This window comes from Akebia trifoliata, chromosome 2 (genome assembly GCF_017979445.1).
Source record: "Akebia trifoliata isolate Shusen 1 chromosome 2, ASM1797944v1, whole genome shotgun sequence".
NCBI lineage: Eukaryota > Viridiplantae > Streptophyta > Magnoliopsida > Ranunculales > Lardizabalaceae > Akebia > Akebia trifoliata.
In genome coordinates, this window is record NC_141376.1 from 2,082,381 (window position 1) to 2,210,296 (window position 127,916).

The window sequence follows — 127,916 nt, forward strand, 5'->3', positions numbered from 1 at the left end:
ATCTTTATATTCCACAAAATTATAATAAAGTGTGATCGTTGTGTTTCATTATATAAATTTTATTTATGATTAAAAATATAATAAAATTAATGTGTGTCTAATAAGTTTAGCTTTAACTTGGGAACGGAAACAAATTATGTTCTTGCCTCTAACATAAAGACTCAACTCAATGAGGTTCTTTAAATTGCACATTTTGTTCTTTGTCAAAAAACTAAAAAAGAAATAAATAACAATTTTGTAATACTTTTATAAATTGATTATTTTATAAAAACATTATTTTGAATGTATAAATAAATTTATCAATGGTAAATTATAATTTAAAGTTTTATTTAATGTAAATTTTTGTAAACAATACTTCTCATAGTATGTTTTTATTAGATTTACCATGATTGTAACACATTAATTATTACTTATTTTTCCATTAAAAAAATTTGGATGATCAATCTCTTTCTCTTCAAGGAAAAAAATGTAAACCAATAATGCATCTTTCAAAGAGGATATTTGCAATAGGATACTTTAGAGTGTCTAACGGAATATCATCATTTCTCTTCCTCTAATAAAAGAGATATTCTCATATTCTTTGTGAGATCCTAACAACTTTATAACATATTCAATATATATTAGAGACACTTTCGATGTAGACCAATCTATTGCAACTTTATTACAAAAATTACCTTACTCTATCTACCAAAACAAAAAAATTACCTTACTCTACCTACCAAAACAAACCTTACTTACGAATCTGACTTGCTTAATTTACTAACTTAATTAGTAAGATTTGAAATCTTACTAAGGATCATTGGGCCCACATGAATTATAAAATTAGCAATCCAACACCACATATTTTAGATATCAAGGAAAGTCTTTGATTCAAAAAAGGTTTTTGAGCTTGATTGAAGGTGTTGAACATGGATGGGCCCACATGAATTAGTAAGATTTGATTCTTGCTTAATTTACTAACTTAATTAGTAAGATTTGAAATCTTACTAAGGATCATTGGGCCCACATGAATTATAAAATTGGCAATCCAACACCACATATTTTAGATTTCATGGAAAGTCTTTGACTCAAAAAAGGTTTTTGAGCTTGATTGAAGGTGTTGAACATGGATGGGCCCAGATGAATTAGTAAGATTTGATTCTTGCTTAATTTACTAACTTAATTAGTAAGATTTGAAATCTTACTAAGGATCATTGGGCCCACATGAATTATAAAATTGGCAATCCAACACTACATATTTTAGATTTCATGGAAAGTCTTTGATTCAAAAAAGGTTTTTGAGCTTGATTTAAGGTGCTAAACATGGATGGCCATCGAAACTCAAATTTAAAACTAAAATTCAACTGTGAAAGTCAATTTTTTATTTCTGAAGCTTTTATTTATTTATTTATTTCTTTTAAAGATCTTAGAATTTTGTCCTTTATGACCCTGTAGCATCAAATCATGTTTTTGAATACCACAAATTGATGCGATTGGAGTGTATGTTAACTAACAAATTAAACGTATCCTTTTAATTTTATGACGTGAATCCCCACTCCAATGTTTGTTGGATAACAAACTTGATAAAGTAAGGTTTTCTTTTAGTTGTTAGAACTCCTAAGGAGTTTTTGTAATAAAAATACAACAGTTAGATCTGTCGGATAAATTTGTCTATATGTTAATCAATTTATATCATGTTCTTTAATCATTTTTATAGGTTATCATATGCATTCCATAACCCCTTAATTATATCTAGCAATTAACTATAGTAAACAATTCTTATTATGGTGTTGTCAACATAAACTATTTCGTGATATCTCTTTATTTACTTTTTCTCAATCTAGTAATATTTTTGTTCTTCTAATAATTGATTGCTTTTCTTTCTTTGTTATCGTTTCTTCGAGAAGAAGATAAATAAAGCTATTCATCCTAAGTGACTTTCCCAATTAAATCAAAGGTTCTTACTTGAATTTTACAAGAAAATAAATTGTTGAGTAATTTAGAGAGACTTTCTACAACATTGCATTTGACATTAAGCTATCTTCCAAGTGTGCACTTCACAATGAATGATTTTCTCTCATCTCGAGAAAAAATATATGGTGGAGTACACACCTCAACGAATTTATCTTAGCATTTGCTTAAATCATTGCAGGATTAACCCAAATAAATTACATTTCTTTTATTTTGAGAGATTTGCAATTTTCTTAAAAAAACTCCTTTACTCATCACAAACCTCACTTTATTTATCAGACTAGCTAGCATGACTAATTTAGTAATATTTCAAATCTTACTAAGGGTTGTTAATCTTTTTCGTATTCCCACGTGACTTTTTGTAGTTAACTTTAACAGGTAAACCGCTAAAACATTTAAACAGCAAATTTAAAACAGTCACTTATTATGTTTGAAAAGACCGCACTATCGTCACATTTGGTGGGGGCATCATCCACAGACACCATCATCAATTATGTTCTAATTATCAGTAGCAAATCACATCGGTATCGAAAAGAACCATTAAACAATTATTTATTTCAATAACACGTGTCGATAAAGTACCACAACAGTTAAAACTCAGGAACCGACTTTTGACTGTAGTGTAATAAGTAATCTGCTCAAGTATTCGAGAAAATCATTTTCTAAATTTGAAGTACGATTTTGATGTTCCACTGACACAAAGTTTTAATGTTGGACTCAGTAGCTCCACCACCTATTGATTGGTGATATTTTAAAATTTTTAAATGATTGAAAATCAGAAATAAAAAAAAATTTCAAATCTAGTTTTGGAGGGTCTTTTTATCAAAATGACAAAATTTTAAAATTTCGAATGACAAAGAAGGCGCAGCTGGACGAATACTTGTCCACCTTTGTTGGAAGAGAGAATATTCTAAACAAGAAAATCTGGATACCTCATCCTTGGGGATTAGCCGATTCAACTCGTACAGAGTGGGAATAATTAGTTATGAAGTGATGGGAAGAGTCAACAGTATAAGGATAAGAAAATTAAAAAGAAATTTATTAAAACGGTACAGTTTTCATAATTAATTATTAAAATAATAAATTATAGTAATTAATTGAAAATGATTAATTTATCATTTTTAAAATTAATATTTTTTTATCAAAATGATAAAAATAATAAAATATAAATTATTTTATGGAAAATACCTTTTTTATTTTGCATATATATTTACTATTTTAACCTTAAAAATAAATCAAAATCCAATTAAATTTTTTTCTTCTTTTTAATATTCTCGATACTAAAAAATCTGCACTTCAGATATGCTTGATTGCATGGAAAATAACTTTCTATAAAATTTAAATTTATGAAAAAATAGTGATGTAAAATATGTAAGATTGAAAAATCAAATTCTTTTATTTGATTATATTTGGATAAAATCATGGAAAAATTATATGGGTAAAAAGAAGAAGGAGAGGAGGAGGAGAAAAAAGATGAAAGAGAAGAGGAAGAGGAAGAGAAAGAAGAAGATGAGGAGGAAGAGGGAGGGGGGAGGATGTCGTGATGGTGGTGGTGGTGGCGGTGGCGGTGGTGATGGAGGTAAGTGAGGAAGAAGATGATAAGGAAGATGAGGGAAGAGCGTGGTGGTGGTGGGGGCGGAGGAGATGAGGGATGGAGAAAGAGAGAAAGTGATCGGAGATGGTGATGGTGACGACGACGACAAGGTTATTGTGATGGTGGCGGTGGTGGCAGAGAAAAAGAAGATATGTGTGTGATAGAATTAGAGACGAAAAATTTGGGTGAATTTTACTTTCCCACCCATATGGGCGGGAAAGTAAAATCTATATTTTGGTAGACTTTTTAGTTGAGGTGGAAAATGAATTTTTATTTTCATGTGCAATCAAACACTTGAAAATGTCATTTTCTACGAAAATTAATTTTTCACCCTATTTTTCATGTGCAATCAAACATACCCTTCGTCTTCTCTATTTTCTTAAATTTGACCCAATACAAACAATACCCAATTACATTTTACTATTTTTATTATTTAAAAAAAATATATTAATTATGAAAATGATAAATTATTATTTTCTGTCATTTTCGAAATTAATTGCTACACTTTATCATTTTGATAAATACTCCAAATGTGATGCATATTTTGATAAATTTGCCAAAATTAAATGTCAGTTGGGTTCCATTAAAGACACATAATCTTTCTCTTTATTTGTATAGAGATGTGTATATAACCGTAGTTGGTTTTCACTCGTATCGCGAGCAAACACATCTATGATAACGTGCACATCCCACCTCAGAATTGTGAGAATAGCAGTAAATGCCCTGTGTCATTCCAGCATTTTCCATTTGTATATACTCATTGACACCACTCAATACCTCTTTTAATAGTGTGGTCTCTCTCTCTCTAATATAATATAAAGCTTTTAGAGTCACTTGTGAGGATCTTTTGATTTTGTTACTGAAAATTGGAAATGGGTGCTTTGGATTACCTCTCTGATCTTTTTGATTTCTCCCATGGAAATAAGAAGATCAAGAAAAGGAAGGAATTGCAGGTATGAACCCATCCTTAGACAGCTTTTTCTTTATTTAAATTTTTTTTTTGTTTTTTGTTTATATTAAGGCAGTGGAGTTGCTGGAATCTAAGATGATGGAATATATTTTCATGTTGTGGGGTGTTTTAATTAAATGTCTAAATTGTTTAAAAAATATCAGACGGTAGAGATAAAAGTGAAGATGGACTGTGAAGGGTGTGTGAGGAAAGTCAAGAAGGCTGTTGAAGGGATGAAAGGTATAAATCTCTCTCTCTGTCTCTCTCTCTCATATACACAGATGAAAAGATTTCCTAGTGATTCCGGTATCCTTAAGAGGATTCTTTGTGATTCTACTTTCCATGTCCAAGTGTTTGTGCTATACAAGCCATCCTATTAGAAAATTACACTCTATTTGGTATTATTATTTGTAAGTGTTATATTATCTCACCATTAGTTGAGATTGGTATAATATTGAAGAATCATTCCAAATTTTCTTGAAAATTAGAGGGAGTTCCCCTTTGTGTATCCCTGGGAAAAAAATCTAGGCTTCTTGCACTTTCCACTTCAGGAGAGTTGGGGGGAGTTTATCACAGGTGAGTAGAAAATCATTATTCACCTAAAGATATATATATATATATATATATATCCCCTTGAAACCATAAAGACAAGATTGGGTTTTGGGAACGAAGGATGAAGACAAGATAGGGTATTGGGAACGAAGGATGAAAAATGTAGGCTTTTGCAAAGAAAAAAATCTGGATTTTAACTCCCAGCAATTTATTTAGAAAAAAAAAACAGCCTTAAGAGGTTCAAAATTTGAAGACAAACACGAAGAGGAGTTTCAATAGTTTTAAAAAAGAGAAAAGAAAAAGAAATTAAGAGGTTGAAGACAAGCAAGCAATTATTGAGGGGGGAAAGACTAAACCCTAGAGGAACAGTTGTGTAAGCTTTTTGGATGACTGTTCAAATCAAGAAAGTGATCAGACGGTAGTGAATAACCAATGGGTCTTACTTAAAAGAGTGAGGCCTACCTACCAAACATGTCGCAGAGAGTAGTCGCAGCCTTGTAGGGGTGTTTTGAAAGAATCTAGCTTGCTCCATACTTGGCTTTATCCAGAATATTCTGATTTGTTGCCGTAACTTAACGCAGGGGTGTCAGAAGTGGACGTGGACCCGAAGCAACATAAGCTTACAGTGATTGGCTACGTGGAACCCAATAAGGTGTTGAAGAGGGTATGTTGGCGTACAGGGAAGAAGGCCGAGTTATGGCCTTATGTTCCCTATGATGTTGTAGCTCACCCATACGCACCAGGTGTTTATGACAAGAAGGCCCCACCCGGGTACGTGCGGAATGCTATGGACGACCCCAAGACTTTGACATTGGCACGTGCTAGTTCCACTGAAGTTAAGTACTCTACTGCCTTTAGTGATGATAACCCTAATTCGTGTAGCATCATGTGATTGTGTGTAGGTGAGTGTGAAATACTACCGTAGGCCCTCTATAAGATGGTTTGTGTTTGTTATCGTACTATTGATTGGTGTTATATGTGTTTGTATCTCGTTGAAAGCAGACATTTTAGATAATGTAAATGGCCTTATTTTGATTGATGTGTTTTTTTTAAAAAGAAAATTATTACGCTTAAATTAATTCCTTATAAACAATAAAAGGGTGTTTAACTAATACAATTATTTACAATAAGGGTATGTTTGATTGCACATAGAAAATAGGGTGGAAAATCAATTTTCATGAAAAATAACATTTTTCAAGTGTTTGATTGTACATGGAAATGAAAATTCATTTTCTACCCCAATTAAAAAGTCCATCAAAATGTGAATTTCACTTTCCCATCGTGGGAAAATAAAATTCACCCATATTTTCTATCCTCAATTCTTTCACTCATATCTTCTTCTTTCTTACCACCACCACCACCATTACACTAATCTTGTTGTCGTCGTCATCGTTATCACTGTCGTCGTCGTCGCCGTCTTCGTCTCTATCATTACTATCTGCGGTCACCTTCTCTCTCTCTTTGTCTCCTTCTTCTCCATCCATCACCTCCTCTGCCACCATCACCACCACGTTTTTCCCACCATCTTTCTCATCATCTTCTTCTTTACTTACCTCCGTCGTCGTCACCATCACCATCATGTTCTCCCTTCTTCTTTCTCACTTACCTCCACCATCACAATCGTCGTCGTCGCCGGCACCACCGCCATTTTCGTCGTTGTTGCCGTCGCCGCCACATCCTCTCCATCTTCCTCCTCATCTTCTCTTCTTCTTTTTTCTCATATTTTTTTCATGATTTTATCCAAGTAAAATCAAACAATGAAATTTGATTTTCCAACCCTAACTATTTTTCACCACTATTTTTCCATGGAAAGTCACTTTCCATGAAATCAAACATACCCTAAGAGATATTATTAATTTTATTTTTTTTTCATATATTTAATTTTTTTTTCCTTTGTGATTTTCATCTGGAAATTCTAAACGTTGGGACAAAGAATGCCTTTGGGTTGGGATGAATGCAACGAGATTTGGTTGAAATGAAAAAACTTTGAATCGGGCAGTCTGTTACAAACTTTTAGTAGAACTCTCTTATTTAGATGGCACGTGGCCTATCCAAGGAGGTATCCCAACTATTGATGAAAAAGTAGGGGTATAAAATAAATATACAAAATCATGTGTCATGTTACAAACAGGGTTCTTTGGAAATTTTGGAATGGGTTGATAACTTCAAATTCGGACTTAAGTTGAAAAATATGAAATTAGGTTGAAAACGATGAGATTTACTTTCAAAACGACAATATTTAAGTTGAGATCAATATGAAGTAGGGTTGAAAACAATTAGGATTCGCATAGTAATTGTATTTAGAACACAATTAGATTGAACACATTTGATTGTTTTATTTAAAGGACATTTTCACAATTTCAACATACGAGAATATTTTTGACAAGTTAACATCTATGTTAAGAGATGATTGTTTTCGTGAAGGGGTTGGACCTCATCTTGCATTTTAGTGTGGGGGGCAACACTGTTATTGCCAATTTTGCAGAAGTGATATTCCACCACTAAAAGGAAAAGACAAAAATGATTGCCCAAGACACTTGGTTCGACACCAAGCCAAAATGCAGTTGTCTACAAAATTGTAAGTTTGTACTTTTTCACAAGACATGAGTGAAAACATTAACGATTCTATGCACACCTCCACGTCAATTTAGTGTTGAACACAATGTCCTTCAGAATCACTCTACGACGACAACCTCAAAAACTAAAAGACACCAAAAAATAAAAACTATCTCCTACAAATAGACTCACATCTAAACCACATAATTAAAAAATCACCCCTTTGAAATCCTCAAAGACATCTTGAACCTTCATTTGAGACTCAGCTGTACTTACCATATAAAAAATTGGTTTTACAGAGGATTTCTTTCCTTATTCCTTGTTGTTTTAATTATGCGAGAGGCTTTAATTTGATCATCATCTAAAATCATTGTCAGTATAACTAAAAGTATTCAATAAGTTTTTTCAAAGAGGTGCCAAAGACATCTAAAGGGGCACACCATAACTTTTTCGTGGCTTTTACCTAACGTCTACCTATCACACATGATTATGTCCAACTCTTCTTCCAATGGTGTCTTTATTTCTTCCTTAAATTCATTTTTCTATTTACGGCAAACCTAACAACCCAGTTCTCCTATTATTAGAGTTTTATTTATATTTTTCATTATTATTTATATTTTTTCTAAGTTTTTTTTTTTGGGTTAAAAAAGGAAAAAAAAAAAAAAAAAAAACACAGTGTTGCTTTCTCGTTTCAAGGACTAAAACTTAGAAAGTTTGATAATGTAAAATTGTATCTGTGACACAATCTAACTTGATTTTAATTACTTTAGATTTTAGAATTGGACATTAAACTAGAACCAGAGCTTGGGAATTGTTATAATAATTTTTATTTTCCGGAATTTCCTCTTTACAAATTTTTACTCATCAGTTATTTATTTATTTTATATTATTATATATTCACTAAATTATATTTATTAAAAAATACCCATAATAAGGCTTACTCCGTATTGAGCCTTATGCCAATGAGACTTTAACCAGTGAATGTCCTAACGTTGTAACATTTAAAAACAATCCTCACGATCACAAACCCCTTGACATTTTTCCTATCACAAGTGGGTTGATAGCCATGGACTTACCTTCAACATGCTTAATACACGTATGACCCTCACATAAGTGTTGAGTTTAGTCCCACATCGGACACAAATTTCCTTGTCTCTCTCATTATAAGATTCTGGGCCTCTCCACTCATTGTCAATTGATTTTGAGTTGGACCCCCAGATTTATCATGGTATCAGAGTGGGCCTTACTCTTCTCCACGTCACTTAATTCATATTTTCACGTTCTTTGGCTCAATCCCGCCTATACGTGTGGATCCCGCCTATACGTGTGGGGGCGTATTGAGTTTAGTCCCGCATCATTAACAATTCATTTTGAGTTGGACCCCCAGATTTATTAATAAGCTCTTTCTTGAATACTTAAGTAAGCCTTCTTAAAATGATTTTTAGGAGATTTACCAATTTACCAAGATTATAAAAAACTCAAAGAAATACAACTATCAGAGTTATGGAATAAAATAGTATTGAGTACAAGTTATTTTTTACTATTACAAATATTGAAAGTTCTCCTATTCAAACTTGAGGAGGAAGAAGAGTCTTCTTTACAAATTTTTACTCATCAGTTATTTATTTATTTTATATTATTATATATTCACTAAATTATATTTATTAAAAAATACCCAGAATAAGGCTTACTCTGTATTGAGACTTATGCCTATGAGACTTTAACTAGTAAATGTCCCAACGTTGTAACATTTACAAAACAATCCTCAGGATCACAAGCCCCTTCCTATCATAAGTGGGTTGATAGCCATGGACTTAACTTCAACATGCTTAACACACGTGTGCACTTACATGAGTGTTGAGTTTAATCCCACATCATATACAAATTGCCTTGTCTCTCTCCTTATAAGATACTGGGCCTCTCCACTCATTGTCAATTGATTTTGAGTTGAACCCCCAGATTTATCATGATGTTAGAGTGGGTCTTGCTCTTCTCCACGTCACTTAGTTCATATCTTCACGTGTTTGGCCTAGTTTGGCCTACACGTGAAGGGACTTATTGAGTTTAATCCCACATTATTGCCAATTGATTTTGAGTTGGACCCCCAGATTTACAATAAGCTCTTTCTTGAATACTTAAGTAAGCCTTCTTAAAATGATTCTTAAGTAGGGTCCTGATTTTCTGCCCCTCCCCCCTCCCTCGGTACATACTCCTCCATTTACCAAGACAATAAAAAACACTTAAAGGAATACAACCATTAAGAGTTTTGGAAGAAAATAATATTGATTACAAATTAAATTTTATTATTACAAATATTGAAAGTTCTCCTATTCAAACGTGGCGAGGAACAACAATCATGATTTTTTTACTTCCCTATATACTCCTGAAGTGGCATGTGTTAGAATCATATATTTTTCTCACGATACACAACCACACATCCTTATACATATGCAAGAAAAAAATCTATGATTCTACACATAGCACGCCATGAGAGTATGAGGGAATATGTCAAAGGGGGAGTCAAAAAATCATAGGTAGAGGAATAATGTAAAAATTTAGAATATCTTGCACAATTTCATATTATTAAGGAATCTTAGATATTTTTTAAAACATCCCTAAAATACTTTATATGATTTTTTATATAATTACATTAATAAGAAATTTAGACTTATAGAAGAATTTTCAAATTTTACTCTCTAGAGTTATCTAGAAAATTCTTAGAAAATTCTTAGAAAATACTAAGTTCTTATCTTTAACATAATGCACTCACTACGTTATTGAGATATATAGAATAGTCATTGAGATAGGAAAGTTGGGTTGCATTTTATTAAGGCGCATCGAGTTGCATCTAATCAAATTGGTGTAGCTATGGTAGTTATTTAAATAATATGCTGTACTGAAATGCACTGAATCATGTTAATAAAGTATAACATAATTGATACTCTAATAGCTCCAAACCTCGGACCCAACAAAAGTATTCACCGTGAAATCCAGTAGGATCTGAACTGCACGTTATGTGTTATCTAACTCATCGCAAATGCAATAATTGCAATCTAAAGAAATACTCCCACCGTTCAAAGAGTGGGCTTCGAGCTTTATACAAATTCACAAATCTCATCTAAGATATCTTTATTTCTTAATATTGTCATCATTCAAGCTACACTTATAATCAGAGACATGCTCTCAAAATATGAAAACTAATAACCTAATTAGGCATAAATTAAATATGATTAATGTCGTAAAATCTTTTAAAAAATAAAATATAAAAAAAAAGCTTCTTTTATGTTTTATTATTTAGACTGCTTAAAGTTAAGATCGAACCTGTGGAGACCATTTTGTCCCCACCTTAGATTGAAGCATGTGTCCCTGAAGTTGGGCATTCCTCGAAAAGTATCGAGTTCGATCTATGTGATCCCCAAACAAACATCACGTGCAACGACAGATTTTTATTGGCATTGATCATGATAGTAGAAAAAGTATCTGGTCATACCTCTATTAAAACGAGATTTTCACGAACAGATACCAACTGAGTAAAGACTCAATCTTGAACGTAGTTTAATTTAAAATTATCCAACATAATAAGACAATAAATTTAATGTAATCTAGGTATTTTCTATCACGCCCCTTGATTTAGGATCGAGATTATCTCAAATCTCAAGGGTGAAATGAATAGAAAAGAAAATACCTAAATAAAAATCTTCAAAGTTTAAATACGATATGTTCATCATCATAATCTTGCGATCTGTCTATATAATGTTTTTCTTCAAGAATAGGCATCTCAGTAGTTGGGACATCTGAAATGTTTTGCTGGTAGGGTTAGTATCAGGGAAGTTACTCAATAGTAAACTCATATTTCAAATTAATAGTCATAATATTAATGGATAAACAAGCTAATATATTTTTAATAATTCAGATTTCTAAATAAATAAACAAAATGAATAACACTTAAAACAGGCTAATTTTTAATAAACAAGTTACGAAATATCTCCATCTCATAATAAAATAAAATAAACATAAATATGCCATAAGAATATCAATAATAATATCAATCCTAGTGGTGTATTTGATAAGAATAACGAGGTACACGACCGATACAAAAGTACTGATTTGTATATCGATGCTTCAGTACTTAATCAGTGTGGAACTCACATTTAGTTCTTGATTTTATGGTTGGTCTGACAATTTATCATAATTGGTTGACCATATTTTTCGGCTCAGATTGGCCGTTGATCCCTAAAGGAGATCAATTGTTTGACTACTATATACTGTAAATGATCATTTGACAAACCAACTTCATCGTACCTCTGTGGTATGCATGTATCATCAATCAATTTAGTCATTTACAAATCATTTATACAGTATAATTTGTTATTTTCTAATAAATATAAGATATGAATTTCCCGAATAGTAGGTATTAAGATATTCTCAACTACTATCCCATACTACCGGAGAGAATATCAAACCCCTATTATTCTCAATTAATTGGTTGTTTCCGGAAAGAGCTACCGATTAATCTTATAGGTATTTATTACCCTTTTAATAGATAACAAAAATAATAATTATATTTTTTAAAATTTATTTTAAATAAATTAAAACAAATTCTTTTTAAATAATTTAAAATAAATTTGCAAGTGTTACGATATTTTCAAGTATTCAAGAATTATAAACATGCAACACTATATCGAAAGTAGTAAATCCTAAAATAATAAACATGCAGGTACACCGTCCCATGGTTACCGTCCTAATTGCATCACATGCATTATTACACAGTGTTCAAAAACACTCTAAACCTGAAAATTCATTAACACAAGCATATACAACCGAGAATTCAATTCTCAATTACAAACAATCGAGACTTTCTTTTTCGATTTCAAATTTAATTTAAATATTTCATTTTTTTTAATAGATAATCACTCAATGAAAATACATTTTCGAAACAGGATGTCTTAATAATTTTTAAAACGAACACTCCACAAAAATTACTATGAAAATCAATTTATTTAAACAAATTGATTTTCTGGTTATACTCACCTAAATTCATTTATTTTTATTTCACGATATTTAAATATCAAGAAAAAGATATAAAACGAATTATTTTACAATTTGATGCATAAATTTTGAATTTAAATTATAATAAATTGGAAACTAACTATCAAAATTGAAATAAAACAGATTTCATTGAAAAATATACTACAAATTTGAAATTATAAGTTTCCTACCATCGCAACTATGTTTTACGCGTCCCTACACCAAAAAATAATTTTTCTAGTTAATCCCCTTGACGATTCGACTAAGTAATCCGGTGACTATGTAGATCTCGAAGTCGTGGTTATTTTTTTTCTTTAGTGTAGAATCTTAATTCCTATCTTAAATGCATTTAAATCTTGATTGAACGTAACGTACGCGAATCTAATTTCAAATTCAATCGATCACTATTTTGATTTCAATGTTTCTGTTAAAATGAACATTAAATTCTTACTTTATAATAGTATAAACTTTTATATTATAATAATATAAATTTTTATATTATTATATAAAAAGTGATACAGGTGTTGTATCATAAATTCTAACACCTTTTATTTATAATATATATAATAATATAATATATATAATAATGTATAATATATAATATAATAATATTTATATTTATTTTAATTACATTTTATCTTTTTTTATATTTTAATAATTTCAAATCTAACTTTTGTATATAAATAATTATAATTAAACCTAATTTTTAATAAAATAATTTATTTTAATATTTTAATAATATAAAGATAATTAAATATTATTTTTTTTCATATATTTTTTTTTCTCTGTTATATGACATTAAAAAAAGGAAAATGCATACTTACAAAGCAAGCCATACTGAGACTTAAGCTTCAAGAATTAAACAGTGAAATTCCTCGCCTAAATGCTCATAATGGCACCACCACTTGTGGGCTGATAGAGACGTTGTAGTATTCACACCATTTCAAACCAAAAAGATCTGAAGTACTTTTTTTTATAGGTAGATGTAGGGTTTTGCAATGTCAACAGGATTTTGAAATCCAGGATTGCTTGGCTAGGTGTTGTATAGGGTAAATATGGAATTAGATCTAGAGCCCATAAGTATCAGAATCTAAAATAGTTTTGATGGCCAAGTAAGATAAAGATGTGTGGTACCTAAAGAGTCCGTCAACCCTATCAAACCCGACGTAGCTGAGCTAAGTTGAGTATCTGCCCATCCCTGGTAAAGAGGGACAGACCAGAGTAGAATAATGGGATGAGTTATTATCTTTGCGATCAAATTGAGAAAGAATCCCGAGAATCTTGGAGTGATTGACTATATTGATTCCATCATAAGAATTTTTCGTTAAAAAGCCCAGAGATTTAGGTAGAAGATAAGTCCTTGATAAACTCGAATCCCTAGGAATAAGAAATGGGGGTGACATGACAAAAGAGGTGGTTGAAAAAAGGGGTTGACCACTAAAGAAGAATGTTATTCCCCGAAAATGCCTTGCCTCTATGTTCATTTGTCGTGAGGGCTAGCTTTCTATTTTTGTTTATTTTCCATTTGGTAGAATATAAGTCCTTGATTGGACTAACTGTTATTCTCTATGAATTTTATTTTAACTTAAACGTCATAGGGTGTTTGATAAGTATCACATTGGTTCCCCTACGTGTAAGTGGAGAAAGAGAACCCAGGGTATTTGATAGGTTCTAGATCGGTGACCCTACATGCAAGTGGAGAAAGAGAACCCATCGTAAAGGAAGTTTGAGTTGTTTGAGATAAATCAACAAAAAAGTCACTACAAGTATTATCCTAGAAAAGAATGACCTTTATTGTTAGGTCTCATTAGAAAGTGATGTGAGCACATGATTTTTAAACTCATCCGAGACCGAGACGTATCGCTTAAGTTAACTCGGTATCGAAGCTGAACAAGACCAACCCACAAAGTATTTTGAGATGACCGCGTATCGTGGGATAAGCGAGTCATTTCGAACGATATTTTCTAATATTTCGGGCGATACAAACAAGACAGCGTAGAAAATAATTAACTCACGAGTTAAATGAGACGTATCAGACGAAATTTTAAAAATTTCGTCCAAATTAATTGAGACAAACGAGTTAAAGCTTCAACCGTCTATTATTTCACCCTCAAATCGATTTTTTTTTTAATTATATATTTTTTTGGGTTCATTTTTGAATTTTTTCTGAATTTTTTAGATTTTTTAAATGATTAAAAATCATTGTCTCAATGTCAAACGAGACGAGACATATCAAACGTGTCAACTCGGTATCAGAACTAAACGAGACGAGATGTGATACCAAGTTTAAAAACCATGTGTGAGCAATGATCACGAGGATTGTCAAAATGGCCCTCGAACACAAACATTTTCTTATAAGAGCTCTCAAAAGAAACCATTTTCTAAATAATTTTTATTTTTCAACTAATGCTACAGGCATCCAATAGATATACAAGCTCATAAAGAAGCAAAGAAAGAGCACAAGATCTCACCTTTTCTTTTATTTGCAACGGAAGTTTCCATGTCCAATACCTGGAAGCTCTTTGAATTCAGAATCAGAATTCCCCATACACTGAACATTCCCAATATCGCAAGCCCCTAATCCTTGTCCATTTGATGCACTAGCTTCCACCCCGGGATGCAAGCAGTATAGCTGATCATCACAACGTAAATCACATGGATTCATAACATAGACCCCAGACAAGTTCGGGTTGGCTGATTTTTTATAAGGAAAAGATCCAATTTCGCCTTCAATCCTTCCCCTGATGTCCACGAGCAAACACTTGAGCCTTGCATTCTCCGCCTCAAGCACAGCCTTACCCTGCAATTCCTTCATCAGTTGCTGATTGATGGTCCTCAATTCGACTACTTCATCCTCTAAAGAGGCTGCCCGGGCTTTTTTCTTCTCACGGTACTTACGAACAGCTTCACTATTACCCACTGGGCCTTTCTTTGATTTCTTTCCAATAGATTCGGATGTGTCATCGGTACCAACATTATCTTCTGATTGAGCAGATAGAATTTTGGAGTGGGCATGTAAACAAGTATGTGTGTGTGAGAAATTCGGTCCAGGTGGGTTGCAAATGTGGGTGTGGGTACATGCATAAGTATCATTAAGGATTTCGTCGAAGGAGCAGTCCATCGAACAGCTGTTCAGAAGTTGATCATTCATGTTTGTGTTTGAGAAAATTCCTTTCGAGTAATCAAGTTCTCCGTCGTCCATGGTCAAATCTTAACAAAATACAATATTCAATTAGTGTGAATTTTAATCTACAACAATGACAACAAAACCTTTATAAACATTGCGAAATTTAGGACAATACGAGCAACCCAGATGGAAATTTATAATTTTGATGAGAATTATAAAAGAAAAAACTGATGATCGAACTTAATTTGAGAATTGGTTCCCACACAAGTGAAACAACATTAGAAAAATTACATGAACAGAAAGAAATCTTTCAAACCCAATTAAATATCTGCTACTCAAATTGAGAATCAAAATATAAATAAATAATGGGTTCTTACAGCTTTGTTCAAGACTTAGGGAGAAACCATCCTCTGAACGAAGAAGTTGTATAGGACGACAGAGAGGACCTAATGTTCTGATCAAGACCAATGGAACAGAACTTGAGAGAAGTCGAAGATTTGATCGAAACCATGGGAAATCGAAAGAGGGCTTAATCGAATTTAAACAGTGAAATTCCTCACTATAAGCTCATAATGACACCACCAATTGTGGGCTGATAGAGACAACGTAATATCCACACCGTTTCAAACCACAAAGATAATTTTTTTTTTTTGTGTGTAGGTATCCGTAGGGTTTGATGGCCAAGTAAAGTCCGTCAACTCTATCAAACCCGGGGTCATTGAGCTAAGTTGACTATCTGCCCATCCCAGGCAAAGAGGGATAAATCACAGTAAAATACTGGGATGAGATATCTTATTATCTTTGGGTTTAAATCACGGTAAAGTCTCTACAAGTATTATCCTAGAAAAGAGTGACCTTTATTATTATTAGGTCTCATTAGACAGTCTTTTTGATACTGAATGCCCTCTTAATATGAAAAAATAGGGGTGTAACGCAAAGATCTTCCAATATTGATTATTATGAACCACAAACATAGACAAGTTGAACTACATGTAATTTGTTACCAAACTCATAACAAGTCCTTGAATTGCAATCTAGAGAAAATTATTTGCCCAAATTGGCTTTGTAGAGCCTCATGAATACTGTCTAAGATATCCTTATTTCTTAATCATCATTCAAACTACACAATTACAAACATGCCCTCAACATCTGAATTCTAATGGCACAATTATGCATAAATTAAATGTGATAACTGTATCACAAAATCTTTTAATGAAAAAAGAGGTTACAAAAATGCTATTGGCCATGCATAAAGTTAAGATCGAACCTTTTGCCTCACAATTGAGGCCAAAAACAGCAGTTCACGCTTGACCTGAGAAAAATGTGTCTACTTTAGGCCTTTATTAAAATAATTTATCCATTTATTAGCTAAGACAGCCCACATCAACCATTTATCATAAAAAAAGATCAAAATTAACGCACGCATAAATCTAGCCTGAAATCAAGGAATTAAGCTGACTAAATAGTTCTATAAAAGGCCATGTGAGCAATCATTGAAGATGCATAATTCCAACCTAGAAATACATTCGATGCACTTCTTTTTTGAATTATTGCTTGCAGGGATGAACAGGTGCTCAAGCAAACTTGGAAGAAACAATTGAGGTTGGATAAATCAGATTTTACCTCCACAATCAACACTCCGTAGGTTTTACCAACTTCGTAAAAAGTAGGTATTTTTGCAATTTTACAAGACTAAGTGTTGTAATCTCATGTTATTGAAGCTCTTTTGTAATTCAACATATAAATTTAGTTGATAAATCTTAATAATAGTAATATTGAATGTAAATGTAAGGGAATTTTTGTTCTTTCAAAGCCTTGATTCTCTGTGAGTCCAACTTTGATATGGGCAGGTAGCTTCAAAATTTTGGTAGAACCTTCTTGGCAATGTGATATGTTGATTTTTGTATTTTCACACTCCTTAGATAAATTTGGGGGTCCAACTCAAGACGAATTGGCAATGAGTGTCCAATGTGGACTAAACTCAACAAGTCCAAGTCCACGCCCACGCAAATGTGGGCTATACTAGGCCAAAGCACGTGGATATATGAATTGGGTGACGTAGAGGAAAGAAAGACTTGCTATGATACTATGATAAATTTGAGGGTCCAACTTAGAAGCAAGTGGCAATTAGTAGAGATGCCCAAGAGCTTATAAGGATTGAGACAAGGCGATAAGTGTTCGGTGTGGGACTAAACTCGACACATTTTTTCATTAATATTTGGGATACCTCCCCGAAGACCCCAAATATAATCCAAAGCTATCAAAATTTTGAAGCAAGCTCCCTACTTCAAAGTTTTTTCCATATATTATAGTAAAGATATATATGTGAAATCCTTTCCTTACTAACATAGTGAGATTTTGAACTTGAAGCTAGGCATTCCTCGAAAAGTATCGAGTTTGATCTGTGCGATCCCCAAATAAACATCACGTTCAATGACAGATTTTTGCTAGCATTGATCATGATAGTAGAAAAAGTATCTGGTCATACCTCTATCAAAACGAGATTTTCACAAATAGGTACCAATTGAGTACAAACTCGATCCCAAACGTAGTTAAATTTAAAATTATCCAACATAATAAAACAATAAATTTAAGGTAATCTGAGGTTTTTTCCAATCTGAATATGAGCATTTAATGTGATTCTCACAGTATATTTAACACAATAAAGGGTATATATAACATTCTCTGACCAACTTATTCCTAAACAGTGATATCTTACTAACTTAGCATATATTATCATGAGACACTATTAATCCAACTAAAATATTAGCATTAATGAGGTGTGGGCATAGTTTTCTAAGACAATGTCACAACTCCCATCCAACTCAACCACTAATTGACATTCCACCAAGATATATCATATGGTAACACTTGTCCCTGAAATTTTGCTATAAAACCCCCTCTTGGTGATTGAGAGAAGGTAAAGAACTTGGAATTTTAAAATTATATATTTCTAAATTCTAAATCTCTTCAAACTAATGTCCATTATCTTCTTCTCCATTTCATAAATTCCTTCCATTTTCTTCTTATCAATATAGACTTAATCTTCGGAAACTCTTTGGTAAGCATCACACCGGGGCCTCAATGTTTTCTCTTTCATCTTGAGGAGTGGAAAGTCCAAAAAATGTCTTAACAAAATATTTTTTTCCTCAAAATTGAGTTAGAGATGAATTTTGAATTTAGCTCTTGTGATAATGCAACAAAATATAAATTTAGTTGTTTTTGAAGATAACATAACAAAATGATTATTTTTGTAATTTAAGAAAACTAACTAACTGAATTGTTGGCATTGTAATTTTATTCGTTTTGACCAAAAATAACTTTTATAATAATAAGATAAAGATTGAATGTACATATAAGGAATTTTTGCTTCCAAAAGTCTTCTCTCATTTAATAATGATAAAGATACTACACCTAACAAGAAGACAACTCAATTTTTTGTTGACTAACATTTTCCTTGCATCGTAAGGAAAATTTTATGACGACATTTCATTGTGCCATCCTAAAACATGTTCTAATACCACAAGGTTGTAGAGGATAAGACTCTAAATTTTCAAAAAAAATTAAAATTTACCCATTGAATTTTAATTTTAAAATTACAAGTTCAATAACGATCCATTTTCAACATCTCAATTTTTTTTATGAAATTTATAAGGCTATGATGTTGGATTGCCAATATGATACTACATGTGAGTCCAACGACTCTTAATCTTACTAAGGCTAATCAGATTCTTTTCATTTTATATGATGTAAAATCATTGTCCTACTTCCACATGGCTTTTTGTAGGCATCTTTAACACAGAAACAATCAAATATATATATATATAGGGAGCGGTTCGGCAGCCCTAAAGTTTGCCAAGTTTTGTGCCAAACATTTTTTGTAAATCACTTTTGATGGGGTTAGAAGTTTTGGAATAGGCTGATTTTTTGTGAGGATGATCTCTACGGTGAAGAGATCATCTTCACAAAAAATCAGCCCATTTTGAAACTTCTAAGCCTAGTTTACAAGTTGAAGAATCGTGGACCGTCCAATTTTTGTAAATCACTTTTGATGGGGTTAGAAGTTTTGGAATAGGTTGATTTTTGGTGAGGATGATCTCCTCATCATAGAGATCATCCTCACAAAAAATCAGCTCATTCCAAAGCTTCTAACCATATTTTGAAAAATGTTTGGCACCAAACTTGGCAAACTTTAGGGCTGCTGAACCGTCCCCATATATATATATATATATATATATATATATATATATATATATATATATGGGTCAGGTTCAAGGGCATGTGAGAAAACATGTAAGAAAACTTTCGGCGGTAAATAAAATTTTAAAATATGGGTTAGAAATTTTAGATTGAGCTGATTTTTTGTGAGGATGATCTCTATGATGGGAAGATCATCCAAAAAAAAAAATCAGCCCAATCTGAAACTTCTAACCCCATTAAAAGTGATTTAGAATGTGGACCGTCGATTTTTTTTCAATTTTTATCACTAATTTGTAAATCACTTTTGATGGATTTAGAGGTTTCTGATTGAGCTGATTTTTTGTGAGGATGATCTTCTCATCATAGTGACCATCCTTGCAAAAAATCAGCTCAATCCAAAACCTCTAACCCTTATTTTGAAAAACGAAAGTTTTCTTACATGTTTTCTCACATGGCCCTTGAACCTGACCCTATATATATATATATAGGTCCCGTTCGGCACCCTAAGTTTTACCACACACTTTAACAAACGCGTTTTGTCCTACATGGGTTAGAAGTTTCGGAATGGGCTGATTTTTGGTGAGGATGATCTCTATGGTGAGGAGATCATCCTCACCAAAAATCAGCTTATTCCAAAACTTCTAACCCTATCAAAAATGATTTACAAAAAATGGACGGTCCACGATTTTTCAAAGTGTAAACATGGGGCTAAACACTTCGGAATGGGCTGATTTTTGGGGAGGATGAGCTTCTAATCATAGAGATCATCCTCACCAAAAATCAGCCCATTCCAAAACTTCCTTCTAATCATAGAGATCATCCTCACCAAAAATCAGCCCATTCCAAAACTTCTAACTCATGTAGGACAAAAAATGATTGTTAAAGTGTGTGGTAAAACTTAGGGTGCTGAACATTTCCCTATATATATATTATATATATATATATATATATATATATATATATATATATATATATATAGGGTCCCTTTCAGCAACAAACATTTTGACAAACATTTTGGCAAAACATTTTTCAAAACATGGGTTATAGGTTTTGGAATGGGCTGATTTTTGGTGAGGATGATCTCTACGGTGAGGAGATCATCCTCATCAAAAATCAGCCCATTCCAAAACTTCTAGCCCCATGTTAACAGGTTGAAAAATTGTGAACCGTCCATTTTTTGTAAACCATTTTTGATGGGGTTAGAAGTTTTGGAATGGGCTGATTTTTGGTGATGATGATCTATTCCCTGTAGAGATCATCCTCACCAAAAATCAGCCCATTCCAAAACCTGTAACCCATATTTTCAAAAATGTTTTGCCAAAATGTTTGTCAAAATGTTTGTTGCTGAACATTTCCCATATATATATATATATATGGGAGCGGTTCGACAACCCTAAAGTTTGCCAAGTTTGGTGCCAAACATTTTTTGTGAATCACTTTTGATGAGGTTAGAAGTTTTGGAATATGCTGATTTTTTGTGAGGATGATGTCTACGGTGAAGAGATCATCCTAACAAAAAATCAGCTCATTTTGAAACTTCTAACCTTAGTTTACAAGTTGAAGAATCGTGGACTGTCCAATTTTTGTAAATCACTTTTGATGGGGTTAGAAGTTTTGGAATATGCTGATTTTTGGTGAGGATGATCTCCTCATCATAGAGATCATCCTCACAAAAAATCAACTCATTTCAAAGCTTCTAACCCATATTTTGAAAAATGTTTGACACCAAACTTGGCAAACTTTAGGGCTACTGAACTGTCCCCTATATATATATATATATATATATATGGGTCAGGTTTCGTAGACACATAAAGCTACTCATAAAGCTACAATGTTTTTGTCTTATATGATTAAAAAGATTTGAAATGGGCTGATTTTTTATGAGGATGATCTCTATGATGAGAGGATCATCCTTGCAAAAAATCATCCCATTTCAAAACTTCTAACCCCATCAAAAATGATTTACAAAAATTAGACGGTCTAAAATTTTTCAACGTGTAAACATGGGGCTAGAAGTTTCATAATGGGCTGATTTTTGGCAAGGATGATCTCCTCACCACAGATATCATCCTCACAAAAAAGCAGCCAATTCCAATATTTTTGCCCATACAAGACAAAACACGTTATAACTTTATGAGTAGCTTTATGTGTATACGGATCCTAATCCCATATATATATATGGGTCAGGTTCAAGGGCCATATGAGAAAACATATGTAAAAACAATGTAACATTGATAAAATTTTAAAATATGGGTTAGAAATTTCGAATTGAGCTGATTTTTTGTGAGGATGATCTCTATGATGGGAAGATCATCTGAAAAAAAAAATCAGTCCAATCTGAAACTTCTAACCCCATAAAAAGTGATTTAGAATGTGGATCGCCGATTTTTTGCCAATTTTTGTCACTAATTTGTAAATCACTTTTGATGGATTTAGAAGTTTTTGATTGAGCTGATTTTTTGTGAGGATGATCTTTTCATCATAGTGACCATCCTTGCAAAAAATCAGCTCAATCCAAAACCTCTAACCCCTATTTTGAAAAACCATTGTTTTTTCATATGTTTTTACATATGGCCCTTGAACCGCCCCATATATATATATTGGGACGGTTCGAGGGACATCCTTGAAAACATGTGAGAAACCCATGTTTTTTATACGTTGGATTGTGAGAAATGAACAGCTGAGATGCATTCTGACGTCAAGTCCAATTTAAAATATGAGTTTTAGAATTTTTTAAAAAACTCCCTCATTTTTATTTTATTTTAAGCTAACTCTCTCTCTCTCTTTCTCTCTGGACTATATTTGCTGTCATTGGATTAAAAAAAACAGGGAGAGAGAGAGGGCATGAAGGGTATGGCTTTCGTGATCCATATACCTTTTCGATTTGCTTCTAATTAAAAAGAGTGGTGCGAAAAAAATGGTGGCGAAACTTTGAGGCTCAACTAGCGTTCTATCGACACCTTTCGGATTTATAATAGGTGCAAAATTGAAAGATCATGAAGGAATTGATTTTAAAAAAATTTCAAATTTAGTTTCACCTCATTTTGATTGTTCTGTGGCGGAGATAATAGAGAGTATAGAGGTCTGTGTTGTGCCTTTCTCTGTTAAAAGACACCAAGTCTCCTCTATTTATAAGCTAAAAATGAAGCTTTACCCACCTGAACTTTATCCCCCATTTTTATATATATATATATATATATATATATATATATATATGGGTCCCTTTCAGCAACAAACATTTTGGCAAAACATTTTTCAAAGCATGGGTTATAGGTTTTGGAATGGGCTGATTTTTGGTGAGGATGATCTCTACGGTGAGGAGATCATCCTCATCAAAAATCAGCCCATTCCAAAACTTCTAGCCCCATGTTAACAGGTTGAAAAATTGTGAACCGTCCATTTTTTGTAAACCATTTTTGATGGGTTAGAAGTTTTGGAATGGGCTGATTTTTGGTGATGATGATCTATTCCCTGTAGAGATCATCCTCACCAAAAATCAGCCCATTCCAAAACCTCTAACCCATATTTTCAAAAATGTTTTGCCAAAATGTTTGTCAAAATGTTTGTTGCTGAACATTTCCCTATATATATATATATATATATATGGGAAATGTTCAGCAACAAACATTTTGACAAACATTTTGGCAAAACATTTTTCAAAATATGGGTTAGAGGTTTTGGAATGGGCTGATTTTTGGTGAGGATGATCTCTACGGTGAGGAGATCATCATCACCAAAAATCAGCCCATTCCAAAACCTCTTACCCATCAAAAATGGTTTACAAAAAATGGACGGTCCACGATTTCCCAACTTGTAAACATGGGGTTAGAAGTTTTGGAATGGGCTGATTTTTGATGAGGATGATCTCCTCACCATAGAGATCATGCTCATCAAAAATCAGCCCATTCCAAAACCTCTAACCCATGTTTTGCCAAAATGTTTTGCCAAAATGTTTGTTGCTGAAAGGGACCCTATATATATATATATATAGGGAAATGTTCAGCACCCTAAGTTTTACCACACACTTTAACAAACGTTTTTTGTCCTACATGGGTTAGCAGTTTTGGAATGGGCTGATTTTTGGTGAGGATGATCTCTATGATTAGAAGATTATCCTCCCCAAAAATCGGCCCATTCCGAAATGTTTAGCCCCATGTTTACAAGTTGAAAAATCGTGGACCGTCCATTTTTTGTAAATCATTTCTGATGGGGTTAGAAGTTTTGGAATGAGCTGATTTTTGGTAAGGATGATCTCCTCACCATAGAGATCATCCTCACCAAAAATCAGCCCATTCCGAAACTTCTAACCCATGTAGGACAAAACGCGTTTGCTAAAGTGTGTGGTAAAACTTAGGGTGCCGAACGGGACCCATATATATATATATTTCTTTCCAACCAAGAGCAGCTCTCTTGGTTTAACATGTTTCTATTTTCTAATGAAGTTAAGACAACAGTATTAATTTTTGTGATCTTTGCATCTCTCTCCCTATTTTTTTTAATCCAATGACAGCAAATACAATCTAAAGAGAGTGAGCTTAAAATAAAATAAAAACGAGGGAGTTTTTTAAAAAATTCTAAAACTCATATTTTAAATTGGACTTGACGTCAGAATGCATCTCAACCGTTCATTTCTCACAATCCAACGTATAAAAAACATGGGTTTCTCATATGTTTTCAAGGACGTCCCTCGAACCATCCTCTATATATATATATAGGGAGCGGTTCAGCGGCCCTAAACTTAAACAAGTTTCGTGCCAAGTTTTTACAATCGTGCGATCAAAATGCATCCAACGGTTCAGCGGCTGTTTTACGATTTTAAAAGAAAAATCCATTTAATTAAAAACGGCTCCCTCAAATTTCATGTTTTTTTGTTTTAAATCCCTTCTCATTAAACAAACCCCTCTCTTGTAACTTAAACCCCTATTCTCTCCAGTTCTTTCTCTCTCTACAGCTCGAAAGACCTCTCTCCTCTCTCTCTCTCTCTCTCTCTCTCAAGATCTGGTTTGAACAACCGTCTGTTCAAAAGGTTTGGAACCTTCATCAGAGAGAACGACTGAATGATTCTCTTGTCGTCACCATCGCCATCAATCTCTCTCAACCCTCTCTCGCCATCGTCGTCGCCATCAATTTCGTTTTAGTTCTAAATTTGTAAATTTGGGAGGAAAACGATGGAAGTTAACGGATGCGTAACTTGTGACTGAAGATAGTTCCTTGTGGAGAGCCAAGTCGTTTGGTAACAGAAGTTTGTGTAAGATTTGTGATAATTTTTCGTGTTTTTTAACTAAAATTTTGGATTTTTTAATTGAGAACGAGGTTAGGGTTCTATCTTGATGGTTTAGTTCTTTAACAACTCCAACTGTATTTTCAACCAATCTATGGTGGCTGATGTGCTATAACACTTGCAAAGCAAACACGAGCATATTATTTAGGGAATGTAGTTTTGTCCTGTTTTTGTTGTTTTTGTTAGCTGATCTACTCTGATTGCTATTTTATTTCTTAATTGCTATAATTCTTTCAAAGGAGAACCGTTTGTTCTTTCTCAGATGTGAGCAGGTAATCATTCACCTATGTTTGGCATTGAGCATTATTCACTTGATGAGCATTATTTGATACGATGATCTCTTGATGTCAAACAAGTTCATCGCCACCGGTTGCCACATTGTATTTAACAAGGACATAGATACTTGTGTTGTTGCCACATTGATATAATGAGAAGGAAAATTGATTGTTTTATTTTTTATTTGTTGATTGTAGAACTTGAAAGATAATGTGGATTGATTTATCAAATCAATTCTCGCAATTCCTTCAACTCATTTGATTGCCTCCAAGCTTCTTGTATTATGGTTACTAATCATATCTACTTATATTCTTTCTATGTATTATCATTTATGCTCCAATTGGATTTTGCTAGACTTTGTTTATTTAAGTTTCAATTTTATTTATTTTATTAGTCATTTATTTAAAATATTATATTTTTACAGGTATTTAGGATGACAAAGTTTTACGTCGTTTTTGTTGGAAGTAAACCAGGGATTTACACAACGTGGGAAGAATGTCACAAGTATACAAATGGATATAGGGGTAATTATTTTAAAGCGTTTGCGACATTTGAAGAAGCCAAGAGACATTTTTTGATTTACAATCAACTTCACTATGGAAACCCAACACAATTACCTGAAGAAAGTCAAGAGCAAAAGAAGAATTCACAAATTCTTGAAGAAAGTCAAGGGCCAACAAAGAGATCGCATAACTGCAAATGTCCGTTGTTTTATATAATTTTTCTTTTTATTGTGTTTATGGTTGTGTTAATGATGTATAAATTTAGACTTGTAGACATGTGAACAACTACTTAATTTATTTTTGTGATATTTTTATTTCTCATATTATTGATTGTAGCATTTGGACTTGATGGCAGGTGATTGATAACATGACTATAAATCATAAGCCACCTTGTGATCATCTCTTCATCTTAACCACTTTACTCTTATTTTTCTCATAGACGTTTTCTCACACCAAGCAACAAGGGTATAAGGGCTTTTCCTTTGAAATTAGAGAAGGATTTAGTGGATCTTTTTGAAGGTTCGATTGAGCAATCTCTAACTTGGATTTACCTTTGGAAAAAACGTCAAAGAGATTACTGAACTTTCTCAAAAGCCAGTCCTTTAAAACTTGTTTGACATTTTTCAGTTTCATAATTACCCCAATGTTCAAACATTTGGGGTACAAGGCCTTTTTGTTGGAGCCAAAGACCTATACAGAGAAACAAAACCTAAAGTCAAATGGAAACATGCAATAAACTCACAAGATATTAAGGAGATTCTAGCACAACAGAGAGGTAACCAAATTGAAGTTCCCTAAGAATTCAATGATCAATGAGAAATAAAGATTTAATATCTCATCTCAACACAATCTTTGACGTAAGAAAATCTTATTTTAAGTACATTTTGAGATATTTAATGTTTACATAATTCCATCCAATCACCAAAATGATATAACAAGACATTTTCAAAATTCATGTATTCTCAATGAAGAAAAGATACAGAAAAAAGTAAAATATACAAGCTATCCAAATGATTTCCAAAATAAAACGGGCTGCTTGTTCTTCCCACCACCTCCTACACGACCCTCTGATATTCTTTGCAAGCTAAGAATATATTTTTTACACTTTCCATAAATAATTCAAGAGTATTTGCCATGATAATAAATACAAAACAAGTATAGAAGCATAACAACTATCAATAACATACCAACCCCTTCCATATATTATAGTAAAGATATATATGTGAAACCCTTTCCTTACCAACATAGTGAGATTTTAAACCTGAAGTTGGGCATTCCTCGAAAAGTATTGAGTTTGATCTGTGTGATCCCCAGAGAAACATCACATGCAATGACAGATTTTTGCCGGCATTGAACATGATAGTTGAAAATGTATCTGGTCATACCTCTGTCAAAACGAGATTTTCACGAACGGGTCCCAATTGAGTACAAACTCGGTCCCAAACGTAGTTTAATTTAAAATTTTCCAACATAATAAGACAATAAATTTAAGGTAATCTGGGTATTTTTCCAACCCGAATCTGAGCATTTAATGTGATTCTCATGGTATATTTAACACAATAAGGGGTAGACATGATATTCTCTGACTAACTTATTCTCAAACAGTGATATATTAATAATTCATCATATATTATCATGAAACACTATTAATCCAACTAAAGTATTATCATTAATGAGGTGTGGGTATAATTTTCAAAGATAGCGTCACAACCCCCATCCAACTCAACCACTGACATTCCACCAAGATATATCATATGGTAATACCTGTCCCTGAAATTTTGATATAAAAACCCCTCTTAGTGATTGAGAGAAGGTAAAGAACTTGAAATTTTAAAATTATGTATTTCTAAATTCTCAATCTCTTCAAACTAATGTCTATCTTCTTCTCCAATTCATCAATTCCTTCCATTTTCTTCTTATCGATATAGACTTAACCTTTGGAGACTCTTTGGTATGCATCACATCGGGGCCTCAATGTTTTCTCTTTCATTTTAAGGAGCGGAAGTCCAAAAAATGCCTTAACAAAATATTTTTTCCACAAAATTAAGTTAGTGATCAAATATCTTTGCAAGCTTAACTTGAGAAAAATGCTTTTACTCTAGATATTCACCCTTGAAGACTCAGTAATGCGGGTGTTCTCCACCTTATCTCAATCGGAAACAACAAAGACCTAGGTGAAGTATTTTTAACGGATTTTGAGCTTAGCTCTTGTGATAACACAACAAAACATAAATTTAGTTGTTTTTGAAGATAACACAACAAAATGATTATTTTTGTAATTTGAGAAAACTAACTAACTGAATCATTGGCATTGTAATTTTATTCATTTTGACCAAAAATAACTTTTCTAATAATAAAATAAAGATTGAATGTATATATATATATATATAATATATATATATATATATATATATATATATATATATATTATATATATATATATATATATATATATATATAAGGGAATTTTTTGCTTCCAAAAACCTTCTCTCATTGTATAATGGTAATGATACTACACCTAACAAGAAGACAACATTTCAATTTTCCGTTGACTTAACATTTTTCTTACATCGTAAGGAAAATTTCATGACGACATTTCATTGTACCATCCTAAAACATGTTCTAATACCACAAGGTTGTAGAGGATAAGATTAAAGAACTTTCAAAAATATTTTTCAAAAAAAGTCAAAATTTAACCTTTGAGTTTTAATTTTAAAATTACAAGTTCAATAGCAGTCCATATTTAACGTCTCAGTTTTTTTATGAAATTTATAAGGCGGTGGTGTTGATTGCCAATAGGATAATGCATGTGGGTCCAATTGACTCTTAATCTCACTACGGCTAATCAGATTGTTTTCATTTTAAATGCTGTAAAATCAAATTCGTACTTCCACATGGCTTTTTGTAGGCAACTTTAACACATAAAGAGCTAAAAAAGTACTTACAGCAAATATAAACACTCACTTAATCAATTAAGGGTTTTGTTAACATGTGCCCTTAGGACATACGATAAATAGCAATAAATACACCTGGGAAATTGGAATCTGAGGTTATTTCGGTAATAAAAAATAAAAAAATTAAGGATATATTTTTCTAAAGTTTAATTTTTAGGGATATTTATTGCACTTTAAAGGCACACGTTTACAAGACCCATCAAGTAATAACTTCCGTTTAAACTTTGAACTTTGAACTCTGAACTCGTCACGTTGTGTGTCCACTTTAGGCCTTTTGGTAGGCCCCACTTCCACAGACATCACCTCTTACAAATACACGTATCTGGAGGAAGGTTCATCGCCATCTTCCAAGTATGTAAAAGATTTCATTTAAGGACACGTGTCCACTAACGAGCATAAGAGATAGAAATCTGCAACCGACATTTGACCTTTTAGTCTACCAAGTCTAACTTAGCCCAATTAATTTAAATATTTAATCCATTTTGGAATTCGTGAAAATCAATTTTCTAGATTTCGAGGAAAATTTTGATGTTTCCTAACGATAGAAAGTTTTGATGTTAGACGCAGCAACTCCAATAAAGTAGATTGTTGATTGGTGATATTAAAATTTCTATAAGATTAAAACCAGCAATAATATATCTCAAATCTAATACTTGGAAGTCTTCTATGAAATTAAATATTTACATACAGACAGACCACCAAAAGATAGGTTTATAGGATTATTTGTTTTTAAAAAAAGATATGTTGTCAAGGGTGATATATGGCAGCTGGACGAATACTTGTCCACCTCTGTAGGAAGGAAGATAATATTCTAAATAAAAACAACGAACCTGGATGCCTAACCTTAGATCTAGATCCGTTTCATCACTTTCACACAGAGATGATAGATGAATATTTTATACAATTTTAGTTTTGAAATTATGGGGCAGTGTTATATAAAGATAAGAAAATTAGATGTCGGATGTCGGTTGGGTGGCATATAAGACAAAATCTCTCTCCCTATTTATATCTATCTAGGCGACTCGTCTGTCATAAGCAGCTACTACTACTACTACCTCTTTCGATCGAGTGAAATCTTCTGATAAAGTTGTTAAAGTCTCTTGTTTTGTTATTTTGATTTTGATTGATAGTAAAAATTGGATGATATGGGTGCTTTGGATTACTTCTCTGGTCTTTGTAATTACTCCCAACGGAGTAGGAAGCTAATGAAGAAGAAGCAGTTTCAGGTATGAAACCCTTAAAGAGCTTGATGGAATATGTTTATTTGGATTAGTTTGTTTTTTATAATATATGCATGATGTGAGCTGTCTTAGTTTAATTAATGGCTAAATTGTTTTACAACTATTAGACAGTGGAGATAAAAGTGAAGATGGACTGTGAAGGGTGTGTAAGGAAAGTCAAGAAGTCCGTTAATGGGATGAAAGGTAGGAGACAGAAACTCTCTCTCTCTCTCTCTCTCTCTCTCTCTCTCTCTCTCTCTCTACATACATACATACGTACATACATACTTTTAGCTTTTCTAACGTGTTTTTCTTTGATTGATTGATGTAACAGGGGTGACGGAAGTGCGAGTGGAGCCGAAGTTACATAAGCTTACAGTGATTGGGTACGTGGATGCCAACAAGGTATTGAGGAGAGTGTGTTGGCGTACAGGGAAGAAGGCTGAGTTATGGCCTTATGTACCCTATGATGTTGTGGCTCACCCATACGTAGCTGGTGTTTATGACAAGAAGGCGCCTCCTGGGTACGTGCGGAATACTTTGGACGACCCCAAGATTTCTGCTTTGGCACGTGCTAGTTCCACTGAAGTCAAGTATTCTACTGCCTTCAGCGATGATAATCCTAATGCATGTACCATCATGTGATCGATAGATCATCGATCATGTGTGGGTGTGGGTGTGGGTGTCCTTGAAATACTTTCTACTCGTAATCCCTGTGTGGTGTAAAACTGTTTGTTTTATTTGTTGTTTATATACGTTCTTTGTATCTTTGTTTAAAGCAACTCATCAATATAAATATCCTTTATTGATTGATATAACTATGAAATGATCCCTTCTATAGCATTTCCATTACCAAGTTTATGACAAATCTACAGCTCTTACTTCTTGTCTTACTAAGTAAGGATTTCACCCTCACTAGGGGTCCTTTGGGCTCACTTCTTGCATCCAAAAACATGACCCGATGCTTCACGGTTGTAGAACACGAAGTTCTAAGAATTTTGAGAGTTATTACCGTTGAATTTCAATTTTAAGTTTGGGAGTTACGTGGAAGTTCGATAGCTATTCATTTTCAAGACTTTAGATTAAATTCACACAAAAAAAAAAATTTGATTTTTTGTTTTTGTTTTTGTTTTTGATCTGAGGTTTTCAAAGGAACTTAAGAGGGTTGTGGTGTTGGATTGACGAGGTGTCCATTTGAGCGAAAAAACAACCCTTAGTAGTTAGTACAGCACAAATCTTTTACCAAATGTAGTTAGGAAAAAGTTACCCTTTTTTTTAAAGAGTTGTTGCCTTTTTTGTTTGGACAACTAAAACTTGGAAAGTTGGAAAATATGATTTTTTTTCCTTTGCTAACCAAGTTTGGGCCAGTTTGACCATAACTAATGGAGCATTATCATAGCAATACACCCTCATGGTCTCCAGAGGAGAATCGAACCCATGACGTGCGTCTAACTCACACTTCACGTGTTCATCTTTACCACTTAAGACAACTCATGGGTAGTTAAGTAGGAAAATATGATTGTTTATGTGTGACATTTTTAATTTAATATTAATGGGTAATGAATTCAGATCTGAATGTTAAACTGGAATGTGACATGAATAATGGTCAACTGACCTCAAATTGGACTTCGTATTGCACATCTTGACATCATAAATGCGTATGGGAAGCATAGATGCTTTAACGTCAGGGTTTGTGTTGTGAGGTCCTATTTGAGGTCACTCGGTTTGTGTTGTGAGGTCCTATTTGAGGTCACTCTTGCACAACTCATGCTTTTTCTTACGTGACATTAAAAAAAAAAAAATGCATACTTGCAAAGCAAGCCAGCCAGAGGCTTAAGCTTCAAGCATTAAACAGTGAAATTCCTCCCCAAAATACCCATAATGACACCACCACTTGTGGGCTGATAGAAACGTTGTAGTATTCACACCATTTCAAACCAAGTACTTTTTGTTTTTTAATAGGTGGATGTAGGGTTTTGCAATGTCAACAGGATTTTGAAATCCAGGATTTCTTGGCTAGGATTGAACTATGGAATTAGATCTAGACCTTTTAAGTATCAGAATCTAAAATAGGTTTGATGTCCTGTCAACTCTATCAAACCCGGGGTAGCTGAGTTAAGCTGGGTGTCTGCCATCCCAGGCAAAGAGGGGCAGATTAGAGTAGAATATTGGGATGAGTTAGCTTATTATCTTTGAGTTCATATGAAAGAATTCCGATAATCTTGGAGTGATTGACCATATCGATCCCATTTTTTTTTATAAAGGAATCATTTCCTATTGTAAAAGAATTTTTCACTAAAAAGCCCAAGGTTTTAGGTAGAAGATAAGTCCTTGATAAACTTGAATATTCAAGAATAAGGAATGGGGAAAAGAGGGGTTGATAAACTTGAATATTCAAGAACAAGGAATGGGGGTTACACGGCAAAAAAAGGTAATTGAAAAGAGGTGTTGACCACTGAAGACGAAGGCTACTTCTCAAAATGCCCCTTTTCTAGGATCGTTTGTCATGAAGGCTAATTTTTTTTTTTTTTTTTAATTTAGGTAGAAGATAAGTCATTGATTGAATTAATTGTTATTCAGTGCAATTTTCATTTTAACTTGAGCATCATAGGATATTTGATACGTATCATATCGGTGTTCCCACATGTAAATGAAGAAAGAGAGCCCATCATAAAGGAAATTTAAATTGTTCGAGGTAACTCAACAAAAAAATCACTACAAGTATTATCTTACATAAGAGTGACCTTTATTAGGTCTCATTAGATAGTCTTTTTGATCTTGAATGCCCTCTTAATGTGAAAAAGAGGAGTGCAACACAAAGGTCTTCCTACATTGATTATTATGAAGCACAAACACAGACAAATTGAACTACGTGTCATTTGTTACCGAACTCATAACAAGTCCTTGAATTGTAATCTAGAGAAAATTATTTGCCCAAATCGGCTTTGTAGAGCCTCTAAGATACCTTTATTTTTTAATCATCATTCAAACTACACAGTCACAAACATGCCCTCTACAAATGAATTCTGATGGCACAATTATGTATAAATTAAATATGCTACAGATATCACAAAATCTTTTAATGAAAAAAGAGGTAATAAAAATGCTATCGGCCGTGCATAAAGTTAACATCGAACCTTTTACCTCACAATTGAGGTCAAAAACACTAGTCCACGCTTGACCTGAGAAAAATGTGTCTACTTTAAGCATTTAATAAAATAATTTGTCCATTTATTAGCTAAGACAGCCGACATCAAGCATTTATTATAGATATTAAAAAAAAACAAACTTAACCCACGCAAAAATCCAGCCTGAAATCAAGGAATTAAGGTGACAAAATAGTTCTATAAAAAGTCATGTGAGCAACCATCAAAGATGCGTAATTTCAACCTGGAAATACATTCGATGCACTTCTTTCTTTGAATTATTTCTTGCAGGGATGAACAGGTGCTCAAGCAAACTCAGAAGAAACAATTGAGGTTGGATTAATCAGATTTTACCTCCACAATTAATCAACACTCTGTAGGTTTTACCAACTTAGCTAAAAGTAGGTATTTTTGCAATTTTACAAGACTGAGCTAGTGTCGTAATCTTATGTTATAGGAGCTCTTTTGTAATTGAACATATAAATTTAGTTGATTAATCTGAATAATAGTAATATTGAATGTAAATGTAAGAGAATTTTTGTTCTTCCAAAGCCTTAATTCTCTTTGAGTCCAACGTTGAAATGGGCAGACGGTTTCAAAATTTTGGTAGATCCTTCTTAGCAACATGACATGTCAATTTTTGTATTTTCACCTCCCTTTGATAAATTTGGGGGTCCAACTCATAACAAATTGGCAATGAGTGCAAAGAGTGTCTAATGTGGGACTAATCTCAATATGTCTTCGCAGGTGTGGATCGGATTGGACTGAAACATGTGGAGATATGAACTAGGTGACGTGAAAGAGAGAAAGACTTACCATAATACTATGATAAATTTGAGTCTAATTCATAATCAATTGACAAGGAGTGAGACAAAGCAATGAGCATCCGATATGGGATTATACTCAACACACTTTTTCATTAATATTTGTGATAACTCCTTGAAGACACTAAGTATAATCCAAAACTACGAAAATTTTGAAGCAGGCTCATTGCTTCAAAGTTTTTTCATACATTATAGTAAAATTTTCAATCTTACTAAGAGTCGTTTTGTTCAAATAGATTATCACATCAAAAATCCAATACCACATCTCTCTAAGTTTCATTGTAAAACTCAAACCGAAAGAAAATAATAATAATAATAATTTTTGTAGTAGATTAAAGATTTTGAAAATGGGCTGCTACAAGCTTCCACATAACTCACAAACAACGAAATTCAACTTTTAAATAATAAAAAAATCGTTCTCTACAAACCTTAATCATCGGATCATATTTTTTAATGCCAACACTTCAAACACCAATGACTCTTAGTAAGGTTAGCGGACTCTAAAAATATTATACAACACTTCAATTTTCCTTTTGACAGCTGTTAAATTTTTTTCCTAATTCCAGCGCTTTTTGTGCACGTCAGTTCTTTTCCTTTTGGTAGGCCCCATTTCCACCGAGACCACTCATCGGTTATCACGTCTTATAGATGGTATCTATGGTATCTTCGAAGTAAGTAAGATATTTTAGTTTTCTTAAGACACGTGTCTACTAGTTAGCATAACAGTTAAAACTCTTACCAACCTTTGACTGTAGTCTACCAAGTCTGACTTAGTCAGATTAATTTAAAGAGTCTAGATCGTGTGTAGATTGAAAACCTCCTCCTACAGTGGCTTACGTGTCATTTTTTGAAGTGTGGAGTGTGTGAGGAGGGTTTCGTGAAAATCGGCGACTATATATCAAAGTTTTGATGTTGGACGCAGTAACTTCAATATATACACACTGTTGATTGGTGTGATATTAAAATTTTCTATATGGTTAAAATTAGCAATAATAATTCTCAAATATAATAGTTGTAAGCCAGCTATAAAACTAATTATAATACATAGAGTCCAGCAAAAAGATAGTTTTAAAGGATTATTTGGTAAAAATAAATAAATGAAATAGGATATGATAAAGGGTTATTATATGACAGCTGGACGAATACTTGTCCACTTCTGTAGAAAGGAAGAGAATATCCTACCCTTTAACAGAGATTATTAGATATACATAAATAAAATTAAATAAAAGTCACGGAAGTATGGAACAGTTTAAAGATAAGAAAATGGGATGTCGGGTGGGGTTGAATTTAAGAATAAATATCTAACCTATATATATATCTATGCACCTAACTTCGAAAACCCTACCCACTAATACTACCTCTCCTCTTTTGATATTGTGTATTTATCTGAGTTTTTCAGTGTAAAAGGTTTTTTTGATTTTGGGAGATCGTATGGGTAGTTTAATGGAATACTTCTCTGGTCTTTGTAATTACTCCCATGGCAGTAGGAAGCTAATGAAAACGAACCAGATGACGGTAAGGTTCTTTTTTCTTTTTTTTCTTTTTAATGGTGGATTTTAAGGCGGTGAGAGTAGTAGGTAGAGAACTTAAGATGATGGAATATGTTTGTTTGTTTTTGATGATATATTATATGCTGTCTTCATTAATTAATGGTTAAATTGTTTTACAAATATCAGACGGTGGAGATAAGAGTGAAGATGGACTGTGACGGGTGTGTGAGGAAAGTCAAGAGGGCCGTTGAAGGGATGAAAGGTATAAATCTCTCTGTCTCTTTAAACATACATACTTAGGAGGTCTTTGGTTGTTATTGGGCTTTCTAACATGTTTGTTTGTTTGATTGATTTGCTGTAACCAGGAGTAACAGAAGTGGTAGTGGATGCGAAGCAGCATAAGCTGACAGTGATTGGATACGTAGATCCAAGCAAGGTGTTGAGGAGGGTGTCTTGGCGTACAGGGAAGAAAGCCGAGATATGGCCATATGTACCCTATGAAGGTGTGGAGCACCCATACGCAGCTGGTGTTTATGACAAGAAGGCTCCATCTGGATACGTGCGGAATACCATGAACGACCCCAGGACGATGGGTTTGGCACGTGCTAGTTCCACTGAAGTCAAGTACTCCAATGCTTTCAGCGATGATAACGCTAATGCCTGTACCATCATGTAATCAAATCAAAATCAAGAAAGAGATCATGTTCATGTGTTGTATAATAACAACACTGTTTAACTATTTATCTTCTTTTGTATTTTGTTTAAAGCAATCAATGTAATTAAGTCTTTATTTGATTGATGATTGATGCTACTAGTTTTTATTTTTAATTAATAATTCATCAGATATTGACCACCCATCTTAGTAAGTAAGACGCACCATCTAGTTTGAAAGTGAATCAACTTCAAGTCCAGTGTTTGGTTGCTGGTAAGAATTCACCTTCAAGTATTAGTGACAACTCCGAACTCCACTACTAAAATAAGGGTATGTTTGATTGCATGGAAATCTAGTTTCCACCGATTTCAAAATCCATGGAAAATAGTTTGGGTGGAAAAATGAGTAATGAGAATTTCGAAATCCATGAAAAATTGATGGTAGAAAGTAGGTAGGGTGGAAAAATGATTTATGAGTGCTTGATTGCATCAGGAAAATATCAACCAAAAAATAAATAAAAATTGAAAGATAAAAATAGGAAGAGGAAGAGGAAGAGGAAGAGAGAGAGATGGAGGTGGAGTGGAGTGGTGGCCAACTAGGGCAGAGTTGGAGTTGAAGAAGAGGAGGAAAAGAAAGGGACGGTGACAGAGACAAACCAAGGACGAAAGTGAAGGCAAGGAAGAGAAGAAGAAGAAGAGAGATGATCTTGACTGGTGTTGATGTCTGTGGCAATAGTGATGACGGTTGTGATAGTGGAAAGGGAGATAAGAAGAAGAAAAAACTATGGTTCTTTTTTTATGGTGGATTTGAGAGTGAATCTTATTTTCCCATGGGTTAAGGAGGAGAAAATAAAATTCTTGATTTGATAGATTTTTTTATGAAGGTGAAAATTCAATTGTCATGAAGATTTTCAATCTAAGTGTAAATTAATTAATGAAGGAATAACATACAAAAGACTTACAAGGCGGTTGGGGTGACCAACCCCAAAAACTCCTAACGATCTACTAAAGTCTCTCATCGAAAGATAAAATCTTCATAGAAGATACCCTTAAAATGAGGGTAAACTTACAACAACAAAAAACTCAAAATGTTTCGGATAATTTCACGAAAATTGGAGATTGTCCAAAAAATTTTCTCATTCCTTTCCAACGATATTCCCCAACAAATAACAAAAGGGAGAAACCTCCACAAAATGTTCAATCACCTTGAGAAACAGGACAAATCTTAATTTTGAAAGAGAGAAAAAGTAACATACAGAAAAACCCAAGCAATCCCAAATAGACCAAAGAAATGCCTCCATAAAACAGAGAACAACTCACAATGTAATAAAATATGATCAATGAACTTACCATTAACTAGATAAAGAACATAACAATTAAGCATCACAAAACCTCAAGAGATACGCATGATCGTGCCCTAAAGAGTATCTAGAGTTTACTAGGAAGGAATCACAAACGCAGCCAAGGTGAACTGCACATTATTTGTTACCTAACCCATAACAAGTCCAAGAATAGAGGTATAGATAAAATTATTTGCCCAAGTTGGCTGTATGGTTTGAATAACCTAATAAATCAAGTCAATATATATTTATTTATTAATCATCAATGTTCTCAAACATGCTCTCAAAAAATGAATTCTAATAGCACAACTATGCATAAATTAAATATGCTTTACCGTATCACAAAATCATTTAATCAAGAAAGAAGTAACAAAAATGCTTTTTCTCTTTTCTTCTATTATTTATATGCTGCTTCCTTTCGCCTCACAGTTTAAGGTGGAAAATACCACAGCACGCTTGAGCTAAGAAAAATGTATACTTTAGGCCTTCATCCTTGAAGACTCTCCAACGACTTTTTCCATTCTTGTGTACCACTCACCAATGCGAGTGTGCTCCACCATATCTCTACCGGATCTCAGGTATCTGATAGGTCTTAAAACACCAAAGACGGCAAGATCTGCTAAGTTAGGCTTCAATCCCCCTGTTAACAAGAGGACACATGAATTGTTAACAACATTCCAACCCCCACCCATCACAATAATAAATAACTGAAAGATTTTAGAAGTACAAACCAAGAAACTCCAAGCCATTTAGAGCATCCACCCATGTTTCTGCAGCTTCATACAGGGCTGCACGTTCATCAGTGATGTTATATTTTTTCTTCAGTTTCTTTGACACAAAATACATAGCCACTGCTCCAGCATATTTTACTGTTATTTTTTCTGTATAGCTGAAATTGCCTGCACATGGAAGAGAACAATACATGAGAATTTAGTTTGTTTGCTACATCTGGTGTTCAAGTTCATTTATTACTAAGAGAAAGGAGAGTTTAAATATGTCAAACCACTGAATATTAACAAATTTCTTAGAAAGATAAAATGTAGATTACAGCCTGAACTTAATTATGAAAATTTACATGATAATTAAGATTAGTTGTTAAATCCAATGTTGAAATGTACTTGTCATTAAGCTCAAGGTGGGTTTAACTGACTCAGAAAACCAATGAAGAAGTTAAAGGGATGGTCAATTGCTTTGGTCTTACAGACAGAAAAATGACTCTACACGGCATGTGAGCAAGGGAATCAGAATCGGATCCACCATATGACTGTCCCACTAAGGAAATCACCTATGCAAAAAATGGATGCAGGGACCATCCAAATGGGAGACTTTGCTGGACATTTTGGCAAATCTTTCTTGATCATCAAACAGAATGTGATATTGGTTTTGGTTGGTCAATTCAATTACAAAGTAGGAGAACCACCAGCTACCATCTTCTAATCCTAGGCAAATCTTGAATTTCAGGACATGTATATCTTTGCTGAAAATGGCTCGCCAAAATGATATATATTCTACTGTTCATAATCAGTCTTTGCCCAAGCATTGTCATCTATAAAATATAAAAAAAAGTATTGCTCTTTCCCATCAAATAACACAAACAAGGAAGTATTCAAACCATCTCATTCATCGTGACTTCAAGATACGACTTCTACTTAATGTACTTTTAAGTTAAATCTATAAAAACTAAGGAAAGCAATACATAAAAGTCAACCTTTTAAGTGAGCACATAATCACAGCTCCTGACTTCGTCTATAAATTCATATGACCATGTTATCTACACCTTCTCCTTTGATCTAAAACCAAAATGGAACCCGTTTGAATTTTGAACAAGAAATTGACTGAGGGAGAACTAGATTGGAACATTTTAGGACAAGACCCGGTAGCGGACTTATTAAGGGTCTTAACCAAAACAAAAATGCATTTGTCAGCTTCCAGTGAATACAAAGAAATGTTTGCCCTTCATTGTAGGTTTGCAGGATTTCAAACTGCTCAGTAAAATTGGTAAGTTGCCAATTGGTCTGGTAGTTGTGAGTGTGAGTAAAACACCATCACAAGGAGAAGCCCAAGAAAGAAGAGGGATGCGAATATATACATATATATAGGGGACGGATCAAGGGACATATGGAAAAAAAATGTAATAATAAAAAAAATTCAAAATATGGGTTAGAGGTTTTGGATTGATCTGATTTTTTGTGAGGATGATCTCAATAATGAGAAGATCATCCTAAAAAAAATCGGTCCAATCTGAAACTTCTAACCCCATCAAAAGTGATTTAGAATGTGGACCGTCGATTTTTTACCAATAATTTGTAAACCACTTTTGATGGACTTACAAGTTTCAGATTGAGCTGATTTTTTGTGAGGATGATCTTCTCATCATAGAGAACATCCTCACAAAAAATCAGCTCAATCCAAAACCTCTAACCCCTGTTTTGAACAACCATTGTTTTTACATATGTCCCTTGATCCGCCCCCATATATATATGTACTTCTTTATGGATAAATTGGAAAGAAAATTCATAAACTAAACAGTTTTTCTTTTTAAACTAAACATTCTTCTTCTATGCATATGAGTTTGCATTATTAAGTCTTTGTCTCTGAAAATGTTTAAAAACCCAACCTCATGGATGTGGAAAACTATAATGCACCTCACACTTTTGACATCCCATAAGTTTTCCATCAGATTGGCTCAATAAGATTTTCATTTAGAAGAATAAGATCACAAGTACCTAACTTATATTTAAAAAAAACACTTCAGCTCTGTAAAGTGGCTCCTCTCACAAGGTTCACTTTTATTTAATCTAAAAGACTTGCAAAGGTCTTTTCAAACCATCTCAATTGTTTTGTGAAGCTTATTAAACTAAAGAAACAATGAATAAGATCTTAATTATGAGACCAAGGCAATATTCCTGACTTCTTTACCCCATTATGTTTAGTTTTCCAAACCTCATTTTCTTAAAAATTCCCCACTTGCACCCCATCTCAATACCCATATTCATTTTGAAGCATCTTTCCTCCATAAACGATATAGTTCCCAACATCCATAACCAACACGCATAAAACCATCAATTGCACCTGATCTGAATTCGAAATAGATTTTCCAACATAGTTAATCTTAGTAAAGCTTAAATAGGGTTTTCCAAAAGGTTAATAGTCTCTTGAATCTCTCCCAGGTCAGAACCCCCCCTCCCACTTTGCAATAGATCAACCCACAATAAGGAAAAAATTCTTACAAGTCAAGACACAAAATGAGATGAAGCATTTAAGTCGAACTCTCACCAACAAGATATCACCTTTTTTTTTTGTGCATAACATTCTCCAAACAAGAAAACAACCAACACCTAGTCAGCAAATTTAAGCCTCAGTGCTAAATATGATTACTGGCAAGAAAATCATCTATTGTTGTGGTCCAAATAGGAAACATAAATGATCCTAAACAATCCCCAATAAGGAACCTTTCCTAACCAATGCCAACAAAATGACCAATGCTTATTCTCTCTAATATTAAGAATGATAATGATATAGTATAAGTTGTAGTAAACCCAATTGCAACTTACAGCTAAAGAACACCAGGGAAACCAATCAACATTAACCATTATAAAATTTCAAAATTGTGGAAAATATACCAATGAAAATAACATAAAAAAATGTGCAAGATTAGCGGTTTACTTACAAATTAAAAATAAAAGTAACTCCATTGGCACTCAACCAAACATCAATGATTTAAAAAAATAAATGAAAATGAAATAGCCCAAGTGTCATCATAGTACGCAATCTACTACACAGACGTTCAAAAATTAGGAATAACCTAAAGAGTTCGGAATAACGAACAGAGCACATAAAAGGAAATGACATGAATACACTAGATACGCTAAAATTTTAATAAAGGATCACACAAGAGCACCCATTGTTTCTAAAGGCTCCAAACCCGATGAAGGAGAAAAACTATGTTATAGGCCAAACAATATCCACAGGTGACAATCAATCTAATTGAACTGATCTCTACATTTGTGAATCAAATCACAAAAAAAGCTAATGCAAGTTTACCATACAACACATGAAGTTCATTAACCAATTGGGTAAATCAATGATCTAATGCACATAACAATTGCATGGCTAATAGATGTGTTCACTAAAAGCCAGCTAATACTCGCCACTCATCAGAAGTATGGTAAATTAATCATTTCCAATTCTACCAGAATAATTTTGGAAAATATATAATCTCTTCAATATAATAGATACCTACATAAATGAAAACCAAGATATACAAGTTGCGTAATTCTCAAACTAGGTTAGCAGAAAAGGGTAATCATAAATTCCATTTCTTCAGTACTAAGTTATGAAATAAAACTACGCTGAATGTCTTACCATTGCTTGTGATATAATCAAAGGACTCGAGAGCCTCAGAACTATTCCGATATATGTTTGGTGATAAGACATGCACCAAGTGATCATCAACCCACCTAAATTGCAATAAGCTGAACCATCAGCCAACCAAAGCAAGGTTTCAATAACGCATTTTAGATTTATAACAATTGTTATTGCCATTAGTAAGTATACAATCAGTACTCATTAAAATTAGAAGATACTATCCTTAAATTCAAAAAATCAAGTTGAAATATCAACTAATTTCCCAACTATTCATTAATTAGACCGCTCAGTAATAATTTTACCTACGCCACTTTTTTTCTTCGTCTGGAACAGAATTAACAGATTTCTCAGGATGGATCATTAGAGACAATTTATCAATTATATCTGCACAAAAATCACCAAATTGTCCATGTAATTATAAATAAATAAATTCAAGCCAAAAAAAAAAAAAAAAAAAAATTTAATGTAAGAATAAAACCCATTTGTGTTGGAGACAGACCTGATGAGTCAACCAGATGTTCATCATCTACAGTAAGTATAGGGACCTTCTTATAATCAGACCACTTGATCTCTTTCTTACTAATGGGGTTCACCTCCACAACTTCATATGGTATATCGTAGTAATCCAAGAATGCTGAGAAAACAAGAAGAGATGACAAAACCCTAGAATTCAAAAAAAAAAAAAAACCTAAATTAACAAAAAAGAGGGGAAATTATAAGAGAAAGGACGTACCTTTAACCTTGTTGCAGAAAGGGCAAGCTTCGTACTGGTAGAGGACAACGTGTTGAGGGAGTAGCTTAGGCGAAGGAGGCTCCTTGGCTTGTAGATCTGAGACGAGCCATGAAGAAGCGATGGAGAACGACACGGCTCCAAAGAGCCCGATTGACATAGCTCGAGTGTATCGGCTAGCTTGGGCAGACCAGCTCTGCCCACCGTATGACCTGCTGCTGTACAACGCGACTTGTAGAAGACGGTGGTGCTGTACGAATGCGCCGGAGGAAGTGGTGGCGGCGCAACCATTGTGAGCTGCTGCGACTAGGGTTCGGCCGAGTATGCAGGAGGCGAGTCTCTGAGCCCTTCTCATTGCGTCTCTCTCTCTCTCGCTTGGGTTCTCGAATTATACTTTCTTCTGTGAAAATCTAGATTCCACGTAGTATGGATGAAAAGATGATCTACCAGATCTAAAATTGCAAAATCAAAACTTTTGAATGATCCTAACCGTTCGATCTGCTTACATTCTTCTGGAAAGTCAGGGATTATGTTCTAGACTTTTTGCGGGAGATTTCGATTACTTTATTATATTTAAAATGCTGGACTGACTTCATTCGACAATGCGTACAACACTGCACTGACGTGGCACTGCATAGAGAACTGTTGATTTTTTTTAATGTTATCACGAGGAAAGAAATTGTGTTGAGCGCAGTGTGTCGAATGAAGTCTGTAAAATTGCATGACTCTTTATTATATTCGTTCCATAACGAGTACTTGTGTAAAGTGCACAAGCGGATATAAAAAAAGAACTGCTTTTGCCACACCATCATTTACCAATTCCACACCAATCTCTATGTAAATCAACGGGGAATGATACACAATTGGTGCGGCGTCAGTAAAAATTGATGTAGCAATAATAACTCTTATATAAAAATTAGGGAAAATTATTTGAAGGACCTGACATGCCTGAACCCCATTCATCACATTTCTCAAGATTTGAATGTCCTAACCGTTCAATCTCATCGTTTTTGTTCCAATCATGTTTCATAGACTACATTCATTTTGGTCCTTTCATGATGGGTAAGCTGGATTGGAACCAAGATCTCAAAGTTGTTTTGCAATGTATCAAACCAACTGAACTATGGGTTTAAATTCAATTTTTTCAAGTTTTTTTAAAGATATGTGTAAAAAATTAAAGATTTTTCAATCTTTTTTTCTTCATTTTTATATTAAAATTGATCAAGATGGTTCTTTTTTAGCTTGAAATCTCCTACACAAGTCGTTATCTCAAGTTTTTAGTTGATCTTTTTATATATTTTAGTAAAAAAAAAACTAAAAAAATAAAAACAAAAAACAAGTGGATTTTACTAGAGTCAAGTTCACCAATTTTTATTGTCAAGTTCGACATTTTTTAAAATTATTGAATTCAACAATAAAAATATTGAACTTGACAATAAAAAGTGACGAGCTCAACAATAAATAAAAAACAGTTTCGACAATAAAAATGCTACCTTGAAAATAAATAAAAAATAGTGAACTAACCAATAATGAGGGACCATTAAGAAAAAAACTTTTACCAAACAGTCTATTCAGAAATTGCCCAAAAACTTAGTGATTATTTAGAAAGAAATCCCCCCTTTAAGTAATTTTCCCTAAAAATTAGTATTTATGGGAAGGGATAGTTATCTTACTAATTAATGTAAGAGATTGTTATACATTTTAAAAAGAAAATGTTAATCTATAAAAATACCCGTCCTTGTAAAAGAACAGCACTCTCAACTTGATTGACATCCAAATGTGTTTCAAAAATATTTATAAAGGTATTATATTATCCAAAGGTCATGGAAAAATAGGTCCAAAAAATTAAAAGATTCTTAATCTAATGAAAATAAAAGAAAGACGCGCGTATTTTTATTCTTCTACATCTATGGATGGTTTGACATTCAAGACTTGATGGAGAGAGAAACAGTACTTTTCACTAGACTTGATGCAGATGGGATATTCTGATCATTTAAGAAGAAATGGTACTTTGGGGGCACACCATAAAGAGAAAATGTAACCTAGTTGAAAAGGTAAGATTGAGAGAGTTCTCTCAACTTAAGAGAAAAAATGCAAACAGTACTGCCAAGTAAAAGACTCTAAACAATACTAGTATATGTTAATTTAGTATACAAATACCTTTTTTTGGCCGTGTCAAAAGCAAGAAGAATATGCAAGTTTAGTCTTGGCAATTATGCAAAGTAACTCTCATTGTATGTTCTATATTTAGAAATTTGTGGCTCTTCCATACCTTCAATTTGTAACTGGTTAACTGCAGCCATAGCTTAGAAAAGGGGGTAAGAACTTCTGAAACAATTGACCATCAAAAGAACCCAACAAAAAAGATAATAAAAGAAAGAAAGAAAGGTGAGATTGACAAGATCCTCCATCAAAATGCTCGCATAACCACCAAATCGATAGTTCCAAACGAATGTTTCCGCTATACATGCTAACTAGATTGGATAGAATCAATCAAAAAAAAAAAGGGAGTACAACAAACGCAGCCACTACTCATCTGAAGACAAAGAAATACATGCAACTTACTTAGCCCAGAAAACAAAAAGAACCAAAAACAGAAGGGTGAAGAGGGGGGGGGTTAGAAAATATGATCTGAAGGGAAGGTGAGACTGTAGTTCTACTGGCCTACTTATTGAAAGGCAATATGTACCCTCAAGCCATTTCCACAGGATAGTTCTTCAACCTGCAGTTGGTGCACGAGCTCCCCCTGATGAAAAAACAATATCTAGTAATCAATGATCATGAAACTTCACTATTGCTCAAGTGGCATATAGGTACATCTACTTGCTATAAAAAAAAAAGGATCATCAACAAGAAGTAGCACAATTAACAAATACAAAACTGGTATTCACTATGAAGGAACACGGAAGCTCTCTCGATTTATTGGACTAAGATTTTTGAGGATTGTAGTGGTTTATTCTTTACATATTTTGTTTTAAGATGGGATCCTATTGTATGGGGGTAGGCGTATTTTTCTTTCATTCTATTTTCCGATCGCAGTAAGCCTCCTTAATCACATTGAATCGAACCTCCATCTATGCAATATATTTACATGAATGAATGGTCTAATATAATGGAAATGGTACAGAAATTACAACATTGACAGCCCAGGATCCATTCAACTATCTGGAAAGCAACCCTGAATTGTTAGGGGACCATTCTACTGTTTATAACAGCTTATTATTTTCGAAAATACCATAAAATATTAGCTGCTATAACAATATGTAGCAGCATTGTCTTGGTACTTCATTTTCTTCAAAACATGGTTTTCAAAATAAAATACCATTATTTCTTTTTTTTTTTTAAATAATGACTATTATTTCCTTTATATAAGTTCAAATTTTAAACATATCATCTCAAACATTTTTTAATGTTATACGTGATTCCCACCCCAACTGCTGACCATTATAACAGTCCACTAACCTTGTTTGAATGCATCCATCCTCAATATGTTTATGGAAAAGGGTATCTACCCTAGGTTGTATGCTGCACATGGTCTAAACTTTGGGCCAAATGTTAACAATCCACTCCAAACCATGAATCCACCCATCCTCAATATGTTTAGGCAAAGCTACATTACATGCTGCATATAGTGTAAACTCTGGGACAAATAAAAAATAGAGCCCATAGTTCAATACTATCCAACTCTCTAAGCTTTAATCCCTTAAACAAAAAACAACATTCAATGAAAGTGTGTAACCACCACTCTTAACTTAAAAAGACATAATACTAACCACAACAAGAAAGGGAAGAAGAAGAGCCAAAGATTATATGTTAATTGAATGTTATAATAAGGATTTGTAAAAACTATTATGTTTATACGACAAAATCAGAGAGAAGAGAGAGAGAGTACAACACATCACTGAATACTTCTTGTACTTTAGACACCATCCTCTCTACATTTTGGTGAATATTTGAGATACTCCCTGTATTTTCAAACTGTTGATATGCCCCCTTTGACCTTGTTCTTTCTTTTGTAGACTAACCAAAAATAAAGTAAATAATCGCATTTTCAGATTGTAACCAAAAACCAACCATGTTCAAGCTCTTCAACCTCTAAGGTAAATCAATTTAACCTCATCTTTAATCCATCATTTTGAGCTTCACCTTAATCCTTTATAATAAAAAACCCTAGAATTTTCTGTCAAAAAAAATTATTTATCATATTCAACTTCAAAAATCCTATCTTGGTATGTAGGTTTGAAGGTTAAAGTAGATTAATCCTAAGGTTGAAGACTAAATAAAAAAATTTACTTGAGGATGACTGATTTTGGGAAGAGAAATCAAAGGGTTTTGGTTCCAGGTCGAAGACATGGGCGTTGAGGTCATTTTACATTAGTCTATTAGAGAAGAGGTCAAGGGGGCATGAAGGCGTTATGGTGAATGTTTGAGATATCATATGTTTTAAAACTGATGACATTGTCCCCTCAACTTAGGTCTTCTCTCAGTGACTAATGAGAAATGGCATATATGTCCTCTTCTTCAACCTCTAACCAAAAAACCTTGAAATTTTCTCCCCAAAACCAATCATCTTCAAGATCTTCAACCTTATCAGTCAACTATAGTCCCTCCCAACATCGCCAAAGAAAATCCTGGCTCCACCCGTCTATCTTGACAATTCAATTACAGCATATAATAGCAAAATGGACTTAAGAGAGGAACAAGACAAGTGTCAAAATTGTAAGAATTATTCAAATCGCACAAGTATATAAGATCCTGATCAAGGATAATGTCAAACACAGAAGTTATGAAAGCAATGTGAGCAATAATCACAAGAATTGTCAAAATGACCCTCAAACACAAACATTTTCTTATAAGAGCTCTCAAAACAAACCATTTTCTAAATAATTTTTATTTTTCAACTAATGCTACAGGCATCCAAAAGATATCCAAGCTCATAAAGAAGCAAAGAAAGAGCACAAGATCTCACCTTTTCTTTTATTTGCAACGGAAATATTGACTGTGGGCACCATGTTTTCATGTCCAATACCTGGAAGCTCTTTGAATTCAGAATCAGAATTCCCCATACACTGAACATTCCCAATATCGCAAGCCCCCAATCCTTGTCCATTTAATGCACTAGCTTCCCCACCTTTTCCCTCCACCCCGGGATGCAAGCAGTATAGCTGATCATCACAACGTAAATCACATGGATTCATAACATAGGCCCCAGAGAAGTTCGGGTGGGCTGATTTTTGATAAGGAAAAGATCCAATCTCGCCTTCAATCCTTCCCCTGATGTCCACGAGCAAACACTTGAGCCTTGCTATCTCCGCCTCAAGCACAGCCTGACCCTGCAATTTCTTCATCAGTTGCTGATTGAGGGTCCTCAATCTGACTACTTCATCCTCTAAAGAGGCTGCCCGGGCTTTTTTCTTCTCACGGTACTTACGAACAGCTTCCCTATTACCCACTGGGCGTTTCTTTGATTTCTTTCCAATAGATTCAGATGTGTCATCGGTACCAACATTATCTTCTGATTGGGCAGATAGAATTTTGGTGTGGACATGTAAACATGTATGTGTGTGTGAGAAATCCGGTCCAGGTGGGTTGCAAGTGTGGGTGTGGGTACATGCATGAGTATCATTAAGGATTTCGTCGAAAAAGCTGTCCATAGAACAGCTGTTTGGAAGTTGATCACTCATGTTTGTGTTTGAGAAAAATCCTTGGTTCGAGTAATCAAGTTCTCCGTCGTCCATGATCAAATCTTAACAAAATACAATATTCAATTAGTGTGAATTTTAATCCACAACAATGACAACAAAACCTTTAAAAACATTGCGAAATTTAGGAGAATATGAGCAACGCAGATGGAAAATTATAGTTTTGATGACAATTATAAAAGAAAAAACTGATGATCGAACTTAATTTGAGAATTGGTTCCCACACAAGTGAAACAACATTAGAAAAACTACATGAACAGAAAGAAATCTAACATTTTCAAACCCAATTAAATATCTGCCACTCCAATTGAGAATCAAAATATAAATAAATAAAAATAAATTACATAATGTGTTCTTACCGCTATGTTCAAGGCTTAGGGAGAAACCATCCTCTGAACGAAGAAGTTGTATAGGACGACAGAGAGGACCTAATGCTCTGATCAAGACCAATGGAACTGAACATGAGAGAAGTCGAAGATTTGATCGAAACCCTAGGACATCGAAAGAGGGCTTAATCGAATTTTAAGGTTTGAAAAAAAGGAATGAAGAATCGAAAACTAGAAACCCTAGGAATTAGGAAATTTTAAATGGAGAGAATGATTTGCTAGCTTTCCGATTTCTAAGCTCTCAATGTCTCATCCCCCCTGCTTCGCTGTTTCTGTGAAACGATCAGTGTTGTCGTCAGGCACGGTTAAACCGTCATCCCAACGTTTTTACCTTTCGATCTTTATGACTAATCTCGAAGATTATTTAATAGTCTGAAGTTTGGGATGACAGTCTGCTGGGGTCAACAGTATCCAATCCAATTTAGGAAATACCCCTACACATTTTCTTGAATATTTGATATACCACCCTGTATTTTCAAACTGATAACATGCCCCTTGATTTCAGACTTCTTTAAATAAAATGACCTAAATGCCATCATCTTCAACCTCTGAGTCTACCAAAAAATGAAATCTTAAAGCTGGAAAATTAATGATGTTTTTGTTAGAGGTTGAAGATGGGGACATTCAGATAACTTTTTATAGTCTATCACATAAGACTAAATTCAAGAGAGGGATTCTCAAATATTTACCAAAACCTAGAGGGTATGTATAAATAACATTGTAGTAGGATACTAGGTTACGCAAACTAAATTTCTACATTCTCAATCCAAACCACTTCATTGGAGGACCCCTGAGTGCTAGGTAAAAGTCGACAAGAATGCATACAAGGATGTCCCACCTCAATTTATGATATTCTTTAACTATATTAATGATACATTTTCTAGAAATTTAGAACTTTAAATCAACTATATCAACATAGCAATTAGTCTTTTTATAATAAATAAACTCGGATCTATAGCCCATCGGCCACCTGGCTCAATGGTAAGGCGCTACAACATTGGTTTGCTCCCTTAGGTCGTGAGTTCGCAACACTGGTTTGCTCTCTTAGTTAGGCCTTGCCAAAGGGCCGTTTGATACAAGCCCTCAACCTTAGGGATTCCTTGGTTCAAAAAAATATAAAAAATTGGGATCTCACAAGGATGAGTGAAAAAATTAAGAAAGATAAAAATTAGGATTAATGTATTGATAAAATAAAATGGTAGTCCCAAACACTCTTAAAATGTCAATTAATATTAATAATTATATGTAATCTATATAATAAAACACAACGGTGGATCCACCATTACTACATTTATTAGAGGTAAAATGTCCCATCCAACTATGGTGACCCCTTTATTGGTTTCTTCCTCCAACTTTATTATTTTTCCCAAACACTTTTAAATTTCAATTGATATTAATAATTATATGCAATTTATATAATAAAACACAACGGTGGATCCCACCATTACTACATTTATAAGAGGTAAATGTCTCATCCAGCTATGGTGACCCCTTTATTGGTTTCTTCCTCTCCCTCAACTTTATTATTTTTCTTCCCCCCCCCCCATGCCTTTTCCTTTTTTTCAATAATACGTACGCCTATAATTTTTCTATCTTTCTCTTTTACCCCTTCAAACCCAAATATTTTTTTAAAATATCCATCCAATTTTATTGTTTTTCCTCTTTTACCCCATTAACCCCTAAAGAGGATGCCTACAACGTGACACAAGTGATCTTTAGTATAACTTATAAATTTCAATCAGAGATACTATGCAAGTTGAAGTTTCTAAAAGATCACGAGAAAGAAATATGAAAAAGAATGTAAATCAAGGCAGTGAGGTCGTATACGAACATGCTTGGGATTAGATGATAAATTTGCAAATTTATTTGTTGCACCAACTTTTGACTATCAGATACCAATCAAATCCTAACCGTTTTTATTTTTTCACCATCTCATTCTTGATACAACCTCTTGAGTAAAACCAACAATTGATATATAGAGTGTGATGTTGGAATGGAAAAAAGCAATTATAGAAACTAGAAAGATCAGTAAATTTTTATTTGTGGATTATTAGGATTTGGAGGGATATTTCCTTGCTTGGAGTAGAGAAAGATGATGGGCCAAAGAGTGAGGATCAAATTTAATCATGATTGGTGTTGATGGCAAATGTAATCCTCAAACACTTTTTGGTTGGAATCAACAACAGTGGTAATGAAATGCTTGAACACCCATGGCTTAGATCAACATGTTTTCTTGTTCAATGGTTCCAAATTCTCCTGGAACCTGTACAAGAGGATCACTTAGTTGTATCTATGTGTGCATTTATACAAGGAAGTCCAATATGTCCCCAGTCAAGTCAACCCTTTGTGTGTCTATATGTGTGAATCTTCCAAGGAAATATGGAAAGTTTTTCCTTGAAATTACAAAGCAGAAAGGATATCCATAGTTTGAAACATCTGAAATTGTCAGCATCTTCAACAAACAGATTTACACACAAAATGAAACACTTATGGAAAGATGATCTTCAATGGTACACATTAATATTTATCCTCCATTATTACATCCACTTTCAATTTTTTTTTTTTTTTTGGTGCTCGTGAGAGATAGGGCCAACCCCATGGTTGCAGCAAAGGCCATCACCCGATGATCTAAGCTGGAACCTATTATTACATCCTCTGCAACCGATACACCAATTGTAGCTAAATTACAAACACCCAAACATTGGGTGCAAAATCTTGTCACTCAACTGTACATACATGTCCTATCTGCCAAGTTGGCTGCAAAATTGTCTTAAAGTAAAAATAGGAAAAAATTTACAAAGTGGGTTGAGAAGGAAGCTAATCGAAGCTTGATGATCTGCTCCATCGTCCCTTCAGATAGTCCTCCAACGAGTGATGGTTGCTTTGTTCTACACTACTGAACGACGTAGTGTCATCATCCACGTCAAGCATAGCAACGCCTGGATGCGACTCGACACTAGATTCTGGGTACGTGTCATCACCATCCGGGTTATCAGACTCCTCTTGATCACTGACATGGTAATTAACCCACTCTTCTATATCCTTCTCCCCTTGAAGAAGCCTCAATATCTGTACTAGCGACACTACAAATTAGAACTCACTCATCGCCTTCAAGTTGTTAACCAATAGAGACAATCGGAGCAAATTACAAAGCATTTCTGCTTTTCTCAATGGCCAGTCTTAAAGGCCCCCAGCAATTTTAGCTTGGGTGCCCACATATTTTTGAAAAATCAATTTTTTTCATAAGTAGAGGTCAGTTTGGGCACCCACATGTTTTTTCAAAAATTTGACTAGTGTCGACAGGACCCTATCAACATGGTCTTAATAATGTCAACAGGATCCTGTTGACACTGCCTAAAAAAAAGCTTTATGATCTCATTTCGACAGGACCCTATTGACATAAGAGGTTTTTTATTTTAATTTTTTTTTTTTTATAGTGTCGACATGGCCTTAATGGTGTCAACTAGATCCTGTCGACACTGCCTAAAACATGAGTGCCCCTGCTAAACTCAAAAAGTCGGAAATAAAACGTGGGTGCCCCTGTGAAAATGTGTGCCCCAGCTAAATATATGGATGCCCTTAACACGAGTCTTTCTCAATAGGTGAACCCATAAAATATAATAAGAAACAGTAACTACCTGGTCCATTTGTGGTCGTAATCGAGCTGTTCTTGTGATGCAAAGGGTTATAACTACCACCATTCTCCGCATTTGAACCTCGTCAATTTTTCCAACCAAATTTGGATCTAATATACCCATTATGTTCCCACTCTCTAGTATTGGTTTTGCCTGATAATGAAGTAATTTGGTTATGCATTTAGGGAACCTTTAGAAAATGATGTTTATAAGCAGAAGAGGCCCTTACCCACAGTACCAAACTCTCTTGTCCCTTTGGGGTTTCAGTACTAATTGGCTTTCTTCCTGATAACAGTTCAAGAAGAACCACACCATAGGAGTAGACATCTATTTTGTTGCTGACCTTCCCAAACATGAAATATTCAGGAGCAAGATACCCAAAAGTTCCTACTACATCACTATGTATCTCATAAGATGAACTCGTTGGTGCCCACGTTGCAAGACCGAAATCAGATAGCTGTCATCGAGAAACATATAAAAAAATGGCCATATTACAATTTTGTTAAATTTTGACTTTTCGATGCCTCCAACTGTCTACTAGAAAAGAAATACCTGTGGTTCAAACTCATCAGAGAGAAGAATATTTGAAGACTTGACATCTCTATGAATAACAGGCCGAGAACATTCCTTGTGCAAATAGTTTATGGCCTCGGCGACTCCAACAGCCACATTAAATCTCACCTTCCACGGCAATACGGATTTCTCTTTCTTACCTATCTTTGCAGATCAAATTTAAGTGAAATGATAAAAGTGCATAGAAGAAACTAAATGGAATAAGCAAAACATGTGGGGTCAGAAGATTTACCATGAAGATTTTCCTCTAAACTTCCTTTGGACAAGAAATCATAAACTAAGATAAGATCATTGTCGTCGAGACATACCCCTATTAGAGGAATAATGTGCTTGTGATTCAAGGAAGAGATGATATCGACTTCCAAGATGAAATCTTTCCATGCTTCTTTGGACAATTTCAAAAGCTTAACTGCCACTATCTTGCCATCAGAAAGCCAACCCTTGTATACACTACTACACCCTCCATTCCCTATAAGATTCTCTGTTGAGAAATCAGGTATTTAGAGCAAGAACTTGATTAAATAAATAAAAAAGTGTACTTAAACCCCAGAAACAAGGAAATATATTTACCCGAAGAGAACTGAGAAGTTGCTTTCTTAAGCTCCTTATAGCTAAACCACCTACAACTTGAGGAGTTTGTTCTAAGGAGAAGCTCCAACTCCTTCGGTACCTCCCCCCATGACGACAAACAGCTCTTATTTGCAAAATCAACAATATCTCTTTCAAAAGGAACTTCTGTTTTATCGGAACCAAAATTGCTCGGGCTCCTATTTGGTAGGCTCATTACCCATTGAACCACTGATATTTTTCTAGCTTCTGATTCTTTAAAAGTTTCTGGAGTTGCCGAAGCCGCTCTTCTAAGAAGAGGCCAACCAGGTCTCGGTTCTGGCATATCTTTCCGAAAAAGAGAAATCAAGCTTGAAGAAACTGGTTTCCTGTATTCTTGATCAACACCAAAATTGCCAGATCTCGGTTCTTGCAGTTCTTTCCGAAAAAGAGAAATCAAGCTTGAAGAAAAGGGTTTCCTGTGTTCTCGATCAACATCGAAATTGTCATGTTTTGTGTCACTCCCACCCTTCTTTGATCCATCGTCACAGTTCTGAACTACATTGGGACTAAGAATATCAATCTTAGGTGCCTCTGAAGCATCAAAACTGGTCTTTTTTTCTTTGAGATCAAGAGATTGAATAGGATAAAGACTCGGCCTTGGGTCACCTTTACTCCCTACAGAATCAAAAGGGTTCAGTTATCGGAGATAATTGAATTAAAAATTCATCCAAAATAACAAAGATCAAACCTGATGAATGGTTTGTAAAACCCCTTTCAAAGACGATCTTTCCGTTGTGGATAGCTAGTACTGTTGTAGATGATGGTAACCTCTTAGCACAATACTTGGCCATCGAAATCCAACGACTGAAAGATATTAATGTTCAGAGAGAAAAGCTGTAAACCAAAATAGTATATATAAAAAAAATCAGAGTTTCTAACACCACTTACCCAAGAGAATTCTGCCTACTTATTCCCACGATGACGGCTACTGCATCATAGAGCTTTGCCTCTCTAACCAAAACCTTTCGAACAGAGCTTCCACGAGAGACCTGACCCGTGAGATCTAGCTGAAACCCAAAAACAGAATATCAGAATTGAGGATAACTAGAGTGTTATAATGGTGTGCGAAGCAAAAGGAAGAATTACAGACCTGTTTTACATTACATAAGCCTTTATAAACTTCCAAATGGTCCTCCAATGATGGGTTTTCCTCTGAACCTACGAGGATTAATTGATTAGAAAATTTAAGAAACTATAATGGTAACTTTGATCATAAAGTCGTGAAGAGTTAAGCACCTTTATCGGAATCTCGAGAAACATGGATTGCAACTACACGGTCTCCTGGTTCAGCAACTTTAACAAGAGCCCAATTGAGCAACAATCGATCATTTCTGTCGATACGGATTCCAACCAACACAGTTCTCTTCTTCTCCTCCTCATCCTTCTTCTCTGCAATTCCCTCTTCCACTGTCATTCTCACTTCTCTGACAAAAATTACAAAATGAAAATCTACCTAAAGTTTCCTCCTTGATTTCGTTAAAACCCGCCCATCTCTCAAACCTATAACTGCAACCAAAACCCACCATGAAAATCACTTCCATCCATGAATTTATGACTCAAAACTTAACAACAAGGCATCAAGCTTCCTTTCGTGAATTTAAACAAACCCCATTAACATGCTATAATTAAAAAGGACAAAAATTCAAACTTCACACAAATCCCAAGAATAATTTATTTCATGTTCCCCTTGAATTTAAAGAAACGAACCCCACAAACTTGTCAATCAAAGGAACCAAGATTCCATTAAATTTAAAACAATTCACGAAAAAAAAAAACACATGCCCAACAACAGAAATCTACCTAAAATATGTCCTCTCTCGTCATGCCAATGTAACATCTTTTAAAACGAAATTGCCGCCAAAGATCATAAAGCCTACCTACTGCAACATAAACTAAGACTGATAATGACTTTAAAACTAAAAAGGAAGAGTTTTGATGACGATTGATATTACGAAGATGGGTTTTACCTTAAAAAATTCAAAAGAAAAAAAAAAGAAGCAAAATTAAAAAAATTAGAAAAACTGGAAGATAAAGAGAGAGAATTCAGGGGCAGAAGAAACTGTCGGTTAGAGAGAGAATTCGCGCGAAATATGGACGAACATCACAATACAAATGTGAGAAAAAGTTGGAGAATTTTTCTTCTTTTCCTTTAAATTACTGGCTATTACTCGTGGAAAACCCACTATAACCGGTCACTTCTCCACCGACACAACGGCTAAGAATCCCTGACTGGCTATTGTGGGTGGAAGCCGTACCACCTTCAGCTAACGCTAATAATAATAGAGAGCTGCTATTGGAATTCCAACTTTTACTTATTATTACACTCCCATTAATAAAATAAGTGAATGGCTGAGATTACTGGAGACTAAGTAAAATTTATTGGGGTGCCAATAGAAATTCTCTTAGTGTTTTTTTCCATTTTTTTTTTTTTTTTTCTAAATTTTTTATCTCTTGGGTTTACCAAAAAAGTGTTTTAATCTTTATTCTGGTGTGATAAATAATTTAAGAAATATGGATGTAATAAGTAAAAGTTAGTTGCCAATAGTAACTCTCTAAAAGAAATTTTAAAATTTTTACGATGAGTTCAACAGCCCTTGGAAAATGACAAAAGCATCCTCAAGTAAAAAAAAAAAAGTGGTCCACTCCATTATAAAGAGAATGTCCCTGTTTCTCACGTGCGTTCCACCGACAACGTGATAATATAAGTGACACGTGTAACTTGCTTCAAATCGGATCATGGTTTTAAAACTCGTCCGAGACCGAGACGTATCGCCCGAGTTAACTCAATATCAGTGGTGAACGAGACCAACTCACAATGAGTTATGAGACGAACGCGTCTCGTGAGTTATGCGAGTCGTCTCGGACGATATTTTCGCAAAACTCGTCCGAGACAAACGAGATATCCGAGATATTACAGATTTTACATTAACTCGCGAGACAAACGAGTTGTATCGGACGAGATTTTGAAAATCTCGTCCGAGTTAACCGAGACAACCGAGTTTTGTGAAAAAAAAGTTAAAAATGAAAATTTCTATTTTATTTTTACAAGCAATAGCTATTGAGTAATATTATTACTTTCTTGTGATAAATACTTAAATGTATTTTTGATAATTTGTTTTATTTTTTTTTTAGAAGTTTTTTGATGAAAATTTCATTAGAAATTTATACTAATCTTTAGGAAACATGTGTTTTATTTAGTGGGTAGCATTCATGACTAACTTTTTGGCAAAACATTTTTCAAAACATGAGTTAGAAGTTTTGGAATGGGCTGATTTTTGGTGAGGATGATCTCTATGGTAAGGAGATGATCCTCACAAAAAATCAGCCCATTCCAAAACTTCTAACCCATGTTTACAAGTTGAAAAATCGTGGACCGTCCATTTTTTGTAAACTATTTTTTATGGGGTTAGAAGTTTTGGATTGGGCTGATTTTTGGTGATGATAATCTCCTCACCGTAGAGATCATCTCCACCAAAAATCAGCCCATTCCAAAACTTCTAACTCATGTGTTTGAAAAATGTTTTGCCAAAAGTTAGCCATTGAACGGGACCCTTATTTAATTACCTTGAATTTGATTGATAGGTATATTATAATTTTTTTTAATTTTATATTTTTTGAGGGGTTCATTTTTTTTAATAGGAATCAATTCTGAATTTTTCTGAATTTTTCAGATTTTTTAAATGGTTAAAAATCATTGTTTTAATGTTGAACGAGACGACTCGACGAGACGAGACGTATCGTCCGAGTCAACTCGGTATCAGAGGTGAACAAGACGAGACCAAATACCGAGTTTAAAAACCATGAATCGGATAAAAGGTTTACTGTTTATAATAACATACAAATTTGATGCACTACCTCTAAGAATATATGGTGATATTTTTTTAATTTTTTTTACATATAAATGAATAGAATTGAGTATAAAAAAAGAGAAATTTCCCAAAACGATTAATTTTTATGAATGAGGATTATAATTTTTTGAAAATACGATCTTGATTAATTAAAGAAGTGAGATCGCTGATTTTTTTCTTTTCAAAACGACAATCACATTGGTTATAAAAGTGACAATTTCGTTGCTTTAAACCAAGGAGATTGTAACTTTGACAAATCTACGATCTCACTTTTCCGGTTGTTGGAATTAAAATGAGCAATGAGTCAAAATTATAATTTTATCATATTTAGCTCACGAAATGATCATTTATCCTAGAAGAAATTGATCAACTAAATGATAAAGAGTAGTAAAAGTGATCCCCACTGAGTGGGAGTGAACTTGTTGACTTGCGAGTCCCTCGGATTAGTAAGTAAAATATTTTTAATAATTTAAAATGCTATTTGCGTGTTCTTTCCCTAGAAGGAACATTATATGAAACACACTGCCTTTGGCGAGTTTTGAATGTTGCATATGTGTCTTGTTTGAACCATTTGTTAACAAAATATGAATGAAGTCAGGCAAAGTGTTTTTTTTTATCATAGCCAATTGTTATTTGACACGTGGTGATATTATCAATAAGAGAGAATTTCTATCCTACCCACAGTGGAAAATGAAAATTTCTTGATCGGATCAACTTGTGGCATTTAAAAACACGATCTGATGTCATGGCATTGTAGATGACAGAATTCTATGAACTTTTGAAAAGAAAAAAATTTATTTTTTACTGTTGAATTTTAATTTTAAGTTTGGGTACTCGATAACCGTCCATTTTCAATTCCTTAGATAAAGTTCGAACCTTTTTTTTAATGAATTTTTTCATAAAATCTAGAAGTTTGTGGTGTTAGATTGACAATGTGATCGTCAGTTTGGGCTCAATAACTCATTTTAAGATTTTAAATCTTAAAAATTAAATTTGTGGTCAGGAGAGAGAAATTTTCTCTCTATTGTCGATGTCATTTGCATCACATGTCAAACGGCTTTGGACTTTTGTGAGGAAAAAAAAATCAATCTCAAGGTGAGGCCTACCACACTCTATGAATATGTTTACTAGAGAGTAGTTGTACCGATCACCTCTCTTTGTCTCTACCACTTGTTTGATGCCGTGTAGGGTTTTCTATCTTTGGTGATTGCGATTATTGAGAATATATTTTCATCCAAGATCAATTATTTGAAAATTAATATTCTCTTAAAATAAAATTTTAAAGAATAATTAAAAATAAAAACAAAAATTTTATGAATGGTGATATCATAACTTGGGTTTAAAATGCACCTTTAGTACTAATTATCGACCACTAATCTCATTTGCGTAAAAAAATATAATGTATATGAAAATATCAAAAGAGGATATTGGTTACCCTTGACGATATGGATGATTATGAGGTAAAATATAATGATCTCTGAAAAATTACCCTAATAAAACTTCACACAGATTTTATCAACCAAGATACAAAAATTAAATCTAATATAAAGATCCTAATTATTCTCAATCATTCCTACCATTCATAATTAGAATCTCAATCGCTAATACTTTAATATTTATATTAAATATCTGTACTTTTTCATCATAATCTACCATTTGTAATGAGATATATCAACAATGAAACGGTGATGATACCATAGACATGGGTTCAACTCCTACCCTCACCAGATTATTGATCTCATTAAATATAAACCTAGTGGCGACAACTCAACAAATTTTCAATTGATCAAAAAATAAAAATGATATATAATTATCTAACATTCTTAAAGGACAGTAAATGATTTATTTTTTTCAAAAAATATTTTCTCTGCAATAATTCACAACCTTAATAAAAATAGTTGAAATAAAAAGTAAAGCCTTACCATTTGTACATCCGATTTTCCCTTTTATAAATTTAAATTATGGTGCTAAGCTAGCATTTTTTTTGAAGTGATGTGTAGCAAGCAAACATGCCTTGTAAGACAAGCGAGGTTACTCGTGTACGTGTGAAGTCATGGTACCTGATCTCCCCCGATTATTATAAGAAACACATAAATCTTATTGATTAATTGGTGTGACCAAGCATGATTGGTCCATCTTGACATAGGTAGCCAATTTGACTCTAATGCGTCAACGAGAGGGGGTTGGAGACGTGTCAAATTAGATAAAATTGTGTGTTAAATACTAATTTTTATATTTGAATCATCTTAACTTAAAAGCTTAAAAGTAGACTTTATTAGTTGGATGGGATAATATTTACAATTTGGTGGGTTTTGATTTGAAGTAGTAACTTATTGAATTGATATAGTGGGACATGAAATCTCAACACAATTTCAATCATGCGGGATCAAGATTGGAATAGTCAACACAATCATGTTAAGGAATCGATCCAAGAACAATAAATAAAGAAAATAAAACAAGATGCAATCACACACACACACAAAATTACAAATTTCTTTGAGATCAATACCAATTTTCTAGGGATCTTTTTTTTTTTTTTTTTGACATCGTGGGTATGTGGGACTAATCCCACGGTCACACACACTACCCTCTCGAAAAATCCGACATGCAACAGATTGAATTAAGCATCAATCAAACCATGAAAGGTGATCCCAAGAAATTCATAGCTTCGTGGGTTTTTGAACACTTGACCTACTCTTCCTAAGTAAGCTTATGAAGAGATGATATGGCTATATTGCTAAAAAAACATCTCTAAGACAGGACAGGAATTATATTGTGGACTCATTGGTGAAGGGTCATCCTCTTTTGTGGACTGCATTGGGCATGAGTCCATGACCCACAAATCTTTGATAGATTTATAGATTGGAGGAGGAGAGGGGGGACCATAAACGTTTGCTCTACCTTCACAGTCAAGGTCATTTTTGAGTTAAATTTTGTAGGACTACTATCAAGACTAATAATTGAGTGAGACACCATCGTCATCAATAGGAAGTAGGAACCACCACCCTCAACTCCCTATGTTCACTTAATTAAGTGTACCGTGCTGTTCTTCAGGTTCTTGTGCATGCACGTGCTCAAGTGTCAAAACTCACATGGAAAAAAAAACAATTATTGGTTTATAAGTAGAATTACTCCTCTATTAACTATGATTTAACCCCAAGGGACTGGCTCAATGACAATTTCAAATCCAACAAGTGATGAGAGTATGGAGGTTGTGTGTTCCATACCTAATATGAGAAGTATTTCCTCATGGCCACCAGCGAGAGCATGCGTGTGATGTGCAGGCGTTGCATGTGCTCGGGAGAGAGTCCCATATGCCTTGGTTCTGACCTTGACTCAACTAGGACCCCTAGTCCAACATTAGTTAATTTGGACACCCCCCTTGATATTCATTTTGTAAATGATAAAATGGATAATTTTGACCAACTTTTATTTTAGTTTTGTTGCACTTTTATATTGAGTAGGGATCTAAAACGGTGTCCCATTTCTAACCAAGGTCAGGTGGCACCCTATTTTATGTCATGTGGCATTTTTTTCGAAATCCACTGACTGTATGGATATGTGGTCCATCCCTTGGTGAACCAACGTAACAAAAATCATAGTGTTTAATAACTTGTATCCATTAGATTTAAGCTCAATGGATACACATTGCCAATCAAACTGATCTTTTGTGTGTAGATTCATCAAGGGATGGACCACATATCCATACGGTTAATGGGTCCAAAAAAAATGTCACATTACATAAAATGGGGTGCCACCTGACGTTGGTTAGAGATGGGACACCATTCTGATCCATACTCTTTATAATTTGTTTATCAACCAAATCTTGGCCTTCTTTGGATATTTTCTGGTGATAATAATTTCCTTCTTTAATAAATTTCAACCATTCATCGCACATCAAGGAGAGAGAAGCTTTTACTAGGGTTGATGACAAAAGAAATAGCAACACAGCAGCACATATTCACGTATCACATATAAATTGATAAACAATTAACTTTTAATGAAAAAATAACCTGTAATTCCTCACTGAGTGACAAATACCAGCGATGAATTCTTCAAGAAACTCAAGCTTTATGAATTAAACCTTAAAAAATTAGGATATTTAATATTTGACTGTACTTGAGATTGAGAAGAATAAGAGTACAGGAATGAATGCTAGTGAAAAAAATAAAAAAACCAAAATTTTCTTTAGATTCTAATTTTAGCTAGAGTGCTGATTTTCTAACTCAATCTTACAGAATTGGATTAATGAATATGCAAATGGAATCCAATCTGATCCATTTCATTTCATCCTTAATCTGAAATCGATCCGAACACATGCCTTATTTTTGAATTATCGATATTGTTCAAAATATTTAAAAATTATAAAATTATAAAATGAAAAATTCCATTTTTCAATTACAAATATAGAGGGAAACCTACAAGACTAAAACTTTTTATCCATATGTATCTATATGAAATTAATAATAATAATAAATATTCAAATATATTCCAAAATGGATTTATTTTTTTAACAAATTAGGGTATATCCAAATCCAATCCAAAATTAAATGTTCAAAATTAGAAGTATAACATTTTCATTCGTCATTCACTATAAAAATCATCGGAAATGATCATCCCCAATTTTTTAGCCTTCACAACATTCTTGTCCTCCGTACATATTGTATCTACCAAGGGCAAAATCTCCAAAAGGATCTAACCCCAAATACTGATTCATTCTACGTAGCCTAAATCTATAATCTTGTTTTTTTATTTTTTAGTGTTGGATTGTCAATTAATGAGAAGAAAATATATCAGAACAAAATTAAAAAATAATAATAATAATAATGGGCAAGAGTTGTTAAAACAACTTCTTATTAGAACAACAAAAAGAGGTCGCAAAGCGTTTGAGAGGGGTGTCTTCCTCACATCAGTATATCAGTTTAACATATGAGACAAATTGGTCTAAATTCACAATGAGAAAATTAAAGAGATGTGGAATCTACCAAATAATGCAATTAAACAGATAAATAAGATGGAAGGAGGAAGCAAGAAATAGCCCACCAAATGCCTTTAAGAGAACTCCCCCAAGTCCTGCTCTAATGCTTCCCCAGTGCCAAAGAGCTAAACCTTCTACCTAAATCACAAAATAGGGCAAGCCCAACCCCTTCGGGCCTTTCTTTTCTTTCTCTTGAGGGGCTTAGGCTTGGTCTGGGGCTTGGGCTTGGGCTTGGGTGGCACAAGCACAGCACCAAAGACTGCATTCTCATCCTGTAATTAGACACGAGGTTTCGCAAATCCCCCATCAATTCATATAGAGAATCATCAAGAAATAAATAGAGCAAAAATACCTGATGTGAGCTACTTTCAATGAAGTCAGGATATCCAATCAGCTTCTCTCCCTTCAAATATAACCACCAAACCACACACAATATTTTCTTCTTAAGTTTTTAACAATAAAATCTGATTTTTTTTTTTTTTTAATTCTTGTAAGAGTATGCATGGATTTGTGGGAAAGCAATTGCCCTTACCGCCTTACCTGGACAGTAATAATGGGCAACGCACCAGAGTGGATTGTAAAGAAGTGCTTATCATCCCCAAGACCTGCAAAGCCCAAACATAATAAGGTGAATTACCATTACGTGAGCTGAATGTGAAGAATTTAACGATTCCGGCTCACTTCCAATCGTCACTTTAAAACCTCTGAATTTGTTACCGTTCTTGTTTTGTTAATTAAAATGAACCATGAGCCGGAATCATAAATTCATCAAAAGTTGATCACTTTTTCCTAAATATCCCAACATGATAAGCATCATTTATGTTACAAAATCATTAAATTCGAATAAAGGGAAGCAAAGAAGCCCTAAGTTATGGAATTAGAATTAGAACTTGACATAACTGAATATAACAATCAAACAAGACAGATATTCTATGGGCTCTGTACAAAACTATTTTTCACAGGGCAACCAAGACATATTTAAAAAAAAAAACAGGTTGAAGTACACAAAGCAACCCAGCATACAAGCAAAAAAACATAATATTTTTCACATTCTTCTTTGTTGTGTTATTCTATGGATATTGTGTGTCACAAAAGTCATTTTTTATTCAAAATTTGTGTTCCATGGAGCACAAACTCATAGGTTCAACGAAATCAGAAAAGGGCACACGTTAAATTCATTAGATACAACTTGAAAATAAGCATTTGTGGGTATTTTTTATACGAAAATAAATTACCAATGCGTATTATATGCACTGTTACTTACGACCTCTGGGCACATGTTAACAAATGCACATGTTAAGCAGTTGGGGTGGGGGTGGGATGGGGGCTTTAAGTTTAAAAATAAAAATAAAAATAAATAAATAAATAAATTATAATGTTGCAGTGACTTTACAATTGACCTCACACGTGGAGGTGTACAAATCATAGATGCTCTTCACCGAGGATATGACTGAAAGCATCTCTGGTACTGTGCACACTATCATGTAAGAAAAGTATGATGTGAGGTCAATCATGAGGCCACTCCAAGTCTTCTTTGGAAAATGATGACATGACATGGACAGAATAGCCATTTATGTTTCTTTTCTGACATGATACCAAATGTCAGGAAAAAAACAGTTACACTGAAAATAAAAGAATTCTAGAGAGAGTAGGAAAAAAGAAAATCAAAAAACACACACATTATTAGTGTGTTTCGGATGTTGTAAGAAGGATATTGCTTAAGTAATATTAAAATGTTGAGAGGGGGGAAAGGGACATTTCTGACACACATCCACGCTAGAAATATCCCCCACGAGATGTACATTTCAATGTTACTCCAGCACAACTCTTATAAGAATCAATTCCAATAATTTACTATGCACGACTTCAATATGACCACATTAGAAAACAAAAGGCACCAAAGCTATCAATAATCTTATGTCTCCATTAAGATCAACAAGACTTGTTTATGGGATTAAAAATGCCCCTTGGGCACAGAACAAAGATTTGTTGTTTCAAAATTTAACGTGGACACGTATTAAATGAGCAAAAGTGATTTTGGCCAGTAAACAAAAAAAATTTGGTGTAGTTTAAGTGTTTTAATTTAGTATTTTTTTTTTTTTTCAATACACATGGCATCATACCATTGGTTCATTAGGTTAGCACATAAATTTCAAAAGAGTTACAATCCAATACGAAAAATAAACATATTGGAATACGTGCATGGTGAAAACAAAATCAATTCAACATAAAATTAGAGTGAAATGGATAATCCGGATAGTCTATTCTCCGGTAAGGTACGATTTTCACGATTCTTTCAAAATAGCAAATCTTTGTTATGGATACCTAGAATGGGAATCAGACTCCCCATTTCCTAGAATTAAGGATACATGAGAAAATATGCATATGCTACTATATTCAAAAAATTGAAATCAAGGTGTTAAAATTCTGGTTTTGATGTCTATTTCAATCAATCCAGAAATGAAAACCTTTCATGTAAATTTTTTCAATCAGTGTGGATATTAATATTAGAAAGTATGAATAGGCAATGTTAAATTTGAATTAATCAATAAAAGTCAAAAAGCATTAACCAAAATAAATGTAAGATCTGACCCGGATTGATGAAGAAGATGAAGAGATAAAAAATCAGATTCCAACAACATTGTTCAACCTTACTGTTAAAGCAGAGATAAGTCGATATTCTGTGAATTGGAGTTAGGATGCCCGAGATATGTACTGTGCACGCTATCCTCAAGAAAATATCACCCCACTAAAGTGTTGACAGGCTCGTGCGATTCTCCTCCTACGTTACAAGGGACTCATCTCTCTCTCTCTCTCTCTCTCTCTCAACACTGGTTGTAGAGATCAAGAACTCTTAAAGTACTTCAAATCAGTAAAGTTTAATAAAAAGACAAGAAGTATTTTTGTAGTCAGAAGACTAAAGAGAAGTCTTTGTAGTAGTAGTAGTAGTTGAGAAAAAACTCTTAGACCAAGGTTGTATTTAAAGAGATTTTAACCAATTAAACCTTTATCTCCACGAGGGATGAACTATCAAAATTTTCTGATTGACTTCGTCCATGTTCTCCTTAAGAGGAACGCATGTTGTACACGTTGCTGAGATAGTAAAAACTAACTGACCACAACCAAGGTTAAAAAAAGGAAGAGAAAATAAATAAATAAATCTCAAACTTATTTCATCCACAAATAAATAAATAAAAGGATTATCCTACAATCCCCCACATTAATGAAATAAAATAAAATTGAAAACAGATATGGAGTACAACGAAAGTGTTATGAATGGGCAATAGTGTCCTTTAGACTTTAACCTTTGCTTAATATAGATTCGTCGAATGTACTACTTTGTCCAATGAACTGATGTCTTAACTGTTCAACTACAAGATGTATACTGAGACAATGAACTACAAACACAATTTTTTATATTCATCATATAATTATTCGGTTGTACTCGTTTCGACCATGAGCATTCCAAGGAATTTCATGAGTGCTCTAAATAATTTGTCAAAAATTCTAATAGGAAATGGCCCCACTTCTACACTCATATAGGTGCTTCTATTAAGAGTGTAATGTATCAAAACACTCTATAGGACATCCAACTATAGAACGCATTAACGCATTAAGAGTCAAAGACTCACCCTCTCGTACATGTATGTGTACTACCATAGTCTCACTAATAGATTGAGGGTCATCTTCGACCAAGAAGGTTAAAAATTTAGGTCCAAAGCTAGACATTGTTCAAGTTCGGGAACCGTAGATATGCACTCCTCGGGATACACAGTTCCCTCGAGATACACTTTTTTATGGGGAAGTACAGCCATGTATCCCGAGGAGCATAGATTTATGGTTCCCGAACTTGTCACGTCAAGGTAGTTCGAATGAGTTTGCCACGTGGGGTAATCAGATTATCTGGATTCTTATTCAAGTCCTTAAAAGGAATTTTATTCAAGCGTGTGCGATTCTTGTAAAGATAAGGAACTCAAAAATACTCCAAATTAATAAAGTTTAATAGAAAACAAAGAAGTATTTCTGAAATCAGAAGATTAGAAGAGAACTCTTTGTAGTAGTTGTTGTTGAGTAAAAACTCTTAGACGAAGTTTTTATCTATAGAGGTTTTAACCAGTTAAATCTCTATCTCCACAAAGGATGAACCATATAAATAAAACGTTGCTGAGATGGTTAAAACTAAGGGAACACAACCAAGATTTAAATAATAATAAAAAAAAAAAGAGAAAATAAAAAAATATATGTATTATCCAACAGCTAATACCTCTCTCCACCTCATCTTTCATTGCAAACACACCAGACTCGATCGCTGCTCTCTTCATCCAAGACAATGCCTCGTCCCAACCCCTCAAATCGCCTTGTAGCACTGCCACCACCAGTTCGCCTGCTTGGCTACAATTCCAAATGAGATCCGACATACTTATCTCCGATGGAAACAGCACTGCCCTCATATTCTTGGTGAGAGCTTCAAAATCATGTTTCACTAATGCAAAAAACGACTCTTTTTCAATTGGAAACTTTAATTTGATTATATCCAGAGGATCGTAGCTCCGAATCAATCCAAACTCTATCATAATCGCTGGTACAACATTATCTGTCCTATAACCCGCAAGATCAAAGTCTGAGAAAGTTAATTTACCGCCAAAAATCTCATCAACACCTACGGCACTTGATCCTAAGAGTAAACCTTTGTGGAGTGAGGAAAAGAGACAAACACCTAAGAACATTTTCATAACAGAAATAGCTGCGGTTCCCGCAAAATTCCGAAGAGGCTTTTGTGTGGGCTTCTTGGAGCTGCTAAAAATATCATCAATGGGGCTGATTGAAAGTTCTCCAGGGTCGTCACAGGGATCGTTACGCAAGTAGAAGGAATCATCGAATCCGTCCACAGCGCAACCGAGGAAATCGAATCCAGGGCCAAGGTTGGCGATTGTCGCTGGTGCGAAGGATTTCGCGTAAACCGGTCCTAGACCGAATCTTAGGCTTATTGGAGGTGAAGAAGGCTTGCATCTGATAGTTGGAAAAAGCGTTGGATATGAGACTGTTTGGGATGGAAAAAGGCTGTGGAACGCCATGAAAGAGGGAGAAGGAGTCGAGTGCGTTAGGGTTTTGAAGTTCGGACGACGATGCGTTGAATCGAAAATATCATATGAGAACGCGAGTTTGAATTTGATGTTAGAAACTTTTCTTAGCGTTGAAAAATTATTCAGGTTAAATATTTTTTTAAACAGTTTCGATACAGTGCGGCGTACCGTTCCAATACATAGAAATTTTGTCTACGTGGCACGTTTTGACTTGTGAAAACTGATTGGACTTCGAAACTTTGGTGGACGTACATTTTTCAAAACCTTGGATCAATTCTATAATAAGCATTTTTTTTTTTAATTTTTAATTTTTAATATAATTTTTTTCATGAAATATAGAGGATTGTGGGTTGGATTACTAATGTGATAATCCATTTGTGCAAAACTACTCTTAGTAAGGTGTAGAATCTTGTTATGATAGTAAGGAAAGTGTTTTTCAGCATAAATAAACGATGTCAGGACTTAATGGCTAAGAAAAACATGCCACTTGGCATTGTCTTTGTACAATTGAAAAGAGTAACGATTCAGAATCGTGCTCCTCGGCTATAGAATAGAAATGATGCCTACGTGGCAAGATTTGGTTGGTATTTAGAACACGTAACTCCTAAACAAGCTGTGTACACAATTCTATGTATTTTAAATCGAACTAAAATTTGCCAAGTTCTACCTTACGTTGCTATAGAAACGGGACACCGTTCCGGATCGCTACTCCAATGAAAATAGTTCGAACATAATTCCAGTTAAATGGAAAACACTTTAAATTATACCTATCGTCTCCAAGGAGCTATCCCAAATATTCATAATAAAGTAAGGACGTGAAATAAATATAAAATTTCACGTGTCACCAAAAGAGGGTTCCTCAAACATTAAAAAAAAAAATTTAGTTCATTAAAAATTTTGTGATATTTTTATTATTTTATATAAAAGTGTTATTTACCTGAATATTTGAATGATTCGAAAAAAATCACTTATTACAATAAAAAAAAGAATAAAGCGGAATTTTTTAATAAATGAATAAAATAATTTTTTATAAATATTATAATATTCGAAAAAAAAAAATGGTATCAACCTAAGTTGCTAACGAAACTCCCATCTCCTCTCCATTGGTTGGACTTCTCACTCCCTCCATCGTCTCTATTTTCCAACAGTCTATTCAAGCATCTCTCTTTTTTTAAATAAAATTAAAAATCAGACTTGAAAACATCAAAGAAATAGATCTAAAATTAAATCGACTGTATTTTTATATAGAATATAATTGAAATCAAATTGTTCTGTGCAACTTTTTAGGATTTTTTTCATATTAGTTCTCTTTTTGTATTTTTCTTTTTTTCTAACAATTTTAATAAGTGCGTGCACGCGCACGCGCACGCGCACAGTCACACACACACACACTCTCTCTCTCCCATTTGAGCTCAAGAGATGTTCATATGTTTTATTGGAATTTTTTATTTTTTATTTTCATTATGTCTTGGATTTTTCAATGGTTTCTTGAGATCTAAGTTGTAATTTTTTTTTAAATTAAGTTTATATATTTTTGATTGTTCAAACATTTTCAAAGAATTATATGATTAAGAGTTTTACTATGATAGTGTAAATATTTTATTGATTTTAGATTTATGATTAAATCACCCTTTAATTGCCTGAGTAGGAGAGGAATTAATTGTTTATTTGGTTATATGTATGTTGCCTAGTCTAGACTTTAGAGTCATAGTCCACATAATTGAAAACATCCTAACTTGAAAATTATTGGATTACTATAATTATATTATTGTATAAGTTGACTCACTTTTGAAGTATATAAAATATTTGTTTCTGAATTTTTTATGCGGGGAATATAAAACATGTATAAAATAAATGTCGTATATCTCTTGTTTAGCGAGTATTTGATCGAAATTGTTATTGGATTTTTTGCAATCCAAGATGAACTCAAATTTTTGACATACTCCGAATTGCTAATAAGTGTCAACATGAATAAAATGTGTCATGACTTAATGGATCTAATCAACTAATCAAATTTTTACATAAAAACATTTCCCTTAGTAATTATTGAGATTTTAACTCTTACGTGAAGGGCCTTGAGTTCAAATTAATTACTACATTGGCAATCCACCACCTTCTAGATTTCATGGAAAAACTCATAAAAAAATTTAAAAAAAAATCAAAAACCAACTATTTTGGTACTTGGTCCAAGGTTTTCAAAATGGATGATTACCGATCTTCAACGAAACCTCCAAATTTAAAATTGAAATTCAACAATTAATAATAATAATTTTTTTTTCAAGTTTATATACTTTTGTCCTCTACAACCCTGTGGCATAAAATCATGCTTTTGGATGCCACAAGGTGAGCTCAACAGCCCTAAGTAAAAGTTGAAATCTTACAAAGTTAGTAAAGCTAGTTGGACTCATTATCACATTCAAAGTTTAAAAAAAAAAAAAAAAAAATTCTAAAATAAATAAATAAACAACTCCCATTGGTGGTGCATAGATGAAAGGTTGAGATAAGAAATTCTACGAACAATTCCCATCATTTTTTTTTCCAACAATCTTATCTTGCCTTGGGATTTGGGGGTTGAAATAGATAGAATTTGAAGGTTGAAGATGACTCAATTTGAAAATGAAAAATTATTATATGCCCAAAAATTAATATATGTGTGCTAATATATTTTATTGATACGACCACCTCGATCATGCCTCTTCAGTGGGGCAAAATTTATTTTGAGATTTTATCTAAGTACTTCTTCTCTTCCTGCTGTTAAGCTAATTCATGTATCATTAATTATAATCTATTTCTAAAATGACAAGATTATAAAGTAAATTAATTGCATATCTAATCAAATATAATTTTAGATCTTTAAAGAATTTTTGTTCTTGAAGTTGAAATTTATTCCGCCTCAATTCCTAATAACTAATTTTGAGGGATTTTCTTCTATCTTATTGCCTTCAGAATGTTCTCATGCGTCATTGAACTTGTGCCAAAGAAAGTGTTACGACTCCTAATTCCATTTTTTACAAATCTATAAATTAAAACATGAAAAAAAAAATAGAAATATATGTTATTGTCATAACCACTTTGAATGGACCAAATATCCATGAATCTTGTGCTCTTTGAGAGCAAAATCTCCCAAAGTATTTCTCCTAAATGCTCTTTTTCTCCTTAACTTAAACTTCTAGACCCTTATTTATAATATACTTCCTAAAAATAAGATTATAAATTAAATCAATTAAAAATCCTAATCAAAATACAACTTGAAATTGAATGACTGCTAACTTTATTTTAAGTACTAAATAGGGACAATAAAAATTTAAGGATTGAAGATGAATGATTTCGAAAAGAAAAATAAATGGATTTTGGCTAGTGGTTGAAAAGAGGATGGCATTCGAGTCATTTTCTATCAATCTATCAACGATGACAAAGTTCCTGGGTAGTATGTCATCAATTTGAGAACATAGACGGGTTTCTCAAATATTATCCAATGAGTGGAGGGGTAGTAATTTATTCCATGGTGTCAATTTCTTTAATAGGGACTTCGAAGTTTCAAAAACTGAAGTGGGAGAATGGAAATATGAAATGAAGAAAATGTAGAGTGAAAAACATAACTTTGAACTCTGAATTTTGTCGTAGTATTTAGACAGTTTGAATGATAGGGAAAATCCTAACATTTGAAGATATTAGAGGAATATGTTATGAATTTGGAAGGAAACAATACAAAAGTTAAGTAAAATATCTCACAAATTTTTTTTTTAATATCTAAAACTTATGAAGAAAAGGAGGAAATTCAAGTGGAAACAAAAAATCTTCTCGAAATTCTGTGCAATAGAAGCAAAATTAGAGGTGATGAGAATGTGCGCAGAGACAACAATTAAAGGTGCCAGCTATCTTAGTTGGTAAACTATACAAGTGATGATACCAAATATTTGGGTTCAATTCCCGCTATCACCATCTTATTGACTCATTAAAAATAGGATTTGAGAGAGAGTGGAATTGCAACTTTATTTTATAATGTACTAATTAATGGAATCAATATATTAAAACACAATCGTGAGGTCCGCTCCTTTGTCTCAAACTTTATATCCCATAAAAAAAAATCTCGAGGAAGGCTTTTCTTCATTTTTCAATAATACCTCTAATTTTATTTTCTTTCCTCTTCAACCTTTTCCAAAGATACCCCTTAAAATTTGGTTTATTTATTATTAATTATGTTTTACTCACTTAATCCCATAGAAGATGCCCTCCAAATTATTATCTTTTTTATTTACTCTCTTAATCCCAACGAGGATACCCGTATTGTAGACACAAGCAAACTCTAGTCCCATATAATAAAACATAATAGTTGACCCCACTCCTTTTATCCCACATTAAGAGGGGTTGAGATTTAATACCACTACGTAAGAATAATTTTTAACTCTATGATTTTTTATCTTCTAACTCCATTTTCAAAAATACCCCTCCAAATTTATTATCTTTCCTATACTATACTTTTTCCAATAAAACCTTTTATCTTATTGTCTTTCCTCTTCTATCTCCTTAACCCCAAAGATGATACACGTGCCAATAGGCATGAACAAACTCTGGTCTATACAATAAAATACATCGATGGACCACATTCCCTTTATCTCCCATACAAAGAGAGATTAGGGTTTATTTTCATTACGAATCTTGATGATAACTTTTAACTTTATTATTTTATGTCTTCTTTTCATGAATATCATTTTAATTTGATTGTCTTTTCTCTTCTACCTCCATTTCCAAGATACCTTTTAATTTTTTTGTCTTTCTTTTATTACTATTTTTTCAATACTACCCTTCCAACTTAATTACATTTAACCCCAAAGATAATACCCATGTCATAGGCACAAACAAACTCTAGTTAAACTAATATAATAAAGAAAAGAACAATTATAAAAGCAATTCCATACTAATCAACATTCAATTCCTTTAATGCCCAATAGAAGATAGCAATGTTCACCTGAATATAAACTCTATTCCCTCTTATATGAAGAACATACGTAAAGAGTGGTGGTTATTTTTCATTGTTGAATTTTAACTTTAAATTTGTGAGTTCGATAGTTGTCCATTTTCAAAATCTTCATCAAACTCCATTTTTTCATGTTGATTTTGAGTTTTTTCATGAAATCTAAAGGGTTGTGGTGTTGAATTATGATGCCATGACCCATGTGTATCCAATGACTCTTAGCGACCGTTTGGGTACACTTGAAGCCTGTTTGATTATGACTTGTTGGGTTAATTTCTACAATTTCTTAAAATAAATGAAATTCTTAACTTTTTAGAAAGCAAATAAAAGAAATACTTTTTTTTTTTAACTCTATAAAAGCTAATTTCTCTCAAGGTATTTCCTTCCATCGTTACTTTCTACTTTATATTCAAATAGAGTCAAAAAAAAAATGCATACCTTTAAACGTTGAAAGGTTAAAAAAATTATTTGAATTAAATTTTAAAAAAATTAAAATATTAACTTTTTAAAATGTAAAAGGAAACTACTTTCTACTTTTACTTATGGTTATGTTTGACTGGACATGAAAGTTAGATTGAAAAATGACATTTTACATATATTTGATTCAATTTTTTTATTATTATGGAAAATGATTTTCTATTGTCGTCCAGAAATCTAACACAAGCTGAATATCATTTTCCTACTTATATCCATGGAAAATATATTAGGTTAAATTATACTTTTACCCTTGTGATTTAGAGTAATTATATGTCGACTTCGCTACGTCTTGACAATTGCACTTACCTCCCTTATAGTTATCTAGGGGTTTGCTTACCCCTTTTCCATCTATTTGCCATCAATCAAACAATTAAATTATTTTTATAAAAACCATTTTACCCTTTTTAAAAATGTTATTCTTTTTTATAAAACAAAATTATTCCAGTGAAAAAATGGGTTCAATGCATATTAGACGGGAACATTTTTAGTGCTGTTTTAGAAATACCCCACGTAAAATTAGTGATATTAGGTTTATCCTCCTTGACCTTAAGTAAATGTTGTTTTTCTTGATGATTTAATAGTGAATTTTTTATCTTTTTCAAAATTTGATTAAGTAATTTAAATATTTAAATAAGGTCTTGTTAACGCGTGCCCTTAGAGTGCAATAAATACACTTTGAAAATTGGATTTTATATCAAAAATGCCCTTGAAAAAATTATTTTTTTTTATCAAAATACTCTCAGATTCCAATTTCCAAAGCGTATTTATTGCACTTTAAAGTGTGCCCTTAGGACACACGTTATCAAAATCCATTTAAATAATATTTTTAATTTTTAATTTTTCAAAATTTCACTGTTAAATCATTGAAAAAATGCAACGTTGATTTACAATCAATGGGGTAAGCCTGCTCTTGCATTTTGCAAGGGGTAAACCTAATAGTATCAATTTTACAGGGAAATGATTCCAAAATACCTCTTTTTTTTTTTGTTGAGATTTACTTATTTTTATAATAAAAAAGATAACTAAGAGGATAAAATAGTAAAATAATACACTGGTAGTGAAAGACGAAGTAAACGCAATTATCAAAATTTTAGGGAGTCAAAATACAATTATGCTAAACTACAACATGTCAAAGTGTAATTTACCCAAACTGAAATTGACCTAAAATTCTCACCCCTAAATTAAAATCTTAATATCTTCTATTATTCTTCTTTCACACCATCATCACATTTAACCCCCACCCTCCCCGTCGTTGTTGACCACCACCATAACCTCTTCTTTCTCCTTCTCCTTTCTCTTTCTTCTTATTCTTCTTCTTCTTAAGATACTTTTCTTTAATTTTGTCGAAATACAATCAAACACCGGAAATTGATTTCCCAGTCCTACCCATTTATAAATGGATTTCAAATTTTATGAAAATTGACTTCCTTTTATATTATTTTATTTTGGACCTTGGTAAGATTTGAAATCTTACTTAAGTACTCGAGTCTAAAACTTAGAATATATCGATTTCAAGGTAAAATCCAGAAACGTAAAGCATTTAACAAACACCCAAATGACGATGCATTTTATTCCATAGATGCGCATTTGCTTATTGACGACCACAATATGGACAATATGGCATATTGTTGAGTATATAATAAATACATAAAAGTGGTCATCGAAATGAACGATGGAGATCATGTGTTTTTTCTACTACATCCTTAGTTGTACATTAAAAGTGACCATCAAAATGACAGGTAGTTTAGGAGAGGTCGTCAGGCAGAGATCCACTACCATCGTTACAAATTAAGAGAATTCGAAGAGAGAGAGAGAGAGAGAATGATCTCTGACGCCATGGAAGACGAAGAGAAATGGCTGGCAGAAGGGATCGCTGGCCTTCAACACAACGCCTTTTACATGCATCGCGCCCTGGTAGCATCTCCTCTCTCCACGAAAGCCCTAAAATTTTCTCACGAACCCTAATTAATTTGTTCAATCTTCTCTCAGGATTCAAACAATCTCAGAGACGCTCTAAAGTATTCTGCTCAGATGCTCTCCGAGCTTCGAACTTCAAGGCTTTCCCCTCACAAATACTACGAGCTTTGTAAATTCTCTTCTCCTTCTCTCTGATCGCGAGATCTGATTTTGTTTTATTTGTTTTATTTGAGATTGAATTTGATTTGAATATGAAACTGAGGAATTCTAATTCGGTTATTGTTTTGGGGTGGAAAGATATGAGAGCTTTTGATGAATTGAGGAAGCTGGAGATGTTCTTCAAGGAGGAGACAAAGAGTGGTTGCTCGGTCATCGATTTGTACGAGCTTGTACAGCATGCTGGGAACATTTTGCCTAGACTGTAAGTTAGATTAAATGAAAAAGAATTAATCTTTCCCCCTTTGATTGCATATTGAGTGCTTTGTGGTTCTGTTGTTTCGAATCTCTTGCCCCCAATTTTTCTTCACTATGATTAATTTCTCTCTTAAACTGCCTTAAAGTTCAGATTTTTACTAGGATTTAGCTTGTTTAAGTTAAATTATAGAATTTGGTTAAAGTTTAAAATGTGTGGATTCACTGAATCGTTGTGGGTAATCCATTTCCATAGTTCAGGTTTGAAAAGAAAGGAGAGAATGCCCGAAATTCTATTCTAAAACGTGATGTATGTTAAGGGAGAAGCCAATCACAAATGCTTCATGAGTGTGTGCAAAGAGTGATCATGATAATAAGATGATGCCTATGTTACATATCTCATTAAGAAGTTAGAATGCCCTCTAAGGAGTTGGGAGCAATCTCATATGGAAGATTCTTCCTTGAAAAACAAAGGAATTTGTACTCTATGATCTCCCATGTATCTCTTGTTAGTCTCAAGGACTATCGATTGTTATCCTCTATTATATAAAAGAAACAATCAATTTGTTTTGCGCCATGTAGGGTATATTGCTGAGACTAGGGATCGTATGTTTCAGGGTTTTCCTACTCGACTCTCAACCTTTGAATCAGAATCCAACACCCTTACCCGTTGCTTTTAGTATACGATGTGGCTTATAATCTGTTATGAGTACTTCCATTTTACCTTCTCATCGTGCCTATTATCAACTCAAGCTTGAATTTTTAGTTAGGTACATCAATCTACCATACCAATATAAAAAAAACATCATCCGACCACAGATTCAGAGTTTAATTCCCTCAACTTTTCTATGTTAATTTCTGAATGACCAGGTATCTCCTCTGCACAGTAGGATCTGTGTACATCAGATCAAAGGAGGCTCCTGCTAAGGATGTTCTCAAAGACCTTGTGGAAATGTGCCGTGGTATTCAACATCCTGTTCGTGGGCTCTTCCTAAGGAGTTACCTGTCTCAAGTCAGTAGAGATAAGCTACCTGACATCGGTTCCGAATATGAAGGGTAAGGAGATTGCTTTGTCAAGTGGATTTCTTTAATCATGGATTCACCATTTAATCAAGTCATTTTCTCTTTTCTACCTTCTATATAATTTTAGTATTGTTGCTGTTTGGAATGGTTCCCGATTTTCCCTAGATTTTGTATTTCAATCTGTCTCTCTCTTCTTGCAGGGATGCTGATACTGTTGTGGATGCTGTGGAGTTTGTACTCCAGAACTTCACAGAGATGAATAAACTCTGGGTCCGGATGCAACATCAGGTTGGTTGAAATATCTTTCAACTATTACCTGCTCTCATGTTTGGACATGCATGGTATCCCCAATGCTTGCATGTCAAAGAGGTAAAAGTGAATCATGAGGGCATGATTTGTGCTCATGCAGGTGTTATAATGCTTGTGAATTCATACTCTTAGAGTTGAGGGTTGCTATCGGCCTTTCTGCTCTGCAGGGACCTGCCCGGGAAAAAGAGAAGCGGGAAAAAGAGAGGAGCGAGCTTCGGGATCTTGTAATATTCTTTTATCCCATAACTAGTTCAAATCACTATATTGAAATAGTATGTGTTTTTAACATTCTTTACGAGAGCTACTCTGCTCACTGTCCAATTCTTATTATTAGGTCGGAAAAAACTTACATGTCCTCAGTCAGATAGAGGGCGTTGACCTTGATATGTACAAAGATACTGTGCTTCCTAGAGTTTTGGAACAGGTCAGATTCATCTAGTTTGTTATGTTTTCTTTTTTCTCACTGCTATAGAAGTCTATGGCATCACAACATACTCTGCTGATCATCACAAGGTGGAATTTTTTACATCCATTGGTTTGGACAGGTTGTCAATTGTAAAGATGAGCTTGCCCAGTTTTACCTGATGGATTGCATAATCCAAGTTTTTCCAGATGAGTACCATTTACAGACCCTTGAGACATTATTGGGTGCTTGCCCCCAGCTTCAGGTGGGTAACACAACTATCTGATGGTGTTCTTTTACTTGTTTGAAATGTTTCTTTTTCCCCATCTTTTTCACAAAAAGAATATGGTCTGTCATTCTGTGAAATTCTGACATAGTTTTATTGTTTCTTGTCCATGATGCTGCCTTTATATATGGTCATTGAGAGTTGAGACCATTGCTTTCATCACTTGAAGACATTGCTTTACTATGCACAAGTTTTTTTAGTTGCTTCAGAAAAATATCTTATTTTTGGCTTAGTCGAAAAGCTGGTCAATGTACTAAATATAAAGTTTTCCCCAACCTTTTGAGTCGCATAGTATGTCATGCAAGGCATGGTGATTTGGTTGTTTGTGACTATGCATGATTTGATTGTCCAATGAAAGTGCTAATTGCCAACAGATTTGCCTACTGCGGCTTGACGCCTATTGTAAGTGTTTGAAATTTGGTCAGCTGTTGGCATGCCAATTCTTTTCTCTTGTGGATCGAGTTACCTCTTTGCAGTAGCATTCATGTTTGTGACCCCAGTAAATGGGAAGGTGTAGACATAATCAACGAACATGATGATGAGTAGTATAGAAGAAACCTGATATTTGATTTTTTTCTCTCGACTAACGAAGATGCACCAGCTATCAAAAATAATTTATGTTAATATTAATATCTGGTCTTTGTGATTATGACAATGGAGTTTTGGTTAATGCAATCTTGGCAGTGTCAAAATCTTGAGCAAAGTAATGGTTCTAATCAATTTAGCAAACAACATCTTACTAAGTTCTCTTTTCTTGCCTTTTTTGTTTTTCAGCCAGCCGTAGACATCAAGACGGTGTTATCCCAACTAATGGAAAGACTGTCAAACTATGCTGCTTTAAGTGTAGAAGTGAGCTATCCACATACTAGTTTCCTAGGCCAGGATATGGTGTTTTTGTTTCTAATGATTTTATGCTGCAGGTGCTACCTGAGTTCTTGCAAGTAGAGGCTTTCGCCAAATTGAGCAATGCTATTGGGAAGGTAAACCCTGCCAATTGCATCGATATCATTTTTAATTTAATTTGTCTGCTTTTTCTACTATCTACATTGCATATAACAGTTTCTTTGGTTTGTTAGTGTTGTACCATGTTTATGGGTTCAATGCTAATATTTTCATTATGAATGAAGACCTGAAAATAAATCTGAAATACTGAAATAGGAAGTTCCAGTACTCTATTAACTGTTCATTAAGTGCTATACTTACTTGTGTATAAGTAGGTTCTTTTTGTTGAAATGTGTCCAACTTCCAAAATGTGTACTTGGAAATTCATTTGTTTCACTTCTTGGAAGTTTATATGCCCTTTAGTGCTAAAGATTGTTTTTTTTTCCTTTGTATATTAGAGACATAAAGCAAACCATTAATGAATTCTTGATTTTTTTCTAAAGAAATTCTCCCTCTAAACTTCCTTTTTGTCGACTAGTTTTCTTAATCTTAGTATTAATCTGCACCCACTATGTTTTCGTATAACGCCAGTGGTGCTCAAGTTTCTAAAGAATTTTGCTTGTCAAGGCTTGAAGGACTAAAAAGTTTTGTATTAGTTGATGTTCGATACAATCTAATCTGCAGTTACTTCTGGAGAAGTTCTACAATGCAACATAATTATTTGTGTATAAGAAACTGTTTAATAATTACTAATGCTACTGATTATACATATCAACACAACATTATAAGACTACTTAACTGAATCTGGGATCTCCTTCCCTTTCTGAACTATCACTTTATTTATTTATTATTATCAATGCAGACTTGAATCCACAAAAATGCATTAACCTATTGTATTTTGTAGTAATATGTCTTATATAGTTTCATAATTAGTTGGAACTCGGTATAATTACCTAATACTATTATAAGGGAATAGACTTAGCCAATGCATCCTGACATGTACAGTATGTTCTAATTTTTTTAATAGAACATTTTCAGTAGAGGGACGGTCTATCTAATTCTACTTCATTACATTGTCATACTGAAACTCAACTATAATTGTTTGACAGGCCTTTTTGCAAATCTACTTATATTGATTAAGTTATTGGCTTGCTTTCTGGTGTATTACCTATCAAAAAAAGCATTCTGGTTTATTGAAATTTTCTTTCGCTCTCCGATATGTATAAATGTATGTATGTATATGAACAGTGCACCACACATCTTAGCAACTTACTAAGTTGGCACTTTGCCTGCGATATTTTGGATCACAATTTAGAAGCTTTACTGAAAATATCTCTGTTACAGGTCATTGAGGCTCAGATTGACATGCCTGTTGTTGGAGCGATAACTTTGTACGTGTCTCTTCTTACATTTACTCTCCGTGTCCATCCTGATCGACTCGATTATGTAGATCAAGTGCTGGTATGGTTCCTTTCCAAGTTACATCATACACATTTTTATTTATGTCTATGCATGGGAATGGAAGATCTCAAAATTCCAGATAAATGTATTCTGAAAAGGGGGAATGGATAAATATAGTATCTAGAGTCATGCTCACAGTATATTTTATTTTTTGGTTAAGTGCCTACAAAAAGGATAGGTGTAGTTCAGATGTGTTGCCTCTTCTTCTTAACCATTTAAATTGGGTGCAAATTAAGCATTCACGGAAGAAATACCCTAGTAGCTATCTATAAGTGTTATGCCCATACCATATGTTACAGTCAATATGCATGGCATCTAATTTCAGCAGCTATCTCATAAATTGACACAGGTCAAGTCTTAACAGTTGACACAAAATGATTTCTTTATTTCTCTATGTTATTTTTTTTTTCCAGGGAGCATGTGTTAAGAAACTTTCTGGCAAAGCAAAACTTGAAGACAGCAGAGCTACAAAACAAATTGTTGCACTTTTGAGTGCTCCACTGGAAAAGTACAATGATATTGTGATTGCGCTAACGCTTTCTAATTATCCTCGAGTGATGGATCACCTTGATAGTGGAACAAATAAAGTCATGGCAGTGGTTATTATTCAAAGCATCATGAAAAATAATGCTTGCATTTCAACTGCCGATAAAGTATGCTTTTCCACTCTTTTTTTTCCCCAAAATGTTCCTCGTTGATGTCGTAGATTTGACCTACTTGACCATTTTTGTAGGTTGAGGCATTGTTTGAATTAATAAAGGGACTTATAAAGGATTTGGATGGGACTCTTGTCGAGGAGGTGCATCTTTTTTTAAATAGCTTCCAGTTGATATACATATATTTAGTTGATTATTTCAACATTTGCTTTTCTTGTCTGCTTGGCGCCTTTACTCTCTTTTATCTCCTCCCTAGAAACCTAGCCTCATTTGATTGCCCTTTGTTTTACACTCACTGCCACTTCTCAGTGACTTATTTTTTCCTTTTGTCATTAGCTTGATGAAGAGGATTTCAAGGAGGAGCAAAGTTCTGTTGCTCGTCTTATTCACATGTTGTATAACGACGACCCGGAGGAGATGTTGAAGGTAATTCAGTGTTGAAGGTTTTCCTGTTGTGTTAGTCTTTTAGCTGCCATATATTTTATTATTTACCAACATTTTCATTGGGGCTGACATTATTACTCGGAGTACATCGCATGGGACTCTTTGGGTGGTCATGTTTTAATGGAGATATTACTCACGGTTTGTGATAGAATTGTGCCAAGTTTCTGCATCTTTATGCAATTTGATTTGCTTTCTCTTGTATTACTTATCTAGACATGAAGGTGTCAACGAGTTGGTGGAGTCTGTGCAGTATGTTCTTTCTTGGTCGGTTGAATATTTCAATGCTATTTAGAATCGTTGGTGGCATTGGTCAGATGACCTGATCAGGTGCAGGGTGGGTTTTTTGTGTGTGTGTGTGGGGGTGTTAAAAGAGAGCTTTCAAATGTCAGGTCAGGCGTGTTTTCTCTTGAAAATAGAGAGAAGAGACACTCAAAACCAAACCTCTATAATGGGGAATCGAAGCTAACCAGCAGTTTCGGGCGCGGTGTTCGATCCCAAAAAGGCGGTGAATTCCAAGTCCGAAGCCGAGATCTGTGCGGAACCATGGCAATCATCAACCTGCGAGCGAGCTAGCTTATTTAGTGTGGTGTGGTGGGGGGGCGACATGAACCCCCCCTTCGCGCGCACACACAACTTTTTGAATAATGAAAGCTAGGTCAATAATGTTCAGTACATCTTGACTAACGTATCTAAGATTTAGATTTAAGAGGTTATGGAGTTGCAAAAGGAGGTCAACCATATGTCAACACTTAATTCTAATTCTGACAACCAGCCACGGCATGCATTTAACTTCCTCTTTGATCTTTTATTTACAACCTTGCTTTATATGTTCCACTTTACATGAATCTGAGAACACTTTTTCTCCTACAATGTTATTTATAATTTTATTTTTTAGCGTTTTTCAGATTATATGTATCGTGAGGAAGCATATTCTGACAGGCGGACCAAAACGCCTTGCTTTCACTGTTCCTCCCCTAATTTTTTCTGCCCTCAAGGTTTGTCTCTGCAATCCCTCATCTAATAAAATTTTATGCCATTTTTTTAAGCTTAAAATGTCGGTCATTTTGGTAAATGATATAACAGTTATTTTAAAGGTTTTTGTCATGTCATTTCCATAATGATGTAACATTTATTCTGTGGTGATTTTCTTAGTAGACTAAAAACCAGCGGAGTTTTAATTTTTGAAAACTGAAATCTTGATGTTCCACTAAGCTCTAGGCAAGTTAGTGTAATTTGAGCCTCTCCCTAAAAAAATTGGTGGAACTTTGGAATATTTTTTCTATGCAGTTGGTCAGGCGTTTGCAAGGTCAGGATGGAGATGTTGTTGGAGAAGAGATGCCCGCGACACCAAAGAAAATTTTTCAGCTTCTGCATCAGGTAATTTCTTCTTGAGAGTACTGTAATCTTCATTTAGTAGGAATTGGAGCAAATGGTTTTCTGGATCAGGCATAAATTAACATTGTCATAATCTAGGAACATATGCTAGAGTCTAATGAGTTTAGGCAGTTTCAATTCTACATGATTTTTTCTTATCTGATGAATAGTAATTGTAATCTCGCTATTTACATGCTTGATTTTGAGTCTTTTTTATATGGGATTCGTTAGAATGTCTTGCTCGAAGCTTTGCTTAATTCATCTATGTCTAGTATTATTAAAGCTATGATGACCCAAAAATAGATCTCTAGTGGTTTTAAGTTCCTTTCTTCTACTGTTCTATTTGACTCTTATGGTTGTAACTAACGTTGTTATAATTTTTTAATTAAATTTTACTCAGTTTTGTCTTTATTTCTGATACTCATATCTGTGTTATAATATGGCATATCCTTTGTGGATTGCTTGGCCTTTGTACTTATGCTTTTGATAATGCAATTGACAATTGTTTTTCAGACTATTGAAGCTCTATTATCCGTTCCGGCACCTGAATTGGCATTAAGATTATACTTGCAATGTGCGGAGGTATGCTAATATTTTATGCCTAACTGCCTTTGGAGGCCCCTGTTAACTGGAACTAATTGCGCTGCTAATGTTACTCCTTGATTTCTTGATATTCAGGCTGCTAATGACTGTGATCTTGAACCTGTTGCATATGAGTTTTTCACCCAAGCATTCATATTGTACGAAGAAGAAATTGCGGTAATTAACTGGAAAACAAAGTTTTTTTTTTCTCAATCCTACTTTCATGGATGCTTAAAAAGCACCCATGGTTTGCAATTCCCCTATCAAATATGTTGTGAAACTTTATACACTTGTTATCTTCTTCCTATTGTTTTTTTTTTCCTGGTCTTTACCAATTTTGCATCTGTCCATTTCTTACTCAAGACATATTTTCATCAGGATTCAAAAGCACAGGTGACTGCAATACACCTAATAATAGGGACTCTTCAGCGAATGAATGTATTTGGCATTGAGAACAGGGATACATTGACACATAAGGCCACGGGGGTAATAATCTCACATTTTCTGACTGTTTACCCCTCTTTCTTTCAAATTTATTGTTCCCAAACCCCTCATGGTGCTTTCCATTGGCCAGTATTCTGCAAAGCTTTTAAAGAAGCCTGACCAGTGCAAAGCTGTCTACGCATGTTCGCATCTGTTCTGGGTCGATGATCAGGATGGCATCAAGGATGGAGAAAGGTACATGGCCATATATTTAACATTAATGTACAGCAAAACCATGTTTCTTCATACTTGCGTTTCAAGAGGGAAAAGTTGTGTTCTTGTATCCACAATTCACTGAACACGCATGTCCATGTACTGTCTTTAATGCAGCCAATTTATTGGGGTTGAATTATGGTCCGTGAATCATTGTTCCACTTCATGGGTATCAGGAACTTCATTGAAGATGTAGGAATACAATAATGAGACTGCAGACTGAGCCTAATTGGTTGCACTAGTGTGCTGCAACCAAAAAAAATTTCGTTATTTTTTCTGTCATCGTTCTCTAACCACAATCTTTGCATTTCAATTTAATTATAGTTGTTTGTTGTGGCTGCAATTCCTCACTGCCATTAGTTTATCCGTCTTTCTTGTTGGGATTTAGGTCGTGTCTCTGTCAGCAGAGTAATCTGGTTATTTTTCTAACTTCAGAAATTTGTGGAGAAGCAAGGAGAAAACTTAGAATGCAACAGCTTCCCGTACCACTAATCTATTCTCGTCTCATTTCAGGGTTCTGCTTTGCCTAAAGCGTGCTTTAAGGATTGCAAATGCTGCTCAACAGATGGCCAATGTGACACGGGGTAGCAGCGGACCAGTCACACTTTTTGTTGAAATTCTGAACAAGTAAATATCACCAAGTCGAACCGAATCATTGTTCCTTTTTGCATCTTTCCACTGTCACCAACTTTCTCATGTGATTTTCAGGTACCTGTACTTTTTTGAGAAGGGGAACCCTCAGATCACAAGCAGTGCAATCCAGGGCCTAATTGAATTAATCACAACCGAGATGCAAAGTGACACCACGACATCAGATCCATCTGCAGATGCTTTCTTTGCAAGCACAATGCGTTATGTACAATTCCAGAAACAGAAAGGTGGGGTAATGGGTGACAAATATGAGACCATCAAGGTGTGATTTGTTATAGTTCGGATGAGCCTGCCCAAGATGATTAGAGCAGCAAGCACATGTCTGTTGTGGAGGTTATTGGAACCGTTTCCAGTGTCAGTTTGGTTGCTCCTCCCAGTAAGGTGGCTGAGAATTTTACAGTGTGACATCTAGCTTCGTCTGTTATCGACTTTAGTGTGCTCTTTTTCTGCAACCATTCTTTTTTTCCAAGGATATCATGTATTGCTGTTCTTGGTGTCAATGTCATATGAAACATCAGAAGTCTGCCTAATTTTATCTCACAGACCACATGCCTCAAAAGATTACCCTGATGGGGATTATGTAGAAAGTTTGGTACTCCGTTGTATTAACTGAAATGTTTTCTTAATAAAATTTCTATTAACAGTCTTTTATGGAAATGATACTAGTGGAGAGCCGGTATGTAGTACGTCTCGTGGCAATGATACATTCTACCACCGGACACCTCTCTAGGCATAGTAATGGTACCAGTTGATGTATCTATGCGTGACGAAATGTAATGAGAGCAAAGTCAGAGTTTAACTCAAATGCATCTGGGTTTTGCTAATACTGGAGAGCTCGCTGGCAACCAATGTAACCTATGTGCTGTGCCTGCAGATGTAGCAGTGTGATTTAACATTTTTTAAGATTGTCTTCGAAGGAGATATTGGATTTACAAGGAGATGGTCAATGAGAGTCTTGATTGGTAAATTACATTCTTTGATAGGTTTGAGCACATTACATCAGGTTTTAATTCATTAAAGATCAGTTGTGAAAGCCCCACCCCATTGTACAGGAGATTTCCACGAACCATCTCCATTGGCAAGTGGTGATAAATTATTTTAGTTCATAGGCCACCTCTTGGATTGTCATGCTTTAACCACACCGCAAGTTTCTCAACTGCTCGTTTTATCTCTCTATAGAACAACGAAGGTTCCTTGATATTTAATTATTATAAGATTACCACAGGGCTCTATAAATGTCCGACTCTGGACCCAATTGGGTTTCGGAGACGGTGCCAAATAAATAAGAAAACAGCAATGAGATTGATTGATAAACTCAAATAATTGTATCCATTTATTCTACAGTACACAAGCTTTTATTCCAGTAGTGTCAAACTTAAGACACTAAGTTCTTAAACAGTTTGAATGTCCAAAGGAAAACCATCTCTATATTTCACTGGGGATGGAAGTGAACTACTATAGCAATCATTGCATGAGCTTGAGGATTCAACCCATGGCATACTTCTGGGTCCAGCTGCGAGCCGTGGACTCGTACTTGACTTTGTCAGTCTTGCACATGTGGGCAATCTCAGGAACTAGTGGGTCATCTGGATTTGGATCTGTGAGTAGTGAACATATGGAGAGCAGAACCTACATCGATCACAACAGAGAATACATACTTAAATGAGGTATCATCAAAAGATGGGAATATAGAAAGTGCTAAAGTGAGTCAAGATCTCCCACCTTGGATATGGTGAGTGCAGGACTCCATTGCTCCTTGAGTATGTCCAAGCAGATGTTTCCATTACTATTTATATTTGGATGGAAGACTTTGGTCCTAAAGGCAACCTGCCAACAATTTTACAAGAATCATCTGAGCTTAAGAATCTAAAACAGCTTTTAAGGACCTTCTACTGACCAAAAATTTCAGAAAGAAAATATGAACCCTTGAACTTGTGTGTTTTGTATTTAAGTAGAAGATGGGGTTGGTGTTTGTCACCTTTGGAGGCTTAAAAGGGTAGTCTGGTGGGAAATGGATGGTTACAATTGTCATTTGGACCAATAATGGTCGCTTGCCAATGGAACATGTCTTCAGCCACAGGACCTGAAAGTAAACCCATAACAATAACCATTAACCAACAGATAGCTATTGTTCAATCGATGAGATTGTTTGAACTTTTGAAAAAAAAAATGGTTATAGAACAAGAAAGAACTAGACACTAGGTACCTGCACTGCATGAAGTTGGTGGGTCTCTCTGCAAGTCCTTCAGCTCTTTGATAATTCTCTTCGATGCCATCCTCAACAATCTCGAGAATACAAGCTCTAAACTTGAATATGAGAAATTCGAGGGCAAGGTGGGAACGCAAAGAAGGGAAATGATCACTGGATACCAGGGTGAAGGGAGGATGAGTGTATTTAAAGAATGATTAGTGGTTGTGGGGAAGAGAGAGAGAGAGAGAGAGAGAGAGAATTTCCATAAGTACTTAAAAGTTGATGGTGAAGTGGGCTCTGAGTATAGGATTCCAATAGTAAAAAGAGAAGAAAAAAAAGGTTCTAGAATCCAGTGATTTTTTTTGTGCTGATTGGAGGTGGTTTTTTATTTTTATTTTCCAAGAAATAGACCAAAGTTCGGTTTGAGATGGTGTAGGGTTCCTGATCACAGCGGAACTAGGGACTGGACCCACTTCCATCACCCTCTGATTAGAATCAAAATGGTCCGTCCATCCATCACTCTCAAATCAGTTCAAGAAAGCAACGTACATGGATGATCCAATAGAGTGCATTAGACATATTAGAGTGCTCTGGTTAGCCTATACTAATCACAAATCAAGTTCAATAAACTACCTCTAATGCAGTCCCATCATTCAACCCACTAATAGATGGTGGAGATTTAACCAAAAGGACCCCCCAACCCCCAACTCCTCCTTGACTACCGACTCACATCAAATCAGGAATCTTGAGACCTAATCTACTACTGTACAGTCTTCTTAAACCAAACTATGTCCTCAAATAAAATAAATAAATAAAAAGATATTCGTGCTTAGCCCAAACAGTTACTTTTCTCATTCGAGAATCTGAGCAACTTTTGTTACCAGTCCCATGTTTGAAAGCTCAACAATTGGGACATATTCTTTTCCCCACCATTAGCTTTTCAATTTCTACTTTGTTCCTTCTGCTTATCATCCATGGAATATTGGATCTTGATATATATTTTTGTGCTGGGTTGTCAATTAAAGAGACGATAACATTCCTTCTTAGAGATTTTTAATCTATTTTAGCAAAACAAAAAACTACAAAAATAAAAAATAAAAAAACTTGGGGAATAAAAACAACTCATGGGAGCTTCATATCTAACAACCACATTACCCAATAACACATCCACATATGCAAGTGGCCTAAGAGTTGTTAAAACACACAAGCATTCATATCAGAACAGCTAAAAGAAATGTAGCCAAGCGTTTGGAAGTATTTAAATTAGGGTTTACAACATATGAATGTAAACAAGTCCCAAGTAGGTTTGCGATGGGGGGTGTCTTCCTCACATCTGGTTAACATGTGAGACAAATCTAAATCCACAATGAGAAGAAGAGATGTGCACGCTACCAAGTAATGCAATTACAAATAACTAAGACAGAAGGAGGAAGCGAGAAACAGACCACCAGATGCCTTTTAAAATAACTCCCTAGTACTGTCAGTTGAGACTATACACCAAGGCCTGTTGCTTCCTCAAAGAGCTAAGGTAAAGGAGAGGAGATAGTAAGGGGCACACTACAAGCTGATTGGTTTGGTAGGTCAACTTTCCTTTTGCACCTATTCTTTTTGCTTAAATCACAAAATGGAGCAAGCCTTTTGTGCCTTTCTCTTCTTTTTCTTCTTTTGCTTGGGTGGCTGAAGCACCACTTTGATGGCAGCATCGAAGACTGCCTTCACATTCTGCAATTAGACACAAGGTTTTGTAAACCCCATCAATAATTAGGTTGAGACGTCTTTATATAGAGAATCACCTGGGAAATAAATAAAGCAGAAATACCTGCTGTGTTTTTGAGCTACATTCGATGTAGGCAGGAGCTCCAATCAGCTTCTTCAGCTCCTCTCCCTTCAAATATAAGAAGCAAACCACACAGAAGATTGTTCTGAAGATCTTGACAATAAAACCAACATTTTTGGAGATTATGCGTGATTTGTGGGAAAGCAGTTGCCCTTACCTGAGCTGTAGTAATGGGCACCGCACCAGGGTGGTCTATAAAGAACTGCTTATCATCCCGCAGATCTGCAAGCAGGAACATAAGCACATTAAGGCTCTTTTACCATATCATTTCTGTTACAGTCATTTAATTAGAATAAAGGGAAGCAGAGAAGCCCCAAGAAATGGAATTCGAATTAGAACTTGACATAACCGAGTATAACAATCAACTAAGACATATATTCTATGGAATCTGTACAAAACTATTTTTCACAGGGCAACCAAGACATATATCATGAACCTGTAAAAAGTACACAAAGCAACCCAAGACACAAACCAAAAAATCAGAACATTTTTCACATTCTTCTTTGTTGTAATATTCTATGGATATTCTTTAATCCGAACGCCAATTTACTCAAAATTTGAGTTCCATGGAGTACAAACTCATAGGTCAAATGAAATCAGTTGTAGCTATTAACTCTGACCTATTTCAGAAAATGAGACCATGGAATGGAGCATAGCCATTTCTGTTTCTTTTCTGACATGATACCAAATGTTAGTGTTAAAAAAAACAGTTGCACTGAAAAGAACAGAATTCTAGAGAGAAAAAAAAGAGAAGAAAAGCAACAAATACATTATTAAGCTTCTACTAGCCATCAAAAGGCCAGTCACTTCAGTTTTTCTCAAAGTAATTCTGCAAATAATGTTTTCAATGGAAGTGTGTGTGAATGCTTCTAAGAATCAATTCCCAATAAGTTACCATGCACGACTCTGACTATGAGCACTTCAGAAAACAGAAGGCACCAAAAAATCTTATGTCTCCAACAAGATCAACAAGATGCTGATGGGGATTAAAGATGATCCGGCATGGATACAGATGAAGAATGGGAATATGATTCCTCACTTTCTAGACTTAAGGGTACACGCGCAGATATGGTACCACATTCAATATGTTGAAACCAAGGTGTTAAAATTTCAGTCTCAATGTCTATTTCGGTCAATCTGGAAATGAAAACATTTCTTGTAAATACTTCGATCAGAGTGGATATTAATACAACTTCCATGTAAATGATGGAACTATTCAGGAAGCTTTCGTTGGAATTTTACTAAATGGTAAAATAGACAAGAAAACACATTTATAAGCCATCAAGCTAAAATAATGGTGTATAAATGAATATAATTAGCATTCCACTCCGCGTTAGCATAAGTATCTATGAATCCGACATCCATAAATAATTATATTCAAAATGAAAATTAGAATAACAATATCACATTAATTACAAACAATTTAGTATTTAAAGTACTTGTGTAAATGAACAACTATTAAAAAGTACAATCTTATGTTATTATATCTTATTTTCAATTTTGAAGTCTAATGAATAACTTACCAGCAAATATCTAACCTTAGTTATGAAAAATGCCAGGAAGCAGCCCTATATTGAAAATGGGAGTGTCCTCAAAAATTACAAAACTGAACTAATTTATGATTGGAAGTGGCTTGGTAGATAGAAGCTTCCTAATACTAGATAATCAACTAATCAAAATACAAACAATTGTACGTGCACACTTTTATGAAAGCATGTCTAACCAGAAAAAAATGCTTATAAGAATGTAATATTACGCTTAGCACATTTTGCGGAGTAGGTAGTGATTTCCAAAAAGATATACTGAAATATTTCCATTCCCACAAGTCTCGACACGGAATATAATCCACGGTTTCTTTTTCTATAAATTTTGGTGGAAATCACAATTCATTCCATGAAATTTCAGTGAGCAGCAAATTTTGACACAATAATCAAAATTCATATATAATATGCAAGATTTTGGTTTTTTTTTTTTGATAAATAGAAAAGGTCAGCCAAATTGATACAATTGATAAAATAATAAAAATATAAATTGTTGTAGAATTGACTAGTAATGAATTATAATTAGTTAGAAACCTATATTTCTTATTTTTATGTACTAAGCATATTAGCACATTCATAAAGGCGCACACATACAACTGTCCATGTTTGAATTAGTTACTAAATATATTTTATTCAAGTATTTCAAACATTAAGGTGTTTGTAATTAATGTGACATTATTATTCTAATTTATATTTAAAATGTTATTGTTTTTGGATGTTGAAATGTTTTCGTTTAGAATGCAATGAAATGTTTCCATTTCCAGGTTGACCAAAATAGACATTGAAACCGAAATTTAATTCCTTGCATCAAAATAAGATGATACATGGATACTATTTGGTATATTCCGTGGAAATATGCCAAAATTTAATGCCATGGTTGAGCCGTTCTTTAATTTTTTAAGTTTTTTAAGTACATTTGGCTAGCATTCGTATCATATTTAATAGAGTGATATTGAAAATATTGGGTTTTTTTTTTTTTTTTTTACATTCATCATCATCAAAGCCATATCGCAAGGATTTAGGGTTCGCTAAAAGAATCTTGTTCCTCCATTCCTCTATGTCCAAAGCCACATCTTTTGTTATTGGAAGTCTATATTTCTTCTAACTAGAGCTGTAATCAGCTATCGTTGAACATACTCAAACCATCTCGTCAACATGCACTTAGTTTATCTCGGGTATTGGAGCTACTCCTACTTTTTATCGAATGTGTTCATTCAAATTTTTATCTTTCTGCTCACATCTACTATGGTCAATTTATTTACATGATGCTTTTTAATCACATGATATTTAGCTCCATAAAGAATAGCCTATCTTACCTCCATCTTATGAAATTTTCTTTTTAATTTGATTGCGCGCATTGATAACATAGCATTCTCAAAGCATACCTTCACTTGAACTATCCAACTTTGATCCTATGGGCAACATCTTCCTCAATCTCTCCATCTAATAGACCCAAGATACCGAAAATGGGTGCTACTATTACTAACACCCATTGATGGTCATTTCTAGACCATCAATTATACCGGATATTCCTCTTCTTGGGTGTCATTACTAAATTTACAAAAGCACTCTGTTTTGGTTCTACTTATTCTAATGCCCTTGGAATTCTACATCTTTCTCCAACATTTTTTTAGCAATATGATTTGTTGAAGGCCTACTATTTATAAATTTTATTCACAGAACACAAGGAAACTGATGGGAATTAATAAAAAAAAAATCAATAGTAAAAAATATTAAATGAGTAATTTGAGATAAAAAGCATGCATTTGATATCCGGTAGTCCGGTACTACCATCATTATAGTACCCGGTCAAGGATAGCAAGATTTATGATGGCAAAAGGGGGAACAAGGCTCCACAATTCACGAAGTGAACTACCAATGGAACTAGCTAAACCTTGCTTGTACTATCACAGGGTAGAAATATTTGACCCCCAACAATGCCCGCTTCCAATTAAGAAAACTGTCAGAAGTCTAACAAGAAAGGAAACCTAGTAGCACAAACAAAAGCCAAAATACATGCTACAATTAATGGAAGCCTAAGTCTGTACTGAGTGGACATCCTGAGTGGCCATGGTGGCTATGTTGCTGATGCAATGACTGGCCCCTCCATATAACCAAATTGGATAGAAAGCATTAAAAACACCAAGTTTAGACTTTAGAGTATAAGAGAGAATGTAGAAATTTTTAGACTAGACATTTCAAAGGATAAACCTAAAATTCTCCAGACCTTGCTATTCAGTTTGCAGAACAAATTCACATTGGAACAATTTCAACAATTGAAATAATTACTTATCCAAAAAAGCTACACATGACACAAATACAGGACGGCAACCAGGGACAAACAAAATTTTTGCAGTAAATAAAGCTTTTTAGAAACAAAGGCAAATGGCAATTTGGATCCAGAAACACCCAAATCTAATCTGACGGACCAGATCTGTCAGAACGGATTTATCTCCAACTCAAACTCCACTTCTAATCAAAGGTCTGTGACATGAAGATTCCTGCATAATCACTAGCCTATACTCTTCAAATCTCTAAGTAAACAACATACGACGAATCATTCACATGCATGATCAACCTGAAACAAATCAAGAATATGAGGCATACTGCCTGAACAATGAAAGCAAGAATAATACTAAACCATCTGCTGACATTAAATAACTGTTAACTGAGAGCATGCATGCATTCATGCATTACATAGGAGCTACATGCATATTTTAATGACAAATTATAAACATATCCATGCTTTTGTGACTTGGGGGTCTTCCTAGAGCATATCAACCATAAGGACCATAAAAGCACCAGACCACATACCATCATCCCTATACTTGACTGAAGGATAATGTACTTCATCTTTCACATGGGCTTTATCCCCAATTTTTACAACTGATTCATGAATGATAAAAAGGAAAACTTGACAAATGAAATATGAGCTTGATTTCTCCATCAACTGTTTGAAAAGTAAGAGCAGTTAAATAAAAGAATTCTCAAACACACATACATCTCCCACGGAATTTATTTTCTTTGGAAGAAGCAAAATCAAGGTCCACAAAACAAAAAGTTGCATACTATTAAACCCACAGTTGAAATTCCTCAAAAACACCTAGCAGGTAGTGTTGCTACTTGCTACTACAAATTAATCAAAATATCCAGTAATGTTGCTACTTGCTACTACAAATTAAGTGAAACTAAGACAAGAACAGATTAACATCAATCTTGTGATGTGGATGCATTACAATGAACAGTATATCAATGCAGTGAATCAGATGCAAATAAGAGAAAATCTAACCAAGCTTTGTCCCAACAAGAATTATAGGAACGCCAGGTGCATAATGCCTCAGTTCAGGAATCCACTGGAGATGGAAACAAAAAACACAAACAAATTATAAGCAGGCCTTAAATTTTGCAGATTTGAGTCCTTAGAAACAAAAAGTTTCTTATTTCATGGAGAAAAAGTTGGATATCCCATTAAAAATGTGTCGAGAACAAACCTTCTTGGCAACATTTTCATAGCTGGCCTTGCTAATGAGAGAAAATGCCAGCAAGAAAACATCTGCCCCACGGTAACTCAAAGGTCTTAATCTGTTGTAATCCTCCTGGCCTGTTTCATCAAACAAGTAAATCAATCAATCAAACTAACAAAAAGCATGAAAACTGAATCAGAAAAAAAAAGGGGGCGGAAGAAAGTTTACTCCTTTTTTTTTAATAAGGTCAATTACCTGCAGTATCCCACAACCCTAAGTTAACAGTGCTTCCATCGACAACCACGTTTGCACTGAAGTTATCAAAAACAGTTGGCACATAATCCTGCGTTCCGATTACCATAGAAACGAATGAGATTCCATTGCCATCATCAGCCCATTATCAAACATCAAACACAGAATCCTAAGAATAAGTAACTTTTCTTCCCAAAAGGCAATTAATTTCGGAAACCAAGTGGTGTGGAAAAAATATTCCAATAGAGACAGAAACCCAAAAAGCCAAATTACAAGAATGAAAATATCTCAAGGAAGGAAGAATCCCAAGCATAAACATTCTTCTAATTGAAGCAAAATGCGAAACCCTCAGAATTAGAATATTCTAAACGAAAAACCTTGCGAAATCACAAAGAAAAAAAAAACAAATTTGTTTGCAACCATTTTGCAAATCTAGCCAGCAAAACAACATGGAACCCTAACCCTAATTTCCTCAAATTAGCCAAAAAACCCAGAGCAACCAAATTAAAAACCCTCGAATCGGAAGAACTCACCGTAGGAAATGTGTTGCTGGTATAAGAAATTAACATGCAAGTTTTACCAACAGCACCATCTCCGACCGTAACACACTTTATGAACCTAGAAGCGCTCATTTCCACCAATAAGGATCAAATCAGAACGAACGCCTGGACTTCTCCTACTTTGTCTTCAACTATACATCTGTTGAAGACGAAAACCCATTTCTCAACAAATCCGAAACAAATTCCAAACTCCAATTAAGAAAAAAAAAAAAAAAAGTGAAATAAACACAAATTTCTGCAAGAGATTCACAGAAACCCTAACCCTAAAACTTGAGAGAAATTTTAGGTTAGAGGGAGACCTAATCACGATCGCATTGAGAGAGAGAGGAGAGAGAGAAACGCAACCTTGCGAGTCCGGAAACAATGGCGTTGAAGCGTTCGTTGTCTGACCTAACCAAACTCCGACAGCTATCACTTCTGCCCAAATCTCGCTCCAAACACCCTAACAAATACCACAAAAATAACACCCCCTCTAACCCCAACAACTCTCTCTCTCTCTCTCTCTCTCTCTCTCTCTCCTCTCTTACCCACTCCCACTGGCCACTATACACCTGGGTATAATTAATGACTTGTGGCGCAAAAGTTTGATACAATGCAACCGCAAATAGAATAAAATTTGTACACCTGAGCAAACATTGTATCACGTGGCATATGAGGTAATAACATTTGAAGGAAACGTGGCAGTACCTCACATGAACCATGTGTTGCGTGTTCCGCATAGATGCCCAATCAATTTCTTTTAGTCTAGGCACCATATAAGCATCTGGAATCACCAACATCAATTTAATTCTAACCATCCACTTTTAAATTAGCAAATTTTTACCGTTGGATTCATCTTGGTATTGTTTAGTGAACGAGTGGGATTTTCAATGTAAATTATTTACGAAAGTATTGTGATGAATGCACGCAATAAATCATACACGATTGTCTTGTTGTGGCAAGGGCATAAAATCATAGATCTTTTTTTCGGGATACGTAAGGAAAAAGTATTGTGATTATATGCTCTTGTCACATCAACTGCATATAGATCGTGTATGATTTAGTGCTTATATTCATCATTATTCTTATGGAAAAAAAAATTGAAGCATTCGTTTCCAAATTTTGAAGGAACCCCTCCATTAGATAATGCTCCAATATCTTATGATTTAATTCTTTTTCACTCTCATAATTATTTTGCTTCAAAAAATTATTATTACAGATTTATAATTGATTAGATTTCCAGAAGAGTTGTGACCTTCCAAAAATAGAGAATTGTTATTGGTACCCAACTTTTACTTATTACATCTCAATTTAAAATAAAGAAAATAAGTAAATGGTTGAGAATGAGTAAAATTGAGGTACCAATAGAAATACTCTCTCAAAAAAAAAAAAATCTAGATTTTTACTTTTTTGTTTAAGTTTTTATATGAGTCTAATCATAATCATAAACAACTATTGGAATTTTTTGATCGGATCTTGTAATGTTCAGAGAACAATTTGACCCAAACACTTTTAATGTTTGAGTGGTGTGTTTTAATCTTTAATTGGGATTTGATAAATAATTTGTAAGATTAAGGTGTAATAAGTAAAAGTTGGGGTGCTAATAAGATAAGTGTCGAGTAAGTATCTTATTTGATGATAGTAGTTGAATCCAACATGTTCTACAAGTGGTGTTTATGTCTCAGTTAACACCCACTTCTTAAAAAGAAAATTCTTTATAACGGATTCGAAGATCAGTATGGTCAAACTACATTAAACTCACGAGTTAATATATTTTTGAATTATTTACGAAGATTCAATGTAATTTGATATCTTAAAAATCTCAACAAGTTCATGAAATTTCAGTTGAGTCAATCAGAATTTGTGTTTTCAGTGTAAAAGAATACATTTTTAGCAACTTTAAATTTGTAATCTAAGAGAAAGTATATTTTTTCGATTGGGCATCCAATAATCGGGAGCGGATCCTTTATAGTTCCCTATAATTCCCTGTAGTGCCTTCTAATTTGTAGAGATTGACATCTTAAAAACAAAATCTGACAACTCAACCTGGTATGGATCATGGTGTAGATCAAATTTGAAATTTTTTTTGAAAAAAATGGAGTTCTTTGAACCTGACGAAGGCTTTGAAGATGGACGGTCCATGACCTCCAATTTTTTAACGAAACAGATTTTGTAGTTATGTGACACTGCTGTCTTTCAATCGTCTAATATCAGTACAGGATATTGTAGGAAAAATGCACTACAGAGGATCTGCTTCCCCAGTAATCTACCTTATGACAAATATTAGTAATTAATTGATATAATTTGACCAACTCCAGACAAAATGACAAGGCGGGAGGTTTAGACGAAACCATCTATTTCTTAAAAAATGAGAATTTGATTGTGATTTGTGAGTGGTTGGGGTGGGGAGTTCATCTGTCAACAATTTGAGTTGATTGTGTCAATCGACAATCCCACATGCTCCTAAATGGCAATAGTTGATTTCGAGTAAATATGGAGTTCGACAAATTTAAGCTAAGGGTATGTTTGATTGCACATGGAAAATAGGGTGGAAAATCAATTTCCATGGAAAATGTCATTTTTCAAGTGTTTGATTGCACATGGAAATGGAAATTCATTTTCCACCCCATTCAAAAAGTCCACTAAATCATGGATTTCACTTTCCCACCCATATGGGTAGGAAAATGAAATCCACTCATATTTTTCATTCTCAATTCTTCCCTACCACCACTACCACCACCACCACCACCATTACATTAACCTCGCCGTCGTCGTCATCGCCGTCGGCTCCGTCTCCGACCACCTTCTCTCTCTCTCTCTTCTTCTTTTTCTTCTTCTCATTCTTCTTCATCCCTTACCTCTTCCGCCACCACCACCATCACCACGTTCTCCCCCTATTTTCCTCGCTTATCTCCTTCGCCACCGCCACCATAGTCGTCACCGCCACCGTCGTCGTTGTCGCCGCCAACACCTTCGTCGCCACCGTCACCACATCCTCCCCCCTCCCTTTTCCTCGTCATCTTCTTCTTCCTCTCCCCCTCCTCTCAACTTCTTCCTCCTTCTCCTCTTCTTCTTTTTTCTCATAATTTTTCATGATTTTATCCAAGTGAAATCAAACAATGGAATTTGATTTTCCAACCCTACCTATTTTCCACAACTAATTTTCCATGGATTTCAAATTCCATGGAAAGTGACTTTCCATGCAATCAAACATTCCCTAAGTGTGATTCAAATCATTTAACATGTTACCGATCAAGTTAAATTTGAATCAAGTTAAGTCAGACTAATAATTAGAAGTTTGGGTGAATCCAAATTAGATCCAACCATTCGACTTAAGACAGTCATTGTCCTTCTAACGACAATGAGAAATCCACCTTTTAGTTATTCTATTTGCATTTAAGGATACACCAGCAAATGCACGACATCTTGCAATCTTTCGTATTATTTATGAAAAATTTGTGCACAATTTCTCAAGGGAATTCAGGTTTGTGGATGCATAAATTTAAATTTATGCATTCGATGAAAAGTAACCAAACACCCAAAGAAAAAACTTTGAAGCGGCCAACCTTCTTCAAAATTTTAGTAGAACCTTCCTCTTTGGATTACACGTGATATCTCCAAGGAGGTATCCCAAATATTAATGAAAAAGTGGGGGTGTGAAATAAATACAAAAAAGCCACTTGTCATGTTGCGAAGAGGGTTCTACCAAAATTTTGAAGCGCGCAGAATTTCCCACACTCGCAAATCTTTGTTTTACGAAAACCTATGATTGTATCAAGGAGGGCCATAAATACATTTTCATTATTAAAAACCATAGAGATGATTTATTGTGGACATCCATATCTTACTTGCAAGCATTTATGTGGAAAAAAAAATGAATGATGTGACATTAAATGAGTCGTGCTGGAGTGACATCAGCAGGGGACACCTTGACGTGGTGGCATGCACATGTGCGTAGATGTATTTTACTCGTATCTCGGAGAGAAGCATCTACATTAAGATGTCCCCCCACTGAGGTCACTCCAGCATTAATCCATTAAAATATCTCTTTATATCCCAGTTAGGTTAAGTAATGAATTGGAGGATTGCATTTTGGCCAAGCAAAAAGTAGAGAAAGTATAGAGGAGATAGGAATGGATTTCTTAGTCTTTAAGGAGGGGACTTATCAAATGAGGAAATAAAGTGAAACACAACTGTAATACAACTAGGACTGATTAAGATGGATCTTGTTTTTAAGTCATTTGACCCATCACATTCAACACCCATGACCCATTAGGCACTTAAACCTCTGTTGTACATGAAAGTGATGGTGGTTGAATGGGTATGGAGTCCATGGACCCACATGACCATATAACCCTAACCCCTATCACCCTCTTTCACAAAATATGATCTCCAAAACCTTAATTCTTAGAATAACGATTTTCTAACGCCCCCTGATGTGGCATGTATTAGAACCAAAGATTATTTCCTCGGGATACACAACTGTACATATTTATGGGGATTACAATTGTGTATCCCGAAAGAAAAAATCTATGGTTCTAGCCCATAGCATGCCAAGAGACGTGTCATAGGGAGTGTCTGAAAATCAAGACTCTAATTCTTAATCATGCCTTCTAGACATCATACTACAACATCGAACCCTAGTTGGCAACTAGCTGTTCTTATGTAATTGATAAAGTTTTGGTGATAAATTCAGTAAATTGTCGTGTTCTCGGGGCCTAGTGTTGCTTTCTTGATTCATTGGCGTTGCAAATTAAACAACTTAGTAGTTGGAAGATGTACTAAGTTTGGTTATATATAATCCGTTAATCAAGCTAGTTTAGGAGAACATGGGAGGCACAACCACCACCCCATGTGCTTAGGTGACCAACCCTCCTACTGATACTAACTGCTGAATTATTTTTTTGTATTTTATATAATTTAATAGATTCATGGCCCCCCTATAAGAACAAAAATTAGATGGATTGGGGGGACAGCTTCACATCCCTACCATCTACTTTAATTTTGGAAGGTATTTAGATATGCCACATAATCTTAACTTGTAATTTAGGCTGTACCTTAGGGTTAAAAGGGTTCATGATAGACGTGTGACGATGGGCTGGCAATATTATCATGATCATTATACCAAATGTTTTATTATAGGAAAAATTACTTCGTAAACCCTGTGGTGGGGACGTCTTTCTAATGCACCCTGAACATTGGGGTGATATATTAACAACATAGTTAATAAAACCTTTCTTTCTTAATGTGCCCTCACCTGATATAACATTGAACTCAAATCATCGAGATTGATCATTTAAATCATCGACCTCGACAATTTTAATAGTTGATCTCAACAATTCATGTTCAAACATCGAGATCGACAATTGTTGATGTTGATCTCACTGGTTCATATTAAAATGTTGAGATCGACAATTGTTGAAATGGATCTCGACAATTGATCTCAATGAGGATACTGTTGAGAATAAAAGAAGAAAACAGTAATAGCAAGGGTACAACATGCTTTGCAGGTTTTGCATCTTAATATGGTAAAATTTCATGTTGAGTACTCTATATGATGACTCCAACTCCAACTGCAACTCCCAAAACTCTTACTTCCAGACGGGCTCCATTATTTTACTCCTTTAGATTCATGGGAATACTAAAATAAACATGAACAGGGCAACATAGACATAGTAGTTTACCTACTTTTTGTAATCTATCTTATAAGTGAAATTGACTTTGGTTACATACTTACATACATCATCCGAGAAACATCAATAGTTGAAAACAAAGAATAAACATGTATTAGATGTATCCATCGTACAGTATCCTTACTAATTAAGTCAGTTAAATTTGAAAAGAAATTCAAGAAAAATATCATCTAAAATCATTCTCAAATTATCGATCAAAGTCTTTGAATGCATCAATCCCTTGCATATGACCATCTTATGTTACATTACTTTATTCACTAAATCCCTGTTTGGACTTACAGACTGAAACAACAAAAACTGAAATGGGAAGAAAAGTTTAATGGAGGAAAAAAAAAGCATTTTGATGATCAGCACGGGTGGTGCAATATTTGTTTGTAAAGTAAAATAATATAAGTCTCTTAGAACACTCAACAAATTTTAGGCTAACTAAAATAATATTTGTTAGTTTTTGACAAAATAGGTTCTTTATTTTAAAGAGCATTATTGGAGATGTTCTAAGTACAAAGGGATTCAATTTGAGAACCAGATTTAAAATCTAGAGGTTCATAATCATAGATGATATGGCTTTAGAAAATTGAAGGGAGGAACATGAGCCAGTCGGTGGACACAATCCCCTTGACAGCTTTTCATTTAGGCTGTTTAGGGTACTTCAATCAATCCTAATGGTCAACCATCAACAAATCATGACAGCTAAGATTGATTCAAAAGTATCCAGAGTCTTTAGGAGGATAGAAAAATTCTGCCCAAATTCAGAGAATGTTCTTGAAAAAAAAAATTTGCATAAATATTCTTCTGGTCAATTGCTTTATTCCTTCCTTGTTAAGCACTTCTAGAGAAGTTTTGAAATACAATCAAAAGTTTCCAGTCATGCAGCCTAATAAGCGACAAATAGAAAGATGAGAGAAAATTACAATTTTTCGGGGAAAAAAAAACATTTCAAGGCCCAATAAAGGTGCACCAACATGAATTGAGACAAGAATACATGATTTCAATCTAATGAGAGGGTCAGTAACAATGGATAGTATGTAAGACTCACTATTCTCCATCTGAACTAACAAGCTCTAATTCGATCATTTTTTCCATAGTTTGCTCAGTTTTCTTTCTTTTTGCCTCGGGTTGTTGTTTTATAACCATGGTTGAAGCTAGCTTCATAGCTGAAGATAACCTGAAGAAAAATATGCATGCCAAGCTTCAATAAAAAGGAAAGATCCCACAAATAAAAAATGCAAGAAACATAATGATAATCTCTTTTTTACATGATTCACACCTCTTCTCTGAGCTACACTTTTCTTGGTTTGATTTTGTAGACCCTTTATTTGTTGTATCTTTTTGTTGAATTTTCCCTGTAATTAGAAAAAGGCAAAAGGTTCAGATAAGTCATAGAGGATTAAACCAAGATAACAAAAGGGTGGGAAATGATCTAAAACCTGTGACTTCTGTAAGGAATCTAATTCCTTGTGAGTGGGCATTACTTGTCACTTTACCTGCATTACTGTTCATTTGTGTCCAACATGTTAGGCTGCGTTTCAAACTTAGAAGAATATTTGCACATCCAGAAAAATATAATAATTATAATTATAAAAGATAATTTTATAACTCAGTTATATTTCCATTTATCAATCTCACAACCCCTAACTAGTTACAACCAAATCATTTTTTTGTCAATAATTTTACTTATTTGTAATAATAAACATTTAATATGTTATTAACAATTAAAATTTCCTTGCATTTGGAAGGAATCCAATGAATTCTGCAATTTCATCAATTTTTTTCCAACATTACATCATTGTTGCCTCCTAATTGCAATAATGACCAATATCTTATTACAATCATTGTTTCTGAGTATCTAAAAAATCAAAATCAGTATATTTTTGTGGTTTTCTTCCCACACTAGGGATGTTTTGCTTGTTGGGAATAAGAATGGAGCAAAAACAGTTTGATGAATTGTTCTAAGAACTAATAGAAGAAATTAAATCAATTAAGGCTAAAGATTCTAAGACACACCTTAAGGCCTTCTTTAACCCATCCACTGACAATATTTTCAGTGGTTGCTTGGGCTTTTGCAAGTTTGTTCTGTCACTTAAAGGATCAACCATGTAAATACCTTCTGACTTGAGGGGACCCCTAAAGGCTGTTCTTAAGTTCCTGAAACATCACATATGCTTAACACACCCAATGAGTATAAAAAAGGCTTAATGTAGAACAAATTTGATTTAAAGAAAATGGTGTTGGTTTTCTTGTTTCACATAAAAGATGGAGAACCAGTAAACAAAGCAGCACTCACCCTCCCTTGAGTTCAGAACGTGTAACGGAATATTTCTGGGATGCTTTCTGCCGAATGAAAAATCCAAAGGAATGCATCAGTCAGTTAGCTAACCATAAAAATAATATTTAATCAAAGGTTTTGAGCATCTATTCTTACCGATGTATGGTATTTGCAGTATATCCCACGACACCTGAAATCACACAATGATAAGATGAAATTGCGGAGTTTTTATTTTATTTTTTGAAGTACAAAACATATCATCAAGACAGTCTTTAGAAACCAAAAACTAGCCTAGTTTTTCAATTTTATTACAAGTACGGACAACAATTAGCTCATAGTCATGGAAAATGAATTCTAATGTATTAATAAAAATACAACTATGAATATAAATGCCTTCAAAAACAAATTAAAATGGAAAGGCAACATTTGACACGTCCCTCAAGCAGAATGGTTCTTTTCAATCATTGAAATCTTATTCATTCTGGATGTGTGCTTTTCTCTTCGTAAGGCCTCCATCGACATGTTTGTGATTTGATTTTTAATGCAATATGTTGAAATTCGACTTCTTCTCCGCTATATTCTGCCTTGGAAGATAATATGTTTTGGAGTCCGGCTAGCTTTACTAACTTAGTAAGGAAAACAGGTCTTACTAAGGCTCATCCACAGTCATAACAAAATCCCAAGATTCGTAACATAGATTCTACTTAAGAGGAAAAAAAAGTATATAATAATTAGAAAAGCATAGAAAACATACTTATTAATGACCATGGTACAAACAAGCCCATCCTTCCTTTTTCCCTTGCAAACCCCATAATCAACTGAAGTACCCATCTTTAAAACTTGACCGGCCGAAAACACACTAAGAGAAAACCCATTTCCCTACCAAAAGATCACCAACGTTAGTAATTATAAAAGCCTTAGTTAATGTAATTCTTAAAAAAATCTACAGATTTATACCTCAGTATTATTTCTAACACTAGAATTGAACAAAGCAAAGACTGTTCCAGCCTGCTCCTTTGAATTCTTCGTGTAAGCATCCCCGAACAAAAAAACAGAAGTAGTTTTTTCATCCAAACAGCCAATTTTCCATATACAGTAGTTCTTCCCATTAGAGCTAATTTTCGGAATCCCCTTCTCGGTTAAAACACCAACAGTAGCCCAACTACCAGAAATAGTATCTCCAACTAATGAATTCCTGATAAGAAGTAGAAACCAATGAATAAGATCACATTTCACCCAAATCACAATTTAAGGAAATGCGTATAAAATTATTTCATTGATAAAGGTTGAACCTTATGGCGGGCAAGCGAATAAAGCGAACATCGGCAAAATGATTATTCAGCTCTGCAGAAGAGACCAACAGATTCCTGAACAAGTAGAAGCCAAAAAAATGAAATTTTGAAATAGGCCCATTAACTATTTGGGTGATCTCTCTCTGAAATTGACCTAAACCTACCGAATTCGCAAACCCGAAAATTTCTCAACATCAATATCATTAGAGCTCTTCTGCCTATTCAACTTAGGAGCTTTGTCGACAACAATGTTGGGCTCATTATCAAGGTAGTCTTGAACGGCATCTCTGAAGACGGACATGTCTGTCTTCTCCGCTCGCCTTGGCCATTCGTGGTCGGGAAGATTTTCTGCAAATTAGGTAAAATTGAGAAATGGGGATAGCCATTTGATTTTTTTGTCGAAATAAATGAGAATGAAGGTTACTCATTTTATGAAATTAAAAGATAATCTCTTCGAAAGATGATTGATAGTGAATCAAAGATATATGGAGCAAACCTGGTGATTGGGGGTGAAGGGTAGAAGGAGAAGCTGGTGGGGTTTCTAAAACCCTTTCTTGAAGGGAGAGGAGGAGATCCAAATCTTCTTGGTGGGTCGACATTGATGTTGGTTTCTATGTAACTAAGAAACTAGTGAGAGTATGAGAGATTCACTGTGAAGTACCTGTCAAGGGTTTTGGCGCTTAAGTAGCCTAAAAATGGAGGGAGATTTGAATCTTTGGTGTTTGGGACGCCAAAATAGTGTTATTTGGAATGTGATATTAATAACGTCTAACTCAGTATGTCCGGGCGTTTGGTCTAGTGGTATGATTCTCGCTTTGGGTGCGAGAGGTCGCGAGTTCGATTCTCGCAACGCCCCTTCATTTCTAGGGTTTTTAATCCCATTTTTTATGAAAATTCGCACGTGAGACCCACAGCACGCCAGGGCCACCTGTATGGCTAAGTTATACATCAGAAATGATACAATGTTTCCATGAGCCATTGAATTTTAGTGATCCCAGATTTTAAAAAATGCCATGTGGCACAATCTATCTGACCCCACCCACCCAACCTAAAATTTCACACGGGATTGGCAGCCAAATTAGAGAAAAAAAATTGGACATTTCTTATGGTTAGGATCAACCAATCAGTCTAATATTCGATTTGTGAAAAAATGGGCCAGAAAAAAGTCACTCACGTGGCATCCTAAGAAGTACGTCTCATCAAATTTCAATGATCCGAGTGTCCAAACAGAGTTAATTAAAGAAAATAGTCAAATAACAAAGATACGACACGTCACTCGTACCAGCATTTTCGATTTCTATTTAAAGAAAACATGACTGGGTCAACAACTGAATCCACCGATTCGTGGTTCAAACGTCCAACTCGGTCCCCCTCAAAAATAGAAACACAGAAAGACAAATGTAGGGGAAAAAAAAACAAGACTTAAAAGATAGAGAAAGAGGTGAAGAACAGAGGAGGACCAAGAACTAAAAACAGCAACCACAACATATATAGACAATATAACAACCCTTTCACCTATCACATCGTGCAACCCTTCACCATTAAACACCATGGTTGCTTTCTTGCTCTTGGGTTCCTCCTACCCATGAAGAAGAAGCTTCATATTGGTGCAATAACACCACCATCTCTCAATTTCTTTTATTTTGATTCTAAACTATATTGATACAGATTGAACCCGTTCTTCCAAAAATGTCGACACCACTTGTTCTAACAATTCTTTCCTTATGGGTTGTCTTGGTAGCTTCCCATGATGGGAAGGTGTCCAAGGCTGTGTCTTTCGACGGGAAATCGTTAATGATTAATGGAAAGAGAGAGCTTCTCTTCTCGGGTTCAATCCATTATCCACGTAGTACCCCCGATGTAATATAATTGGTGACTTTAAAGTTTGTAATTTTTTTTTTTTTTGGCTGTCTATGATGTTGTTAGAAGATAATGGTTTTTTTTCATTTTTAGATGTGGCCGAAAATCTTGAACAGTGCTAAGCATGGAGGGTTGAATGTGATCCAGACTTATGTCTTTTGGAACATTCATGAGCCTGTACAAGGCCAGGTAGGGAAAAAAAAAAACATGCTAATTCTAGTCAGTTTGTTGATTGTGTTGAGGTATTAATTCTTGAATATTTCTTGTTCAATAATGTCATTGTTAGGAAATTATTGTTGGCCTAGAAAGATCATCTTTTGTTTTTGTTTCCTTAAAAACAAAACATATATAATGTTTAATAACGATGTTTGTAACAAGAAATCTGAGATTTTGATGTATGGGTTGTTTTGAAAGTACAGTTCAATTTTGAAGGAAATTATGATCTGATTAAATTCATCAAGATGATTCAAGAACATGGTATGTATGTGACACTACGGGTTGGACCCTTTATCGAAGCTGAATGGAATTATGGGTATGTTTCAACTTCTCTATTTTATTCTCTTAGAAACTAAATGTAGTATTCTTTTTTTCCTAAAATTGTTCTACTTTTAATTGTTCAGAGGATTTCCATATTGGCTAAGGGAGGTTAATAACATTACCTTCCGTTCCAATAATGCACCATTCAAGGTGATCAAAACTTTACTTCCATAACAATCCTTCAATAACATGCATCATGAAATGTAGATTGCTCATGTAAGTGAACTCTTATGGTCTGCAGTACCACATGAAGAAGTTCGCTAAGATGATAATAAAGATGATGAAGGATGAGAAATTATTTGCTTCACAAGGAGGTCCGATCATTATGTCACAGGTGTGGTTCCACTTGAACTACTCTTTTTTTTTTTTGTCGTATATGGTTTATATTAATGTTGATTTAATCAATGGTGGGTTTAGATTGAAAACGAATATAACACCATCGAACTTGCATATAAAGAGCAAGGAACTCGATACGTTCAATGGGCAGGAAACATGGCTGTCGGTCTCAAAACAGGAGTTCCATGGATAATGTGCAAGCAAAGAGACGCTCCTGATCCAGTTGTAAGTGTAGACTCCCTTCTTGCATCCATCTTCTTGATCAAAAACTAAATCCTTGATTAGATAATGAAGATAATCGTACCGTGTTCAGATCAACACTTGCAATGGGAGGAATTGTGGAGATACTTTCACTGGCCCAAACAAACCAAACAAACCCACTCTTTGGACTGAGAACTGGACTGCTCAGTAAGTAGTCTCACTCACAGTTGGTCTCAAGAACCCACCCCGATATTAGCCAATATTAGTAAAAGATACTAATTGCATCTCACTTGGTTTAATTGGTGATTATAGATACAGAGTATTTGGAGATCCTCCTTCTCAGAGAGCAGCTGAAGATCTTGCATTCTCTGTGGCTCGCTTCTTCTCTAAGAATGGTTCCCTTGTGAATTACTATATGGTACGTGTGTGTGCGTGTTTTGCGAACTTCTCCCAACAAACCAAAATCATCAGTCATGGAAAATATATCATCTTTATGTTTGTATCGACAGTATTATGGTGGGACAAATTTCGGTAGAACAGCTTCTTCATTTGTAACAACACGATACTACGATGAAGCTCCACTTGATGAATATGGTTAGATATGTTGTACCCTTTATATTTAATCTAGTAATTTAATGCACGAAGGTTCACACAACTTATTAAATTTGTTTCAATGTGTTTCACTAGGCTTGCAAAAGAACCCCAAATGGGGACACCTACGGGACTTACATTCTGCTTTGAGATTGTGCAAGAAAGCTTTGCTCTGGGGGACTACCTCAGTTGAAAACCTTGGAGATCAAGTAGAGGTAAAAAAAAACAAAGTATGATTAGAAGTAGTGTTTGATAAGCCAAGTGATTCGAATTCTTTGCAGGCTAGAATCTATGAGAAGCCGGGAAGTAACGTGTGTGCTGCCTTCTTGTGCAACAAGGCTTCAAGAACACCCGCTACTGTAACTTTCAGGGGTGTCGAGTATTATCTGCCTCAACATTCCATTAGTATCCTCCCTGATTGCAAGACCATCGTCTACAACACTCAAATGGTAATATTTGGTCTTCAAGACTTGTTTTCTTTATAACCCTTTAATAATAAAAAGTTACAATTTTTTATATTTCAAGAAAATGGGACACTTGCATTAGTAATTGGGGTTAAAGTGATCAATACTAATTAATTCCCTTTGTTATGATAAAAAAACAGATAGTTGCACAACACAATGCAAGAAGATTCCGTAAATCAAAAGTAGCTAACAAGGATATCAAATGGGAAATGTCCCAAGAAAAGGTCCCAACCATCAGCGAATGTCCAATTAAAGCAAAGACCACCTTAGAACACATGACCCAGACTAAGGATACCTCAGACTACCTATGGTATACCACTAGGTAAGCAAATCCTAACCCCTTGAATCTAAGTTGATCTTGTTTATTTTTTACTACATACACATAAAATAAAATAAAAAAGAAGCTTAATTCTAAATGTTGATGGAATTTCGACTGCAGCATTGACTTAAGTGATGAGGAGTTACCAATGCGCCAAGACATTCTCCCAGTACTCCAGGTTGCAAGTCTTGGCCATGCGGTGCTCGTTTTTGTAAATGGTGAATTTGTAGGTAATTTATTTCTATCCTATTTAAACAAATATATAGGTTACTCTTTTATTTTCTTTGATATCTAATGCAGTCTAGATTCGAGTTCCTTTTCTAGTCCACATGTAGCTGACTCTAATTACCTATTTCAGGATCGGAACATGGGAACAACATCGAGAAGAGCTTTACTTTCCAGAAAGCCATAAAGTTGAACGTTGGAACGAACCATATACAATTGTTGGGCATGACGGTTGGGTTCCCGGTAAACAATTCAAAATGCTTAAGTTCCCGCGTTTATAGTGTTGATTTTAAATTCAAACAGGACATCCACCCGTGACCCGTCTCTCTTTGTTGATGAAGGATAGTGGAGTCTACCTCGAACATAGGCTTGCTGGGATCCATGCTGTATCAATACAAGGTTTGAACACTGGAACCCTTGATTTGTCGGAAAATGCATGGGGTCACAAGGTAATATTGATCATCTTATAATGAATTTCACTAGACTACCTAACGATAATTTGATCACGGATTAAGATTATTGTCTATTCAGGTTGGCCTTGAGGGAGAAAAGCTTCACCTATTTACCCAAGGTGGATCACATAGGGTCGAGTGGACTAGCTCTAAGGGACCAGGGCCAGGGCTTACATGGTACAAGGTATTGCAACGTAACGATCTTCTCTACCTATGTGATTAGCAGACTACAAGACCAAAACTTACAAGGAAATTAAAAAAAAAAGATACATGGATATATCTCTGTATCCGACTGACGTAGTGGAAGCGAATTTGGATCAATAGAAGATTCAATAAAGAAGAAAATTTAAAGAGAACTTAGAAGATAAATTTGGGGAAAATAAATTAGTCATAAAAAAATTGTCTCTTGCATAAGTTGTTCCCTTTATATAGACTCAATTACAATTCAAATCAGAAACTCACAAGGAATAACACTCCTAAAGTAACAATAGAATCAAAATCCTACTAGAATTATAAAATAGAAATCTGACGAGAATTATAAAATAAAAATAAATCCTACTAGAATTAGGATACTACTTAAGACCTCTGAACTAAAACTGAAAAAAAAAACTGAGAACTGAATTAGAAATTGGTTTGAGTATGGACTCAACTTGGTCAACCCGTACCAGGTTGGTCAAGATGAGTCAACTCAACCAGATTTGGTGGGTTGATTCGGTCTTGAAAATTCTCTTCTCAAGAGCAATTTGTTCTACATCACCAACACTGATATAAAGTTTTAGATACATCGATCCTAAATATATTTTTAAATGCTTTAGTCAGTGTTGAGTCTATAAAACAAAAAAGAAATTATTTAGATCAGCTTAATATATATATATATATATATAAAGGAGTGTTCTTGTTACATAGAACGAAAAATTGGAAAATAACAGTTTCATAATGTTCATGTAAGTTAAAACTGAAAAAATATATATATATATCATTACAGAGATACTTCGATGTTCCTGAAGGAAACGATCCGGTTGCTCTCGATCTATCCAGCATGGGCAAAGGAATGGCATGGGTAAACGGTCAAAGCATCGGCCGTTATTGGGTATCCTTTCTCTCTCCTCTTGGGAAGCCTTCTCAATCGGAGTAAGTATTGCCCGTTTGCACCCATGTCTTAGTCTCTATGACAAACCGATCTGAAAAATTCTTTCTCAAACTCTCACTTTTTATGTTTCATTTAGGTACCACGTCCCAAGGTCATTCTTGAAGCCATCGGATAACCTCCTAGTAATCTTCGAAGAAACCGGAGGAAACCCAGATGAGATTAAGGTTTTAACTATCAATAGAGATACAATTTGTAGCTTTGTGACTGAGTACCATCCACCACATGTGAAATCATGGAAAAGAGAGTACAGCAAGATACGCGCTGTGGTTGAAGACGTGAATACAAAAGCACACTTGAAGTGTCCCAAAGGCAAATTGATCACCAAGGTGGACTTTGCCAGCTATGGTGATCCTATTGGAGTTTGTGGAAACTTCACTACAGGAACTTGTAGTTCATCCTCAAGCAAGAAAGTCGTCGAACAGGTAAATTTTCATTATCTACACACCTTTTATTACATAATTCAATTTCTTTCCTTATGTCAGTCACTTAGTTTCGTTGGCATTGAGCAGCATTGCTTAGGAAAAACTTCGTGTGCAATACCAATTAAGAATGATGTATTCAACGAGGCCAACAAAGAGTCCTGTCCAGGGATTACAAAGACTCTAGCTATTCAAGTGCAGTGCACTGATAAGAAGAATTAAGAGCTACGTGGAGAGCAAACAAAGCAAAACTACTTATGATGACACAATTCGTTTGAAATATTTTAATGAGAGAAAAACAGTTTATGGTGATGTTCGAATACTCAATTGAAATGTGGATGTGTTTTGAGTTCAATCTAAGACAGTATCATTTATCTATAAATGCAGTGTATGGATCTTCATATTCATGTTTTTCATTTGTTCTCTTTTATGGGGGGGATGAATGTATTGGGGGTTCCAAATTTTCACATTTTACAGTTCCAATTTATGTATTTAGTATCCGTAGACACACATACATACACGTACATGCACACATGTATGGGTTGGGATCCGTAAACGTTTAAGTTACTTGGGCTCATAGATTCCACTTGGAAATATGATTCAATAGCTGATTTTTGGTGAAGATAGCCTCATGCACACAAGAGAAGAATTTTAAAAAAAAAAAAAAAAACAATTTCGATATTTATATTTATAGCCCCGTAAAAAGTAGTTTACGTGTTGAATAAATATAACCATTCCTCTTCATGGGTAACTTGAATGGGTTCTCTTAAAACAAAACATCAGTACTCAACTCATCTCCATGTGAGTTCTAAGAGCTATTTCAAATAGCTTATGCTGTGACTAGTGTCAAAACAACTGGTAATAAGATGATGGTTTCTTATTACAATGGACTTGCACCAGGAATCTTCACTAAGTTCGTTTCGACTCTATTTTCTATTTTGGAATGATTGACCTTGTAAGACCTGCCATGATTTTCATAGAATTAGTTTAGTAAACATGATCATATTGAGATGGATGAATGGTAAGGCAAGGAAAGACGAAACAAGAAATGAGTATATATCAAAGGAAAATTTGGAATAACTACAATAAGAGAGAGTAATTTGAGATGAAATTTTTAAATGTGCAAAGAAGTCCAATAATAGCTGTGGGGGAAATTCTTAAACATAGACATGTGGCTCGAGCAAAACCCGGAAGTAACAATTTTAAGCTCGGATATACTGCTATATAAGACAAGTTTATCAAACTCTTCAGGTGCACGGATGACAAGCTCAGACTTGGGCTACCGACCAATTAAGTAGTCCGAACAATGGCAGTATAGGTCGGTAAGACGGATTGACAGATGTGCCATTGATTGACAGCTCTAACAACCCACATCATGTCAGATCAGCCCTGATCATCCCAGAAGTGGTAGGGCAGCTGCAACAACTCCTGCAGTTGACATGTCAGGGAGTGAGCTAACTGCCCTTAGCAAACTAACTTCCCTGGGTCATTTTAAAGGGTGGCACAGAAAACGATCAAGTTTAATGCTTATAAAAGGAAAAGGACTATAGGTAAAAAAGGTTGGAATTCTTCTTCTCTCAAAAACTAAATTACATTGATCAACTTGTCTAACTTGATCGTCGGAGTGGGCTAGTTTGCAGGTCCGCCCGAGCTTGGAGAGAGGAAAAGTGTAGAGCAAATTCTTGCATCTATAATAGCACTTGTGATGAGTGACTTGGTGCAAGTTGAGGGTTCAAATGCAAAGGACCAAAACTGGCATAGATATAATTAGTAAGAAAAATATATGAAGGTACATGCATTAGTTATTAAAAGATAAAATGTGTCTCTTTGAAAAATCATAACAATCACTATTTGATTAAATAACGGCAATTATGAACAATAAAACTATCCAACATTGAACACCATTATTTTTCAAAATATTGGAATGAGTTATGAGCATTTCGAAAAGATGAAAGAGTAAAATAACAAGTTTTGTAGCACCTCAATATCTTGGTTCTATTAAATACTAATGGTCATTATGAACAATAAAACAACCCCAATATTAAAAAAATGTGATTGTTTTTTTCTCAAGAATCAGGAGTTCCCTGGGTTGTGGTGAAATAAGATTAGATCGAGTTGGTTGGCCCTGTACTGGGATTCAACGTTATTTACATTCTCCATATATTTGGGTTTTGGTAACATGTCCCCTTAGGGCACACGTTAATCTGCATTAAATACACCTTGGAAATGGAATTTTCTTTATTAAAAAAAAAATGACCTCAAAAGAAAAAGATATATTTACAAAAAATACCTTCTCTTATTTCCAAGGTGTGTTTAATGCAAGCTTAACGTGTGCCCTTAGAGCTCATGTATTTTTATGTTTTGCATTTAAACATGATCATGGTGCCAAATTTAAGATCATCACAGAATATTTAAGTGGAGATGTCCTCATGTTGATCAGAAAAGGACATTGAACTTACTTGGTTTATTCTGACCTATCTCATAATTTATGGATTATTCCGAGTCGTGCTGGAATAACATTAAAATGTACATCGATTCTCACATTGCTGATGTGAAGGTGCACACATAACCATAGATGCCTCTTCACTCATATCTCAATGAAAAGTACCTATGGTTTCGTAAATACATCCCCATCAGCGATTTGAGAATCGATGAACATGTTAATGTTACTTCCGCATTTTCCTTATTCCCTTTGACCAAGTTAATACTTAGAGCTATAGGCAAGATTTTAAATCACAATATGATGATAATTAACATCAAAAGGAACTCCTTATTCCTTCATATTTATAGTTTTTTAACCTCTAAAAGAGATACCCCTTCAACATTAACATTGTCTGCTGCTGCTGCTGTACGATTACACCATGCATCGAACTCCAATAAATAATAAATAAATAAGGAGATTTACCAGGGCAGTCTGTTGCAATTTTATTACAAAAACTCAATTACTTTATCAAATTTGATACTAAACAAGCCTTACTTCATGAATCAGCCAAGGATGACCAAATTACTTGTAATCTTACTAAGGGTCATTGGGCCCACATGGAAATTGGCAATCCAACACCCCAAATTACTTGTAATCTTACTAAGGGTCATTGGGCCCACATGGAAATTGGCAATCCAACACCCCAGGCTTACCAGATATCATAGAAAAACTCATTTTCAAAGAAAAGAAAAAAATACTCCCAAATTTAAAACTAAAATTTAATAGTAAAACATTTATTACTATTTTTTTTTTCAAAGTTCTAAGAATTTTGTCACTGAGATCATGTAATTAGATGCCACAAATTGATGCAGTTAAGATCCATTCTAAGGTATGTTAAGCAACAAATTAGGCATCTCTAACAAACTTCATAAAGTAAGGTTCCCTCAGAGTTGTCAAAACTCCAATTTCTAACAAAAATGCAACAGTACGTTCTGCCGGGTAAATCTCCCAAATATTCTGTGGAAATCACGACTAACTCCCTAGGAGTACGGGTGACCCAACTCAACATTGCCTAAACCCATGCATTCAAATAGTACATTGCAACTTGAAATCAAACATTAGGCATCATAATGGAGGAATCATTTCTATTCGCAGTTCCAAGTCTATATCCCCTCCAACTAGATCTTAATCTGTTTTTGAATCTTGCAGTGCCAGATCTTTCAACAGATTTGGCTGCAACCACCAAGCCAAATCCCAATCTGGAAAGTTGGGTTTTTTTTTTTTTCCCCAGTGGGGGTTGAATAAAAAAGATTCAAACCTAAAATACAATATATAAAAAAAATTTCAAGATTTTTCTACCCAAGTTTGTAGGTCCATGCATTTAAGCTGTGAAATTAACGTCTAACAAGGGAAAAGAGTAAAAAAAATAAAAAAGATGTTTTCGTTTACATGCACTAGTAGCAGACAGTTGTTTTCTGCAATTCCTGGAGATGCATGTGGTAGTCAAAAAAATCAGATCTTCCCACTCAATAGAGAGTAACTATAATATATTATTGAAAATCCAGTAAAGAATTTGTGCGACAGGGTCACTGAAATATGAATTGAGAATTTACAGTGAATATGAAATCAAAGGGCTAAAAAAGAAATGGGAAGCACGCATAATGCCCCCTCCTCTCCCACCCCCCAAAAAAAAGATTATTTAAACCGACAAGAAATGGACCTTGACATCGCCATGAGCTTTCCTTCAACAGAACAGACCTGCAATACACCACATGCCTTGTGATATAATAATATTATACCAGTTAACCGGTCAGTTGCAGGGACTCATGACAAGTCAAATGATCCTTGGCCCTCACTGATGGCATAAAGTAGTTTCTTATACATAATGTCCTGCCAAAGGAGAGAAGATAATAAATAATAAATGTCAGTAGGAGAAATACACTAGACTCGAAATATTTATCTTTCATTTTATTTTTATTGAACATATACCTTGGTTGAATAGGGAGGAAGCTTGAGATAATTAGCACAAGTCATGACACTGGGCAAGTCATCATCGGCCAATTCTGAGACCCCAGTTCCATTTGATGCTGTGTTGGCGGTGGTTGAAGAATGCTGAGGCAGATATGCAGATAAGAGATACCCCATTATTAGGAAAACATATCGTACAAACTAAAGTTCTCAAGTAGATGAATTCCTATCACATATATATATAATAATAAAATACCTTCCTCACTATCGTCAGCTTTGGATTCAGCACAGCCAGGCCACCAGGTGGAAGCCTGGGTGCCCCAGTTACAAACTGGCAGAAGGAGCGCTGCTGGTCTGGCGTGAATTCTCCCATGATTTCAAGCAACTAAAGGCGAATGATAAACAAGAAAGTAAGTGGACAAGATGAGACTTCCATTTGAAGGGGAAAAAAAATTCTCTAGAGTTTGGGTTCGATCCATACGTTAACAATCGCAGGGCTCTTGGCAGTGTATCCATGATCGAACTTTATATGATCAACCAGCATATCGGCCTGGATAAGTTAAAGGTTTACTTTAAAACATATGGCATATAAAGGCTCTAATCATAAATAATAAGAAGGAAAGTGCACAAAATAAACTTAGTACTGAAGTAGATTACCTCCCACAGTTCTCTACGGCCACAGAGTAAGTAGTCCAGTTCATTTGGAGAAAAGATTTGCAGCGACGAAATGTCAAATACCTAATTGTTACAGACAGAAAGAAATTCTGATCATGTATAAAAAGCCAAAACAAGCAAATACATACACAAGAAAGGAGTTTTCAAAGATTGTATTGAAGTACTAACTTTAGATTGATCAGAGAGTTGCTAATACATCTGCGCATTGCCCAGGCAATCAGACTTTAATTTTATTTGATATTATCACAATATTTCAAATTTAAAATAGCAAAGTATATTATTCTCTCTTAAATTAATAAAAATGACTGTAACAACAAAACTAGTAAGAACGGCTGTAACTACAGTTAATGCCAGCCCTTCTGCATACTTGTTCTAAAACACAATCATGGACGTGCCAACTTAGCTAGGTCGGTAAGGCATGTGAAGAGTTGATCCCACAACCTAGGTTCAAAACTCATTGAACCCTACCCACCTTCACACTGACTACTAACCCTTGCTTGCCAAGCAAAAAAAGAAGTGTGGTAATACTAGGAAAGCAATACAAATTGAGTATACTTGAGGAAATTTTAGGAATAGCTCCAGTGGAAGATAAAACAAAGGACACCATTAGGGATGGTTTGGGCATGTGCAAAGAGATCAACAACAACATGAGTAGGAGTTCATTGATGCAAGTCGATGACTCTAGAAGGGCAAGATGAAGATTGCAAATAATATGATGGGGGTAGCAAGAACAGAAATGAAGGAGCATGCCATGACTGAAGATATGGTTTATGATAGAGCCAAATAGAAAAATAGGATTCAAACCCAATAACTGTGATAAGGTGTAGATGATGGGGACATTGTATTACCATGCAGTTTTTATATTCCTGTCAGATTCTTTGACACTTTTCAAAATCATGACCTGTTGTTTCGTTGTCGGTATTAGTTGTAAGTTTCTTGCTTCCTATCAAGTATCATCATAGTTCACAAGTAGAACAACACATGATAAGACTGCCAAGTTTGAACCATAAAAGATGGGACGTGCCCGGGGAGTAGTTTTACCAGTTCAATTACATATAAAATGTACATGATATCATCGGAGAAACAGAATCTTCTAAATATCTGTGATGTTCTAAAAGCATTATATTGTGTTGGGGAGAGCTGCTTACCTGGCTGAATCCTGCTTTGAATGCTTCCACTTGCCGTATAATTCCAGTCTTTACAGTTGCATCTACTACCAAAGATATGTATTCCTCCAAGTTCTTGATATTCACCTATCCAACACAACATTGGATATCAGGAAAACACCAAGTATAAATTGCACTAAAACAAAAAAGATGGCATTTTAAAGTTAAGACAGTACATTTTCCTCCCTTGGTTTTAAAATGTAATCTGGATAGCCAGGAAGCGTGAAATCCAGGCAGAGATCTTCAATAAGGGTACCACGGAAACGTAAATCAGCAATTGCCTTGCGATCATGACTTCCCATTGCTTCCAGATACTTTTTCCGGCAAACAAGGACTTGCAATTCTTGCAAAATCTTCCCAAACTCGGCATCAAATGAAAGAATATCATGCAAATCTAGCTCCTGTCATAAATTAGGAAGTTACACATTCACCCAAATGAACCTCCAGTGGAGATGGGAATGTAAATAAAAAAATGAAACACAAGAAAGAAAGACTATAATTCGGCTTACTTGACCAAGCACAAGCTTATAAAATGCTGTTGATAATGGCAAGTCCAAAAGCCGTCCATCCTGAAGAGCTTTTGCCATCACTCGTCCAACCAGCCGGAAATACTCAATTACCTTAGAAAATTGGCTACCATCAGAGGTATCTGCATTCGGAGGATATGGGCGAGGAAACAATCCAAGAGGAGCTTGTACGAGAACTCCACCACCAATTCCAGCATCTCGTTCAAGTTTCTTTGCATCAGCAACTTCATCACCTTTTTTAATTTTATGCTCATCATCCCTATCGATTTCCATTGCAGGTTTCTCCGAAGACGACCTCCACATCCCCAGTGAAACCTTCTGCAAGTCATGACTTAAAAGGGTATAAAACTCCAGAGTGGGACCCAATCCTGTGCCAACCTCACCAAAATATTCTACTTCCAGAACAGCTTTCTGACTGGAGTACATCTCCATAACTTTTGCTGCGGAATCCAATATGCGGTTTCTGGAGACACGGACCTTCTGGCGTTGTAATCTTCCAACACGAACCTCTCTTTCGTTTGTTGAACCATGACCGTCGGCACCCTGTTGTTGCTGAAGACGATGTAATGCACGAGACAATCCAAAGGCAGTTGAATAGAAGTATTGCCTCCTCGTCTCAAAAGGAAACAAGAATGGACATGCTTTTGTCAACTGGTAGCACCACGAAGGAAGACTGCCACTGCACAGAGCTAGGGCATCCTGAATTTGCCGAGCTAATTTTGGAGTGAGCTTGCTATTGATGAATTCCTCAGAAGGAACCTTGGCACCAAAAGTACTTAGGCCATCTAGACTGGAAATCTTCCCCTCCGAGAAATCATCAGATACTGCCTGCATTCTTAAACGAGTCGCTAGCTGATTCAAACCCTCTAAAACACGCAACAACGCCAATATATTATAAGTAGGGTTTGATTTTTCCAGATCACATGGAAGCTCCCCTTGCAAGATACTATCTAGGAGTGAGGTTTGGTGCAATGGGGAGTCTGAGCTAGAGTTGGAAGTAGAGACAGCCTTCGCAGATTTTGATGTGGTAGAGGATGAACCTCTTGATGATGCCCTGTCGACTTGGCTGTCTGCCTTCTGATAAGTGATGGTATAAATATCATTCCAGAGCCTGTTTCCATCACTGGCTAGAAAATCAGAGCCAGTATTTCTCTCATCGTCATCATCCTCATCCAGCACAAGCTGGCGTTGGACGGCTTGGTATATAGTTAAGTGCCTGTTAAGCTGCTTGCCACCTGCAGTAAAAATTAACTTGGGAGAATCACCTGAACTTCCACCAAGAGGAAGTCCACGACGATCTCTCCCTCCCCTGAAACCTCTAGCACTTGCGGATGGAAGCCCTGCCATGGCAGCTGCAGCAAATGACATTCCACCCCTTGAGCCAAATGAGGATCCACTCCTGAACTCAGACGACTCCATAGCTCTAGCAGTAGAAGCCCTGTTACTAGAACCAGGAGGATTCGTCTGGCTTTCACTTGTTGCAGGGGCAGCTGTGCCATCCTCGGCCAAATCTCCCAGTTTCACATCATGTACCTTCTCCGGTATGCAACCAGGGACAGGATCATCTCTTAGCACCTACAAAGCGCGACAAGCACAAAACACATCAGGCCCGATATTTATGGAAACAGACAACAAAATAATGACCGTAAAAATTATTAATAACTTCAACTTGGAATAAAAGCTTGTCGCACACTCTTAACATCAGTAAATATATGGTCATCTATCAGGCGTTGAGGCAGGGCTGACACCAATAAACAAAGCTTAGTTCATGATGAATACAGATAAAGTTTCCAGAATTTTTCAGAGGCTTTTGAGATGATTTTCCCCTCACGGTTGGTAAAGACCAGATTGAAACCCCTTTTATCATCTGTAGAGATGTGCATTAAGCAAAGAGGAAAAATATGCCAAGGAGGTTGAGGAGACCTACCGCAAGAAAAACAGAAAGCAAACACAAGGAAAGGAAAGAAAACACAAACTATTGACTACAAGTTTTCCTTACAAACTAGATCTACTAGTCCGCTGGGGGTTGGTGGCGCTTGATCCTAACCAAATGAATCTTTCATCCCAAAAATCAATGATATGATTCCAACTTTCAAGGTTCTATACTTAATGCCAGAGATCCGTGTATTCAGGTGATGCAAATTTGTGTCATCACCCTAAGTGGGAAGGCTGTAAGCCTCCATCATCATACCATTCCTCCTAGATCATTGATTTGGAACATAAAAGCAGAAGTTTGGAAAGAGAAATGGCTTTTCTAATCTGTTCCTTCACAAGACAACAAAATATTTTGAGGTGTACAATCAATTCATCAGGGTGACAGGTGTCCAGGGAGATTTGTGGACCAAATTGGCATTTGGCAAGATCAACTAGGAGAGGTGTTCATCAACACTATTTCTTGAAGATTTCAATAGTTAGTGTTAAGGCATGCACATGTGACATATATGATATAGTTTAGGGAAATCAACACAACTATTTAAACTTAGTTATATTTCTTAGAATTTATAGGATAAGAGGTATTTTTTTATATTTTTAGTTGTTGATACTATTAACATTCCTTTCAATCATAAATATATACGTATATAGTCCTTTTAATTATTTTGAGCAAGCAAATTGAGGAGGGAATACAATTGAATCAACAGAAGAAATGGCTTTAGGTAAAACTGAATGGAGGAACATGATTTGTGCAGCTGACCCAAATTTTTGGAATAAGACTTTGATGATGATATGTTAAAGAGGGAGTTGAACAATGCGAACCCATTTTCTAATTTATCTTTGTTCTTCTCTTTTATGTCCGCCTGCAAAGCCCCAGCCTTGACATTCATAAGATTCCTTTTTATGGATCATGTTAAAAAAAAAACTCTCTCCTCAAAGTAGTTTGCTCCAAACATACAGGAACAGAAAAGCTTTCCAAGCAACTGGAGATTAGCCATTCAATGTCACTATTAGGTTTCCATATTCGATATCGTGGACAGTCTAGAGAGGGAATGTGCGTGCAAAGCACAAAAAATGCAGTTCCTCGGATATCTTATCAACCCAAAAAAGGAATAATAGAAGAAATTAATAGTTAAACAATGTACCTCTTCGTGATCATCATCTTCCTCCTCTGAGAGATCATCCTCTTCAATCACCAATGCACCGTCGATCTCAACTGGAGACATATCCAACTCCTCATCCTACATAATGTATACCCACAATTTTTGTAAGACGTACAACAAAACATCGCTTCATGTTATCGAAATTGTAAGGAAAATGAAAGAAAAGAGAGAAAAAGGAAAGAGAATGTTAATAGAAAGCAAGATAGTGACTAGGAAATATAAAACAAAGGACATGGGAAATCTATAGACAAAAGAAAGTCTTCAAGACAACCATGCTTGTTCTAGCGACACTAGAGGGTAAAGAGGGAAAGACGAAACTGTTTTTGGAACAAATAAAACAGCTTTCCCTTTTTGTTGATGAGCACAAATAGAACAGCCTTCATGAAGTATAAGAGAAGATCTACTGCATTTTCTTTACTACCAAAATAATAGAAACTCAATAGACCTTCACTTATAATTAGTGAAATCTGTTTTATTTTTACCCAAAAAAAAATGGGTCCATGTTTCCCTCTTTTGTCTTGCTAGAAAGTTATGGTATCTTGACGAGAATGTATTTTATCAATAAATCCCCTATGTCCTTTATTTTTACATTTCATGCCATCCTCATATTATGGAGATATCCAGGATATTATAAGTTATAGTAGCATACCTCGGAACTGGTGTCCCTGTGTACAGGTTTCGTTTGTGCATCTTTATCTGAAGCTGCCTTTCTACGTGCAGCATTTCTTGTTTCAGGTCCCCTTGCCTCATTTGGAGGAGATTTCAGAATAGCTTTGCCTTTTCCTTTAGATGAACTTACATTTCCCTCTTGTGGAGGATCCTTTCTAGCTTCACCTCCTATAGCCACAGATGTTCTAGATCTAGTCGAATGGCGACGAGCAGAAGAAGCCGGAGGAATGGAAGTAGAGGGTGACGAAGCACCAGCTCCAGTAGGAGTTGTCCCAGACTCAGAGTTCACAGCAGAAGACGAAGGCTTCTGCACAGATTCACTTCGCTGAACCCTCGGCCAAAGAAATTCTTCAACAGCTGCTAAACTTGCCAATGGATCAATAAGTACAATATTCGAAGAATAATCACGGAGAGATTTGTCTCCTTGAGCTCTACAGAGACGCAGCTTAAATGGCTGAGATAATGCACTTAGTCCAGAGGAGAGGCGTGTGTTACCACTAGCAGACCTAGCTGAGTGACTCAGCACAACTGGAAAACGCTCCAAGGAAGATAAAGCATTTTGAAGCTTTTGAACTAAGACAGTCATAGGAGCTCCACTCCCACTATTAACACCAGCAGGAAGCGCAACTGCAATAAATGACTTGAATCTTTTAACCGCTTGTTGCTGAAGCTTCGGTAAGTTAGTTTCTGATGTTCTCTCCTTGGAAAAGGTTCCACAAGACAAATAGTTTAGCAAAGCAGCAACAACTCCACTACCGATGAACTCAAATGTCGATACACCATCTCCCTTGCCAAGTTCTGCTAGCATCTCAGCTATGACTCCAATCAAATGCTCCTCGGTATCAGCAGAAAGATCAGCCAAGCAACGTCCAGAAGCTTTGGACTTGCCCTTTCCTTTAGTCTTTTGATCTTCAAAACTGGCATCCAACTTCTTACAAAGATTCTTCAAATGTAAAAGATCATCCGTGACTCCAACTTCGGCTGCCCCAGGGACGGCAGGGAAATACTTATCCTTAAAGGATTTGGCACAAGCGCTGACTGCCATGCGTAAACTAGAATTGGCAGTAGGAATTTCTACAGAAGCTGGGGGTGATCCAATATTTCCAGAAACGGGACTTTTTGATTCTTCTAAAGAACCTCCATCTGTATTTGAACCACCACGTCGTCTATAGCGCCGAGAACGCGATGATGTTCCAGATACAGGATCATTATCCTTATCCGTGGAAGACAATTGTGCAATAGTGTTATATCTTGAATCAGTTACTATAAGTGTGTCCACAGCATGAACTACCCCTTCCCTAACAAACATCTTGGAGAAGGTCCCAGGAAGCTTTTCCATGAGAATATCAGCAATCTGAAGAGCTGGAACCAAAACTTGCGGATCTTTCCATGCTAAAACACCAGCTAAGAAACTGAGAACAAACCATAAGCACTTAGAAATTAAACTTTTTAAGCATATGGACCAAATATGGCACCAAAAAAAGGTCCAAGCAAGATGAAAATGAATTCGTACCTCGATATGTTTGTTACACTTATTAAAGATTGAATCATATCTGCACTGCTGAAATACATTAATTTTCCTATAACTGATAGACATTTATGGCGAACTGAGCCATTCACACTGGACCCGTAGATCTGCTTCATATGAAAAAATATATATACTAATAATTAATAAATAAAAAGAAGGTTGTCATGATTCATCAATTGGAGGGAAGTGGTAAGTAGAAACCAAATAAGGGCATCAGAAACACTGACCTGAATTAGAACAGGAAGAAGGTCCATTCCGAATTGTTGCAGAAGCTCAGGCTGATCATTCAATAATTTTTCACGATCTGAAACCTCAGATACAGTTCCATTAGCATCTTCTTGTTTTCCAGAACTGCTGCCAGAGGACTTCTTTCCAATGGATCCCTTCCCAAGAAAGTTAGAGCTGGTAGGGAGAGAGATGGTTCCTTGTGGCAGAGGGGGCAGAAGCTCATCCGCAAGGCTCATAATCTCAAAAATCTATGTGATGTGTGAAACCCATAACAATTCAGTATTTGATGAGTTCACAACATTAATTCACAACTTCGACTTATACTCATAAACAAAATGCACGTTGTGAATTTAGAAGATTAACAAAAAAGGAAGATATCAATAGAATAACATCGGAAAAATAGATATTTTAAACTCTTAATCAGAGGCATACATACCTCGCAACATATTCATACAGAACCACACTTGTTTTCTCACTATCAAATCTTAACTCATCCCCCTTTTGATTTATATATACCCACCATTTGATGAGAAGCTACATGTGAGGAAACAAATGCTAATAGGAACTTTTACAACCAATTTAGAATTTACTACAATACCAAAGAGTGAATAGTACAAATAAAAATGTGCTAATCTAACACTGTAAAATTGCTGGTAGTGAATCACATGAAAAAAATTGATTTGGTGGTCATCTATGTAATCTCTTTGGTTTCCAAATAAAGAAAGCAAAACCATGCATGTAGAATATGCACACTCTAAAGGCATAAGCGCAGATGGGTTCCACCAATAGTTTTACAAGCAAAAGGGTTGTATTCTTATGTTAAATGGCATTTTTGGTCCAAAACTATATATGTACTAGTTTCCTCATGGAAAACTTAGAAATTGAATTTTTTATTTTTTATTTTAATGAATATCAAATATAGAGAAGGCATCACTTGAAAAATAACACTCATCGGAAAAAGAAAGGGGAAAAAAGAGGCAAGCATAAAGAGATAATACAGCAGCATTCCTAAATCCTAAACACTGAAATGAAGCTCAAAGGAGGAACAGCTCCAAAAAGGAAGGCAAGTAGCAATTTCAGCACGCACACATGACACACACACACACATAGACAAACATGCACACAAACATAAACAAACATGCACACCAACCTGTGCATGTTTGTTTGTTTCTCTGGCCCTTTTTTTAGGCTAGGTGAAATGCATTCTTGATAGTCAAGATTTATATATTGGATAGCCGAGATATCATTATTTTTTCTAGATATAACTAGAAGCCAGCTATTTTAGGTAGCAAATATGAGAAACGGCATAAGTAGTGGTACCTGATCTTGGGGTCTGGTTAAAGCAGGTGAAACAGAAATGCTTGCAACAAGGCCAGAACCCGAGAGAATATCTTTGAGAATGCCACTGATTCCAAGGAGAAGAAGAGTTTTTGCTGCCAGATGTGAGCCACTCGCACATGTTGAAAGAAGTCGAATTAAACCCTGTATAACTTAAACGTCACAACAGATGTAAAAAATAAATAAAAATTTAATCCAAATAATGCATCTGTGCATCTACCGTGTACGTAGGTGTGCTGAGGGATGCCTGACCACCTCCAGAATTACTAATGGAAATCAACGAGGTAGCTTGTGCAACCAGACCATGATTGCACAATTCATCTAATTTCGTGGGAGATGATGCGAACGCTTCAGAAATTCGAGTCAAGCAAACAGAAGCATGTTCTAACACCTGCAAGTATAATAAATCTCATTAGACAAAGAAGAAAAAGAAGATTGGTTTTTCGAGGTTGGAACTATAGAAACTGGTGATGGTGACCTTGCCTTTGAATCATGATATTGAAGGAGATTTGTAAGAAGAGGCACAGCCTCCATAACAAAGTCAGAAGCATCCGAAGGAAGTTTCTTACACATATTTGCGGCAGTGGACAATGCTACTCGCTGAAAGACGACATTAAATAAAATCCCAATGGATGAGGATCCAAGAGGCAACATAGTAATCAACTGAACACTTAGAAGTCTTTTGCTGAGTTACCTGGACTCCTGTGGAGAAGAAATCAAGGTACGATAGCACCGCCATAAGTGCACCTGCTCGCAAGCAGGCTGTTGGGTGTTCTTGGGATATCTTCTTAAGAGCTTGCAACGACTGCAAATGTTGTAATAAAAATACCATAATTAAAAGAATAAAAAATTCCGTAAGAGCAGAGGTCTTGAATTTGTAATTCTCAACAATTAAAGCATAAAAATGGGATTTTGCATTTCAGTAACACAAAATGTCAAAAACCCGGTTTCTCTGTTGTGGAAGAGAACTTCGGAACCTCCCAGAGAACATTGATTTTTGACTTGTTTTCCCTTTATTATCCTCTGGGTTTATTAATTGGTAATCTTCCATTTCTCAATAACATTGTAAATTTTCAGGCTTGGTGTCCTCCAGGTCGTTTTGTGGTCTAGTTGATTGTTGGTTAGCTATTGGTGCCGGATTCTCGACTTTCAAGAGGAGTATAACCACTTTTGCACTTTTTTGGGGGATTTGGATTGAGAGAAACCTCGGGATCTTTGAAGGAGGAGAGAATTCTTTACAAGAAATCATTTTCTCTATCTTGGGTGCATAGCATTTCCATGTATTTGGACCTTGGCTTTTGTGTTCTTTTCTTTCTTTTACTTACTTGTACTCTCTTGGTATGATTGTCTCAGTCATGCTTCTCTCTTCAATAAAGATTCTTGACTTATCAAACAAAATTACACTAAATTTTCAAAAATAAACAAATGCTTGATAATTTGGTTAGAGTTACAAATTGCAAATTCACTTTGAAATAAAATTATGCAAAAAGAAAATCACACCTGTTCAGCCAAGTCCATGTACTCTATCGTAAGAAGCCGTGCACAGAAGCACGAAACCGCACCATAATGCACGACAGCAGCGCAGGACGATGGGAGCACATCGCAAAGGTGAGTGAGCGCCCTCGCGGCAAGCAACATTATATCAGCATTGCTCCCGTGATTAAGCAACCCCACAAGCACGGGCACAAACGAATCGACAGAAAATGTACTAAGTGATTCCTCTGTTCCAATCGAAAGCATCTCACATAATTGTGTTAAAGATTCAACCTGACGACCTTCTTCTCCATCTGCCCGTAACCCAGACAACATCTTCTTAAGCCGGCCGCTCTGATGAGAAGACGACATCCCCCCAACAGCAGAAGAGGGCAGTAAATCATCGAGTCCAGCCCCGAGTTTCCGAAGGAGACCTTGAAGTGCACTACTAGCAGATGTCAGATTCTGGTGTAAAATTCCAACGGCGCCTTCGCTATCATTATCATCATCAACACCACCATCGATGCTCAGACCTAAACTCCTCTCTATATCCCTTTCCCTATCCCTATCTTGTGCCCTAACCCTAGTTTCAGGTTCTTTCTCTTTCCCTTTATCTGATTCTTTCTCTCTTTCTGAACCCTGATTCTTTCCTCGACGACCTCCAGACTCACGGCGTGCAGCCGACGCAGACGATTCGGTGGTAGAATCCATGGGATTGGGAGCAGAAGCTGATACTGATGAGTCCTGAGAGCGTAGATTCTGGCGCGAACGAGTGGAGATCGTTGAAACTATGGGAACAGAAGCTGATGATGCAGACAATCGAGCTCTCTTGCTTGAACGAGTCGTTGGTTGAGATGTAGGGGCTGCTGAGGAGGCCTCCGCCCGCTTTCGACCCCGCGTTTCCATACAAATTCCACGCAGAACGAGAGAGATAGAGCCGCTAGCCTTCAGCGGCACATCAAGATTTCCCCGATCCACCAAATTCTAGCATCTTTGATTTAACAATTTCAATTTTATTTAACAAAATCCTAACTTTTTAATCGAATCGGACTGTTCAACCACCAATCTTCAAAGAATCCTTCAAGAACGAAAAGGAAAAAAAATTTATCGAACCCCTTGGAATTAGAGAATTTGAGATCTCGACTTCGATCTTGTTGATGAAGATCGATGAGCTTAGAAGGACAGAACAGACGAGAGAATTTTCAGAAGGCTTTTCGAGTTATATCGAAACCCTAGAAATGTATAAAGAGACAGAGATTCTTTCTATTTAGTCTTTAAGCTTTCATGGCGGTGAAGGGTTCCTCCCCCCTTGTTTTTATCGGGCATGGGCTATTTGCCTTGTTGCATGGTTTTTAACTCGGACGAGTTCGACCGCCCGAGACGACAGATTTTCGTAAAACTCAAATCATAGTGAGAAAACGTATATTTCGGGCTGAGTTGTTTATATGGACTCTTCTAACAAGTTTATCTTCCACTATTATTTTTTTTTATTGATTTTGATTTTGACATACCCCTCTACATTTTGATGAATATTAGAGATACCCCCGCCCATATTTTCAAGTTGATAACATAGATCCTTGACCGTTGTCATTAATGAGGGACTAATAAATGATGATGTTTAAATGAATAAGCACTTGTCAAAGATTTAAATACCCTCACACTTTGAAATACCTCATACTAAATTCCTTTTGAATCAATGACTTTTAAATTTATTGAAATACCCTTATTAAAAAAATGCTAATTATATTAAATAAGAACATCTAAAAGAAATTGAATAATTGAAACATCACGTAATGCATTTAAAAGAATCTAAAACATAAAATGAAATAATGATTCTTTTCAACTAGGATAATTATAAAAGTACCCCCACGAATGAAGAAGGACAATCCACATTATAACCAATTTTTTTTTGTCTTATATGAGTTAAAAGTTTTAGAATGAGCTAATTTTTCATGAGGATGGTCTCTATTGTTTGGAGATTATCCTCACCAAAAATCAGCTTATTCCAAAACTTCTAATCCATATCAGACAAAACAATTCGACTATGATGTGAGTTGCCCTTTTTAATTTGTGGGGGTGATTTTATAATTGCCCTTTCAATTATGTTAGTTGGCATATAACCATCTTATATCAGGCAACCACAGTAACAATTTTTTTAAACATAAACTAAGTTTTTGTTTGAACGAAAACACAAATATGATAGTGTAGGCTAACATGACTACCTATTAAGATTTCAAATCTTACCAAAGGTTGTTGGGCCCACATGAATTACCACATTGGCATTCTAACATTACCACTATAGATTTCTTGGAAAACTTTGATTAAAAAAAACTGATATTTATGAGCTAATCAATGGTGTTGAAAATAAATTGCTACCGACCTTCCAAAATTAAAATTAAAATTTGTGGTAAAAAATAAGTTTTTTTTTTTTTTTCTTTTCAAAGTTCTTAGAATTCTGTTATGTCCAACCATGTGGCATCAAATCATGTTTTTGAATGCCACAAGATGATGGGGTTATGAAATTTCCTTACTTACTAAAGTGTTTTTCATAATACATTCATCTTGTCCAAACTTTTTTTTAGTTAATGTCCTTTGCAAGCAACAATTTCATGGATGCATCAAATTTAATAAATAATTTTATAAAGTCCTAAAAAATGAATGGGTGATGAATTTTCAAATCTTAAATTAAAATCCCAGATGAAAAATAACTTTTTTTATATATAAAAAAAAATGCAAAAACTTGAGATTTACAACCATGATCATGATTTTGATATTACCTTTGCTACCTCTTCTATATTTTGTGATTCATGAAAAAAATTGAATAAATTATGATCAATTTTCTCTAGGGTTTTAGTATTTATCAAAATGAGAGGTTGAAGATGATAACGAGCTTTCTAAAACAAAAAACTCAAGACTTTCAATCTTACACCCAAAATTTGATGTCCCATATTAATTTTGATTTTAGATATCTTGATTGTTTTACTGAATTTTAATTGCGATGGTATTTTAGTCTTTTTACAATTTCTTCTCCTCCTAAAGATGGGCATGGCTTAACTGGAAGGGTATTTCAACCTTTGACAAATAATTATTCTCTCAA

At 34.8% G+C, this 127,916-nt stretch overlaps 12 protein-coding genes, 1 non-coding gene and 2 pseudogenes across 19 annotated transcripts; 6 read left to right on the forward strand and 9 right to left on the reverse strand.

Annotated features, from left to right (window-relative positions):
• The first annotated feature begins 4,321 nt into the window (after positions 1-4,321).
• LOC147408705 (heavy metal-associated isoprenylated plant protein 26-like) lies at positions 4,322-6,084 on the forward strand. Its single transcript, XM_086420944.1, has 3 exons — positions 4,322-4,497; positions 4,658-4,733; positions 5,627-6,084. Exons 1-3 carry the CDS (start codon positions 4,417-4,419, stop codon positions 5,935-5,937), a joined length of 468 nt encoding a protein of 155 aa, XP_086277070.1. The 5' UTR covers positions 4,322-4,416; the 3' UTR covers positions 5,938-6,084.
• Positions 6,085-11,254: 5,170 nt separating this feature from the next.
• LOC147408706 (basic leucine zipper 23 pseudogene) lies at positions 11,255-48,934 on the reverse strand (annotated as a pseudogene). 3 transcript variants are annotated; one of them, XR_015171320.1, is made up of 3 exons: positions 16,134-16,653; positions 15,101-15,839; positions 11,255-11,395 (listed from the first exon to the last, which is right to left on the reverse strand). The product of XR_015171320.1 is annotated as a basic leucine zipper 23 pseudogene, transcript variant X2 (transcript). The 3 variants fall into 3 exon arrangements; XR_015171323.1 differs by lacking the exons at positions 11,255-11,395; positions 16,134-16,653 and adding an exon at positions 48,801-48,934 and having other exon boundaries at positions 15,007-15,839; XR_015171315.1 differs by lacking the exon at positions 11,255-11,395 and having other exon boundaries at positions 15,007-15,839; positions 16,134-16,648.
• Positions 29,992-31,008, forward strand: LOC147408707 (heavy metal-associated isoprenylated plant protein 26-like). The gene is made up of 3 exons (XM_086420958.1): positions 29,992-30,196; positions 30,319-30,394; positions 30,525-31,008. Exons 1-3 carry the CDS (start codon positions 30,116-30,118, stop codon positions 30,833-30,835), a joined length of 468 nt encoding a protein of 155 aa, XP_086277084.1. The 5' UTR covers positions 29,992-30,115; the 3' UTR covers positions 30,836-31,008.
• Positions 35,483-36,449, forward strand: LOC147408708 (heavy metal-associated isoprenylated plant protein 26-like). The gene is made up of 3 exons (XM_086421019.1): positions 35,483-35,675; positions 35,837-35,912; positions 36,016-36,449. The coding sequence occupies exons 1-3, from the start codon at positions 35,592-35,594 to the stop codon at positions 36,324-36,326; spliced, it is 471 nt and encodes a 156-aa protein (XP_086277145.1). The 5' UTR covers positions 35,483-35,591; the 3' UTR covers positions 36,327-36,449.
• LOC147408709 (uncharacterized) lies at positions 37,862-43,764 on the reverse strand. The gene is made up of 6 exons (XM_086420971.1): positions 42,743-43,764; positions 42,509-42,643; positions 42,312-42,393; positions 42,007-42,101; positions 38,373-38,540; positions 37,862-38,281 (listed from the first exon to the last, which is right to left on the reverse strand). Exons 1-6 carry the CDS (start codon positions 43,092-43,094, stop codon positions 38,121-38,123), a joined length of 993 nt encoding a protein of 330 aa, XP_086277097.1. The 5' UTR covers positions 43,095-43,764; the 3' UTR covers positions 37,862-38,120.
• On the reverse strand, positions 45,107-48,935 carry LOC147408710 (basic leucine zipper 23-like). Its single transcript, XM_086420981.1, has 3 exons — positions 48,801-48,935; positions 47,709-48,485; positions 45,107-45,485 (listed from the first exon to the last, which is right to left on the reverse strand). The coding sequence occupies exons 2-3, from the start codon at positions 48,475-48,477 to the stop codon at positions 45,457-45,459; spliced, it is 798 nt and encodes a 265-aa protein (XP_086277107.1). The 5' UTR covers positions 48,478-48,485; positions 48,801-48,935; the 3' UTR covers positions 45,107-45,456.
• Positions 48,936-51,343: 2,408 nt separating this feature from the next.
• On the reverse strand, positions 51,344-55,641 carry LOC147408711 (protein kinase STUNTED-like). Of its 3 annotated transcripts, XM_086421045.1 has the most exons (11): positions 55,445-55,641; positions 54,881-55,150; positions 54,735-54,802; positions 54,533-54,651; positions 54,333-54,448; positions 53,606-54,259; positions 53,268-53,516; positions 53,015-53,175; positions 52,692-52,919; positions 52,466-52,615; positions 51,347-51,896 (listed from the first exon to the last, which is right to left on the reverse strand). In XM_086421045.1, the coding sequence occupies exons 2-11, from the start codon at positions 55,056-55,058 to the stop codon at positions 51,645-51,647; spliced, it is 2,175 nt and encodes a 724-aa protein (XP_086277171.1). In that variant the 5' UTR covers positions 55,059-55,150; positions 55,445-55,641; the 3' UTR covers positions 51,347-51,644. The 3 variants fall into 3 exon arrangements, with proteins under 3 accessions (XP_086277176.1, XP_086277171.1, XP_086277161.1); XM_086421050.1 differs by lacking the exon at positions 55,445-55,641 and having other exon boundaries at positions 51,344-51,896; positions 53,268-53,504; positions 54,881-55,429; XM_086421035.1 differs by lacking the exon at positions 55,445-55,641 and having other exon boundaries at positions 54,881-55,428.
• A 6,684-nt stretch (positions 55,642-62,325) lies between these two features.
• On the reverse strand, positions 62,326-67,626 carry LOC147408712 (homoserine kinase-like). Its single transcript, XM_086421059.1, has 4 exons — positions 66,735-67,626; positions 63,011-63,075; positions 62,823-62,873; positions 62,326-62,742 (listed from the first exon to the last, which is right to left on the reverse strand). The coding sequence occupies exons 1-4, from the start codon at positions 67,543-67,545 to the stop codon at positions 62,614-62,616; spliced, it is 1,056 nt and encodes a 351-aa protein (XP_086277185.1). The 5' UTR covers positions 67,546-67,626; the 3' UTR covers positions 62,326-62,613.
• Positions 67,627-74,737: 7,111 nt separating this feature from the next.
• LOC147408713 (vacuolar protein sorting-associated protein 35B-like) lies at positions 74,738-84,758 on the forward strand. The gene is made up of 22 exons (XM_086421071.1): positions 74,738-74,920; positions 74,996-75,092; positions 75,221-75,344; positions 76,205-76,390; positions 76,558-76,645; positions 76,834-76,890; positions 77,001-77,090; positions 77,212-77,334; positions 78,130-78,204; positions 78,276-78,335; positions 79,582-79,698; positions 80,112-80,351; positions 80,432-80,497; positions 80,691-80,780; positions 81,704-81,793; positions 82,086-82,175; positions 82,686-82,754; positions 82,851-82,931; positions 83,133-83,240; positions 83,329-83,432; positions 83,964-84,077; positions 84,159-84,758. Exons 1-22 carry the CDS (start codon positions 74,828-74,830, stop codon positions 84,367-84,369), a joined length of 2,373 nt encoding a protein of 790 aa, XP_086277197.1. The 5' UTR covers positions 74,738-74,827; the 3' UTR covers positions 84,370-84,758.
• Positions 84,759-85,384: 626 nt separating this feature from the next.
• Positions 85,385-86,513, reverse strand: LOC147408714 (ubiquitin-conjugating enzyme E2 28-like; annotated as a pseudogene). Its single transcript, XR_015171330.1, has 4 exons — positions 86,308-86,513; positions 86,080-86,184; positions 85,824-85,928; positions 85,385-85,730 (listed from the first exon to the last, which is right to left on the reverse strand). The product of XR_015171330.1 is annotated as a ubiquitin-conjugating enzyme E2 28-like (transcript).
• A 970-nt stretch (positions 86,514-87,483) lies between these two features.
• Positions 87,484-94,465, reverse strand: LOC147408715 (rac-like GTP-binding protein 5). Its single transcript, XM_086421078.1, has 8 exons — positions 94,292-94,465; positions 93,920-94,085; positions 93,390-93,477; positions 93,162-93,271; positions 92,960-93,023; positions 88,287-88,351; positions 88,112-88,177; positions 87,484-88,014 (listed from the first exon to the last, which is right to left on the reverse strand). Exons 2-8 carry the CDS (start codon positions 94,016-94,018, stop codon positions 87,910-87,912), a joined length of 597 nt encoding a protein of 198 aa, XP_086277204.1. The 5' UTR covers positions 94,019-94,085; positions 94,292-94,465; the 3' UTR covers positions 87,484-87,909.
• Positions 94,466-100,378: 5,913 nt separating this feature from the next.
• MCM10 (minichromosome maintenance 10) lies at positions 100,379-103,838 on the reverse strand. Its single transcript, XM_086421111.1, has 11 exons — positions 103,673-103,838; positions 103,341-103,524; positions 103,177-103,251; positions 102,842-103,079; positions 102,639-102,763; positions 102,041-102,074; positions 101,903-101,949; positions 101,623-101,763; positions 101,046-101,110; positions 100,886-100,961; positions 100,379-100,783 (listed from the first exon to the last, which is right to left on the reverse strand). Exons 1-11 carry the CDS (start codon positions 103,773-103,775, stop codon positions 100,654-100,656), a joined length of 1,218 nt encoding a protein of 405 aa, XP_086277237.1. The 5' UTR covers positions 103,776-103,838; the 3' UTR covers positions 100,379-100,653.
• A 122-nt stretch (positions 103,839-103,960) lies between these two features.
• TRNAP-UGG (transfer RNA proline (anticodon UGG)) lies at positions 103,961-104,032 on the forward strand. The gene has a single exon. It is a non-coding gene; the product is annotated as a tRNA-Pro (tRNA).
• A 582-nt stretch (positions 104,033-104,614) lies between these two features.
• Positions 104,615-110,146, forward strand: LOC147408718 (beta-galactosidase 13-like). The gene is made up of 19 exons (XM_086421099.1): positions 104,615-105,036; positions 105,130-105,225; positions 105,456-105,568; positions 105,657-105,723; positions 105,815-105,907; positions 105,991-106,134; positions 106,223-106,317; positions 106,423-106,528; positions 106,620-106,704; positions 106,798-106,916; positions 106,983-107,150; positions 107,306-107,487; positions 107,605-107,714; positions 107,843-107,952; positions 108,051-108,158; positions 108,241-108,345; positions 109,147-109,292; positions 109,388-109,733; positions 109,821-110,146. The coding sequence occupies exons 1-19, from the start codon at positions 104,866-104,868 to the stop codon at positions 109,950-109,952; spliced, it is 2,496 nt and encodes an 831-aa protein (XP_086277225.1). The 5' UTR covers positions 104,615-104,865; the 3' UTR covers positions 109,953-110,146.
• Positions 110,147-113,682: 3,536 nt separating this feature from the next.
• LOC147408719 (E3 ubiquitin-protein ligase UPL3-like) lies at positions 113,683-126,130 on the reverse strand. Its single transcript, XM_086421122.1, has 17 exons — positions 124,847-126,130; positions 124,041-124,151; positions 123,830-123,946; positions 123,567-123,737; positions 123,329-123,490; positions 122,008-122,256; positions 121,766-121,887; positions 120,233-121,664; positions 119,566-119,661; positions 116,471-118,063; positions 116,138-116,362; positions 115,944-116,048; positions 114,778-114,858; positions 114,602-114,670; positions 114,377-114,505; positions 114,142-114,264; positions 113,683-114,042 (listed from the first exon to the last, which is right to left on the reverse strand). The coding sequence occupies exons 1-17, from the start codon at positions 125,723-125,725 to the stop codon at positions 113,977-113,979; spliced, it is 5,730 nt and encodes a 1,909-aa protein (XP_086277248.1). The 5' UTR covers positions 125,726-126,130; the 3' UTR covers positions 113,683-113,976.
• Positions 126,131-127,916: the final 1,786 nt, after the last annotated feature.

Coding starts and splice junctions, on each gene's coding strand:
- LOC147408719 (XM_086421122.1), bottom strand. CDS start 125,725: ATGGAAACGCGGGGTCGAAAGCGGGCGGAGGCCTCCTCAGCAGCCCCT. Junction 116,049..116,137: donor TAAAACCAAGGGAGGAAAAT/GTACTGTCTTAA, acceptor TGTGTTGGATAG/GTGAATATCAAGAACTTGGA. Junction 114,043..114,141: donor TTCCTCCCTATTCAACCAAG/GTATATGTTCAA, acceptor CTCCTTTGGCAG/GACATTATGTATAAGAAACT.
- LOC147408709 (XM_086420971.1), bottom strand. CDS start 43,094: ATGAGAAGGGCTCAGAGACTCGCCTCCTGCATACTCGGCCGAACCCTA. Junction 42,394..42,508: donor ACATCTGGTTGACTCATCAG/GTCTGTCTCCAA, acceptor ATTTTTGTGCAG/ATATAATTGATAAATTGTCT. Junction 38,282..38,372: donor AAATGGCTTGGAGTTTCTTG/GTTTGTACTTCT, acceptor TCTTGTTAACAG/GGGGATTGAAGCCTAACTTA.
- LOC147408718 (XM_086421099.1), top strand. CDS start 104,866: ATGTCGACACCACTTGTTCTAACAATTCTTTCCTTATGGGTTGTCTTG. Junction 106,705..106,797: donor AGCTCCACTTGATGAATATG/GTTAGATATGTT, acceptor GTGTTTCACTAG/GCTTGCAAAAGAACCCCAAA. Junction 108,159..108,240: donor AAAATGCATGGGGTCACAAG/GTAATATTGATC, acceptor TTGTCTATTCAG/GTTGGCCTTGAGGGAGAAAA.
- LOC147408713 (XM_086421071.1), top strand. CDS start 74,828: ATGATCTCTGACGCCATGGAAGACGAAGAGAAATGGCTGGCAGAAGGG. Junction 80,352..80,431: donor GCATTTCAACTGCCGATAAA/GTATGCTTTTCC, acceptor CCATTTTTGTAG/GTTGAGGCATTGTTTGAATT. Junction 82,755..82,850: donor TATACTTGCAATGTGCGGAG/GTATGCTAATAT, acceptor CTTGATATTCAG/GCTGCTAATGACTGTGATCT.
- MCM10 (XM_086421111.1), bottom strand. CDS start 103,775: ATGTCGACCCACCAAGAAGATTTGGATCTCCTCCTCTCCCTTCAAGAA. Junction 101,950..102,040: donor ACTGCAAATACCATACATCG/GTAAGAATAGAT, acceptor TTCATTCGGCAG/AAAGCATCCCAGAAATATTC. Junction 101,111..101,622: donor GGGTTAAAGAAGGCCTTAAG/GTGTGTCTTAGA, acceptor ACAAATGAACAG/TAATGCAGGTAAAGTGACAA.
- LOC147408711 (XM_086421045.1), bottom strand. CDS start 55,058: ATGACAGTGGAAGAGGGAATTGCAGAGAAGAAGGATGAGGAGGAGAAG. Junction 53,517..53,605: donor AACTTCTCAGTTCTCTTCGG/GTAAATATATTT, acceptor ATTTCTCAACAG/AGAATCTTATAGGGAATGGA. Junction 51,897..52,465: donor TACGACCACAAATGGACCAG/GTAGTTACTGTT, acceptor TCGCTAGTACAG/ATATTGAGGCTTCTTCAAGG.
- LOC147408712 (XM_086421059.1), bottom strand. CDS start 67,545: ATGGCGTTCCACAGCCTTTTTCCATCCCAAACAGTCTCATATCCAACG. Junction 62,874..63,010: donor TGCCCATTATTACTGTCCAG/GTAAGGCGGTAA, acceptor TTATATTTGAAG/GGAGAGAAGCTGATTGGATA. Junction 62,743..62,822: donor TTGAAAGTAGCTCACATCAG/GTATTTTTGCTC, acceptor GTCTAATTACAG/GATGAGAATGCAGTCTTTGG.
- LOC147408715 (XM_086421078.1), bottom strand. CDS start 94,018: ATGAGCGCTTCTAGGTTCATAAAGTGTGTTACGGTCGGAGATGGTGCT. Junction 93,478..93,919: donor CCAGCAACACATTTCCTACG/GTGAGTTCTTCC, acceptor ATCGGAACGCAG/GATTATGTGCCAACTGTTTT. Junction 93,272..93,389: donor AGGGTTGTGGGATACTGCAG/GTAATTGACCTT, acceptor TTGATGAAACAG/GCCAGGAGGATTACAACAGA.
- LOC147408708 (XM_086421019.1), top strand. CDS start 35,592: ATGGGTAGTTTAATGGAATACTTCTCTGGTCTTTGTAATTACTCCCAT. Junction 35,676..35,836: donor TGAAAACGAACCAGATGACG/GTAAGGTTCTTT, acceptor TACAAATATCAG/ACGGTGGAGATAAGAGTGAA. Junction 35,913..36,015: donor GGCCGTTGAAGGGATGAAAG/GTATAAATCTCT, acceptor TGCTGTAACCAG/GAGTAACAGAAGTGGTAGTG.
- LOC147408710 (XM_086420981.1), bottom strand. CDS start 48,477: ATGGACGACGGAGAACTTGATTACTCGAACCAAGGATTTTTCTCAAAC. Junction 45,486..47,708: donor CGTTGCAAATAAAAGAAAAG/GTGAGATCTTGT, acceptor TTTTTTCATCAG/GGGGAGCTCGTGCACCAACT.
- LOC147408707 (XM_086420958.1), top strand. CDS start 30,116: ATGGGTGCTTTGGATTACTTCTCTGGTCTTTGTAATTACTCCCAACGG. Junction 30,197..30,318: donor TGAAGAAGAAGCAGTTTCAG/GTATGAAACCCT, acceptor TACAACTATTAG/ACAGTGGAGATAAAAGTGAA. Junction 30,395..30,524: donor GTCCGTTAATGGGATGAAAG/GTAGGAGACAGA, acceptor TTGATGTAACAG/GGGTGACGGAAGTGCGAGTG.
- LOC147408705 (XM_086420944.1), top strand. CDS start 4,417: ATGGGTGCTTTGGATTACCTCTCTGATCTTTTTGATTTCTCCCATGGA. Junction 4,498..4,657: donor AGAAAAGGAAGGAATTGCAG/GTATGAACCCAT, acceptor AAAAAATATCAG/ACGGTAGAGATAAAAGTGAA. Junction 4,734..5,626: donor GGCTGTTGAAGGGATGAAAG/GTATAAATCTCT, acceptor AACTTAACGCAG/GGGTGTCAGAAGTGGACGTG.